The 138,471-nt window shown below is 38.5% G+C and overlaps 2 protein-coding genes, 2 long non-coding RNA genes and 2 pseudogenes across 19 annotated transcripts in view; 3 read left to right on the forward strand and 3 right to left on the reverse strand.

The window, feature by feature from the left end:
* Nucleotides 1–41,808: 41,808 nt before the first annotated feature.
* On the reverse strand, nt 41,809–103,229 carry LOC137241066 (P protein-like). Of its 15 annotated transcripts, XM_067768243.1 has the most exons (12): nt 102,854–103,229; nt 102,582–102,745; nt 93,260–93,536; nt 49,438–49,573; nt 49,125–49,360; nt 48,892–49,055; nt 45,765–46,037; nt 45,374–45,693; nt 45,180–45,318; nt 42,449–43,271; nt 42,296–42,389; nt 41,809–42,230 (listed from the first exon to the last, which is right to left on the reverse strand). In XM_067768243.1, the coding sequence occupies exons 2-12, from the start codon at nt 102,627–102,629 to the stop codon at nt 42,140–42,142; spliced, it is 2,601 nt and encodes an 866-aa protein (XP_067624344.1). In that variant the 5' UTR covers nt 102,630–102,745; nt 102,854–103,229; the 3' UTR covers nt 41,809–42,139. The 15 variants fall into 15 exon arrangements, with proteins under 15 accessions (XP_067624344.1, XP_067624359.1, XP_067624358.1 ...); XM_067768258.1 differs by lacking the exon at nt 102,582–102,745 and having other exon boundaries at nt 103,039–103,227; XM_067768257.1 differs by lacking the exon at nt 102,582–102,745 and having other exon boundaries at nt 93,260–93,611; nt 103,039–103,227.
* On the forward strand, nt 47,488–48,193 carry LOC137240169 (26S proteasome non-ATPase regulatory subunit 4-like; annotated as a pseudogene).
* LOC137241069 (uncharacterized) lies at nt 77,717–83,863 on the forward strand. The gene is made up of 5 exons (XM_067768260.1): nt 77,717–77,914; nt 78,033–78,166; nt 80,098–80,180; nt 80,245–80,337; nt 83,529–83,863. The coding sequence occupies exons 2-5, from the start codon at nt 78,051–78,053 to the stop codon at nt 83,666–83,668; spliced, it is 432 nt and encodes a 143-aa protein (XP_067624361.1). The 5' UTR covers nt 77,717–77,914; nt 78,033–78,050; the 3' UTR covers nt 83,669–83,863.
* Nucleotides 103,230–109,726: 6,497 nt separating the features above from the next.
* On the forward strand, nt 109,727–134,687 carry LOC137242828 (uncharacterized). Its single transcript, XR_010950377.1, has 3 exons — nt 109,727–109,851; nt 134,329–134,539; nt 134,598–134,687. It is a non-coding gene; the product is annotated as an uncharacterized lncRNA (long non-coding RNA).
* Nucleotides 119,768–124,798, reverse strand: LOC137240170 (P protein-like; annotated as a pseudogene).
* A 3,500-nt stretch (nt 134,688–138,187) lies between the features above and the next one.
* Nucleotides 138,188–138,471, reverse strand: part of LOC137242829 (uncharacterized) — a 3,250-nt gene continuing 2,966 nt past the window's right edge. For both annotated transcript variants that reach the window (XR_010950379.1, XR_010950378.1), the window contains one exon: nt 138,188–138,471. This exon is cut by the window's right edge and continues 366 nt beyond it. This is a non-coding gene — a long non-coding RNA (uncharacterized lncRNA).

Below are 138,471 nucleotides of genomic sequence, written 5' to 3' on the forward strand. Positions count from 1 at the left end.
AAGCAGCTGTAAGTATGCAAAGGATGCTTGGGCTGTCGTGTGAGAATATCACGAGAAAGCAACGTTGAGCAATAAGGTGAAGTTGATGCGTTCAATATGTAATTTAAAGCTACAACCTGCTGATGATATTGAAAAACATATCGCTCAAATGAAGCTTCTTTTTGCCCGGCTTCCATCTTTAGGAGAAAACATTGCGGAAACTTGGATAGTTTCAATACTATCGAGCAGTTTACCGAGCACATATGATTCATTGATCACGGCAGGCCCGTCGAGGGGGGGAGGGTGTTGGGTTTCTGAGGGGGCCCGCGATTTAGAGGTACTAAGAAATTTTTTTTAATTCATGAGGGTCTTTAATAGAAAAAAAAAACAAAAAAGGCTAAAATGTGTGTTAGTTGGTCGCCGGTGTTTAAAGAGATGCGTTGGTCGATTTTGTTCAAACTTTCACATAAGTTGCGCATACCTCACGCCGTGGTTATTACATAGGTTTGTTTGAGATCGACGTACAGGGTCTCGAGATATAGGCTGAAACGTGGACCCGGTTACCCCTAGAATGTGTGGGTAATATGGATATCAAATGAAAGCTGTTGCTCAGAGTTCTAAAGTAATTTTCATTGTGATATTCGATTTAGTCGCATCAACCTGGCAAAACTGATAAATATGCATGCGAAGCCGAAACAAAGGCATGAAGTAATAATAACTACATACCTATTTGCATACGTCCTATTCGATTTGCCTGAAATTTGGTATATAAAAATGTATTATATTAAAATTTACGATCCTTTTTTCCGGGAAGTAGACCAGAGACGGACTGGGACTGAGACTCGGAGTGGGACTTGCACTGGAACAAAATACATACCACCCTCTGGGACAGGCAATAATAAAGAGAAGGAGACTGAGAAAGAGATAGAATGAGACGAAGATGGAGATAGATGAAGCGAAAAAGACGGACGTAGGAGTGAATAAAAGGATTATGAAAAGTGAAGAGTATGTCTGAATTTTTGTTTTCTGATTTTATGGGGGGCACCCCGACATCTGGATGCCTTATGAGCTGATTTGAAGTTGATCAGGAACCAATGGGAAACAATTTTAAACGAATGCAAAGCAGTTGCTATTCAGTTGAACATCTCGCCAAAGTTTCCGCACATTCGAAAGAGAAAACCCAAAAGACGTTTTGAAGATAATGGAAATGAGATGATTACGGATGATCCAGAGTCTGATTTTAAAAACAATACATTCTTGGTGATTGTTGATTCGGTAATCACTGGCATTACTGAACGATTTGCAGCTATGAGAAATTTGAGCGAGACGTTTTCTTTTTGTGGCAATTTGAAGATATGGACGAAACTACGATTCGGGCGAGCGCAGCAAAATATGTCGACAAATACAAGTCGGACATTTCTCAAAGCTTAGAATGCGAAATAATTCACTTGAAACACATTTACGAAGCAAATTTTGATAAAGGTCTGTCACCATTAGAATTGCTAAATGCCATCTATGTTCAAAATCTCTATACAATTTTTCCCAACAATTGTGTTGCTTTACGTATCTTTTGCACTGTAGCTAGTGCAGAACATTCTTTCAACGTCCTTGCAAGAATCAAAAACTTTCATATATCGTGTTCATTTCAAGAGCGAGTTTCAGGACTTGCCACGCTTTGTGTTGGATCCGTTTTGGCAAGACAGTTAAATTTTGGTATTATTATAAAAAAAATTGCAGCGAAAAAAGCAAGAAAAGACATTCTTTTATATCCGAGCTTTCTATATTGAATAATTAAAATTTATAATCATAATTACATTTATCAGAAATGTTCTAAAATGTTATCAAACAACTAGAAAAGAATATTTGAAACAATATGTGGCTTTTAAAACATAATTTTATTTCTACGCTACAATAAAACAGTATAAATAGTAAATATTCTGTGTTAATTTTATTTTCACCTCTTAGTCCAAAAATCATTTAGTTGGTGTGGCAACAATTTTTTTTGATGTAATCCATCAATTCATCCATCATTCATGAATGAGACGTCATTAATTCAAATTAATCAAATGTATTGGTGGATTTTTTATAGGCGGCCCGTAAATTGTTTAGTCACGGGCCCGGATTTTCTCTCTACGGCCCTGGGTAACGGTAACACTAACATTAGAGCTTGAGAAGAATTATGACGTCCAAATAAGAACACCTTACTATGGGTATAACATTGTATGTAACATTGAACTAATAAAATTTACACAAGTTGAGATACTAGAAAATCTCTAACATGTCAGTGATGCACGTGAGTGGCTAAGTACGATGAACATCCAGAACAGAGAGTACGTAAGCTGGTAACTTTCCATCAGCAAGATTAGCAAATAAAGATGTTTTCTGACCCAATTAAGTAATGAAGAAGTGGCGCCTTAAACCTTTGCGATATGCAAAAATTTTATGGGTCGCAAAATGTTGCTCTGTTAAAAAGACGAAGTGTCATTAAAGAAAATAAAAAAAATTGTTGTAAAAAAAATTTAATTAAACATAGCGGTAGGGTAAATAAGCCTCAAATGCGTACGTAAATAAAAACACAATAAATATTAAATAAAATTTTTTTGATAAAATATTGCATTGTCACCGAGTTCTGACTTACAGCCCAAGTTGCATGTCTCTAGCTCATCGGGAAGTTACTCGAAAATCGATTGCAAGATCCCCCCGTTTTTAAAGGATTTGCAGTTATCTTGACTAGCGCGCCACCTAGCGGAACTTTGTTTTCAATAAGTGTTATTGTCACCAGGCCTATAACTATAAGCCAAGAGTCAAGTCTCTAGGTAACCGGGAAGTTAGTTAAAAATGGATTGAAAGATTCCCAAATTAAAATTTGTTTTCTTACTATCTTGATCCGCGTGCCACCTAGCGTTTTTTTTTTTTTTTAAGTTTCATTGTCACCGGGTTCTGACCCACGGCCCAAGTTTCAAGTCTCTAGCTCACCGGCAATTTACTCAAAAATCGATCGCAAGATTCCTATCGTTTTTCAGGGATTTGTAGTTATCTCAATTAGCACGCCACCTAGCGGAACTTTGTTTTCTACAAATTGTATTGTCACCGGTTCTCAAACTATGTGCTAAGTTACAAGTCTCTAGGTAACCGGGAAGTTTGTTAAAAATGGATTGAAAAGTTCCCAAATTAAAATAAAATTTCCTAATATCTCGATCCATGCGACGCCTAGCGGAACTTTTTTGATAAAATATTGCATTGCCAACGGGTTTCTGATTTATGGCTCAAGTTTCATATCTCCAGCTCACCGGGAAGTTACTCAAAAATCGATTGCAAAATCCCCCTCGTTTTTCAAGTATTTGTAGTTATCTGACTTATCGCGCCATCTAGCGGAACTTTGTTTTCTGCAAATTGTATTGTCACCGGGTCTCGAACTATGTGCTAAGTCTAAAGTCTCTAGTTAACCGGGAAGTTAGGTAAAAATGGATTGAAATATTCCCAAATTAAAATTAATTTTCCTAATATCTTGATCCACGCGCCACCCAGCGGCATTTTTTTTTTTTTTATCAAATGTTGCATTGTCACCGGGTTCTGGCACACGGCCTAAGTTTCGAGTCTCTAGCTCACCGGCAAGTTACTCAAAGATCGATCGCAAGATTCCCTTCGTTTTTCAAGGATTTGTAGTTATCTCAATTAGAATCCCACCTAGCCACAAGTTACAAGTCTCTAGGTAACCGGGAAGTTAGTTAAAAATGGATTGAAATATTCCCAAATTAAAATAAATTTTCCTAATATCTCGATCCATGTGCCACCTAGCGCAATTTTTTTCATAAAATATTGCATTGTCACCGGGTTCTGACTTACGGCTCAAGTTTCATATCTCCATCTCACCGGGAAGTTACTCAAAAATCGATTGCAAGTGCCATTGAATTGTAGTGCCATCGATACGCAAACTATGTGCTAAGTTTCAAGTCTCTGGATCAGCGAGAAGTTAGTTAAAAGTCGATCGCAAAATTTCCATTTTAAAATTTATTTTCTGTATATCTCGATCCGTGCGCCACCTAACGGAAATATTTTTCACTTGCATTGTAATGTCTCTCAGATCTGAACTATGTGCTAAGTATCAAGTGTCTAGCTCAAGGGGAAGTTACCGAAAAAGACTTTTCCGTGGGTCAAAAATTCGTATGGAAATGAGGGGACAAACATGAAAGCGACTTAATATAAAGGTAATAAAAAATCAGCAAACAATTATGATAAATTTCTAAAGTTAAATAAATACAGAAATAGCACATCGAGTTAAATTGTTGTTATATATTTTTGTTTACATTTCGGTCTACAGGATCGTTAAGTTCATGTACACAAATATTAAATCGTTGTGATGCTCGTACAAACAAATAAATGTTTACACGTTCCATTTAACTGGTTGGAACTAGAGTTGAAAAACAAATTTTGCTAACAATTGGCTTAGTTAAATATACAACATGTGTTTAAATTTATATTAGGGTGCTTGCGCACATCCGGTGTTAATTATCTCTTTACGAGCGGGTACTTGCTAATATTCGCCCAGATTTCTGATAAAGTTAAAAGAAATCTAATATATATTTTTTTTTAATATTTACAAGCAAATCTCGCTGCGGTTGAGTTTAATATAAAAATAATTCCAAATTTATCTAAGCCATTTCACACTTTTTACAAACCAACAGTAAAGGTTTAAGAATATAGTTCAGGAAAATCTTGCTGTCATGTGTAGTTGGAATAAAGGTACCATCTGTATGTAGCCGTTGGCCCTAGCTACCGCGGTAGAAACGTCACACCTGATAAAACTTCTTAGGGTTACAGAAAACTAACGATGAGGAGATAAATCGTGCAAACTCTCCTACCAGGCCAGATGCTCTAGCAACTGGCAGCAGTATGCCGTAAATCTCACAGCACACAAGGAAAGTATAGTCAAAAATGAGAGCTTAAGGATGATTTGTGAGGGTATAGCTGCTACTCTAGAGGCAGGAAGGCTTCACAAAACCCTAGTCAAGGAACAGGGAGAAGGAAAATTAGCGATTTTGTGGTGGCGATAACTTTAGCACAGAGGAAGAAAGATCAAAACACCCACTTTTCCGCGCATTTCCCAAACGCTCCCCCATGGTAAAATATTTCTTTCTGATCGGCGTCAGATTAAGCACTCTAGAAAAAAACTTTTGAGTCCAGGTCAGCATGCCTACAGAATAGGCAGGTCGACAGATACTGCTATATAAAAGCTTCTAACAGAAAATTATATTGCTTTCTTAGGCATAGAGGAAGCTTTTGATAATATTGTTACGAATATTATCAAAACTAAGGGGTGCTGCCATCTCTAAGCCGATGCTAAGCAGCGCCTTGCATGCACATCCATAGATCAATCATTATGTATCTACACAAACGAATCAATCATTATGTCTACACATATGTAGGTACACGCAGCTGAGAGCAACGCACAAGCACATGCAGACATCTTATCTGAAATGCTCCTAAAGGTATGCAATTGTGATTGGGGAAGTGTCGCTCACGCATACAAGCGCATGGGGTATGAGAGAACCTATAAAAATTATACATCTGTGGTTATAGCTGAGAAATTTATAACTAACTAAGTAAATTCTGGAAGTGCCTAGAAGATGCCACGATATCGAAAATTTCGAAAAACCGAAAAAGTGCGATAAGTCTTTACCAAAGACGAATAAAGCGATGAAACTTGGTAGGTGAGTTGAACTTATGACGCAGAATAGAAAATTAGTAAAATTTTGGACAATGGTCGTGGCACCGCCCACTTTTAAAAGAAGTTAATTTAAAAGTTTTGCAAGCTGCAATTTGGCAGTCGTTGAAGATATCATGATGAAATTTGGCAAGAACGTTACTCCTATTACTGTATGTATGCTTAATAAAAATTTGCAAAATCGGAGAACGACCACGTCCACTTTAAAAAAGAAAAATTTTTAAAGTCAAATTTTAACAAACAATTTAATATCTTTACAGTATATAAGTAATTTATGTCAGTATTCTACTCCAGTAATGATATGGTGCAACAAAATACAAAAATAAAAGAAAATTTCAAAATGGGCGTGGCTCCGCCCTTTTTCATTTAATTTGTCTAGGATACTTTAATGTCATAAGTCGAACAAAAATTTACCAAGCCATGTGAAACTTGGCAGGGGCTTAGATTCTAGGATGATAACTGTTTTCTGTGAAAAAGGGCGAAATCGGTTGAAGCCACGCCCAGTTTTTATACACAGTCGGCCGTCTGTCCTTCCGCTCGGCCGTTAACAAGATAACTTAAGCAAAAATCGATATATTTTTGCTAAACTCAGTTCACGCACTTACCTGAACTCACTTTGTATTGGTATAAAAAATGGTCGAAATCCGAGTATGACCACGCCCACTTTTTCGATATCGAAAATTACGAAAAATGAAAAAAATGCCACAATTCTATACCAAATATGAAAAAAAGGGATGAAACATGGTAATTGGATTGGGCTATTGACGCAAAATATAACTTTAGAAAAAAACTTTGTAAAAATGGGTGTGACACCTACCATATTAAGTAGAAGAAAATTAAAAAGTTCTGCAGGGCGAAATCAAAAGCCCTTGGAAATCTTGGCAGGAATACTGTTCGTAGTATTACATATAAATATAAATAAGCGGTATCCGACAGATGATGTTCTGGGTCACCCTGGCCCACATTTTGGTCGCCTTCACTTGTACAAGTAAGGGTCACTCCCTTTTTAAAACCCTCATTAATACCTTTAATTTGATACTCATATCGTACAATCGCATTCTAGAGTAACCCCTGGTCCACCTTTATGGCGATATATCGAAAGGCGTTCCACCTATAGAACTAAAGCCTACTCCTTTTAAAATGCTCATTAACACCTTTCATTTGATACCCATATCGTACAAAGAAATTCTAGAGTCAGCCCTGGTCCACCCTTATGGCGATATCCCTAAATGGCGTCCACCTATAGAACTAAGGCCCACGCCCTTTTAAAATACTCATTAACACCTTTCATTTGATACCCATATCGTACAAACACATTCCAGGGTTACACAGGTTCATTTTCCTACATGGTAATTTTCCCTTATTTTGTCTCCAAAGCTCTCAGCTGAGTACGTAATGTTCGGTTGCACCCGAACTTACCCTTCCTTACTTGTTTTTATTTCGGATCAGCCGTTTCTTTGTTATCAAGCGGGGCTTTTATTTTGGCCTTAAAAAAATAAAAGTTTGGATGTAACTTTTATTTTTAAAAGTCCGAGTTTAACTAGTTCTATCGGACTAAAAAAATAAAAATACAGATTTTACTTTTATATGTGGACTTTTATGGAAAAGGTTCGAAAATAAAAAGGATGCATGATTCGACATGATATTGCTATACGGATACCTGGGGACTCAAGCATTTTCACCTAGGATAATTTTTTTACCGGGACTTTTTCGACTCCGAAAAAAAAAATTATTATTTTCCGTCCCTGGACAAAAGACTGTTCGCGTTCGCTATACTGCCCTTAACCTTCGTGGACTTTTTTCGGCTAAAACAACCATATCGCACACAAACGGTTTGCAGTTTTGGCTATTGCTGTGTGCAGGGTTCAACTGGAATGAGATACTAATTTTTTTCAAACCGACAGTCGGGCCACGCTCAACGCAACACCTTCGAGAGGCTGAACTGTTTATGTGGTGGGTGGAGGCAATCTGTTGTATATTATATGTAAAACTCAAGCTTTGTAGTTTTCGTAATATGACAAACATATAAGACTGCTGGGCACATCTCTTCGAAAGTCATGAAGTAAAGGTCGCCGTTTAAATAGCATGCAAATCTAGAACTTTCTTCCCTGGTCTTACCAATCTTAACAATAAGTTGGCCGTTTTCACCACGTTCAGATAGTTTATTATCTATTAGGTTATCGAAATATTCGTTTTTCCATGCTAACAGAAGCATCGACTGTCGGTTAAATATAAGGCAAATGTGTAAACAAAAGTCGGCTGTTTTGTTATTTTTCATGCACTCATAATAGATTTTTACTATTTGTTCTAAAAAATAATCACAGTTATCTATTTAGCTGTGTTGATGAAAAGAAAATGTCAAATGAAATTATCTAAAGCCTTGCTATCCTCGAATTAATTTCTAACTTAACTAAGATGATGGAAACCGCCTAAGTACTTTTATACCATTTTTAATGCGTAAAAGATAACTTTATGTTAGCAAATATTATTCAGATAATACGACTATAATGAGCTTGCAAAAATTTCCCTATCTATTCTATTAAAGTTTAGGTGCTAAAAATATGTGAACAAGTTTTTATTAATTATTATACTTCACAATTAAATTACTAGCATACTTCACTTACTTACTTACTTAATTGGCGCTTAACAGTTTAAACGGTTATGGCCGTCCAACAAGACGCACCAGTCGTTCCTTCTCTCTGCCAACCAGCGCCAATTGGTCACACCAAGGGAGTTTAAATAGTTTTCCACATGGTCCTTCCAACGTATTGGGGGGCCGCCCTCTAGCTCTGCTTCTATAGGCGGGTTCCGATAGAAACCCTTTCTTGGCCGGAGCGTTATCTTTCATTCGCATAACATGGCCTAGCCCAGCGCAGCCGCTGCGTTTTATGGACTATGTTGATGTCTGCGTATAGCTCGTACAGCTGATCGTTAAATCTTCTTCGGTACTCGCCATCGGCCAACGCGTAGAGGTCCACAAATCTTTCGAAGAACTTTTCTCTGAAACACTTCCAGAATCGCTTCATCTGCTTTTGTCATGGTCCATGCTTCTGCCCCCATATAACAAGACAGGTACGATAAGTGACTTGTAGAGTATGATTTTCGTTTGCCGAGAGAGGACTTTACTTTTCAATTGCCTACCTAATCCAAAGTGGCATTTATTGGCAAGATTGATTCTTCCCTGGATTTCAGAGCTGATGTTGTTGCTAGTGTTGATGCTGGTTCCCAAATAAACGATTTCTTTTACTATTTCGAAATTATGGCTGCCAACAGTAGCGTGGTTGGCAAGGCGCATATGCGCTGACTCTTTGCTCGATGACAGCAGGTACTTCGTTTTGTCCTCATTCACCATCAAACCCTTCTTTACCGCTGCTTTTTCCAGTTTGGAGTAAAGCAGGACTAACGGCGCGGGTGTTTAGGCCGATGATATCAATGTCATCAGCATATGCCAGTAATTGCACGCTTTTATAGTATATTGTTCCAGTGCGGTTAAGTTCTGCAGCTAGTATAATTTTCTTCAGCATCAAATTAAAGAAATCGCACGATTGGGGGTCACTCTGTCTGAAACCTCGTTTAGTTTCGAACGGCTCGGAGAGGTCGTTTCCAAATTCTGACTGAGCTGATGGTGTTGCTCAACGCCATTTTGCACAGCCGTATAAGTTTTGCGGGGAAACCAATTTCAGACATAGCGGCATATAGGCAGCTGCTTTCGTGCTGTCGAAGGCGGATTTAAAATCGACGAAGAGGTGTTGTGTGTCGATTCTTTTTTCGCGGGGTTTTTCCAAGATTTGGCGCACTGTAAAAATCTGGTCGATGGTAGATTTACCAGGCCTGAAGCCGCACTGATAAGGTCCAATCAGTTGATTCACGGTGGGCTTCAATCTTTCGCACAATGCACTTGACAGGATCTTATATGCGATATTAAGAAGGCTGATTCCGCGATAGTTGGTGCAGTTTGCAGTATCCTCCTTCTTGTGGACTGGGCAAAGAACACTTAGATTCCAATCGTCGGGCATGCACTCGTCCGCCCATATTTTGCGAAGAAACTGATGCATGCGCCTTACCAACTCCTCGCCGCCGTATTGGAATAGCTCCGCAGGCAATCCATCAGCGCTCGCGGCCTTGTTGTTTTCCAATCTGGTTATTGCTATTCTGACTTAGTCATAATCAAGGGGGGGGGGGGGGGGGGGGGGGGGGCATTTATTCCATCATCATCGATTGCTGGATCGGGTTCGTCATGTCTGTGCGGTAAATCGTTTTCTCCATTTAGGAGAGCAGAGAAGTGTTCCATCCATAATCTAAGTACTCTCTGGACATCAGTTACAAGGTCGCCGTTTTCGTTTTTACAGGATTTTGCCCCGGTCTTAAAACCTTCCGTCTGTCGCCGATTTTTTTTGTAAAATTTTCCGGCGTTATTCCTGGTTGCTAGCAGCTCACACCTTTCTGCTTCTGCTTTTTTCTTCCTGAAAAGGCGTCTCGTTTCCCTTTTTAACTCGCGGTAGCGTTCACACACTCCTCTTGTTCCGCTCGCTTTTAACGTAGCCCTGTATGCAGCGTCTTTTCTTTCGGTTGCAACGCGGCATTCTTCACCGTACCAGTTGTTTTTCCGTGGCCGCCGGTAACCAATTTTTCCATCGGCGGCAGTACGAAGTGCTTTGAAGATATGCTCCCACTGCTCCTGTATTCCTTCAGGCTGAGTTGTGCTCTCAGAGAGCAGGTGTGAGAGTCGAGTTGCGAAATCATTGGCAGTCTGTTGCGATTGCAGCCTTTCGACGTCTAGCTTTCCTTGTGTTTTTTGTTCCTTGGTTTTAGCCGCGCAGAGGCTGGTGCGTATTTCGGCCGCGATAAGATAATGGTCCGAGTCGATGTTAGGTCCTCGGATCGTGCGCACATCTAAAACACTGGAGGCATGCCGTCCGTCTATCACAACGTGATCGATTTGATTGCGAGTATTTCGATCGGCGGACAGCCATGTAGCTTGATGTATCTTTTTATGCATAAAACTCGTGCTGTATGACCATATTCCGAGCACCGGCAAAGTCAATCAGCCTTAGTCCATTAGGAGAAGTTTCATTGTGTAGGCTGAACTTTCCGACTGTAGGGCCAAAAACACCTTTTTTGCCCACCCTGGCGTTAAAGTCGCCAAGCACTACTTTTATATCATGGCGGGGGCAGTGCTCGTATATGCGTTCTAATTTTTCATAAACTAATACTTCACATACAGTGTGTTTAAATCAAACTGATTGATTATTCCACAGCTTGCGCTGATTTTATACTCTCAGTTTCCTTGTTCGCCTATTTCTAACAGGGTCTCGAATAGTTGGGGGACTGTTTCTATTTCTTCTTCGCTCTTATCTGCTAATTACATATGTGTGGAATATTATCTGTTGCCTTCTATGTATGTGTGTATGTACTTTTCCATTAATATCATATATTACTAGCGGCATAGTGACGTATCAAAACTGCTAATATTCGCCACAATATTTATCGTAAAATTATTGATATGCTATCTAAAATGTATCGATTTGTTATTAAAAAGACATAGATTTATAATCGAAGTATTACCAATATCGACTTGTTTCGAAAATTCATCGATATGTCATAAAAAATGTATCGATTTTCTATCGAAAATCATTGATTATTGAGAGAATGTCCAATAGCTAGCGATATGCTATAAAAAAAATGTCGGTTTGTTAACAAAAAATTAACGATTTGGTATTAAAAAATTATCGAAATTTATCGAAAAGCTATAGATTTGTCATTGGAGTGATACCAAATTATTTCGGTCTCTGTTGATGTTACCTCCATAGTGGTTTAGATCCAACCCCTGGGCGAGCTTTAAGTAGTTTAAAAACATAAGTTTTCTAGACGTACATTGGCTCAGACAGATATCTTTAATTAAATTCAAATATGGTAACATACAAATAACTCTTAACTGCTTTAAAACCGACATAGAAGTAATGGTGCCAATTTTCTTTCTTGAGTATTCCCAAGGATTTTGCTAACGTTAGTGTCTAAAACGCATGCAGTGCCGTGGGGGCTTTGTTTTCCTTCTCTCTGTAGGGTTATCAACCATATATGTAATACTTCTACATTGCTACAAAAAGCTAAGTACATTCCCCAACATCAGAGTGCCGATATATTGCGGTTTACATGTTTTGTTTACATTGTTTTGTTTGTTGTTTTGTTGTACCAAAATTTAAGTTTTTCCTTGTCACACTTATGCTGCTACAATCACAAATATTTTACTCAGTTGAGAGCTATGGTGACAACATAAGGGTAAATAACCATGTAGGAAAATGAACCGAGGGTAACCCTGGAATGTGTTTGTACGATATGGGTATCAAATGAAAGGTGTTAATGAGTATTTTAGAAGGGCGTGGGCCTTAGTTCTATAGGTGAACGCCTTTTCGAGATATCGCCATAGAGGTGGACCAGGGGTGATTCTAGAATTTGTTTGTACGATATGGGTATCAAATGAAAGGTGTTAATGAGTATTTTAGAAGGGCGTGGGCCTTAGTTCTATAGGTGGACGCCTTTTCGATATATCGCCATAAAGGTGGACCAGGGGTGATTCTAGAATTTGTTTGTACGATATGGGTTTCAAATGAAAGGTGCTAATGAGTATTTGAGAAGGGCGTGGGCTTTAGTTCTATAGGTGGACGCCTTTTCGAGATATCGCCATAAAGGTGGACCAGGGGTGATTCTAGAATTTGTTTGTACGATATGGGTATCAAATGAAAGGTGTTAATTAGTATTTTAGAAGCGCGTGGGCCTTAGTTCTATAGGTGGACGCCATTTCGAGATATCGCCATAAAGGTGGACCAGGGGTGATTCTGGAATTTGTTTGTACGATATGGGTATCAAATGAAAGGTGTTAATGAGTATTTTAGAAGCGCGTGGGCGTTAGTTCTATAGGTGGACGCCTTTTCGAGATATCGCCATAAAGGTGGACCAGGAGTGACTCTAGAACTTGTTTGTACGATATGAGTTTCAAAATGAAAGGTGTTAATAAGTATTTTAAAAGGGCCTGGGCCTTAGTTCTATAGATGGACGCCTTTTCGAGATATCGCCATAAAGGTGGACCAGAGGTTACTCTAGAATTTGTTTGTACGATATGGGTATCAGATGAAAGGTGTTAATGAGTATTTTAAAAGGGCGTGGGTCTTAGTTCTATAGGTGGACGCCTTTTCGAGATATCGCTATAAAGGTGGACCAGGGGTGACTCTAGAATTTGTTTGTACGATATGGGTATCAAATGAAAGGAGTTAATGAGTGTGTTAAAAGGGCGTGGGTCTTAGTTCTATAGGTGGACGCCTTTTCGAGATATCGCCATAAAGGTGGAAAAGGGATTACTCTAGAATTTGTTTGTACGATATGGGTATCAAATGAAAGGTGTTAATGAGCATTTTAAAAGGGCGTAGGCCTTAGTTCTATAGGTGGACGCCTTTACGAGATATCGCCATAAAGGTGGAAAAGGGATTACTCTAGAATTTGTTTGTACGAAATGGGTATCAGATGAAAGGTGTTAATGAGTATTTTAAAAGGGCGTGGCTCTTAGTTCTATAGGTGGACGCCTTTTCGAGATATCGCCATAAAGGTGGAAAAGGGATTACTCTAGAATTTGTTTGTACGATATGGGTATCAAATGAAAGGTGTTGATGAGCATTTTAAAAGGGCGTAGGCCTTAGTTCTATAGGTGGACGCCTTTACGAGATATCGCCATAAAGGTGGAAAAGGGATTACTCTAGAATTTGTTTGTACGATATGGGTATCAGATGAAAGGTGTTAATGAGTATTTTAAAAGGTCGTGGGCCTTAGTTCTATAGGTGGACGCCTTTTCGAGATATCGCCATAAAGGTGGACCAGGGGTGACTCTAGAATTTGTTTGTACGATATGGGTATCAAATGAAAGGTGTTAATGAGTATTTTAAAAGGGCGTGGGTCTTAGTTCTATAGGTGGACGCCTTTTCGAGATATCGCCATAAAGGTGGAAAAGGGATTACTCTAGAATTTGTTTGTACGATATGGGTATCAAATGAAAGGTGTTAATGAGCATTTTAAAAGGGCGTAGGCCTTAGTTCTATAGGTGGACGCCTTTACGAGATATCGCCATAAAGGTGGAAAAGGGATTACTCTAGAATTTGTTTGTACGATATGGGTATCAGATGAAAGGTGTTAATGAGTATTTTAAAAGGGCGTGGCTCTTAGTTCTATAGGTGGACGCCTTTTCGAGATATCGCCATAAAGGTGGAAAAGGGATTACTCTAGAATTTGTTTGTACGATATGGGTATCAAATGAAAGGTGTTGATGAGCATTTTAAAAGGGCGTAGGCCTTAGTTCTATAGGTGGACGCCTTTACGAGATATCGCCATAAAGGTGGAAAAGGGATTACTCTAGAATTCGTTTGTACGATATGGGTATCAAATGAAAGGTGTTAATGAGTATTTTAGAAGCGCGTGGGCCTTAGTTCTATAGGTGGACGCCTTTTCGAGATATCGCCATAAAGGTGGACCAGGGGTGACTCTAGAACTTGTTTGTACGATATGGGTATCAGATGGAAGGTGTTAATGAGCATTTTAAAAGGGCCTGGGCCTTAGTTCCATAGGTGGACGCCTTTCCGAGATATCGCCATAAAGGTGGAGCAGGGGTGACTCTAGAATTTGTTTGTACGATATTGGTATCAAATGAAAGGTGTTAATGAGTATTTCAAAAGGGCGTGGGCCTTAGTTCTATGGGTGGACGCCTTTTCGAGATATCGCCATAAAAGTGGACCAGGGTGACTCTAGAATTTGTTTGTACGATATGGGTATCAAATGAAAGGTGTTAATGAGTATTTTAAAAGGGCGTGGGCCTTAGTTCTATAGGTGGACGCCGTTTCGAGATATCGCCATAAAGGTGGCCCAGGGGTGACTCTAGAATGCGTTTGTACAATATGGGTATCAAACGAAAGGTGTTAATGAGTATTTTAAAAGGAAGTGGGCCTTAGTTCTATGGGTGGACGCCTTTTCGAGATATCGCCATAAAAGTGGACCAGGGTGACTCTAGAATTTGTTTGTACGATATGGGTATCAAATGAAAGGTGTTAATGAGTATTTTAAAAGGTCGTGGGCCCTAGTTCTATAGGTGGACGCCTTTTCGAGGTATCGCCATAAAGGTGGGCCAGGGGTGACTCTAGAATTTGTTTGTACGATATGGGTATCAAACGAAAGGTGTTAATGAGTATTTTAAAAGGGCGTGGGTCTTAGTTCTATAGGTGGACGCCTTTTCGAGGTATCGCCATAAAGGTGGGCCAGGGGGACTCTAGAATTTGTTTGTACGATATTGGTATCAAATGAAAGGTGTTAACGAGTATTTTAAAAGGGCGTGGGTCTTAGTTCTATAGGTGGACGCCTTTTCGAGGTATCGCCATAAAGGTGGGCCAGGGGGACTCTAGAATTTGTTTGTACGATATGGGTATCAGATGAAAGGAGTTAATGAGTATTTTAAAAGGTCGTAGGCCCTAGTTCTATAGGTGGACGCCTTTTCGAGGTATCGCCATAAAGGTGGGCCAGGGGTGACTCTAGAATTTGTTTGTACGATATGGGTATCAAATGAAAGGTGTTAATGAGTATTTTAAAAGGGCGTGGGTCTTAGTTCTATAGGTGGACGCCTTTTCGAGGTATCGCCATAAAGGTGGGCCAGGGGGACTCTAGAATTTGTTTGTACGATATTGGTATCAAATGAAAGGTGTTAACGAGTATTTTAAAAGGGAGTGGGCCTTAATTCTATGGGTGGACGCCTTTTCGAAATATCGCCACAAAGGTGGACCAGGGGTGACTCTAGAGTTTGGTTGTGCGATATGGGTATCAAATTAAAATTGTTAATGATTATTTAAAAGGGAGTGGGCCTTAGTTCTATGGGTGGACGCCTTTTCGAGATATCGCCATAAAAGTGGACCAGGGTGACTCTAGAATTTGTTTGTACGATATTGGTATCAAATGAAAGGTGTTAATGAGTATTTTAAAAGGGCGTGGGTCTTAGTTCTATAGGTGGACGCCTTTTCGAGGTATCGCCATAAAGGTGGGCCAGGGGGGACTCTAGAATTTGTTTGTACGATATGGGTATCAAACGAAAGGTGTTAATGAGTATTTTAAAAGGGCGTGGGTCTTAGTTCTATAGGTGGACGCCTTTTCGAGGTATCGCCATAAAGGTGGGCCAGGGGGGACTCTAGAATTTGTTTGTACGATATGGGTATCAAACGAAAGGTGTTAATGAGTATTTTAAAAGGGCGTGGGTCTTAGTTCTATAGGTGGACGCCTTTTCGAGGTATCGCCATAAAGGTGGGCCAGGGGGACTCTAGAATTTGTTTGTACGATATGGGTATCAGATGAAAGGAGTTAATGAGTATTTTAAAAGGTCGTAGGCCCTAGTTCTATAGGTGGACGCCTTTTCGAGGTATCGCCATAAAGGTGGGCCAGGGGTGACTCTAGAATTTGTTTGTACGATATGGGTATCAAATGAAAGGTGTTAATGAGTATTTTAAAAGGGCGTGGGTCTTAGTTCTATAGGTGGACGCCTTTTCGAGGTATCGCCATAAAGGTGGGCCAGGGGGACTCTAGAATTTGTTTGTACGATATTGGTATCAAATGAAAGGTGTTAACGAGTATTTTAAAAGGGAGTGGGCCTTAATTCTATGGGTGGACGCCTTTTCGAAATATCGCCACAAAGGTGGACCAGGGGTGACTCTAGAGTTTGGTTGTGCGATATGGGTATCAAATTAAAATTGTTAATGATTATTTAAAAGGGAGTGGGCCTTAGTTCTATGGGTGGACGCCTTTTCGAGATATCGCCATAAAAGTGGACCAGGGTGACTCTAGAATTTGTTTGTACGATATGGGTATCAAATGAAAGGTGTTAATGAGTATTTTAAAAGGTCGTGGGCCTTAGTTCTATAGGTGGACGCCTTTACGAGATATCGCCATAAAGGTGGACCAGGGGTGACTCTAGAATTTGTTTGTACGATATGGGTATCAGATGAAAGGTGTTAATGAGTATTTTAAAAGGGCGTGGGTCTTAGTTCTATAGGTGGACGCCTTTTCGAGGTATCGCCATAAAGGTGGGCCAGGGGGGACTCTAGAATTTGTTTGTACGATATTGGTATCAAATGAAAGGTGTTAACGAGTATTTTAAAAGGGAGTGGGCCTTAATTCTATGGGTGGACGCCTTTTCGAAATATCGCCATAAAGGTGGACCAGGGGTGACTCTAGAGTTTGATTGTGCGATATGGGTATCAAATTAAAATTGTTAATGATTATTTAAAAGGGAGTGGGCCTTATTTCTATAGGTGGACGCCTTTTCGAGATATCGCCTTAATGTGTTTGTACGATATGGGTATCAAATTAAAGGTATTAATGAGGGTTTTAAAAGGGAGTGGCCATTAGTTGTATATGTGAAGGCGTTTTCCAGATATCGCCCAAAATGTGGACCAGGGTGACCCAGAACATCATCTGCTGGATACCGCTAATTTACTTATATATGTAATATCACGAACAGTATTCCTGCCAAGATTCCAAGGGCTTTTGATTTCGCCCTGCAGAACTTCTTCATTTTCTTTTACTTAATATGATAGGTGTCACACCAATTTTAGAAAGTTTTTTTCTAAAGTTATATTTTGCGTCAATAAAATAATCCAATGGCCATGTTTCATTCCTTTTTTCGTATTTGGTATAGAAATTTGGCATTTTTTAATTTTCCGTAATTTTCGATATCGACAAAGTGGGCGTGGTCATAGTCGGATTTCGGCCATTCTTTATACCAATACAAAGTGAGTTCAGATAAGTACGTGAACTAAGGTTAGTTAAGATATATTGATTTTTGCTCAAGTTATCGTGTTAAAGCCCGAGCGGAAGGACAGACGGCCGACTGTGTATAAGCACTGGGCATGGCTTCAACCGATTTCGCCCTTTTTCACAGAAAACAGTTATCGTCCTAGAATCTAAGCCCCTACCAAATTTTTGTTCGACTTATGGCATTAAAATATGGCGGAGCCACGCCCATTTTGAAATTTTCTTTTATTTTTGTATTTTGTTGCACCATATCATTACTGGAGTTGAATGTTGACATAATTTACTTATATACATATATAAATATATGAAATTTTTTGTTAAAATTTGACTTAAAAACATTTTTTTTTAAGTGGGCGTGGTCATTCTCCGATTTTGCTTATTTTTTTTAAGCATACATATAGTAATAGGAGTAAAGTTCCTGCCAAATTTCATCATGATATTTTCAACGACTGCCAAATTACAGCTTGCAAAACTTTTAAATTACCTTCTTTTAAAAGTCGGCGGAGCCACGCCCATTGTGCAAAATTTTACTAATTTTATATTCTGCGTCATAAGTTCAACTCACCTACCTAGTTTCATCGCTTTTTCCGCCTTTGGTAATGAATTATCGCACTTTTTCGGTTTTTCGAAGTTTTCGATATCGAAAAAGTGGGCGTGGTTATTGTCCGATATCGTTCATTTTAAATAGCGATCTGGGATGAGTTCCCAGGAACCTACATACCAAATTTGATAAAGATACCTCAAAATTTACTCAAGTTATCGTGTTAACGGACAGACGGACGGACGGACGGACGGACATGGCTCAATCAAATTTTTTTTCGATACTGATGATTTTGATATATGGAAGTCTATATCTATCTCGATTCCTTTATACCTGTACGACCAACCGTTATCCAATCAAAGTTAATATACTTCTGTGAGCTCTGCTCAACTGAGTATAAAAAGGTGGGCAATCTTGGGCCAACCTACGGCAAACTAACCACATAGTTTTTATTAAAAAAATCGTATTTCGGGGTACTAACTTCACGCAGCCAATCTATTCTGGGTCCAAATATGATAAAAAATATCGTCATATTTGCTATCGTGTTAACAAACGGATGGACAGATAGTATTTTGATATCTTTTTTGATTCTTTCACACCAATAAAGCCCACCGTTATTCAATATATCTCTTTCTAGCCTTTGAAGGCTCATATTTTTTTTTGTCTCCTGATCCCTTAGCACCTTCAATAAATCGATAAAATGCATTTACTACTGCAATACTATTGCAAAATATTGTGGGCAGACTCAACTAAAACTTGTACTCTCTTTATTTTTTTATTTTCTTTTATTTTGATCCCTCGCTCATAAGCGCCACGTTATGTGTAATTACGGTCCCTCTTCTATTGACATTAAGCAAAATATGTAAAAATTCTGATCTCTTAAGCAGAATTTGAACATTTGAATTTGCATTTTTAAACGTCTGCATGTATTTCAATGCTCTTAATTTGAATATCAACAATATTATAGTAAATTACAGTACAAATAACTCATACAAACAAACATACATACATATGCCACTTCATAAATAGTTCATTCAGTTGCGACTAATATGGTTACTAGTAAGCTTTCCAAATTATACACAAAATAAATTCCTACGAAATAATTGTCATAATGATGTTATTTTAAATGATTTGAATACAAATTAGAATAAATATGAAATATGTATGTATATGTATGTATTAGAGATATACGCCACCGATAAACGCCGCCGCCGATTCGCGTCGTTTTTCGCTCGCCGCCGCCGAATGTCAAAAAAATTGGCACGGCGGCGGTGGCGGCGCGTTACTATATTTTCTACTCTTTTAAAACTGTCTAGACCATTTATTGTTCATCTTGAAAATTGGACCGATATGGGCGAAAGGGGTATCAAGGGATGCGCATAACTGCCGGTTATAAAAATCCAATTGCGAAATTTTACACCTTCTAACCGTTCAAAAGTTATTTGAGAAAACCGACGCTTTCAATGCCAACTTAACACGGACTTTGCATCACCGAATTCACCAAGTTATTAAAACAAAACACTTAAAGAAAGGTTATATAATAAATTTAAATGCTCACTTCGCATAATTTTTTCAAAAAATTAATAAAGTACAATGAATTTAAATAAAATGTACCAAGTCGAACATATTTTCAAATTGTCCTCAAGTTGTTAAAGGCTCCAGTGGTTTAAATTCTCCTTTGACATGATTCTCAGCTCATTTAAGTTGCATATATGTACATATGAGAAGGGTTTGAAAAATCGCTTGGGCTTACATTCAAACATCGTTGTTTATTTGCGAAACTATACAATAGCGTATGAAATGTTAACTTTGATTTTCACACTTCATCCTTCAACACCCAAGTCTCCAGGTTTGACATTTTCTAAAGTTGGCGGCCCTATCCAAAGCTAGTCCCTTGGAGTGAATCACATTGATTATAGCCAATCAACCAAGTTTAAATATCACCTACACGTTACGGCTCCTTTTAAAATTGTGAATACGTAGGCACATATATCTACCAGGTGAGGCTTTGTCCTTCGCAAGACCACTCAAAGTGGTGAAGCAAAAGCTTTCCCAAGACAGTGGGACTAATGACCGTGTGTGATACTACCTTACGTAGTGGACAGTTGAACTTGTCTGAAAACTGAAGCTACGCGGTCATCCATAATGAGCTCCTATATCGTAAGGACGGAAAACAGTAGTTAACAACTTTCAACTTAAAATCCGTCGACTTTCATTCTAAATTTGATTTAACGAAGACTATTGAAATCAATGTTGTGGACACAAACGTCTGCAATCTTTGGCCTACATTTTAAAAATTTTATCCAGGGTCCTTGTAAAATTTTAATTATGTAGATGCGCCGAGGATTATACGGATTTTCACCCATGACGCAATGACATTCAATTAGACTGCTTATGATTTCGAGGGCGGTATCTTTGGCCGAATAGTCACTCCCTAACGTTTCATAGTGTAGCACGGCAGATAGCGCAACAAAAGCATCCGTTGGAAAGTCTTCGGAGCTACACCTAGAGCTTCTAGGAAAGTGACGTCGACGAAGGTATGAGTTCGAAGTCGCAGTCGTATAGCTTCTGCACTGGCATATGGTGTGAGGCTCAGGAGGCGTGGTAGCGACTGGTGGTAGGGATTCCTACTGTTCACACATCGGAAATTTTAGCTCTTAAAAACAGCCGAAAAAACTGGAGGCGCCCTGTGCCACGATAGTCATGAGTATTAATAGACTATTCATAGCAACCCTAAGTCGCCTTTATGCGTGACCGCCAAGGAGCGACAAATGATTTAAAGAAATTGTGTTCGCGACGATTATTAGGAGTTAACCCTAGGTGAAACTACGCTTTGCACGAGATATGCAGGCAAAAGTGTGACTATTTTATGTATTTCTATTTCTTTTCAGCTGACGCGGCAGTACCAATTCCAAAGACCGGGGTTAGGTTCGAAGCCTCTCTGGAGCATGCGAACGAGGGACAATCCCTTCGCAAGGAGCTACTCCTGAAAATTTTTGAACGGTCTGCGAGATTTTGATGCAAAAACCCCGGATCTTTCCGAAATGGCCAACACGTTGATTTCCTTAAATACATATAAACAAAAACTTTCCTAAATATTATTTTTTTAAATAGAAAAATCAAGCTTTTAAAGTAAAACACCGGCGTACGCCGCCGCCGCCGCCGCCGGTATATAATAGAGCCTACGCCGCCGCCGCCGATAAAGTGATCGGCGTAAACCTCTAGTAGGGGATAGTCGAACTAGTCTGAAAACTGAAGGCGGTCATCCATAATGAGCTCTTATATCATAAGGCCGGTAGCGAAGACTATTGATATCAATGTATCGAACACAAACGTCTGCAAATTTTGGTCTAAATTTTTAAGCTTTCATCCACGGTCCTTGTAAAGTTTAAATAATATAGATGCGTCAAGGATTTTACGATTTTCACCCATGAGTTACGCAATGATATCCACTTAAACTGCTTATGATTTCGAGGGCGGCATCCTTGACCGAATAGTTACTCTCTAACGTTTCTAGGTGTTTTTTTTTTTTTTTTTGTTTGATGGAGCATCCGGCCAAAATTCTACGGAGCTACACTTAGAGCTTCTAGGAAAGTGACGTCGACGGAGGTATGAGTTCGAAGTCGCAGTCCTATGGCTTCTATGCTAGCATATGGTATAAGGGCCAGGAGGCGTGGTAGCGACTGGTAGTCGGAATTGCTACTGTTCGCACGCCGGGAATTGTAGCTCTTAAAAACAGCCGAAAAACTGAAGGCGCCCTTTGGCGCGATCAACAGTAAGCCAGCATTGATGCTAATCGTTAAAACTGAGCCACGAGAGTCATGACTATTAGTAGGTAATTGATAGCAACCTTAAGTCGCCTTATTTAAAGAAATCGTGCCGACGACGGGTATTAGAGTTAGCTCAGAACATCTCCTTCGGTGAAACTACGCTATAAAAGTGTGACCATTTTAAGTATTTCTCCCTCTCTCTGCAAGGAGCTACTTCCGAAATTTTTTGAACGATCCGCGAGATTTTGAGGCAAAAACCGCGCATCTTTCCGAAATGACCGTAGCGTCGATTTCCTTAAATACATATAAACAAAAGCTTTCCAAATATTATTTTTTTAAATTTTCGCTTTACAAGCCTCCCGGATATTCATCCGCAAGTTAATGATATTGTTCCAGATCGTCAAACATGCCATTGACGTTAGCAGTATGTTTCCATATTCATTAGTTGTGGACAATGTGATACTCTGAAGTCCAGCCATTCAATTAAGACGTTTACGCCGGTCACTAAATCGGCGGGGGCGGCGTGGTATGTATGTATGTTGTAAGGACTTATAGTTATATGCAAAATAAAAGGAATAATTATACTCAGTTGAGCAGAGCTCACAGAGTATATTAAGTTTGATTGGATAACGGTTGGTTGTACATATATAAAGGAATCGAGATAGATATAGACTTCCATATATTAAAATAATCAGGATCGAAAAAAAATTTGATTGAGCCATGTCCGTCCGTCCGTTAACACGATAACTTGAGTAAATTTTGAGGTATCTTGATGAAATTTGGTATGTAGGTTCCTGAGCACTCATCTCAGATCGCTATTTAAAATGAACGATATCGGACTATAACCACGCCCACTTTTTCGATATCGAAAATTTCGAAAAACCGAAAAAGTGCGATAACTCATTACAAAAGACAGATAAAGCGACGAAACTTGGTAGATGGGTTGACGTTATGACGCAGAATAGAAAATTAGTAAGATTTTGGACAATGGGCGTGGCACCGCCCACTTTTACAAGAAGGTAATTTAAAAGTTTTGCAAGCTGTAATTTGGCAGTCGTTCAAGATATCATGATGAAATTTGGCAAGAACGTTACTACTATTACTCTATATGTGCTAAATAAAAATTAGCAAAATTGGATGAAGAACACGCCCACTTTTTAAAAAAAAAATTTTTTAAATTCAAATTTTAACAAAAAATTTAATATCTTTACTGTATATAAGTAAATTAAGTCAAAATTCAACTCCAGTAATGATATGATGCAATAAAATACAAAAATAAAAGAAAATTTCAAAATGGGCGTGGCTCCGCCCATTTTCCGTTAGTTTGTCTAGAATACTTTTATTGCCATAAGTCGAACAAAAATTTACCAATCCTTCTCAAATTTGGTAGGAGCATAGATTCTATGACGGTAACTATTCTCTGTGAAAATGGGCGAAATCGGTGGAAGCCACGCCCAGTTTTTATACACAGTCCACCGTCTGTCCTTCCGCTCGGCCATTAACACAATAACTTGAGCAAAATCCGATATATCTTTACTAAACTTAGCCCACGTACTTACCTGAGCTCACTTTTTCTTGGTATAAAAAATGGGCGAAATCTGACAATAACCACGCCCACTTTATCGATATCGAAAATTACGAAAAATGAAAAAAATGCCATAATTCTATACCAAATACGAAAAAAGTGATGAAACATGGTAACTGGATTGGTTTATTGACGCAAATTATAACTTTGGAAAAAACTTTGTAAAATGGGTGTGACACCTACCATATTAAGTAGAAGAAAATGAAAAAGTTCTACAAGGCGAAATCAACAGCCCTTGGAATCTTGGCAGGAATACTGTTAGTGGTATTGCATATATAAATAAATTAGCAGTACCCGACAGATGATTTTCTGAATCACCTGGTCCACATTTTGGTCGATATCGCGAGAACGCCTTCACATATACATCTAAGGGCCACTCGCTTTTAAAACCCTCATTAATACCTTTAATTTGATATCCATATCGTACAAAAACATACCAGAGTCACCCCTGTCCCACCCTAATGGCGATATCTCGAAAAGGCGTCCACCTATAGACCTAATGCCCCCTCCCTCTTAAAATGCTCAGTAACACCTTTCGTTTGATACCCATATCGTACAAACATTCTAGAGTCACCCCTGGCCCACCCTAATGGCGATATCTCGAAAAGGCGTCCACCTATAGACCTAGTGTCCACTCCCTCTTAAAATGCTCAGTAACACCTTTCGTTTGATACCCATATCGTACAAACATTCTAGAGTCACCCCTGGCCCACCCTAATGGCGATATCTCGAAAAGGCGTCCACCTATAGACCTAATGCCCACTCCCTCTTAAAATGCTCAGTAACAGCTTTCGTTTGATACCCATATCGTACAAACATTCTAGAGTCATACCTGGCCCACCCTAATGGCGATATTTCGAAAAGGCGTCCACCTATAGAACTAAGGATTACTCCCTTTTGAAATACTCATTACCACCTTTCATTTGATACCCATATCGTACAAACACATTCTAGAGTCACCCTGGCCCACCCTAATGGCGATATCACGAAAAGGCGTCCACCTATAGACCTAATGTCCACTCCCTCTTAAAATGCTCAGTAACACCTTTCGTTTGATACCCATATCGTACAAACATTCTAGAGTCACCCCTGGCCCACCCTAATGGCGATATCTCGAAAAGGCGTCCACCTATAGACCTAATGTCCACTCCCTCTTAAAATGCTCAGTAACACCTTTCGTTTGATACCCATATCGTACAAACATTCTAGAGTCACCCCTGTCCCACCCTAATGGCGATATCTCGAAAAGGCGTCCACCTATAGACCTAATGCCCACTCCCTCTTAAAATGCTCAGTAACACCTTTCGTTTGATACCCATATCGTACAAACATTCTAGAGTCACACCTGGCCCACCCTAATGGCGATATCTCGAAAAGGCGTCCACCTATAGAACTAAGGATTACTCCCTTTTAAAATACTCATTACCACCTTTCATTTGATACCCATATCGTACAAACACATTCTAGAGTCACCCTGGCCCACCCTAATGGCGATATCTCGAAAAGGCGTCCACATATAGACCTAATGCCCACTCCCTCTTAAAATGCTCAGTAACACCTTTCGTTTGATACCCATACCGTACAAACATTCTAGAGTCACCCTTGGTCCAGCTTTATGGCGATATCTCGAAAAGGCGTCCACCTATAGAACTAAGGATTACTCCCTTTTAAAATACTCATTACCACCTTTCATTTGATACCCATATCGTACAAACACATTCTAGAGTCACCCTGGCCCACCCTAATGGCGATATCTCGAAAGGGCGTCCACCTATAGACCTAATGCCCACTCCCTCTTAAAATGCTCAGTAACACCTTTCGTTTGATGCACATATCGTACAAACACATTCTAGAGTCACCCCTGGCCCACCCTAATGACGATATCTCGAAAAGGCGTCCACCTATAGACCTCATGCCCACTCCCTCTTAAAATGCTCAGTAACACCTTTCGTTTGATACCCATATCGTACAAACATTCTAGAGTCACCCTTGGTCCACCTTTATGGCGATATCTCAAAAAGGCGTCCACCTATAGAACTAAGGATTACTCCCTTTTAAAATACTCCTTACCACCTTTCATTTGATACCCATATCGTACAAACACATTCTAGAGTCACCCCTGGCCCACCCTAATGACGATATCTCGAAAAGGCGTCCACCTATAGACCTCATGCCCACTCCCTCTTAAAATGCTCAGTAACACCTTTCGTTTGATACCCATACCGTACAAACATTCTAGAGTCACCCCTGGCCCACCCTAATGGCGATATCTCGAAAAGGCGTCCACCGATAGACCTAAGGCACACTCCCTCTTAAAATGCTCAGTAACACCTTTCATTTGATACCCATATCGTACAAACAAATTCTAGAGTCAGCCCTGGTCTACCTTTATGGCGATATCCCTAAATGGCGTTCATCCATAGAACTATGGCCTACTCTCTCTTAAAATACTCTTTAATACCTTTCATTTGATACACATGTTATACAACCACATTCCAGGGTTACTCCAGATTGATTTTCCTTATTTTGTCTCCATAGCTCTCAACTGAGTATGTTATGTTCGGTTACACCCGAACTTAGCCTTCCTTACTTGTTTTCTATTGGAATTTATTTATTGCATTCGAAAATAATTTCACTAACTGCCAAGTTGCAAACATTTATAGGTTTTTATGCAATTTCGGTGAAACTGTAATTTAGTGAAGTTCAAACAAAAATCTAGCTATTGAATTACTTTGCTATAATATAACTGGGCACTTATAGATAGACAAGTACTTTATATTTGAAATTTTACTATAATGTGAATAAGTATGTAATTTTTTTTACTTTTTATTTTTTTCTACGGAATAATCCGAAAAAATTCTGTAGCTGAGAAAACACTGTCCTTTACATGTTTTGGCAGAAACTGTGTCATCCCCTTGACCTGGAGTCGTCCTCAGGATCTATCATGACGATGTCAATGTGGAGGACAATAGGCATTACAAGGGGACTGCGATGGGGCTATCATATTAATAGGGCTTTTGACTCCACGTATTCGGACAGTCAAAAGTGAGCTGGCGCACTATGGCGACGGTATCTATCAGCATACACATAATGGAGAATCGCTCGCTCGATGGGACTAAAGAAGAAAAGCCCGACTGATTGCTGAAAACTTCTTATGATGAAGATGATTCGTGATACAAACCTTGACAACCTTGGAGGGTGGAGCCGTGTGTAGAAGTCCACGAAAGTGGGGAAAGCTTCTGACCGCCTTTCACCTGGGAATGGCCAGAGCGATTCTTTTGCATGCGGTTCAAACAGATCACTACTGCCGGTCGCTTGCGGCCAAGTATCCTCTGGGTAGGCGACAACCTGGCTAGGCCACTCTGACATAATCGGTTTAAGGGCTAGCCGGGGGAGATCTCATCGGCAGCTTCTGTACGCCTCTAGGTGCGGCTGCAAGCGGGCGTCTGTCTTGGAGCAAGCGACTCGCTATATAAACGTGCAACTAATATTTTCACCCCCGCTGAGCGGGTTGTGCGCTGGGCTCGGGACCCGCCACGTCAAACCGTACTCCAATGAAATATAACAACAAGCCTCGGATAAATACACTCTCTATTGATGACGACCATGGAAAACGTTTGAAGGACAATGAATTTAGGGCATGCACTTGGAACGTCCGCTCCCTGAATGGGATTGGTGCAGATGCCCGGCTGGTTAATGTCCTCGTCAAAGCAAAATCTGACATCACCGCCATCCAAGAAACGCGTTGGACGAAGCAAGGAAGAAAGAAGATCAAAAATTGTGACATCTATTGGAGTGGCCATACGAATAAGCGCAGTTTCGGCGTCGGATTCGTGGTGGGAGAGAAATTTTATCGCCAAGTGCTGGCGTTCACGACTGTGGACGAGCATCTCGCCGCTATCCGAATAAAAGCAACATTTTTTAATATACCATTCATCTGCGCCCATGCGCCGACAGAGGAGAAACACGATGAGGTGAAAGACACTTTTTATGAACAATTAGAACGCACATACGAGCGCTGCCCCCGTCATGATATAAAAGTCGTGATTGACTTTGCCGATGCTCGAAACATGGTCATATCCAGCACGAGGTTCATGCATAAAAAGACACATCAAGCTACATGGCTGTCTCCTGATCGAAATACTCGCAATCAGATCGATCACGTGGTGATAGACGGACGGCATAACTCCAGTGTTTTAGATGTGCGCACGATCCGAGGACCTAACATCGACTCGGGCCATTATTTCGTTGCAGCCAAAATACGCACCCGCCTCAACGCGGCTAAAACCAAGGAACAAAAAACACAAGGAAAGTTAGACGTCGAAAAGCTCCAATCACAACAGACTGCCAATGATTTCGCAACTCGACTCTCACACCTGCTCTCTGAGAGCACAACTCATCCTAAAGGAATACAGGAGCAGTGGGAGCATATCTCTAAAGCACTTCGTACTGCCGCCGAGGAAAAAATTGGTTACCGGCGACCTCGAAAAAACAACTGTTACGATGAAGAACGCCGCGTTGCAACCGAAAGAAAAGACGCTGCCTACAGTGCTACGTTAAAAGCGAGCGAGACAAGAGGAGTGTGTGAACGCTATTGTGATTTGAAAGGGGAAGCGAGACGCCTTTTCAGGAAGAAAAAAGCAGAAGCAGAAGGCGTGAGTGCGAGGAGCTTGAGCTGCTAGCCACCAGGAATAACGCCCGAAAATTCTACCAAAAAATACGGCGACCTTGTAACTGATGTCCAGAGAGTTCTTAGATTATGGAGGGAATACTTCTCTGCCCTCCTCAATGGAGGCAGCAATTCACCGCGCAGAGATGAAGAACCCGATCCCGCAATCGATGATGATGGAATATATGTCCCCCGCCCGATTATGACGAAGTTAGAATAGCAATAACCAGATTGAAAAACAACAAGGCCGTGGGCGCTGATGGCTTGCCTGCGGAGCTATTCAAGTACGGCGGCGAGGAGTTGGTAAGGCGCATGCAGCAGCTTCTTAGCAAAATATGGGCGGACGAGCGCATGCCCGACGGTTGGAATCTAAGTGTTCTTTACCCAGTCCACAAGAAGGGGGATACTGCAAAATGCACCAACTATCGTGGAATCAGCCTTCTTAGTATCGCATATAAGGTCCTTGCAAGTGTATTGTGCGAAAGATTGAAGCCCACCATGAACCGGCTGATTGGACCTTATCAGTGCGCCTTCAGGCCTGGTAAATCTACCATCGACCAGATTTTCACAATGCGCCAAATCTTGGAAAAAACCCGTGAAAAGAGAATCGACACACAACACCTCTTCGTCGACTTTAAAGCCGCCTTCGACAGCACGAAAGGAGCTGCCTATATGCTGCTATGTCTGAATTTGGTTTCCCCGCAAAACTTATACGGCTGTGCAAAATGACGTTGAGCAACACCATCAGCTCAGTCAGAATTGGGAAGGACCTCTCCGAGCCGTTCGAAACTAAACGAGGTTTCAGACAGGGTGACCCCCAATCGTGCGATTTCTTTAATTTGATGCTGAAGAAAATTATACTAGCTGCAGAACTTAACCGCACTGGAACAATATACTATAAAAGCGTGCAATTACTGGCATATGCTGATGACATTGATATCATCGGCCTAAACACCCGCGCCGTTAGTCCTGCTTACTCCAAACTGGAAAAAGCAGCGGTAAAGAAGGGTTTGATGGTGAATGAGGACAAAACGAAGTACCTGCTGTCATCCAGCAAAGAGTCAGCGCATACGCGCCTTGGCAACCACGCTACTGTTGGCAGCCATAATTTCGAAATAGTAAAAGACTTCGTTTACTTGGGAACCAGCATCAAAACTAGCAACAACATCAGCACTGAAATCCAGGGAAGAATCAATCTTGCCAATAAATGCTTCTTTGGGCTAGGTAGGCAATTGAAAAGTACAGACCTCTTTCGGCGAACGAAAATCATACTCTACAAGTCACTTATCGTACCCGTCCTGCTATATGGGGCAGAAGCATGGACCATGACAACAGCAGATGAAGCGGCTTTGGGAGTGTTCGAGAGAAAAGTTCTTCGAAAGATTTATGGACCTCTACGCGTTGGAGATGGCGAGTACCGAAGAAGATTTAATGATGAGCTGTACGAGCTATACGCAGACGTCAACATAGTCCAGTGAATTAAAACGCAGCGGCTGCGCTGGCTAGGCCATGTTATGCGAATGAATGATGATGCTCCGGCCAAGAAAGTGTTTCTATCGGAACTCGCCTATGGAAGCAGAGGTAGAGGGCGGCCCCACTCCGTTGGAGGGACCAGGTGGAAAACGATTTAAACTCCCTTGGTGTGACCAATTGGCGCCGGTTGGCGGAGCGACTGGCGCGCCTTGTTGGACGGCCATAACCGTTAAGACGGTTAAGCGCCAATTAAATAAGTAAGTAAGATAGCAATAAAGTTGTTGGAGTACGAATGGATAAAGCAATATTATGATGGTTGAAAAGGTAGGTACTTTGCTATTAATAGGGGAGATTAAGCTTTTTGCTACGTATGTTAAGTAAAGACAACGGAACAATGGTCCATCAAGACAGTACGCGGTCATCACGACGATGCATCGGGACCGCTACTGGTTATCTACATCAGAATCACTGCTGAATCATGTACGTATCATCGCCGAAACCAATGGCATATATTATAACAGCAGCGAGGACCACACTTTAGTTTCTGCAATTGTAATTTGTCTATCATAAGGGCATGTCTACAGAAACAGGTCTTGAAACGGCTGCTTCAGCCCAGAACAACAATAAAGCAAAGTTTATTATGGCGACAGTAGCTTTCGTTTTCATTAAAGAATTAAGTTTTTTCGCTAAATTAAAATGTTCCCAGTTTTACATATTTATGTATGTTTGTTTAATGGTGTGTTCAGTTTATACTTATATTTAAGAATTCATGAGCTTAACACCGGCATATAATAATTGAATTTCAATTATTATGTTTTCTAAGAGAAACTGAAAAGAAAGAAACATTTACTGGCATATTGCGATGGAACCATTTCGAAAACGGCCAACGTACTCATCATCAGGCAATTTTGTAATGTTATCAAAGGTTTCAGTTTCTCTTAGAAAAATAATAATTGAAATTCAATTATTATAAGCCGGTGTTAAGCTCATGAATTCTTAAATATAAGTATAAAATGTTCCCTTCATTAAAAAAAAACTATTTCCTCATTTAAGTTCTATTTTTTCTAAGTGTAGCCTCTATGTATAAATATAAGTTTGGATAATCATTTGTGTAAATTTGCTTAATTGAATATCAGGCGCACAGCCAGAACTAAATGCTAAACTTGGTATGAAAGTGGTTGTAAAACTAGTAAATAGTGAAACCTGAGAGCTGCAATAAACATGTATGTACATTAAAAACTCAACAATGAGATTGGGGGGAAAAAACAGTGGAAAAATTTATGCAAAAAATGATTAAATGTATATATGTGACCCGGTCTACTAAAAGGTGGCTTATGACTCAAAAAGTAATTGCGAGAAACAGCTGATAACAGCTGTTTTTTTTTTTACGAGAAACAGCTGTTAACAGCTGTTTATTTTTGAGTCATAAGCCACCTTTTCATAGACCGGGTCACTATACTTTTTTTTTGGACATGTACGAAAAAAATTTAACAAAATTTCTTTATTGTAAATTTTTTTAAGACGTTTTCTACAAACATTTGTTTTTCTTAATGGTAACCTATTGGGCTAGAATCTTTTTTCAAATTTCTTCAGGATTTTTTTGAAATAAAAAAAAAACCCAGGATGAAAAACACAAAAGTTAGTTTTTTGAAATACATTTTGCTTTTCAAACGTGTGTACATTTGTTTAAAATAATAAATTTTTTCCTACTTTTTTAAAATATTTTAATTTATTTAGTTGTTTATGTTCGTTTTCACAATTTTTGTACTCAACTGAGCAGAGCTCACAGAGTATATTAATTTTGATCGCATAACGGTAATCCGTAACGGCATAAACTAATCGAGATAGATATAGACTTCTATATATCAAAATGATCTGGGTGAAAAAAGAAATTCATTTAGCCATGTCCGTCCGTCGGTCCGTAAACACGATAGCTTGAGTAAATTTTGAGTTATCTTGATGAAATTTGGTACGAAGTTTCCTGGGCGCTCATCTCAGATTGCTATCTAAAATGAACGAAATCGTACTACAACCACGCCCAGTTTTCGATATCCAAAATTTCGAAAAACCGAAAAAGTGCCATAATTCATTATCAAAGACGGATAAAGCGATGAAACTTGGTAGGTGCGTTGACCATATGACGCAAAATAGAAAAATTGCAAATTTTTGGGCAATGGGCTTGGCACCGCCCACTTTCAAAAGAAGGTAATTTAAAAGTTTTGCAAGCTGTAATTTCGCAGGCGTTGAAGATATCATGATGAAATTAGGCAGGATGACGAACACGCCCACTTTAAAAAGAATTTTTTTTTAAGTCAAATTTTAACAAAAAATTTAAAATCTTTAAAGTATATAAGTAAATTATGCCAACATTCAAATCAAGTAATGATATTGTGCAACCAAATACAAAAATAAAAGAAAATTTCAAAATGGGCGTGGCTCCGCCCTTTTTCCTTTAATTCGTCTAGAATACTTTTAAGGCCATAAGTCGAACAAAAATTTACCAATCCTTGTGAAATTTGGTAGGTGCATAGATTCTATGGCGATAAGAAAATGAAAACGTTCTGCAGGGCAAAATCAAAAGCCCTTGGAATTTTGGCAGGAATACTGTTCGTCGTATGACATATATAAATAAATTAGCGGTATCCGACAGATAATGTTCTGGGTCACCCTGGTCCACATTTTGGTGGATATCTCGAAAACGCCTTCACATATACAACTAAGGGTTACTCCCTTTTAAAATACTCTATAATACCTTCCATTTGAAACCCATGTCATAAAAACACATTTCTTGGTTACCCTAGGTTCATTTTGCTAAATGGTGATTTTCCCTTACTTTGTCTCCAAATCGCTCAGCTGAGTATGTAATGTTCGGTTACACCCGAACTTAGCCTTCCTTACTTGTTTTTTCTTTAATTTTTTATTGGTTTATTTTATTTTATTTTATTTTATATTACATTTTTTTATTTTATTTAATTTTATTTTCCTTTATTTCTACTTGATCAACATTCCTTTGATCTTGAGGATGAATTAAGATTGGAACCGAAATATGGACAAATTATATAAACTATAATACCACAAAATATATGGTATTTTATTTATCCTGGCGGATAATAAATAAACAAAATTAAATAAAAAAGCGTATTTTATTTTATTTCATTTAATTTTATTTTGTTTTACTTTATGCCATTTAATATTATTTTATTTTATTTCATTTTATTTTTTTAAGTGAGTTCGAACAATTCTAAAGAGTTCATACGCTCATATTTCTTCCTCCTGTCGGATATGTACATCACATATGTATAAATAAATCTTAATGTTTTGATTGAATTTTAATTTTTGTTAACGAATCTCATAATAGTTACAATCCCTACCACAAGATAAATTTGTTAGACCTTTTTTGGAAAAAAATACCATACATTTTTGCAATTATAATGATAATTGACTGATTTTTATATGTTTGTTGTTGTTATTTAACGGCATAGCGCAATTTACGTTTAATAGTGAATAAATCGGCTCATAATCAATCACAACAAAATTTCTTTATTAATTGATGCAATGCTAATTATTTTTTGGTTGCTCTTTAATGTGCTAAAATTTTATTCTTCGTAGTTGGTATACAAAGCGATGTCCATTAGCAAGTTCTGAATCCGGATTTTGGTATTTTAGGGTAAATTGATTGAAGTGTGTTAACCGTAATTTTCCACAATTATCAAGAAATGATTTTGAATTTTATGATAATTGGCAATATATTAAATTTTTCTATAGATCTACTTCAAACTTGTTTTTATTCATATTGTATTCTTTTTTTTTAATTAATTGGTCCCTTCATTCATAATATTTAAACTTAAACTTAAACTTTAAAAGGATTATAGACGAATATGCGATAAATTGTTTCATATTAATGATATTTTAACGAATTTTTGTGAATGCTATGTACCTACATTTATATTTGCAGCTTATGCTTTTCTGCTAGCCGTGTGCGTGTGTATGTGTGAGTAAAAACTTCTGCTCTTAGCTGGTGACTACATGTGTGTATGTGAGATATTTCTTCACTTCGAGCTGCTGGTTATGTGTGTGCATGTACATAAGTTTGGCTGCTTACTGTATTTGTTGTTGTGATTATTTAGTAACAGCATAGTGATGCTAATATTGGCCACAATATTTTATATTCAAAGGACTAGAAATAGAAAAAATTTTAAAACGTTTGAAAGTGCGCATGGCTCCGTCCCTATTTTGATCACGGTTTTTACATTTTTTTACCAAAAATTCAATGCACATATTTCCCCAATACTAGAAGTGTTTCTAATAAAAGTGGGCAAAATCATATATATATTTACCACGCCCAATTTTCATTATACTTAGTTTCAAAAAATTTAAAATAAATGGATTGCACAAAAGAAGCTCACAGTTGATAATGTACAGTTGCACTCGAATTTAGGCTGGAATTAGAAACATTTTTTCTAAGTGGGGTCGCCCCTCAGCAGTGAAGACAATGAAAAAAAAAATGGCAAAGACAAAGGTCTAGTCCAAAACAGATAGAAAAAAAACGAAGAAGAAACTGAGACAAAGACAAGCATCAAACCCACGAAAAATATAGAGGAAAATACGAAGTGAAGACGGGGATGAAAACTAAAAAAAAAAACGAAACGGAATAGAAAAGGAAAATTAAACTAAAGCGGAGACAAAGACAAAGAGAAAAATACGTGAACAGAGCCTTTAACACCGAGAAATTCGGACTAAGATGACGCAAAGAAGACTAAGTAAAACGTAACTGGGCTGAATGCAGCAAAGAATATGTGCCTACAACGAGGCAAGCTGACAAGGACCTCTTCTCAATACAAAAAGGTTCCCAACAACCATCTAGCGCACGAAAAGTGGAAAGAGAACAAAATGGCGTTTGAGGAGGCGACACATTAAGGATCTTATATTCAGTACCAGATCATCAACCAGATAGGATAAGTAAGGTTTGGGAAACTATATAAGCTCCTTTAGTGTCTTTAGTCCTATACTTTTGTATAGGACTTAGGTGGATATTCCTTATAACCACACCATACTGTGTGTTGCATGCTTTCCCGCGATACTGTTTTAGAGAGTTTTGGCGATGGATTATTAGCGAAAGATGGAGTTTGGGGGCTGGTTGAGAAATATGATGTAGGACTAGATTGTAAGACTTGCATCGAAATCCAAGTTTTCGCTACGCTAAAAATAGCCAAAAGTTTTTAAAACGAGATCAAGTGTGCAGAGGAAGTATTGAACATTTAGCACCAAATGGTCACAAGCAATAACAACCTAACTACTATACTTTTACAGGAGACTTAGGCGGTTATTCCTTATAACCACATGGTACTAAGTATTGAATGCTTCTCTGCGCACTTGATACTGTTTCACCGAAAAAATGCATTTTTAACTGTGGATATTTCTATAACTATTTTTCATGTTTTATTATGGTTTTAAATCAGTGTCTGTAATGCATTTTCATATATATATATTTATAGCTGGCTTTTCAACCAAATGGGCTTCAATGGTGGAATGCTCTGAATGATCCTCTCAACTCTACAAAAACGGTCACGAAACCCATCACAAAATGGGTTTTAACTAGGCGTGAATTAATAGCTGAAACTAATTTGGAGAAAGACTTTAAATTATCCGCGGATAGTTTCTACATTAATCGAAAATGATAATTTTTAAGAAACCCCTGATATGGCTTTGAAATAGTTCCCAAATGATCTCGACATTTCTCTAAAACTAACTAGAAATTATCCGCAAATGATCCCAAAATCATATCACGATGGTCCTGAAGTGATCCTAAGACTATCGCGAAAATGTCTCGAAATGATCTTGAGCAGTTACTGAAATAGTCTGGAAACATGCCAAAAAATTATGTGTTCCTGTCAGTTCTTTGCATTGAAAAGAGATTTAAGTTGGACTAAAAGCCCTCTCGTACAGAAATTTTCCCTAAAGGGTATGTACTACATGTTATATGTATATGTACGTCTTTATATAAAATAAACATGTTGCACATTGTTTTACTCATAAGCCGCACAAAAGTGGGTTAGATTATGCGGTAACCAAACAGGAAACATAAAAGGAAAGCAACAATAAACGTTCTAACAAGAATTGCTGTTAATGACAGAAATGTTGACGCCTAAGTGGCTCTTTAAATGATGGGAATGACAATGAAAAATGCCGACGTCTCCTGTGATTAGTCAGTCGGCAGGCATAATAAATACATTTTAATATCGGTGTGATTATGTAATTAGTAATTTGATGGTCTGCACACAATACGATCTGTGTAAGAATTCCAAGTCATTCCACATCAGAAGTTATTTAAAAAGAAGAAAAGACCTGACAACTTTGCCTTGTGCCCTTCAATATGCTGCAAGCTCAACGAAGTTAAATTCGCTTCAATTTAAGAGATTTTATGAATGTATCCGTGGATATACTTACTGATAAGCACACCATCATCCTGTATCTAATGTTATTTAATCCTTTTACCCAATCACGCAAAGCTGTTTAAGTATTTGCTTACAGGTTGCAGGTAAAGATTGGATAATTTTTAATCACATTCTGGGTAATTTGAGGTTAATTATAACTGGGATTTAACAACAAGCAGCTATGTAAGTATTCACACAAACACACTATATACGACTTCCTGCACAAGAGCCTGCAAGTATGCTACACTTAAAGCGAGTTACCTGCAATTGTATAGGATCTAGCAATTGGGGTCGGCTAATATAAGCAACAGGTTATGTGACAATTGTGCCAATTGCCGTTTGTCTGTAAAATTAAATGAGTGTAAATTACAGTTTTTCTGTTTCATAGATACCTCCGAACAAAAAGTGTACCCGTAAATTGGCTAGTAAAATTGCCCTATTTTTGACGATGAAACAGGTAAAATGTTCTGCAAAATTTTTTAAGAGCATTGGAAAGTTTTGTGAACATTTCATTCCGTATCGTACCGAATTATGTCATTTCCCATATTGCTCGCACATATAGGGCAAATGTACAAAAACTAGAAGAAGCTGTGTTGGAGTTCTGTGCACTGCAGCAATTCCACGAAACATGCCCATGGTCGTGAAGTTTTGTGGCTCATTAAATTTACCTAAAATTAAATTATCGATCGATAATTCCAATTAGGATCATGTTTAAAACTATTAGCTCATTATGATGTTTTGCTAATTTGTCCAGCAAATTCAGACGAGAATTTTGAGAAGCTCACGAAATTTACGAGAATTTCGGGATCCGAGTAGTCCGCACGCAGATGAGCTTCCGATTTCTCAACACTCGAAACGCACTCTTGTGTTCGAGAGGAAATCCTATGCCCTACATTTTCATAATTATTTCCCGAATATCGCAAAAAGAACCTAAGACAAGCTTTTTAATGGGCCAAAATATCTGAGATGGAATTTTAAACAAACTAAATGTAAGGCGCAATAACCTCCGTAGATATTTTAGGCCGATCTTCAATTTGAGTCGCGCTCCTTTAATTTTTCCTACAAATTGGCGGGACGGGGCCTACTAGTTTTGTGCCTACCCCGTACGGCATCTTCAAGGCATATTAGTTTGCACTTAGAGCTTTTCATGGCAAAAATAGACACGAAATGCTTGCCAAACACTGTCCAGGAGCGACCGCGCTTAGAAAAATTATATTCAAATTGAAAAAACTTGTTTGACCGGGGCGTGAGCTCAGGATCTTCCGTGTGGTGAGCGGAGCACGCTACTATAAGAATACGACGCTCCTCAATGATGGAGTTTTAATTTAATTTTACCTTTTCCAAATTTAACTTTTTCATGCTACGTGTTTCGATGCTTGCACGCCTTCTTCAAGGAGTCCGGTTTATATCCCAAAAATACAGCAACTTTTTAACTCTTGTCGATTGTTGATAAAAATTGTTTTCGTTTTAAATATTTAAAAACTAGAGACCCTAGAGAAGATACGTAAGCATCGAAACTTGTTTGTGGGGAAAAGAAAAAGCTAAACTTTGCTTATAATTACTGATCGTAGTCCGAAATTATGAAAAATTGCAACGGACGCCGATATTTTTTCCTCGTCAAAGATAATTCGCTTATAGTCTTAGACTAAGCGGAAAATATGGGTTCGATGGTGAATGAGGAAAAACGAACTATCTTCTGTCATCAGACAAAGAGTCAGGAAGGAACTTGGTTTATATCGGAACCAGCACTAACAAGAACAACAACATTAGCTTTGAAATACTTCGAAAAATAACCCTTGCCAATAAATGCTACTTTGAATTATGTAGGCAATTGAAAAGTAAATTCCTCCCTCGGCAAACGAAAATATTGCTCTACAAGTCACTTATCGTCTCCGTCCTGCTATATAGTGCAGAAGCATGGGCCATGAGAACATCAGATGAGGCGACTATGCAGGTGTTCGATAGAAAAGTTCTTCGAAAGATTTACGGACTGACGGCAAGTACCGAAGAAAATTTAGTGATGAGTTGTACGAGCCTTACGCAGACATGAACATAGTCCAGCAAATTTAAATACACCGACTACGCTGGAACCCGACTATGGAAGCAGAGAAAAATGCCGGACCCACTAAGCTGGGGAGGACAAGGTTGAAAACGATTTAAGTTCCTTTAGTGTAGCCAATCGACGCCATTTAATCCAACGATGAAGCTAATGGTGCGCCTTGTTGAACGTCCATAACCATTTAACTAAGCGCCAATTAATATAGTAAGTCTTAGATTAAAATTAAACTAGCGATCTGGTAGGTAACATTAAAACTGTAAATAAGGGAGCCAAGGATTTATATGTCTCATATAGGAAGATACTCTAGTGATTTAACTCTATAGTATGGACAGAGTAAAATCCAATAATGGATCATTTTCTTTCTGTGATTATACAGTGGATACAGAATACAAAATTTATTCCGATAGTCCATATTGACGACCCGTTTATAAAAAGTGTACGCGTAAGTGATTTAAATAAAACTTACCCATTATCGTGTGAAAAACGTATCCATGAATATAGTCGCTGCATTAGCTCTTGTATTTTGGAATTTCTCTCCATCTCATCCGCATTGTCCCATTCGTAGTTGGTCGTAGCCTCTGCCTTGCATTCGCGATCATCATTAAGATCGTCTGCGATGCGAAATGTGGGACGAGAGTGAATACCTTCCATTGCGTTGGTGCAATGGAATTAAACTTTCAACTTTTTATTACTGAAACACCATAACTTTTTTATTTATAATAATGCAGACGCCCACACACGTATAGCACTCTTTATTACTGCTTGATTGATTTTTTTCGCAAGCAAATTTCAAATAGCTCAAATTAAAACATCAACAAAATCTTATTTGCAAAAAATTTTATTTTATTTAAAGGCTTTTCACTTACGCAAAACATTTACGAAATTTAGATTTGATCTAATTAATTGTGGCAGTTGTTGTATTTACACCTGAACATTTGACGTAGACATCTATTGTGTTATTGGTTGTTGATTATTTACGCGCATTCGTTCAATCAACTCACTGCATAAATTTCTTTATTTAGTTTTTGATATAAACAATTATTCATTTCCAATTCCAAAAACAAGTTTGAAAAATCACTAAGGCAGCACGCAGAATTTTGGAATACGTACACGAAAATTTTGTTGAAAATTCGCCAACGATGTTTCATGGCAAACTAAAATGTTGGCCAGACACGGAGGCAGTTCTAAGCAATGGTTTGGTGCTTGTAAAAATCGCCCCTGACTTTGACTTTGAGTCTTTGTAGGTGTTCTTTTATTCCTATCAGTTATATTCACGTGTATATATATATGTATAATAACAAAAAAATTTGATTTCGAAGCTGACGAGTTGAAATTTTATAGGTCCCCTTTTATAATCAGCGTGCTTTGCACACAGAGTATATTAGCTTTGATTGGATAACGGTTGGTTGTACAGGTATAAAGGAATCGAGACAGATATATACTTCCATATATCAAAATCATCAGTATCGAAAAAAAATTCGATTGAGCCATGTCCGTGCGTCCGTCCGTCCGTCCGTCTGTCCGTTAACAAGACAACTTGAGTAAATTTTGAGGTATCTTGATTAAATTTGGTACGTAGGTTCCTGGGCACTCATCTCAGATCGTTATTTAAAATGAACGATATCGGACAATAACCACGCCAACTTTTTCGATATCGAAAAATCGAAAAAGTGCGATAATTCATTACCAAATACGGATTAAGCGATGAAAATTGGTAGGTGAGTTGAACTTATCATGCAGAATAGAAAACTAGTAAAATTTTGGACAATGGGCGTGGCACCGCCCACTTTTAAAAGAAGGTAATTTAGAAGTTTTGCAAGCTGTAATTTGGCAGTAGTTGAAGATATCATGATGAAATTTGGCAGGAACGTTACTCTTATTACTATGTATCTGCTTAATAAAAATTAGCAAAATCAGAGAACGACCACGCCCACTTTTTAAAAAAAATTTTTTTTAATTCAAATTTTAAAAGAAAAGTTAATATATTTACAGTATATAAGTAAATTATGTCAACATTCAACTACAGTAATGATATGTTGCAACAAAATACAAAAATAAAAGAAAATTTCAAAATGGGCGTGGCTCCGCCCTTTTTCATTTAATTTGTCTAGGATACCTTTAATGCCATAAGTCGAACAAAAATTGATCAATCCTTGTGAAATTTGGTAGATTCTTAGATTCTAGGACGATAACTGTTTTCTGTGAAAAAGGGCGAAATCGGTTGAAACCACGCCCAGTTTTTATACATAGTCGACCGTCTGTCCTTCCGCTCGGCCGTTAACACGATAACTTGATAATCGATATATCTTTACTAAACTCAGTTCACGTACTTATCTGAACTCACTTTGTATTGGTATAAAAAATGGCCGAAATCCGACTATGACCACGCCCACTTTTTCGAAATCGAAAATTGCGAAAAATGAAAAAAATGCCATAATTATATACCAAATACGAAAAAATGGATGAAACATGGTAAGGTAATTGGATTGTTTTATTGACGCAAAATATAACTTTAGAAAAAAACTTGGTAAAATGGGTGTGACACCTACCATATTAAGTAGAAGAAAATGAAAAAGTTTTGCAGGGCGAAATCAAAAGCCCTTGGAATCTGGGAAGGAATACTCTTCGTGGTATTACATATATAAATACATTAGCGGTATCCGACAGATGATGTTCTGGATCACCCTGGTCCACATTTGGTCGATATCTCGAAAACGCCTTCACATATACAACTAAGGGCCACTCCCTTTTAAAACCCTCATTAACACCTTTAATTTGATACGCATATCGTACAAACACATTACAGAGTCACCCCTGGTCCACCTTTATATCGATATTCCGAAAAACCGTCCACCCATAGAACTAAGGCCCACTCCTTTTAAAATACTCATTAACACCTTTCATTTGATACCCATATCGTACAAACAAATTCTAGAGTCAGGCCTGGTCCACCTTTATGGCGATATCCCTAAATGGCGTCCATCTATAGAACTATGGCCCACTTCCTCTTAAAATACTCTTTAATACCTTCGATTTGATACACATGTCATACAAACACATTCCAGGGTTACCCTAGGTTCTTTTTACAACATGGTGATTTTCCCTTACTTTGTCTCCACAGCTCTCAACTGAGTATGTAATATACGGTTACACCCGAACTTAGCCTTCCTTACTTGTTTATTTTATTTTACTATTTTCACTTTCAAGCGTATTAATATACTACCGCTAATCGCACAACTGAAAAGACCATATCTACAATCCAAGCCTCGTTTTCTAAAACTATCGCATATGTTGCACATTATTATCGCTTAAAAGCCCCTATTGGACGATTGGCGAGACCTTTTCCCCAATCCGTCCTGTCTCAGATCTGTGCTTTGTTTGCCTACTTGCTCCCGATTTCGAACAAATGGAGAGGCCTTGTCTCCAATCTGTGCTTAGTTCAGCCTCATCTGCAGTTGCAATCTGCTTTGCGCCCCCAAAAATGGACTGCTTAGTTTTCGCTACTAGGTCTGAACCTTTCCAGGCTTCTTAGCCACTTCATTGTTTCCGCTATAACATCACATGCTGAGCACTATTTTCCGTTGCTTTGTAGAATTTGTACGCATGATGCGAAAGTGCAGTCCTCTCCAAAAAGAGGGTTTGAATATGTATGTATGTTCCAAGTTTCAAGAACTTAGGAAGCTCTTCAAAAACCGATTAGAAGACTCCCCACTACCGACTAAACGAAGTAAAAATAAATATATATGTTTAGCAGTAGCTCCAGTATATATTTTAAATAAATGTTCATAAATTTATAAGTATTACTTAATTACTTTTCTGAATTCCAATTTCTAAGACAGATATTCTTCTGGTCTGACCTTTTAAAAATTTCAAAAATATATCCTGAACTCTTTCCCTGGAACATATATGTAGATACATTCAAACAATAGTCATTTTAGACTTATTTCTATAAAATATTCTATATAATTATCATATCTAAATATATGTAAGTCTGTAAAGAACTAAGTTTCCAAAAGTTAGTTTATCTTAGCACTACACCCCTGCAGCCTTTGACCGACTTTGCTGAGCTCATAAATTATTCATTATGCCACTCGAAAACAATGTGTGACAACATAAGATAAGCCGTGATGACAACAAGTTGACCCACCATCATGGGGAAAACGACTCTAAGGGATTGAATAAAATAAATTAAAAATAGAGAGCGTAATAAAAAATTGGTATCCCAACTCACTTCAAGTAACGTGTAAATGTTATTTTATAGCCATGCTGTTCAGCAATGCTAGCTGAGACGACGTTCGCGGAAGCGCCATACAAAGTTCCATTGCCTGATTGATTTGGAAAACTATGAGAAACTGTATATAATGAATGAAACATGTCAGCCTACCTCCCAAACTCGAACCAAAAGTTAACGCCCACACTAGAGGCTCGAGCGGCAAACCCAATGTGCCCCTACTCACAAGCGTCACGACCAAACGCACCATCATTGCCGTCACAGGTATGCTATCCAAAACCGCCGAAGCCATTGCAGATATCCACAAAATAATAAAAATTGCCATTGCCAAACGATGTCGCTCATCTACATACAAAATAATGTTCTTCGTTATTTCGCCTATCCAAGCGAAGAGACCCAAACGTTCCACACATTCCATCATAACAAAGACGGCGGCGAAAAATAAGAGCGTCGTCCACTCGATGCGGTGCAACAAATGTTCCATATCATTACGATCTAAAACGATGAGCAAAGCTATAATGCCAAGTAGCGCCAACCAACCGAGTGGTAGCGTACGCCATTGTGGCACCGATTGTATAAAGAAGCAGATGAGTACAAACGTCAAAGCTAAACATGTTTGCACCAGAAGTGTCATATGTTTAATGGAATATTTTAACTTTAGATCCTCCAATGTATGTGTGTAGGCATCATTCGAGTCTAGACCACGTTGTTTGTGTCTCAGTGTACGTTTGAGTAGCTTAACTTTTTTGTGTAATGTTGCGCGTACGAGGTCAGCATCCTTCGAGTAGGAAGAAAGTGAATTTGCAGCACGTTGCCAAACTTTGATTTCGCGTCGTAGATCCTTGAATTCTTTGGGTTCGTTGAGACGTAGTGATTGTGGATCACGAAAAGCGAAACGCATATATAAACAACTTTGTATAGCAACGAGTAAAGCGCCGGGTAGAGAGTGCGCTACGAATTTCGTGAATGTGATGCCCTGGTAAAAGAGTATATGAGATGAGAATATAACTAAAATTGTACCAATTTTTTTTGTTTTTTTAGCTCTGACTGAACACTGAGGCTAATCGGTATCGAATGCTCATTGAACAAAGAAAATAAACGTCACTAGACGGGTTTTATAGAAATTGATCTCTAATATGTTTATTAAAAACTATTAGGCTAGTCGGACCTTAGATAGTTGACTTGGCCTACATTTGAGAATCGTACTTTCCCTCATCTCTACCTGTGCCGCTCCACCTCCTTCTGTCCTTTACCTCTTCCTTTCTATTTTTCTTTGCCTCTCTTATTCCCTCCTTCTTATATTCACTTGCATCTTCGTCTTCTCTTAACCCTCCCTCCTCTTATTCTGCCACCCTTCCTTTCTCCTATCTGTTTGCTCTTTTTCTACTGTTTCCTTTGCCTTTTCATATTCCTCTTTCGGATCAAATTTTTCGTGCTATTGTCATTTCTATCCCTTTCTCTATGCTTTTCCCTCCCACTCCTTTTCACAATTCGCTTGCACTCTTGGCCCCCTATTGCTCTTATTCTCCTTCCTTAGTCCACCGCTTTCTTGGCTGGCTCTAGGTCACCTTCCCCCAAAATAAGGCTATAAGGGCCAGCGGAATTGTAAAGTCCCTGCTTGCATCCTCCCGACCTCTTCGCTAGATTTGAGCTCTAGCAATGGGATTTGAGTGACAATTTGTTTTGATATGAAGCCCTGATCCCACAGATTTTTGAAAGAAAATGAGTTCGACGCAACCGTGAGAGAATACACGTCCTCTCCGATCACGCTCGCTCACACGGTTTTTGAGCCCATTTGCTTAGCAGCTGTTTGATGACCGAGTAGATATCAAGGCCCCAACCACATGAGTCGCTGGATAATCTTTCACCTCATCCTTGATAACGTCGACTTCTGCTATAAAACGCTGCAATTTTCAATGGTCGGGAAGCCCAAGTTTCCAGCTGACTTCAAGCTCTTGGCAGAATCCCTTCCAGCACATTTTCCATCCAGCGTCAAGTCAACTTTTGACAAGTTCGCTAGGCTTAATTTCTAAGTGAGTTCGCAACCCAACACTACTCCCTTAAAAGAAGTGAGCCCGCTCATTGCAATCAGGGAAGCGGATCCACCACTTCAACAGCGTCACGGAACAACACAAAGCAACTCTTGGAACATAACACTGTTCAATAGTACCAGCAACACTCTGCCAATGGAGGGCGGGCTGATTAGAGATATTTTATTTACTCGTAAATAGAACTAGCTCAGTTGTATTTGAGTTTTAAGCGAGTCAGTAAAAGACCCCGCAGGGAACTCAGAAACACTATTCCCACACATATTTCCAGGCTGCCAGTTTGGAGTATATCAGTCACTACAACGACCTAGAGGAGGAAATATGCAGCATCTTACTACGACATACCACCCCAGCGGGTTAGGGGGTCAGAATATTCCCTCGATAGGTATGCCTGTCGTAAGAGGTGACTAAAATACCAGATTCAAGGGGCTGTGTAGCGCAACCCTTCAGGTTGCCAGCGCAATATATAGCTTCTCCAAACCCAATTGCCAACCACACCTATCCGCAGCGAATCCTGTTTCACTGGCGACCCCAAGCTCCTCATGGAACTTGGGGGTGGGGAGGGAGGGGATGGCCTGAAGGTTTAATGTGGCCACATAAATCGTTCCCAAGATGGTCGGGCTAGCACCTTAATGGTGCTGCGGTACCGGAGTGTACTGGATCTGTATCCGGCAAAGGACCATTACATCGATAACACTCCCCAAAGCCTTCGGGGAGCAACCTTATCGCTACAACAACAGCATCAAACCCCTTCTAAATTATCTTAAATTCTCGCACTTACCACCAGACACGACTATTCAAACTCTCTTAAAGATTCTGTAACGAAAGGTACTTACATTTTTAGCGAAAAACTGATTCGAACAAATGATGATCGATATGGGATCACCAATGGGTGTAATAGCACCACCAATATTCGATTGCACGATTATGCCCAACAACACTGGTACCGGATTCAAGCTCATGACCTCACAGAGCCTATAAAAGAAAAACCTTGAGCTTCCAAAGCAATATTCCGTATCTAAATCCGCACCTTATAGCCACCGGCGACATCAATATAACTGTTGTTACATTATCCAGAAAACTCGATATAAAGCACGTTATGAAAAATAGAAAATATATCATAGGCCAAATTTTTCCACCCGATATCTCAAATGCCAAAACGGCTATATAATCAAAAACGCCCGTCTCTGCCAAAATACCAACAATTATCATCATACAAAATATTAATGTTAACATTTCCATATCCATCCACACAGTGATCTCATCCATATTTGGACGATCATCGAAACAAGCTAAAACAGCCACAGAGAGTATGGAACAGATGACAGCGACAAAGGTGCGTTGAAAAACCTATACGAGTAGGAGAGAAACAGTTAGAAATAGTAAAATGCAAAACAAGTCAACATTTGTCCCAAAATTACCTCCCACACAAGCAGCGCATAGAAGATCATTAGAATTCCAGCTGCAAGTAGTGTGCCAATCTTTTTATTGATGATCAATGGATTATAGATGAGCTCTACAGCCAAATCCTTCTCAGCATTTGTGTGCATGCTGAGACGCATTGTTACGCCTGGTTCTTTTAAACTTCGTAAAATATTATCTGGCATTTCGTAGGTTTTATTACGCCACACAACAGGTGCCATATCGAAGAGCGTCTCCGAAACGATTGGTATGAGCCATGTTTGTAAGATGTCCTGTAAGGTAAAGAGGTTTGTTCAATTTTGCTTGATCATTAACATTATATGGTAGCATCTGCGTAGGTCTATGTAAGCTTCTAACTGTGGAATGATGTACCGAACCTAGCCTGCCGGAAAACAAATGCACGCATCCTATCAAAGAGTGTAGGATTGGAAAGTAGTGCTATTCAACCTTTTATTAAATGTCACCCAGAAAATCCACGTATTGATCAATTTCATGTTCATCCCGGCAACAATAAAATAAATATAGATCATGCCGAAAATATAAGAAACTTTGGCTGTATTAAAGTAGGGGAGGTCTGTACATGTCCTTTCCAACCTCCGAAAATAAGTGTTCCATCCCGGACCTGCTATCATCGCACTATGATTGAAGTCTCGTGCATGCCGACAGAAAATTTCTTCCTTGCGACCAGCAAAATGTGTGACTGTCGGCGTAAATAAGAAAACTTTATTGACTTAAGTCTTGGAGCAGTCTAGGGTTGGAAGTGCGTCATTCCCATCATTCGAAAATGAGTGGTAACCCCTTCGTTATGGGTTCATAAGAATGTCTCGTCTTCCGACAGCGTAAATAATATACTGTTGCGAATATTAGCAACACTAAGGGGTACTGTCGTCTCTAAGCCGATGCTAAGCAGTGACGTGTATGCACATAACCAAATTAATCATTATGTCTACACATATGCACGTACACGCAGCGGAGAAGCAACGCACAACAACATGCATATATCTGAGATACTCCTGAAAGTATGCAATGGTTGTGCAAATGTCGCTGACACATACAAGAGCATGGGGTACGAGAGAAGCTATAAAAATTGTGCATCTGTAGTTATAGCTGAGAAATTTATAGCAGATAACCAACTAGTAGATTCTGGAATTGGAAGGGCCTAGAAGATGCAAACGAGAAATCACAGAGTATAAAAGGCCGCAACAGTAGAGGCGCGAGAATCAGTTTGGTTTAAGCAAGCTACAGCGAATTATAAGTGTTATTGTGAAGTATTTTAATAAAGGCCATTTTGCATTATTGAATAGTGGAGTTATTTATTCAACACTTTAGTGATTCCAACGTTAGTAGAAGGTTGCAAATTAGAGGATTTGCAGTAAATTCGTTACAATTGGTGTCAGAAGAGGAATTGTTGAATAAATTCCGAAGATTGGGACATGGCAAAGTTGAGTGAATTTACGATCCCGCAACTGAAGGAGGAGTTGGAAGTCCGTGGATTGGCTACTTTTGGCAATAAATCCCAGCTATAAAGACGACTAAGTGTAGCTAAGGTATTTGAAAGAATCAATGCTGAGGAGTATATTTTTCATTTTGATAGCGACAAAACAACAACAAAAATGGAAGAATTGTAACGAATTTACTGCAAATCCACTTATTTGCAACCTTCTACTAACGTTGGAATCACTAAACTGTCGAATAAATAACTCCACTATTCAATAATGCAAAATGGCCTTTATTCTAGTGTGTGTTACAAAAGTACGCTCAAATCCTGAAAACTAATGACAATATCCAACACTGTTGAGGTTCTTGCTACACTAACCAGTGATGTAGGTCGTATATTCTCGAAGATGCATTTAGTACAGCCTAAAGGTGAAATCAACTTTTTAACCGGCATTCGTATAGCACTTTTGGTGCTTAAGCATCGTTAAGGGAAAAATCATAAAATGCGGATTGTTGTTTTTGTAGGTTCACCAATCAATTATGATGAAGCTGAATTAGTTAAACAAGCAAAACGATTAAAGAAAGAAAAAGTCAATGTTGACATTGTTAGCTTTGGAGATCACGGCAACAATAACGAAATACTAACTGCGTTCGTAAACGCATTGAATGACAAAGATGGCCCCGGTTCACATTTAGTTAGTGTAACACGCGGTTCGGGATTATCAGATGCTCTGTTTCATCGCCAATTATATAAGGCGAAGATGGTTTGGGAGGCGCTGGATTAAGTGGTGCCGGTTTCGAATTTGTTGTTGATCTAAATGAAGATCCCGAACTAGCACTTGCCTTGCGTGTATCTATGGAGGAACAGCGTCAACATCAAGGAGAAGAGCAACGTCGCGCACTTAGTGAATCTAATACAACCACCACAGGTGGTGGCACCGCTGACACAAGCACTGGCGCTGGTACTAACATAGCAGAAGATTGCATATAAGGGGAATTGCACCAAATTCGTTACAATACATAACTAAGTTAACTATAGTCTTGGGAGAAGAAGGGTTTGTACGACGGTTTTCCAGCCCCTCAACTGGCATTTACTACTACGTGCACTCTTACAGCATAAATGTTTAAATTGTAGCTGAAAACACGGGTTCGCCCGTATTGGAGTACGGTAGGATTGGAAACACGTACTCCCAAAATGAGTGACTCAATCCTTTGAGATTCCGTCTAGTGAGTTGCATTGCAAAGCATCCACATGAACAGCAACAAGTATAACACACTGTTTATATTGTACTAGGGCGGACTCACGGATCATTTACTACAGAGTCTTTGAATGGATAAAGAAAAGGCATCTCAGGGTGCCCGATCTTCTCTCAATCTGACACCAGGTTTCAAGCCATACATCAGGACAACAGTTAGATAGGCCAAAGAAATAGGATTGGCTAGCCGGCGGCACTCCGCTCAAGAAATGGCTTTTTCTACCTGCTCCTATCCACCGCCATAAGGTGATTTATTTGGCCTGTGTGGCGATTTCGGCGAAATTTTTATGTACAATCTCATAAGCTTCCTCTTCAGGGACGCAGCTCGCTTCCCAGATATCTATCTATTTCTAATACAATCGGCTTATTTCTTATTCAGCCACATAGATTTCCAGCTCTTCCTAGCTTTCCCCCTTTAATACCATCAACTCACCTTATAATCGTTCCTGTTATACAAAGTGTCGAAATACGATATTTGTGGTTGTACAATCAAATATTTTCCCTCATCTTCCGGTTTATATGCACGTATAGTCTCATTGAATGTACCAAAGATCTTTAGCTTGAAATCACCGGTGGGATTCTTATGTAGTACGAAGTCTAGTGGAAATCACATAGCGACAAAGCAATTAGTAAAACTGTTTTTTACATTTCCTCTACTTTACCCACTTTTCGTTTTATTCTGTGGCACAGCCAATGTCTTCTCCAACAAATGCTTCTCCTCGAATATCATTAGCACAATAGCAGCGAATAGCCAAAATACCAATAGACCTCCACGCTTTATAAGTTGTTCACGTCTTCGTCGTTCCTTGGACTTTTGTTTGGCCACAACACGCGTTACAACTGAGTTTGACTTATCGTTGGTTGTGTTTTCGATATCTGATAGTGTACAGTCGACATCGGTGCTGTGAATATAACAAGACTAAACTCAATTAAATATACTTTTCAGTATGCTATGATCGTTCGTATGAGTATTTCTTACCCCCCATCTCCTACATTATGCGGTTTCTGAAGTTTTCTCATACTGATATATTCCGAGCCGGCAAAGCTGTGCTCGTCTTCATAACTGGATTCGTCATGGAGATTGCCAGATTCGTCATCTGTGACTACTGTCGAGCCTGTGGGGAGAATTAGTGCAAAAATGTTACTTTTGGTATTTTATAGTGGGGGGAGTAATTCTTAATACTTGTATGAACTTTTTAAAGGCAATGTTGATAAAGTTCTAGGGCTCGTAGTATTTAAGTAGATATACCGCCTACCATTCAAGTCGCCCAAGTAGATATTCAAAAGCCGTTTTGATTTTATAGAACTCATCCTAATCCAGTTAAGATCTTCTTATCAAATTTCCCCAAAAGGTAACAAAGAACTTATTTACAAATCGCTTCACATAGCTTAGACTATCAAATGTTAAGAAATTTACGCTACACTACAAATATTCCTCTTTTCGTTTAAGTCAAATGCCAATAGATTTGATTCTTGGGATCTTCCCAAGATTAAGTTAGGATGGGTTTGGGTTGCCACTGATTCAACTAATTGGAATCAGTTCACTTTTCTGGTCCGTTGTGCATCCATATTAACTAACGGCAACACTGATTTCTTATCACTAAGTTTCTTCCGGGGATTTGTATACATCACTACCGATATATTTACGCCTTGTCCTTGCAAATGCTAGGCAGTTAGGCATACATTGATTAGGTGACGTCATCTCGTCATTCTCCATGCAACTAACACAGTATTTTCAAGAATACTCAGCCGCTTTGGCCCGAGGTACACCTTTCAAGGGGCAGACTGCAAGTGGCAGGTGGTGTACCAAAGTCCCTACTGACATTCACCATCTGTTCGCGCGTACCATCTCAAGCTATGAGATCCGCGTATGGATGTCGATATACCCTGGCACCCAAGTACTCTTTATAGAAAAGCAGCTTCCTGCGACCACGGGCGAGTTCACGTACTCGTCGACTACACTCGATCGCACAGTTTTAGATCCTAGCGCTTTGATAGCTGCAGGACTGTCCGAGTAGATATTAAACTCTCAAATACCTGACACCCTGCACCGCATCCTTGAACGCGATAACTCTCTCTTGGAAGACACTGCAGTGGTCAGACAGTCTAAGCTGTTGGCCTTCTACAAGCTCTTGACAGTAAACACCTCCTCCTAGCTTCCAATTCAGCTGGAGGGGGCCGAAACTAGTAAGAATATTGGAGTGCCCACTTGGTCCAAATATTTGTGTCTCGGAGCCTTATTGCAGCCCCGTCACGGCTGACCTGCCAACAACGTCCAACGGCTGTATATTTAACATAGCGTTTGATTCTATTATGAGTATTCGTTTCGCGTTTTCCAGCCTTTTAAAATTGGTTGCAGTGATCAGTGTATTCCACAAAACCAACACACCGTAGAAGAGGATCTGCTTGATCACCATGTTATAAATCCAGTGTGAAAATGTTTCAGCGTTTCCCAATGGCTTCACGGCAGCAGTACAAGGCGGCTGAAGCTTTTCTAGCTCTGTTGTCTATATTAAGCTTCTATGACAGCTATAATACGGTTATATAGTATAAGTCGCACCGCATACGGTGGGAGATCTGAAATCACAGATCGTTTACCTCCAAGTAAGGAGAACTAGCTCACTTTTATTGAGGTTATTCAGATAGGCCGCTGGATACATACTACCCAGCCACCGTGCGAAGATATCTCCGAAGAAGGTCCCTTAAGGTGGCCGGGTGTTTCCACCTGGAAAGGATTGCTAGGTCATCAGCATAGGCAGCCTTGGAATAGTTTGATTAAAACCACTATCAAGAGGAGGGGCGTACCCGTTTTAGTCGTCTTTGATAGCAGACGGCAGGACAAAGTATAGACTTTTTGCGCGCTAGTGATCCTACTCATACCAGTTTGATGGTTGAATAGAGGAATCCTTCTGAGTATGTATAGATCGATCGAAATTCATGGAAGGGATATGAAAGCTCTTTTCACATTTCGGACCGAAGATTTCTCTTACAATATTTCAGGACTTGGGATCATAGTCCAACTTCAAGCAGCAGTTGGTGTAGATAGGAGGAAGCTAGCTACAAATATTTAATAAAGTTCTCTGCAGATGAAATAGTATTACATTGTCGGAAATTGTATCCCCCTAAGTAAAGTTAAGTAAAGTGCCAAAGCTAACTGTGAAATAAGTATTTTTCCGTACTCCGGATTATCAAACATATTCTATAGCAGACCTGCTTTATTGCGAGTATAATCTATATTTGTTTTCCTCGCTAAAATAACCATGCAGTGGTGACTTAAAACCCCTAAACAGGGACGGAAAATAATAGTTTTTTTTCGGAGTCGAAAAAGTCCTGGTCAAAAAATTGTCCTAGGTAAAAATGTTTGGGTTACCAGGTATCCCTATAGCAATATCATGCCGAATCATGCATCCTTTTTATTTTTCGAAATTTTTCCATAAAAGGCCATATATAAAAGTAGAATCTGTATTTTTATTTTTTGAGTCCGAGTTTAACTAGTTCTATCGGACTCAGGTAATAAAAATCCGAAAATAATTTTTATCTTGATCCAAATATATTAAAAGTCCAAAATTAATAGTTTTGCCAGGAATTATTTTATAAAAGGAATAACAGTTTCCGCCCCTGATATAAACAAATACTTCACAATTACTTTTACTTGATACCAACTTTTAGTAGCTCGTAGTTAACTTGTTTTCCTTCTGAGTAATAAAGTTGACTGTTTGCGCTATTGAGCGACATTCAAACCCATACGAATTAATCGAAAATAATATATCATGATTTCGAAATAGGCGTGTAATACTATAAAGAGTGAATGAGTAGTTTGCATACCATACAAGGGATACAATCAATCGTCGACTAGATTAATTTGTGCTTGACCAAACGGCAAAATAAAGACGACCTACCTTGCACTCCAACCCTCCTCTACAGATAATAAGCGACTCAATTTCAAGGAAAATTGTAGGTAAGTAAATGATATAAAACCCTCAGTTACACAACTAAATAGTATTTTTGTGATTAAGTCACGTTATAGAAAAAAATTTCCATACAGCTCAATTGTTTAAACACCTCTAAAGCCCAACGACATGTTTTGAAAAGAATGGAAATAAATTAGTCTTGGCCTATGAAGGCGGAAATAATTTGAATAACAAATGTTAGTTGTACGATTTTGTAGTTGCTTGATTAGAGCTTTTGTACTTTCACCGATAATATGTAGTGTTATAAGCATATCTAACTCACCAAATATGTGAATATTAAACATAGTTAATTTACTGTTTGCATCGTTTTGTACTCAATTTGCATGATACTTCATTGTTTGGTGGGAAGTGAAAACAATGCTTGCATTCAATTGCAACAGTGATTGTAGCAGTGATAAGTCAGCAAAACCTTAGGGCGGCAATAGCAGTATCAGCTGCAACTTCCGTTTATTTCATTGCATTTGAAAAAAGTTCTCATCCTAAACGATTTGTATTTTATTCAATAAGATTTGTTAAGCACTTTGATGATAATATTTATACTCAGTAGAGCAGAGCTCACAGAGTATATTAAGTTTGATTTGATAACGGTTGGTTGTACAGGTATAAAGGAATCGAGATAGATATAGACTTCCATATATCAAAATCATCAGGATCGAAAAAAAATTTGATTCAGCCATGTCCGTCCGTCCGTTAACACGATAACTTGAGTAAATTTTGAGGTATCTTGATGAAGTTTGGTATGTAGGTTCCTGAGCACTCATCTCAGATCGCTACTTAAAATGAATGATATCGGACTATAACCACGCCCACTTTTGCGATATCGAAAAGTTCGAAAAACCGAAAAAGTGCAATAATTCATTACCGAAGATGAATAAAGCGATGAAATTTGGTGGGTGCGTTGGTCTTATAACGCAGAATAGAAAACTAGTAAAATTTTGGACAATGGGCGTGGCACCGCCCACTTTTAAAATAAGGTAATCTAAAATTTTGCAAGCTGTAATTCGGCAGTCGTTGAAGATATCACGAAGAAATTTGGCAGGAACGTTACTCCTATTAATATATGTACGCTTAATAAAAATTAGCAAAATCGGAGAAGGACCACGCCCACTTTTAAAAAAAAAATTTTTAAAGTAAAATTTTAACAAAAAATTTAATATCTTTACAGTATATAAGTAAATTATGTCAACATTCATATGGTGCAACAAAATACAAAAAATAAAGAAAATTTCAAAATGGGCGTGGCTCCGCCGTGTTTCATTTAGTTTGTATAGGATACTTTTAATGCCATAAGTCGAACAAAAATTTCCCAATCCTTTTGAAATTTCGTAGGGGCATAGATTTTATGACGTTAACTGTTTTCTGTGAAAATGGGCGAAATCGGTTGAAGCTGCGTCCAGTTTTTATACACAGTCGTCCGTCTGTCCTTCCGCATGGCCGCTGACACGATGACTTGAGCAAAAATCTACATATCAAATGAAAAAAATGCCATAATTCTATACCAAATACGAAAAAAGGCATGAAGCATGGTAATTGGATTGGTTTATTGACGCGAAGTATAACTCTAGAAAAAACTTTGTAAAATGGTTGTGACACCTACCATATTAAGTAGAAGAAAATGAAAAAGTTCTGCAGGGCGAAATAAAACATCCTTGAAATCTTGATAGGTATTATATATAAAAATAAATTAGCGGTATCCAACAGATGATGTTTTGGGTCATCCTGGTCCACATTTTGGTCGATATCTGGAAAACGACTTCACATATACAACTACCACCACTCCCTTTTAAACCTCTCATTAATGCCTTTAATTTGATACCAATATCGTACAAACACATTCTAGAGTCACCCATGGCCCACCTTTATGGCGATATCTCGAAAAGGCGACCACCTATACAACTACCACCACTCCCTTTTAAAACCCTCATTAGTACCTTTAATTTGATACCAATATCGTACAAACACATTCTAGAGTCACCCCTGGCCCACCTTTATGGCGATATCTCGAAAAGGCGACCACCTATACAACTACCACCACTCCCTTTTAAAACTCTCATTAATGCCTTTAATTTGATACCAATATCGTACAAACACATTCTAGAGTCACCCCTGGCCCACCTTTATGGCGATATCTCGAAAAGGCGACCACCTATACAACTACCACCACTCCCTTTTAAAACTCTCATTAATGCCTTTAATTTGATACCAATATCGTACAAACACATTCTAGAGTCACCCCTGGCCCACCTTTATGGCGATATCTCGAAAAGGCGACCACCTATACAACTACCACCACTCCCTTTTAAAACCCCCATTAATACCTTTAGTTTGGTACCCATATCGTACAAACACATTCTAGAGTTACCCTGGTCCACCTTTATGGCGATATCTCGAAAAGGCGACCACCTATACAACTACCACCACTCCCTTTTAAAACTCTCATTAATGCCTTTAATTTGATACCAATATCGTACGAACACATTCTAGAGTCACCCCTGGCCCACCTTTATGGCGATATCTCGAAAAGGCGACCACCTATACAACTACCACCACTTCCTTTTAAAACCCTCATTAATACCTTTAGTTTGGTACCCATATCGTACAAACACATTCTAGAGTCACCCCTGGCCCACCTTTATGGCAATATCTCGAAAAGGCGACCACCTATACAACTACCACCACACCCTTTTAAAACCCTCATTAATACATTTAATTTGGTACCCATATCGTACAAACACATTCTAGAGTTACCCCTGGTCCACCTTTATGGCGATATCTCGAAAAGGCGACCACCTATACAACTACCACCACTCCCTTTTAAAACTCTCATTAATGCCTATAATTTGATACCAATATCGTACAAACACATTCTAGAGTCACCCCTGGCCCACCTTTATGGCGATATCTCGAAAAGGCGACCACCTATACAACTACCACCACTCCCTTTTAAAACTCTCATTAATGCCTTTAATTTGATACCAATATCGTACAAACACATTCTAGAGTCACCCCTGGCCCACCTTTATGGCGATATCTCGAAAAGGCGACCACCTATACAACTACCACCACTCCCTTTTAAAACCCCCATTAATACCTTTAATTTGGTACCCATATCGTACAAACACATTCTAGAGTTACCCTGGTCCACCTTTATGGCGATATCTCGAAAAGGCGACCACCTATACAACTACCACCACACCCTTTTAAAACCCTCATTAATACATTTAATTTGGTACCAATATCGTACGAACACATTCTAGAGTCACCCCTGGCCCACCTTTATGGCGATATCTCGAAAAGGCGACCACCTATACAACTACCACCACTTCCTTTTAAAACCCTCATTAACACCTTTCTTTTGATACCCATATCGTACAAACAAATTCTAGAGTCAACCCTGATCCACCTTTATGGCGATATCCCTAAATGGCGTCCACCTATAGAACTATGGCCCACTCCCTCATAAAATACTCTTTAATGCCTTTCATTTGATACACATGTCATACAAACCCATTCCAGGGTTTCCCTCGGTTCATTTTCCTACATGGTTATTTTCCCTTATGTTGTCACCATAGCTCTCAACTGAGTATGTAATGTTCGGTTACACCCGAACTTAACCTTCCTTACTTGTTTTAGTTATTTTTATACAGCACACCCAGGCGTAGGAGTAACATTTGCATATTTCCTAGAATATTCCCAAGGTTCCCGGACACTGTAAAGCTTGAGTCGAAATAGATTTCACTGCTAGTTCTTCTTTTGATTTTACACGATTGAATTGATACGGAATGGTTAGTGTAAATAAAATATGTTATTTGTTTTCGTGAAGCCCATCAACTTGTTCTTTACCACAGAACATAGGGGAGAACTACGAAGAAGTAAAATCCCGTTATAAAGGATGTAGAAATAATAGGATGTAAGTAAGAAAGTTCATTTGATTATTTTAAGAGCCACCATAATTTAGGATAATAGGAAACCCAGCAGACGTTGTACAGATGATTTTTGTTAGTTTATTTATGTCACCTTTTTTTTCCCTTCTCTTTTCTTCTGTTCTCTACCGCGTTTCACTCAAGTTTTATCCCATTCCTTATACTTATATCTATCTCGCTGGCACTCAATACGTTTTAGTTCACACAGGGGTAGTCATTTTTTTTCTCCTTCCCCATGTCCCTCTTTCACCAAGTTTCCATCTTTCCTTTCCCAACGTAACTTATACTTCTCCTTTTTTTTCCTTATGTCCCGTCTATTACTCGTTGTTCTTTCTCCATCCCTTTCTACTTGTCTTTTCCACCTCTTTCCATCATATACCTATCTTTTTCTTTCGCTACTCCCCCTCTGATCTGTATAACGGGAGCAAAAAAAAACTACCCCAATGGCAGCATCGCATGCCATTCCACATATCCCGCCTGCAGACTTGATGGCCAAAAACATCGCGTTAGCAACTGCAGCAAGGATTAAGGCCGCAGGGTAGCTTGATTGCAGTCCTTATCGCCATAGCAGTATAGCGACATCTTATATCGGGCACACGGAATATATGGTCCCAGACGTGAGCTTTTTAAGAGATCTTGGGCCCACAATTGAGCCGGAGGTTTGGTGTCAAGATGCAGAAATGGCAGAACATACTGTGCATGTGTATACGGATGGTTACAAATTAATGGAAGTGTCGACTCTGCTGTTTACTGTGTCGATGCAGAAATCAGTAGATCCTACAGGCTGCCAGATTACTGCAGCGTCTTTCAGGCGGAAATTATAGCCGTGAATAAACCAGCAGAAATTCTGGAGGAAGCGTGCTTAAGCTGTATTCGCGTCAATATAAAATAAAATAAATGTAAGGTGTGATAACCTCCGAAGAGATCTAAGGCCGAGCTTCTCTTCCAATTTGCGTCGTTCTCCTCTTGATTTTCCCTATAAATTGGCCGGACGGGACCTACATGTTTTATGCCGACTCCGAACGGCATCTGCAAGGCATATGAGTTTTCACTGAGAGCTTTTCATGGCAGAAAGACAATCGGAGCACTTGCCAGACATTGCCGAGGGGCGACCCCGCTTAGAAAAATGTTTTTCTAATTGAAAAACCTTATTCGCGTCAATCTATAAATCATATAAAATAAAGTCGCTAAATGCCATGAATGCACATAACTTCACACGGAATGATCCGATTTTAAAACGGTTTGTTGCATTTGAAAGCTTAGCTACGTGAGATGGTACAGTTAATATAATTTGAGGATATATATTATAGGGGCGTGGCAAATTGCCAAAATGTAGTAAAAAATCATAAAATTTTTGTTTACACACCTATAACTCATAAACGGATGGATGGACTTAAAAAATACTACTTTTCAGTAAAACTTTGAAATATTTGCCTTCGATCTGCATCAAAAAAAATACTTGATTCCTTTCTTATATCAGCCAAATTGTTTAAACAAAAGTAACATGTTTACCAAAAAATTCGTGTGTGTGAATGTTCGGTGTCAAGTGTTCGCGCTAATTGCTTTTGAGTGAGGCGATGCGACACATACGTACATATGTACATAGCATTCGCTGCGTTATTTAAATTCGGGCGTAGGTTTATAGACATGTATGAATGTACATATTATGTATGTGTTTTCATATCATATCAGCTTGACATATTTATGCAACATAAATGGTTAAGAATGCATACATCTATTGAAAAATAATCTTTCGTTAAAAATATTAAACATTTCCTTAAAATTCTTCACAAATTTTTATTTTTTGGTATTTTTGCATGTATTATAAAACAAAGTCGCTTTTTCTGTCCCATGTCCCTTTGAATGCTTAAACCTTTAAAACTACGCAACGGATTTTCATGCGCTTTTTTTTAATAGATAGAGTGATTGAAGTTTGTAGATTGTATAATAACATCCATTAAATAGTGGAGAATTACTGTTATTTTTGAAGTTTCTAATGTGATGTATGTATATGTGTACATATATAAGAGAAAGTGGTGTTAGTTACACTATTTATAACTCAAGAACGGATGAACAGATTTGGCTGAAAATTGGTGGAGGGGTAGCTTAGAACCAGGAGGCAGACATCGGATAATTTTTATCCCATTCTGGATAGGGTCTTGAGATCACAACGTGGACCTGGGTAATCCTGGGATATGTTTGTAAAATGTGGGCATCAAATGGAAGCTGCGTATGGTTACTTTGATACGGGGTATTTTTCGTACCCGCGGGTGACTAGGGTCTCGAAATATAGGCCAAAATGTGGACCCGGGTACCCCTAGAATGTGTTTATAGAATATTGATAACAAATGAAAGCTGTTGATGAGTGCTTTAGTACAGGGTAGTATTCATACCTATTGGTGACTAGGGTCTCGAGATTGAGGCCAAAACGTGGACCCTGATACCCCTAGAAAGTGTTTATACAAGAAGGATAACAAATGAAAGCTGTTGATGAGTGCTTTAGTACAGGGTAATTTTCATATCTCTTTGTGACTAGGGTCTTGAGATATAGGCCAAAACGTGGACCAGGGTAACACTAGGATGTGTTTTTACATTATGGATATCAAATTGAAGTTGTTGATGTGTGCTTTAGTATAGAGTAATTTATACCGCTGGGTGACTAGGGTCTCGAGATTTAGGCCAACACGTGCACCCGGATAGCCCTAGAATGTGTGTGTAATATGGATATCAAATGAAAGCTGTTGCTCAGAGCTTTAAAGTAATTTTCATTGTGATATTCGATTTAGTCGCATCAACCTGGCAAAACTGAAAAACTGAAAAAGCATGAATTGATAATACCCACATACCTATTTACATACGTCCTATTCGACTTGTCTGAAATTTGGTATATAAATTTGCCCATATTAGTATTTACGATCCTTTTTTCGGGGAAGTAGACCAGAGACGGGCTGGGAAAGCGATTAGGACAAGGATTGGGACTGAGACTCTAATTCTGCCCTCCCCTCTTCACTTCTTCTTAATCATTTTATTCACTCCTCCCTCCGTCTTTTTCGCTTCATCTATCTCTATTTTCGTCTCACTATATCTCTTTCTCAGTCTCCTTATCCTTCCCTCTTTTGTCTTCTCTCAAGTTTTTCAAGTGATATGTATTTTGTTCCAGTCCCATTCCGAGTTCCAGTCCCACTCCGAGTCTCAGTCCCAATCCTAGTCCTAATCGCATTCCCAGCCCGTCTCTGGTCTACTTCCCCGAAAAAAGGATCGTAAATACTAATATAGGCAAATTTATATACCAAATTTCAGACAAATCGAATAGTACGTATGTAAATAGGTATGTGGGTATTATCAATTCATGCTTTTTTTCGGCTTCGCATGCATATTTATCAGTTTTGCCAGGTTGATGCGACTAAATCGAATTACTTTAAAGCTTTGAGCAACAGCTTTCATTTGATATCCATATTACATACACATTCTAGGGGTATCCGGGTGCACGTGTTGACCTATATCTCGAGACCCTAGTCACCCAGCGGTATAAATTACTCTATACTAAAGCACACATCAACAGCTTCAATTTGATACCCATAATGTAAAAACACATCCTAGTGTTACCCTGGTCCACGTTTTGGCCTATATCTCAAGACCCTAGTCACAAAGAGATATGAAAATTACCCTGTACTAAATCACTCATCAAAAGCTTTCATTTGTTATCCTTCTTGTATAAACACTTTCTAGGGGTATCAGGGTCCACGTTTTGGCCTCAATCTCGAGACCCTAGTCAGCAATAGGTATGAATACTACCCTGTACTAAAGCACTCATCAACAGCTTTCATTTGTTATCAATATTCTATAAACACATCCTAGTGTTACCCTGGTCCACATTTTGGCCTATATCTCGAGACCCTAGTCACCCGCGGGTACGAAAAATACCCCGTATCAAAGTAACCATACGCAGCTTCCATTTGATGCCCACATTTTACAAACATATCCCAGGATTACCCAGGTGTGGAAAGTGCTTTCCAACGATTAGTTCTTTGATGGATCGTGCCCTTAGGGATATTCATACCTGGGCATCTAATTTCGGGTTGAAAGTCAATGCCGAGAAGACGGATATGGTCTTGTTTACAAAGAGGTACAAGGTCCCAAATAGGACAGGGCCTAAGTTAGGAGGGGTGACCTTACAGGAGAAATCTTGCACAAAATATCCAGGAATCATCCTTGAGAGTAAGCTGTCATAGAAGCTCAACGTGGAGGAGAGAGTGAAGAAGGACTCAGCGGCACTCTATGCATGTCAAAGAATGCTGGAGTGTACGTGGGGATTATCGCCCTCTCTTTCGCATTGGGTTTTTACAGCGATTGTAAGCCATACTCTATACTATGGCGTTCTTGTTTGGTGGAAAGCCACACAAAAAACAACATACCTCAAAAAATTAGAGGGGGTATGCAGACTATCAATGCTTAGCATTACGGGAGCCCAGAAAAGACGCCCGACGGCTGCACTGTATGCCATTCTGCACATTCTACCTGTAGACCTGGTAGCAAAGAACAAAACGTTAACGACCGCAAATAGGCTCGGTGCTTCGGGGCAGCTTGAACGCCGACCATATGGCCATAGTAGTATAGCGTCATCAATTACAAGACGAACAGAATACATGATTCCCTATCTGCGCTTCGAGGGAGATCTTAAAGCCACAATAGAGGTGGACGGTTGGCGCTAGGGTGCGCAAATGACGGACGAGGAGATACATGTGTACACCGATTGTTCCAAAGTAGTGGAAGGAGTAGGGTCTGCGGTATACTGCGCTGATCCGGAAATAAGCAAAGCCTACAGGCTGCCGGATTGCTGTAGCGTTTTCCAAGCCGAAATATTAGCCGTAACCAAAGCAGTAGACACCCTGGAAGGGAATAGCTTAAGCTGCAACCGTGTTAACTTTTATATTGACAGTCAAGCAGCAATTAAGGCAATAATTTCGCATAGCACAGCATCTAAATGCGTGTTAGAGTGTAAGCAGTTTCTGGAGAGAATCGGTACAGGGAGAGGCATACATCTACATTGGGTCCCAGGGCATATGGGAATAGATGGGAATAAAAAAGCGGATGAACTTGCTAAAAATGACGCATCCCTTGAATCTTGCTCCGTAGACGTCCAAATTAAACTAAGCGAGATTAAGCGAAGGCGAGAGGTGCACATGATCGACCAAGCGGGAAAGGCGGGGGTTCAAGCGCGGGGCTGTAAAGTGTCGAAGATTATGTGTAGGTCTTACAACCTTAGACTAAAAAAGTTGCTTCTATCATTAAAAAGAGAGGGCTGTAGACTCATGACGGGTATTCTGACTGGACACTGCTGGTGTCACATGCCTTTAAATTAGGCTTGGTCAGTGAAAGCACATGTAGGAAGTGCGGGTTGTAGGAGGAAACGATCGAGCACATTCTGTGCACTTGCCAGGCTAAGACTCCAGCTATTAGGAGAGATACAGCTGACAGATCTAGAAGCAGCGAGTGGCTTAAGTCCTAGGAAGCTTCTAGTATTTTCCAAAAGCACGGAGTTATTTTATAAGATAGGTCCTGGTTTTTGATAGGGTTTTTCAGTTTGGTCGTTAAAACTAACTTCTAGTAACACTACGGACTCAGTCAGTCTATGTGAGGTCCTCATGGACCGGCCAGTTCAACCTAACCTAACCTAACATCCATGTAAATGCAACCATTCCAGGCACGAAGAATAATGAATAAAGACGAAATGGGGAACTTCCGGAGATATAACCAAACAAATGGTGTGTTTCAATCAATTGGAAATTTATCTAAAAAGTATTATTCCATCCGCCACTAAATGTCGAAGTTTAAATTTCCAAGAACTATTTTGTTTGCTTTTGAACAGGTGAAAAATATCTTAAAAACTGTTTTTTTTTTTTCAAATAAATAAGTGATTAATTTAAAAACCTCATCATTGAAACCTTAATTAATGTGCTTTGTTTGCTTTGTATAAACAAATAGGAAAAGCTAGAAAAATACTAGCTAAAAAAAAACAAAATATTGCCCAGTGAACCCATAGCAAAAAACAATATTAAGGCCAGTGACTAAAGTTGAAAGTGTTTCGGAACATTCTTTTATTTTTTTTGTATCCTACGACTGATCCCATTCATGTTTATAACTAAACCCTTTACTGTACGAATTAATTAGGTATATTAACTAAACAAATTTAAGCCCTAGATACTAAGGTATCGAGCCCCCTCCCTTCACAGCCTTCTTTAGACGTTACACAATTAAATAATATATACCTAAACGGGATCTTTAAATAGCACCCATAAGAAACTGCATTATCGTTTTTCATACTCAGCTGAGCAGAGCTCACAGAGTATATTAACTTTGTTCGCATAACGGTAATCCATAACGGCATAAACTAATCGAGATAGATATAGACTTCTATATATCAAAATGATCTGGCTGAAAAAAGAAATTCATTTAGCCATACCGTCCGTCCGTCTGTAAACACGACAACTTGAGTAAATTTTGAGGTATCTTGATGAAATTTGGTATGTAGGTTCCTGGGCACTCATCTCAGATCGCTATTTAAAATGAACGATATCGGACTATAACCACGCCCACTTTTTCGATATCGAAAATTTCGAAAAATCGTAAAAGTGCGATAATTCATTACCAAAGACGGATAAAGCCATGAAACTTGGCAGGTGAGTTTACCTTATGACACAGAATAGAAAGTTAGTAAAATTTTGGACAATGGGCGTGGCACCGCCCACTTTTAAAAGAAGGTAATTTAAAAGTTTTGCAAGCTGTAATTTGGCAGTCGTTGAAGATATCATGATGAAATTTGGCAAGAACGTTACTCCTATTACTGTATGTGTGCTAATTAAAAATTAGCGAAATCGGATGACAAACACGCCCACTTTTAAAAAAAAAATTTTTTTTAAGGCAGTATAAAAGAAAATTATGTCAACATTCGACTCCAGTAAAGATATGGTGCAACAAAATACCGAGATAAAAGACAATTTCAAAATGGGCGTAACTCCGCCCTTTTTCATTTAATTCGTCTAGAATACTTTTAATGCCATAAGTCGAACAAAAATTTACCAATCCTTGTGAAATTTGGTAGGGACATAGATTCTATGACGGTAACTGTTTTTTGTGAAAATGGGCGAAATCGGTTGAAGCCACACCCAGTTTTTATACACAGTCGACCGCCTGTCCTTCCGCTCGGCCGTTAACACGATAACTTGAGCAAAAATCGATATATCTCTAGTTCACGTACTTATCTGAAGTCACTTTATCTTGGTATAAAATATGGCCGAAATCCGACTATAACCACGCCCACTTTTCCGATATCGAAAATTACGAAAAATGAAAAAAATGCCATAATTCTATACCAAATACGAAAAAAGGGATGAAACATGGTAATTGTATTGGTCTATTGACGCAAAATATAACTTTAGAAAAAAACTCTGTAAAATGGTTGTGACACCTACCATATTAAGTAGAAGAAAATGAAAAAGTTCTGCAGGGCGAAATCAAAAGCCCTTGGAATCTTGGCAGGAATAATGTTCGTGGTATTATATATATAAATAAATTAGCGGTACCAGGCAGAAGATGTTCTGGGTCACCCTGGTCCACATTTTGGTCGATATCTCGAAAACGCCTTCACATATACAAGTAAGGGCTACTCCCTTTTAAAACCCTCATTAATAATTTGATACCCATATCGTACAAACACATTCTAGAGTCACCACTGGTCCACCCTTATTGCGATATCTCGAAAAGGCGTCCCCCTATAGAACTAAGCCCCACTACGTTTTAAATAATCATTAACACCTTTCATTTGATACACATGTCATACAAACACATTCAAGGGTTACCCTAGGTTCATTTTGCTAAATGGTGATTTTCCCTTATTTTGTCTCCAGAGCTCACAGCTGAGTATGTAATGTACGGTTACACCCGAACTTAGCTTTCCTTACTTGTTAAAACGGTTTTTTTGAATTTAAAAGCATAGCCACGTGAGATAGATATTTCCGATATAATTTGAAGGTATAATTATATGGGCGTGGAAAATTGCCAAAATGTCAGGTTAACACAACATAAATGGTTTAAAGTTCATCATAATTTGAAAAACACTTTTTCGTTAAAAATTTTGAACAGTTCGTTCTTCTTAAACAAAAGTTTTATTTTTTTGGAATGTTTGTGCATTAAGGAGATTTAATCTAACTATCAATATACATATAAAGAAGGTTGTCTATTTGCATGCAGCTATGGACTCGGAAATCACTCTCCGATTTTGATCAAATTTGCAGGGTCGCTTCTTGTGAAGACATAGAGAATTCCCAATAAATCGCTTTCTGGAAAGGAGACCCGGGAACGATTATTCGAACAAACTCTATTCACAGTTCGATTTGCCCGAAATTAAGTATTTAGGCAGCCCTTTGCCCCGATTAGTATTTACGAGACTTTTTTTCCGGGAAACGGACCAGGGACGTGGACTTTGACTTGGACTGGGACTTTCGGGCTGGGACTGTAACTGGAGCTGGGACTGGGAATAAGGGATGGGGAGGAATAAGAACTAGAGAGAGAAAACAGTGAAGGAGAAAGCGATGGAGTTAGACGAAGATAGGACAGGAAAGACGGAGAGGGAAAAAACTTCTTAAAACTTATGTAGATTGACCAAAGTTAGGATAGAACAACGTCTGCTGGGTCTGCTTATATTGATAGATAAAAGAGATAAAAAATAATTTGTTCACTTTTTGGAACATTTTATGTTCCGTTAACTTGGCTCACTTTCAATATATGCAAAAAAGTGTACAAATGAGATAAGTTAAACAATACGTGTCTCTTAATGGTAAATAATTTATTTTTGAAGCTTATAATTGCGTTTTCAAAACATTTTAAGAAAAAGTAGTATGTATGTTATTGAATCATAAAAATTAATAAGTTTTAGAACATATAGCAATTCCAAGCGTCAGATAAGCAGGGATATGATTTCGATTATGAATACCCAGCAGAAAAAATGAACGGTGCTGAACGGGTACTAATCGGATGAAGAGCGTAACATTTAGTACTCATACTTGTACCAATAGCGCATAAGTTCAAGCTAGGTATATATTGTGGCGAATTTTCACATGACTAAATAAATGCACAACAACAAAAACATTACAGCAATTCTGCGTCAGGACTGATCATGTAGCGTTGAAATGGCTTCTGCAATTCCGTAATCCAGAAGGAAAATTGGCGCAGTGGATCGAGCGACTACAAAGCTATGACTTTTCCATTGAGCATCGAGCAAGGTAGTACCCATGGAAATCATGTAGTTTGGAATGCAAGCACTGTTCAAAGGCCGAGGCTAAAGAAGGCATTATAGATGTCCGGCTAATGACTATAACGTGTGCGGATGAATGGGACAAGAAACAACTAAGGAAGTGTCAGCTAGAAGATACAGATCTGTCACATGTTATGCAAGGGCTCGAACGAAACGAAAGACCAAATAGAGAGGAGATGTCAGCAGCGAGTCCCATTGCGAAGTCATATTGGGCATAGTGGAACAGTTTAGAATTGATATCCGGTTGCTTGCATCGAGTATGGGAGAGTGAGGATGGTCAATGCAAAAAGAAACTGATAGTTGTTCCCAGAAAGAGGATTCCTGACGTGCTCAGCGAGCTGCATAATGGTCCAAGTGGAGGTCATCCTGGAATTACCAAGACGCTCGAGAAGATTAAGCAGAGATTATATTGGGTTGGTTATCGTCAGTCGTTCACTGAGTGGATTGCCAACTGCGTGGTTTGCAGCAGAGCGAAAGGGCCCAAAGCCCGAAGTCATGGCCAGATGAAGTAATATAACTGAGGTGTGCCATTTGATAGGATCGCTATGGATGTCGCATGTCCATATCCTACTAGCAACTGTGGAAACAAATATGTACTGGTGGTTATGGATTATTTCAGCAATTGGCCAGAGGTAGAATACCCAATCCCAAATCAAGAAGCGGAAACAGTAACAGAAGTATTCATAAACAATTGGGCTGCAAAGTATGGTGTACCAATGGAGTTACATTCTAACCAGGGGAGAAATCTTGGATCAGCTGTGTTCCATGAGATGTGTAAACCGTTGGGTATTCGAAAACAGGGACAACTGCATTGCATCCTCAGTCCGATGGTAAGGTGGAACGATTCAATAGAAAATTGGAGGAGCACTTAAGGAAAGTAGTGGACAAGTTCCATAAAGAGTGTGATACACGCATACCATTATTCTTGATGGCTTACCGATCGGCAGTGCATGAGAAAGCGGGCCAAACTCCCGCAAATGTAATTTTTGGCAATGACCTTCGACTGTCAGCTGATTTGGAGTTTGGGACAAATGCCGATGCGGAGAGAAATGTCAAGAAATACACTGGCGTCTTAGAGGAAGAGCTGAGGGAAATACATGATCGGGTAAGACAACGAGACAAGATTATGAGTGAAAAGATGAAAGCCAGATATGATAAAGCAATCAATTCGGAAGGTTTTCGGGAAGGAGATTTGGTGCTGCTATGCATCCCACAACGAAAAAAAGGTTTGTCACAGAAATTGCAGTGTAATTGGGAAGGCCCATACAAAGTTGTGAAACGAATTAATGATGTAGTTTACCGCATACAAACAATTGGGAAACCACGAACCAAAATGAAAGTGGTTTATTTGGAAAGACTGGGATCGTTTGGATCAGGAAATTTGTCTGATCGGGACGATCCGGCTTAGGTGGAGAGCAGTGTGGCGAATTTTCACATCACTAAATAAAGGCACAACAACAAAAACATTAAAGCAAGCTACATAAACAGATTAACCATCATTTATCCAGATACATACAAGGCAACGATGAGATAACTCACACACAAATGGAATCATCAGCCGAAGTAGTACTCACATATACACACGCATATGCCTATGCGGGAGGCTATAAACTGCAAATACACACGCATATAGCTGGTAACCAAGTAGAAGATTCTAGAAGGAGAAACGTCTAGAAATTTGGAGAAATATGCGGATAAGACAACAGAGAGTAAAAAGCAGAGCAAGCTGAATAATCAGTAATTAGTTTTGATTTAAACACGCTATTGGTTGTGAAGCATAATTGTGAAGTACTACTCTTGAAGTAATCTAAATAAAGAGCAGTTTGCAATGCTAAATAGTGGAGTGATTTATTCAACAGTTTAGAGATTCGAACGTTAGCGGAAGGTTTCAAATAAGCGGAATTTCCCTAAATTCGTTACAATATATTTAAATAAATTAATCAAAGGCCGCGACTATTTCAAACCACCTGCGATTGAATTAGTTAACGACGCGTTCAAAAGGCAAGTTCAGTGTAGACCTTTTTAAAGCGTTCCTAATTGGTTCAACCTAAGGTGGTTCTGAAATAGTCGCAAACTTTTTATTAATTAATTTTAATCAGCGTTTTTGATACAAGTGTGGCTACCCTTTCTCCCGATATGCTTCCTATTAGCACCAGTTCGGAGGTAGTCATTAAGGGCCGTTTTACCATCTCCAGTTAAGTTAGATTTTATCTGAAGGATAGCTACCTATCAGATATATTCTTATGACACTTAAGTTTTTACCAACACAGGCAGGCCAACCAAGGGTTAAATCGATAATTAGAACAATTGTGTAGAACAAAACATCTTTTGTGAATACACGAACATTGGCCAAAAAACTTACTTTTGTTTACACTGTGTTAGGAAATGCACATAACAGAGACGCGAGTATGTAGAAAATTAAAATTTCTATATCTTAGAAAAAAGTGGGGGACCAAAACCTGTATGGCGAAACTGTCGTTTTGCGTGACTGTCTCTCATTTTTCTGTAGGCTATATACAATATTACGCGAACTTAGGCTACTTACTGTTTTTATACTCAGCGTACTTTGCACACAGAGTATATTAACTTTGATTGGATAACGGTTAGTTGTACAGGTACTTATAAAGGAATCGCGATAGATATAGACTTCCATATATCAAAATCATCAGTATCGAAAAAAACTGATTGAGCTATGTCCGTCCGTCCGTCCGTCTGTCCGTTAACACGATAACTTGAGTAAATATTGAGATATCTTCACCAAATTTGGTACACGAGCTTATCTCGACCCAGAATAGATTGGTATTGAAAATGAGCAAAATCGGATGATAGCCACGCCCACTTTTTATATATACAGCATTTTGGAAAACACAAAAAACCAGATTATTGAGTAAATATTACACCTAGAATGTTGAAATTTGACGTGTGGACTGACATTGAGATTCTTGATAAAAATTAAAAAAAATTTTTTTAATTTTTTAATCAATTTTACAAATATTATTAATCATAAATCAAAAATCGTTAAACCTATCGTAACAAAATTCGTCAGAGAGGCTGCCTTTACTATAAGAAATTTGAAAATAAAATTAACGAAATCGGTTAAGGACCACGCCCACTTTAAATAAAAGATATTTAAAAGGGTCGTGGGCGAATACAATAAGCTATATCTTTGCAAAAAAGAGCTTTATAACAATGGTATTTCATTTCCCAAGAGGATTTATAACAATAAATAGGAAAAACTTCAAATTTAAAAAAATAGGAGTGGCACCGCCCCTTTTATGACTATGTTTGGCGAGCCATAACTTGAAGACAAATGAACGGATCTTAATAAAATTGGATACGCAAATTTTCCCTATAGAAATAAATATTTCTGGAAAAAAGGGACGAGATCGGTTAAAGACCACGCCCACTTTTATATAAAAGATTTTTAAAAGCATAGACGAAATTAATAAGCTACATCTTAGCGAAAAACAAATTTGTATCAATAGAATTTTACTTTCTAAATTGAATTATAACATTAAATTGGAAAACACAAAAATTTTTTAAAATAGGTGTGGCACCGCCCCTTTTTTGAGCAAGCAATTTTCTATGTTTCGGAAGCCATAACTCGAAGAAAAATTAACATATCGTAATGAAATTGTGTACATATATTTTCCTTATAGCAGAATATATTTCTAGTAAAAATGGACGGGATCGATTGAATACCACGGCAACTTAGATATAAAATAAGTTTAAAAGAGTCGTGGACTAGAATAACGTAAAAAAAATTGTTTTTAATCAATTACATTTTACTTATCAAGTTTTATTGTAAGAGGAAAGGGGGAGACATTTTTTTTAAATGGGCGGTGCCGCGTTTTATGTAGAAAAGTAATTTATCTGAAATGAAATGTACAATTGAAGCTCACGCTGAGTATATAATGTTCGGTTACACCCGAACTTAGACACCTTTACTTTTTGTTTTTTTATTTGAAATGGTATAATGTGTTTTGGGTGTGTGTGGAGTTTTCGCTGAAAAAATCGGTATAGAGTGCAGGTATAAAAGGCGTGAAATTTGTTAATATCACATTGTCAGTTTAAGTGTCGAAGAAGTTAGTGATATTTGCTTGTGATATCTTCAAGATAATACGATACAAAATGCTGAAGCCTCAGTTTGTAATGTAAGTAACTAAATCAATGTTGCCAATAGAATGATTTTAACATCAATATCAAGCACCCCACGCTTTTTACTGTGAATTAAATTATTTTGTTAATAACTTAAATTTTATTATAATTTTATTTTGAGGTGATTAACTATAAACGACTGTTTGACCTTCTACTACTGTTATATACTCTTTTTAATTGAAAATTATTTTCTATTTTTTAGTTCGGTTTGCTATAAAAGCGTGTTTTTTTTTTAGTTTTTTTAAACTATTATTTATTTTTAGTTTTTTAGTTCAAGTAATTTTAAAAGTTTTAGCCGAGAGTGATGAAACCTCGAAACGCCAGCGGTCCATGGATGAATCCAACCCCAGGGTACCGAAAAGGGCCAAGACGCAGGGAGGCTGGACGCGGTCTTTCGCCGAAATTTTCAAGGGTCGGCAGATCATTGGCATTATAGACGAGAGCAACGAAGATGCCAGGATCCCGAAACAACAGTGGAAGTGGATCGAGGCCGCGCTCGCTACGGTGGCCGTTAAGGTTAAGAAAGACAACCCTGGTCCACCGCCATCTTACACCGATGCAGGGTGGTTCCAGGGCAATGTCAAGCTAATTGCCTGTGACGACGTCAGGTCGGTAAACCTCTATAGGGCCGCCGTCACGCTGATAGGGTGGTATATCCGGGCGCGCCTCAAGGTAGTGGAGGCGCATGATATCCCTTCACGACCAAGGGCTAGAGCCTGGGTTCCAGTGACGCCAACGGACCCAGCTGACATCCCGAAGCTGCTCCAGGAGTACAACCCGCCACAGGTTTGGAAGTCAACCCGGATAAAACCGAGCTTGTCCTCTTCACGAGGAGGTACAAAGTACCAAATCTTACACCGCCAAGAATTGGGGGTACGTTCTTAGCGTTTAGCGATCAAGTCAAGTACTTGGGAGTCATTCTGGATAGGAAGCTATTATGAAGTGGCCATATAGTGGAGCGATCGAAGAAGGCAGCAGCAGAGCTGTTCACCTGCAATAGGACAATTGGCACCTCCTGGAGATTCAGGAGAGGGCCTTAGTTCTATCGTTAGACGCCTTTTCGGGATATCGCCATAAACGTGGACCAGGGGTGACTCTAGAATGGTTTGTACAATATGGGTATCAAATGAAAGGTTATAATGAGTATTTTAAAAGGGCGTGGGCCTTAGTTATATAGGTGGACGCCTTTTCGAGATATCGCCATAAAGGTGGACCAGGGGTGACTCTAGAATTTGTTTGTACGATATGGGTATCAAATGAAAGGTGTTAATGAGTATTTTAAAAGGGCGTGGGCCTTAGTTCTATAGGTAGACGCCTTTTCGAGATATCGCCATAAAGATGGACCAGGGGTGACTCTAGAATTTGTTTGTACGATATGGGTATCAAATGAAAGGTGTTAATGAGTATTTTAAGAGGGCGTAGGCCTTAGTTCCATATGTGGACGCTTTTTCGAGATATCGCCATAAAGGTGGACCAGGGGTGACTCTAGAATTTGTTTGTACTATATGGGTATCAAATGAAAGGTGTTAATGAGCATTTTAAAAGAGAGTGGGCCTTAGTTCTATAGGTGGACGCCTTTTCGGAATATCGTTATAAAAGTGGACCAGGGTTGACTCTAGAATGCGTTTGTACAATATGGGTATCAAACGAAAGGTGTTAATGAGTATTTTAAAAGGGCGTAGACCTTAGTTCTATAGGTGGACGCCTATTCGAGATATCGCCATAAAGGTGGACCAGGGGTGACTCTAGAATTTATTTGTACTATATGGGTATCAAATGAAAGGTGTTAATGAGCATTTTAAAAGAGAGTGGGCCTTAGTTCTATAGGTGGACGCCTTTTCGGAATATCGTTATAGAAGTGGACAAGGGTTGACTCTAGAATGCGTCTGTACAATATGGGTATCAAACGAAAGGTGTTAATAAGTGTTTTAAAAGGGAGTGGGCCTTAGTTCTATGGGCCTTAGTTCTTTCGAGATATCGCCATAAAGGTGGACCAGGGGTGACTCTAGAATTTGTTTGTACGATATGGGTATCAAATGAAAGGTGTTAATGAGTATTTTAAAAGGGCGTAGACCTTAGTTCTATAGGTGGACGCCTTTTCGGGATATCGCCATAAACGTGGACCAGGGGTGACTCTAGAATGCGTTTGTACAATATGGGTATCAAATGAAAGGTTTTAATGAGTATTTTAAAAGGGTGTGGGCCTTAGTTCTATAGGTGGACGCCTTTTCGAGATATCGCCATAAAGGTGAACCAGGGGTGACTCTAGAATTTGTTTGGACGATATGGGTATCAAATGAAAGGTGTTAATGAGTATTTTAAAAGGGCGTGGGCCTAAGTTCTATAGGTGGACGCCTTTTCAAGATATCGCCATAAAGGTGGACCAGGGGTGACTCTAGAATTTGTTTGTACGATATGGGTATCAAATGAAAGGTGTTAATGGGTATTTTAAAAGGGAGTGGGCCTTAGCTCCATAGGTGGATGCCTTTTCGAGATATCGCCATAAAGGTGGGCCAGGGGTGACTCTAGAATGTGTTTGTATGATATGGGTATCAAATTAAAGGTATTAATGAGGGTTTTAAAAGGGAGTGGCCCTTAGTTGTATATGTGAAGGCGTTTTCGAGATATCGCCATAAACGTGGACCAGGGTGATCCAGACCGTCATCGGTCGGGTACCGCTAATTTATTTATATATGTAATACCACGAACAGTATTCCTTCCAAGATTCCAAGGACTTTTGATTTCGCCCTGCAAAACTTTTTCATTTTCTTCTACTTAATATGGTAGGTGTCACACCCATTTTACCAAGTTTTTTTCTAAAGTTATATTTTGCGTCAATAGACCAATACAATTACCATGTTTCATCCCTTTTTTCGTATTTGGTATATAATTATGGCATTTTTTTCATTTTTCGTAATTTTCGATATAGAAAAAGTGGGCGTGGTCATAGTCGGAATTCGGCCCTTCTTTTACACCAATACAAAGTGAGTTCAGATAAGTACGTGAACTGAGTTTAGTAAAGATATATCGATTTTTGCTCAAGTTATCGTGTTAACGGCCAAGCGGAAGGACAATCGGTCGACTGTGTATAAAAACTGGGCGTGGCTTCAACCGATTTCTCCCTTTTTCACAGAAAACAGTTATCATCCTAGAATCTAAGCCTCTACCAAATTTCACAAGGATTGGTAAATTTTTGTTCGACTTATGGCATTAAAAGTATCCTAGACAAATTAAATTAAAAAGGGCGGAGCCACGCCCATTTTGATATTAACTTTTTTTTTACATTTGACTTTAAAAAAAATTTTTTTTAAGTAGGCCTGGTCGTTCTCCGATTTTGCTAATTTTTATTAAGCATACATATAGTAATAGGAGTAATGTTCCTGCCAAATTTCATCGTGATATCTTCAACGACTGCCCAATTACTGCTTGCAAAACTTCTAAATTACCTTCTTTTAAAAGTGGGCGGTGCAGCGCCCATTGTCCACAATTTTACTAATTTTCTATTCTGCGTCATAAGTTTAACTCAGCTACCAAGTTTCATCGCTTTATCCGTCTTTGGTAATGAATTATGGCACTTTTTCCATTTTTCGAAATTTTCGATATCGAAAAAGTGGGCGTGGTTATAGTCCGATATTGTTCATTTTAAATAGCGATCTCAAAATTTACTCAAGTTATCGTGTTAACGGACGGACATGACTCAATCAAATTTTTTTTTCGATACTGATGATTTTGATATATGAAAGTCTATATCTATCTCGATTCCTTTATACCTGTACAACCAACCGTAATTCAATCAAAGTTAGTATACTCTGTGAGCTCTGCTCAACTGAGTATAAAAATGTCGAAGCGCTGTTTTTTTTGTGTGATAACAAGAGAGACAAATTTAATAATATAGGCTTGCATTCGTGAGTGTTTTGCAGAAAGTGAATTAGTTAAACTGTGCAATTTTTGTTTTAACTTGTTATTGGGCTTTTCATTTAAACCCCAGCTTTCTAAAAGATGCAGAATCCTGCGAGAAATGGGTTAAGGCATGCGGCTTAACCACAAGTGATAATATGAAAAATATGCGTATTTGTAGCAACCATTTCCAAGTGAAAGTCTTCAAGGCCGGGTCAAGCAATAGTTTAGGTGGATTAATGAAAGGCGCATTTCCTTCAATAGGCGTTTATATTTCAAGACGAAATGTGCGCTCTTCATGGAAGTATATTTAATACTTTTGAGACAGGAATATAAAAAAACTAACAGGCGAAGAAACTAGCGTACATTTACCAAGTGACGATGCTGAAAAAATAAGTACGCCGGTAAAAGGCATTTTAGTGACCCTCGTTTTATTTCAGAAATAAAAACACCTGATGTCGCAATACCAAGTTGTGCCAGTCGTGTTATAGCATTGGTAAAAAGATCGTTTGAGAAAAAAAGGAAAATTATAAAAAACCTGCGGGAAAAAAATTCGATATTTGAAAAGCAGAGTTACCTCTTTAGAAGAATTCATGAATCATTTGCGCGAAAGGAAGTTAATAGACGCAGATACTGAAATGATGATGGTAAAATCGCTTTTCTTAAATCAAAATATTGTTACTTGCGTTGCATTTTTGATTGTTTTTTTTTATACCAGAAAATGTTAAAGCAATGGTATCTAGAAAAATGAACGGGTCAAAATGGTATATAAAAGAAATAAGAAGTTTTGCTCTTGCACTGCATTTCTATTCACAAAGAGCTTACCGCTTTGTCCACCAAACGTGGAAAAACATGCTACCACATCCTTCAACGCTTCGCAAATGGTACCGAAATATTGACGGCTCACCAGATTTCACAAAGCAAGCACTAGAAGCCATAACAATACGTGCTAAAGGCTCAAAGCTGTAATAGTGAATCTAGTGTTTGACGAAATAGCCATTAGAGAGCAAAAAACAATACAATCGTTGAGGCTTTGAGGGGTGTGTCAATATGGGAACGGCGGATAATGCTGCAGAGTACGATTCGGCTCCTACTGCATAGTGCTCTTGTAATAACGGTTGTCTCGTTGAATGATCATTGGAAAGTTCCAATAGGATACTTCGTAATACGATCTTTGACTGGTGAGCATTGACAGAATCGCTTTATATGTTGAGTTCCACCGGAGCGAAAGTGTATTCCCTGACGTTTGATGGCGCGTATTTAAATTCAAGTATGTGTACTCGATTAGGAGCGAACTTTAACTACGGTACCTTATTTAAGCCATACTTTATAAACCCTGCAACAAAAGGACCATGTTACGTCTTATTTAACCTCTGCCCTATGATAAAATTGGTTAGAAATTGTTTGCGAGATACGCTTTTACTAAAATGGTGTATGGACGAGAGTATAAAATAGCAATATATATGTGATTTATATTTACTACAAAAAAATGAAGGTTTGCGCTTTAAGCTGTTAGCTGGTCAAACGCTAAGCGAAAGTGTTGCTAAGTCGTTAATTTTCTTATAATTTAAATTTAAAGATCAAACGTTAAACGAAAAATTTAAGGGTAGTGAGGCTACATCTGAATTTTGTTTGAAATTTAATAATATCACCGATATACTCAATTGCAAAAATTATTTTTCTAAGCATGAATTCAGACGAGCTTTGACGGATGAGTCATATTGCAACTTAAAGATGCACGCACAGGGATTCGAGGAATATATCTCTTCATTGTGAGATGCTAATGGCACCCTTCTGGTTAAATCTGGCCGGAAAACAGGATTTGTTTGTATGATCGTTGCTTTAAGAAATATTTTTCCACTATTTGAGAAGCTTAAAAATTTTGGCATGACATACCTTTAAACTTATAAGCTTCCATAAGACTTCCTGGAAACCTTTTTTGGTGAAATTAGGGCAAGAGGGGGTTTCAACAACAATCCCAACGCAGTTCAATTTAAAGTGCATATAGACGACTCTTAGTAAGGCACGAGTTAATTGCGATTGAAAGTGGGAATTGTACATTCGACGGCGTATCCATTCTAGAGGCGTCATCAGAGTCTACTAGTATCCTAAGCAAAAAATAGCGAGGTAATAGATTTCGAGTTAGCAAATGTGGACAATTTTGTTCGTTATATTGCTGGCTTGGAAGGTAAAAAATAAAATAAAATATTCCACATGTCAAGGGCAATTGATAGGTGAAGAAATGCTTTTACTTTCAGCGCACAAAAATAAAGGTGCGTTTGTCGCGCCATGTGTGGACGTATGTAATATTTGTATAGTGTCATAGAAATGTTTAAGACAAGTTCTCAAGGCATGCCCAATTGGAAATGCAAAATTAAGTTTAATAAATGAAAATTTTCAAAATACAAGTGATGCATTCTTCAATAGTATCACCGGACACAGCTGTGTAAGGAAGTAATAAATTTTTATTTGGATATTCGTTTGTTTTTTGAAACGAAAAAAAGCACGGAGGAAAAAGGTATGTTAGATATTATTTCAACACCAATAGCAGCCAGCCCAGTACTCATATTTTGTGTACTTCATCAAAAAACTCAATGTAAGTAACATTTTGAAAACGTTTATATATCGTTTGTTCAAGCTAATTTACTTTAAATTACTTTTAAAAAGGTTCACTAACACTAACAAAGCCGCGCATGCGCAGAACATATATTTGCACAGTTTCAGCAAATAATGATTGACAGAAAATTTGCACATTAGGAGGATAGGAAGGTATTGATATAGAAGTATAATATATATGGGAAAATCTGAGAATTGACAAAAATCTATTTTTTTTTTTAAATTTGACGTAATACAGACATTTCCACGAGTCTGCCTGCAAAAATTCAGCTCGATTGGATTACGGAAAAAGTGTTAAAAATCGATACAAAGCCTTTCGCACAGGCGGACAGACGGACACTACGAGCTTTATACTTTATACATAAAAAAAATTCGGACGTGTACATGAAAATCGCCGATACACGTGTATTTTTATTTTTTCTCCCCTTTAAAGTATATTTGGTTCATAGCACAGAACTAAAGCTCGTTTTTTTAACAGTGTAATAAAACAAAATAAACAGAAAAATAATAAACAAAATAAAATTTAATTTAATAAAAAAAAACTAAAATGAAATGAAATCTAAAAAAAATTTAACACAAGAGAATTTAGTAAAATAAAAAAAATAATGAAATAACATAATATAAAATAAAATGAAAGACACAAAATAAAATGAAATAAAAAATTGAATGAAATAAAACAAAAAATAAAATAGAATAAAATAAAATAAAATAAGATGAAATAAAATAAAATGAAATAAAAAAGAATCCTTTATCAATAGGCCTATAAAACAAAAACAATTGTAAAAAAAACATAAAGTGAAAAAAATTAAATAAAATGAAATAAAAATATATAAAATAAAATTAAAAAAGTATCAAATTAAGTTAAAAAAAAATTATAAAATCAGAAGCAAAATAAAACAAAATGCAATAAAATAATATATTCAGCCCACGAAGTTTCTTTTAACAATATAATATTATTTTTTATTTAATTTCACTTTTTTTCAGTGCCTCTTTGTCAATTTTAAGTTTTTTGACATTATCATGTTTGGTGGCCGGACAAATTCAAAGAGATGGTTACTGTCGACGAGATATAAACTTTGTCCCAAACAATGATAATATAAAATAAAATGAAAGACACAAAATAAAATGAAATAAAAAATTGAATGAAATAAAACAAAAAATAAAATAGAATAAAATAAAATAAAATAAGATGAAATAAAATAAAATGAAATAAAAAAGAATCCTTTATCAATAGGCCTATAAAACAAAAACAATTGTAAAAAAAACATAAAGTGAAAAAAATTAAATAAAATGAAATAAAAATATATAAAATAAAATTAAAAAAGTATCAAATTAAGTTAAAAAAAAATTATAAAATCAGAAGCAAAATAAAACAAAATGCAATAAAATAATATATTCAGCCCACGAAGTTTCTTTTAACAATATAATATTATTTTTTATTTAATTTCACTTTTTTTCAGTGCCTCTTTGTCAATTTTAAGTTTTTTGACATTATCATGTTTGGTGGCCGGACAAATTCAAAGAGATGGTTACTGTCGACGAGATATAAACTTTGTCCCAAACAATGACTTATCAACAGTTAAGTTCTATATACTTAAATAAATTAAGTGTCAGCTCTATTAAGCTAGGCCAATTTTATGGTACTATGCATAGATTTTAACGCCATTTTAAAAGCTTATGTTTTAATTATTCATAGTTCCAAGGTAGCTGGTATATGCATAGTAGATATCACGTCATGAACGATGAGAATGCCCGCTGCTATAAAACTGATTACACTCCTGGAAGTAACAATGTTCATAGAGTAACAAATTTCCGAATAAATAACGCAGAGTAAGTATTTTTAATTGCAGACAAAGCTTTTGCGTTTAAGTGAAAGTTATGTTGTCTTTTGTGTTGTTGATTTTTCGACAGAGTGTAAAAGGGAAGACTTTTGTGTCAAAAGAAACTTTTTCCAAATATCAAGTGCATAGGTAAAATATTTGTTTCCATTTTCGTTCTCAAAAAATAACACTGAAGATGGCACAAAACAGAACCCGGTTCGTATTCAAATCAAATTTGATAAGGAATGATGGAAAATTTTTCCAAAATACATCAATTACTTGAATTGGAATCATTTTCCGCCATTTCTTGTAAAGTTTGGTTTGAAGACAAACCGGTTTCGGAGTTTTGCCATCTTTAGTGCAATTTATCGGGAACGAAACAAGATAAACAGTTTAACTATAAAATTTGGTTTTGAAAAAAAAATGTCTTTCAACCCAAATGACTACACTTTTCTTTATTTATATATATGGCCCGAATTCGAACCAATAAATTTCAATGCAAAGAATTGTCGCAGCGGAGAGGGATGAGAGCAGAGTCACGCCAAATCAGTGTACAGTATGCTCTACACTGGGTCCTAGAAAACAATTGCTGCCAAGTGTTTGCCTGCATAGATGACCTAGACATGCTAGTTAGGGGTAAATTTCTTGTAAAGTTAAAAATTAAGCTCATGCAGCCCTGGTGATTAGGCTTCCGAAAATATTGATTAGGGATCTGACGAATACTCAAAACCTCTTCGTGTTGAAGCTACATTGAGGAAGATGAGATTAAATCATGTTTACATGCTTTAAGAGTTCAGAACTTTTTTCGTCGTTAGGTTATAATATTTTGTTTTCAGTTTATTCAGATATCCGGATATACATATCCATGGTCTAATTTAGTTGTATTTGAAAACACATCGTCCCTACAAATGAAATCTACAAGTGAATTCTCTAACCCGAAGTTTTACTTACTTAATTCGTGCTCAACCGATTTAACGGCTTTGGTCGTCCAAAATATTTCTCGATTCTTCACTTGACTTACGGGTGCCAATTTAAACACCAAAGGAATTTAAACCGTTTTCCATTTGGTCCTACCAGCGGAGAGAGCCGCCCTGTCTGAAATTTCGTTTAGTTTTTAGCCGCTGTCCTTCCCGATTCTAGCTAAGCTGAAGATGTTGCTCAACGTCATTTAGCACAGCCGTATAAATTTTGTGGGAAAACCAAATGCAGAAATGACGTATATGGGCTGCCGAAGAGGGCTTTTATATTGGCGAAGAGGTACCGTGTGTCAATTCTTTTTTCGCGAATTTTGCCAAGATTTGGCGTATAGTCAAAATCTGGTCGATTGGGGATTTACCAGGTGTGAAGCTGAAGTTTGCAGTATCCCACTTTGTGTATACTGGGCAAAGAACGCTTGGATTCCAAGCGTCATACACGCCTTTGATCAACTCCTCGCCTCCTTATTTGAATAGCTCCGCAGGAAAACCACCAGCGCCCGCGGCCTTGTTGTTTTTTAATCTGGCTTCATCATAGTCGGGTAGAGGAACATAAACTCCATAAATTCATCGATTGCGGGCTCGAAGTCATTATCTTCCTTGGGCGATAGATACATCGCTGTCTCCATTTGGAAGGTCAGAGAAGTGTTCCCTATATAATCTAAGTACTCTCTGAACATCGGTTAAAAGATCACCGTTTTCATTCTGCCAGTATTTTACCCCGGACTAAGAACCTTTCGTCTGTCGTCGAATTTTTTTCCAAAATTTGCCGGCATCATTCCTGGTGACTAAAAGCTCATGCTCCTCGCTCTCATGCCTTTCTGTCTATGCTATTTTCCTCCTGCAAAAACGTCTCGTTTCCTCTCTTAGCTCGTAGTAGCATTCGCATACTCTTCTTGTTTTTTACTTTGAAAATATACACAGCAGTTTAACACATTTTTTTTTTTTTTTTGTTCACATTTATTAGCGGCTGCGTAATGGTTAATACCGGAACACTTACATCCCTTCCGCGGAGTGATTATTTTGTAGTTCAATATGATGATGAAGGTGGTAAGTTATTATAATCATATATTTCTAAGAAATTTAAACTATAACTTTTATTCATATTTTGCAGCTCGCCATTATTATTACAAAATTCTAGCGCATTGCAACGACTATGTTATCATCTATGTCTGCCACGATATACCATTGACGAAGAAACACAACGGTTAGTAATTTTTATTTTGAGTAAGCATTTCGATTTGTGTCTGTGTGCAAACGTTGCCAGACCAGGTCCCTATTATACATGTTCGTCAACGAAAGCGAATGGCCTGCAAGATCATTTGAGTGATATAAGTATAAATAGAAACGGGTTTCTTATTGGTGGAAGATCAGTACCAATGAAAACCTTTTCGTATCCTAAGTTTTTGGATAATGTCTTATTTTACTAAAAGTTATTTCAGACGACTTATTCTCATTCTCTATGCCATAAAGGCAGTAAATAAGATATAGGAGCACACGCTAATACGACTCTCTCACATACAGGACACGTATTCTAAAATGTATCGCAATGTATAGTTGATCTGGCGGCCCGTGAGGACGGCAAACAGGATGAATGAGTCCATAGTGCGGTGCAATATATGGAGTAAAAAAAATTGTTTACAAATTTTTGTTTTAATTTTATTTAAGAGACATTTTTCATAATTTTTTTTATTATTTAATTTTGCAAAATTTGTTCACTGATTTCTTTTACTAAATTTTTTACTAATTATTTTTATTTTTATAATTTTTTTTCTAAATTATTTCTTTCTGTTTTGAAATAATTTTTTTTACCAATATTCTTCACAAATTTTAAGATATCAAGTTTTCTATTTTCTTACATTTTCACAGATTTTATGAATTTTTTAAATTTTTGTTATTCCTGTAACTAATTACTTATTTTTATTTTTTATACTCATTTCAAAAAAGTACTTAGTTTTTTTTTTACAAATTATTTTCAAATATTTTCTTTGCTTATTTATTTTACTAGTCTTAATATATAAGAAAAACGTGCCACAACATCATTGGCCGCGATGGACTCCTAAATTACTGAACCGATTTTGAATTTGTTTTGCACCCCGTGTGTAGTTTGGTCTAGCTTGAGAGATGTGATAGGTCATATCGCAGTTTATAGTCGCAATATTATTTTATTGGAAGGGGTTTCTGAGGAGGCCCGCGATTTAAAGGTACTATGAAATTTTTTCTAATTCAGGAGTCCTTAGTTGTGTAGAGGGTAATTTTCATACCCCTGGGTGACTAGGGTCTCGAGATATAGGCCAAAACGTGGGCCAGTGAATGCCTAGACAGTCTTTATACAATATGGATATCAAATGAAATCTATTGATGAGTGCTTTAGTACAGAGTTGTATATTATCCAGAGACGGACTTGGACTGGGATTAGGACTAGGACTGGGACTGAGACTCGGAGTGGGACTGGGACTGGGACTGGAATAAAATACATACCACCCTCTGGGACAGGCAATAAGGGATGCAGAAGAATGAGAAGAAATTGAGAGAAGAGAAAAGAGAGATGGGAAGGAGATTGAGAAAGAGATAGAATGAGACGAAGATGGAGATAGATGAAGCGAAAAAGACGGAGGGAGGAGTGAATAAAGGGTTAGGAAAAAGTGAAGAGCGGGAGGGCGGAGTCAGACGGAAAAAGCTTATTAAAATGTATGCCGATAGGCCAAATTTAGAGCAGGACAACGTCTGCCGGGTGTTCTAGTTCTAAATAAAAAGTTGGCGGCCTCCCTGATGTGATGGTAGCGTGCACCGCCTACCGCACCGAAGATCCTGGGTTCACGCCCCGGGAAAAGCAGCATCAAAGATTTAGAAACAAGCTTTTTCAATCAAAATAAAATTTTTCTAAACGCGGTCGCCCCTCGGCAGTGTTTGGAAAGCACTCCGAGTGTATTTCGGCCATGAAAAGCTTTCAGTGAAAACTCATCTGCCTTGCATATGCCGTTCGGAGTCGGCATAAACAAGTAGGAAAAATTAATAGGAGCACGACGCAAATTGGAAGAGAAGCTCGGTCTTAAATCTCTTCGGAGGTTATCGAGTCTTTCATTTATTTTATTTTTAAATAAAAAAGTTGTTTTTCGAATTCCTTTTAATCAAAAATCTGTACTAGTTTTAATTAAATCAAGTTTTTATCAAAATCTTCTCTAATTTTCTTTTTATTAACATGTTTTATGAGTTTTTAAATTTTTTTCTTATTTCTTTACCAATTGTCTCATAAATCCTTATTACATTAATACCTTTTATATTATTAATTTATTAATTTATCTGCTAATTTTCTTAAAATTTTTTTAATTTGATTTAAATAATTTTTTTTTGTATTATTTTTTTAATTTAATTTTTTTAATTACTAATTTTTTATAAAATTGTTTTTTGCTATTTCTTTTAATAATTTTATTAAATTCATTTTTTAACAATTTTTTTTACAAAATATTATTATAATTTTTTTTCAAAAAATATGTCTATTTATTTTTATCAAATACATTTTTAATAATTTTTCAGACTACTAACTATTTTTCATTGCAAACAATGATCAAATTGATAGGTAATAAAGATTAAATTTATTTTGTGGAAGCCTTCGGTAGCATAACAGAGAAGAAAAAAGTCGAGTAGCATTAATACTATTACAGTAAGTTTCAATTGGCAATTTTCCGATAAAGCAACAGAACAGAAAATTCTCAAAAGTTGTAAAAAAATTTAGTTCCCAATTTGATTTTCCGCATTGTTCATCTTATGAGACGAAAGAATTTTTTACAAATTTTTCAAACTTCACAACAACATAAGAAGCATGTAAGAAAATCGTCTTGATTCCACACTATTCAGGCCATGTTTGTGATGGGTTTGAGAATTCTAATTAAAAATCCCAAATTAACTTGTTCTCAAACCTACAGCGTTAGCTCTAGAAAGAATCGCAAACAACAATTGGTAGGAAAGTTTTTAATATGGGATTATCACCAACTCTCAAATTAAGATCCGTCAAACGTTAAGCAAACGACAGCTGTTTTGTTGGGCTTCGTGTGTTTGTATTTGCAATGGGTTTTAGCAATTTTTTCTACAAAACATGTACATTTGCCGATGTCACTGGAAGTTTTTGGTTTTTATAAAAAAAAAAAAACGGTGACACTGAAGATGGCCCAACATCGTAATTATTTCGGTAACAAACCAAATTCCAAAAGGGATGTGGGTCATGCCCACACATGTGTTCAACATAGTCCCTGACCCAAAAGTGAGTTTAACAATCCATTTGTACCTTTAATAAACTTCGAAAAATGCAGGACAAAAGGACGAACGTAATCACTATTTTACATGTCATTCATCACATATAAACATATTTATAACATTATTTTCTCTTCCCAAATTTAGAATTCCTTTGGGTTCATACAAAAGTCCCTAATCCAGAGCAGAGTGTTAAAGACGCTTACATTAGTGCTCTAAATGACCAACAGCTTTCCACAGAGCTCGAATTGGTCAGTCAAGACGATTGCGGAAATTATGATGCATAGGAACAGTCAGCACAGCAGCAGAGTAACAGGAAGTGGAAAAGTGTTAAATAATTTTGATTAATATATACTTTACATTGGCATATCCTTTTTGTATAGTATAACCATCTAGTTATCATAATAAATTGTCAGACATTTTATTAGAATACTGAAAATATTTCGCATTCTTGCAATTGAATCTGAATACTTAATATATAATTGTTTTATTTTTGCCTGCATTGTGAAATTTTTTTAATTTGTAATTTGTTTGTTCCATAATTCTATTGATACTTTACGATATGGCTGATCTAAAGTTGGCGATTACGAAATTGTATCGCGATTTAGAGGTGCTAAGACATTTTTTTCTTAATTCAAGAGAGTCTTTAGTTGTTCCATGTGCAAATTGTAAGCCGAGTTTCAAAAGCAACGAATATTGATAATGATTTTTTGCCTGGGCCTGAGGAGACAATAAAAACATAAAATAAAAATGTGTTTCTCAGGGGGCCCGCGATTTTCAGGTACTAAGAGATTTTTTTTTTTTAAATTCAGGAAAGTCTTTAGCTGTTCCATGTGCAAATTTTAAGCCGAATTTCAAAAGCAACGAATATTCATAATGATTTTTTGTCTGGGCCTGAGGAGACAGTAAAACATCAAACAAAAATGTATGTTTAAATGAATCCGAAATCGTAAAGTTTCCGTGGTGACACGGATGAAGGTTCATCTTCAAAAAGTCTTCCAACCATACCACCAACTCTGTATCAAAGTCCAGATCATTTAAAAGACTTCGATATCGGTACCGTGAATAATGAGTTTTTGCGATCTGAAGAAGTCAGCGAAATAATTCGTCGAGGTCATTAAAGGTATCCTGTTATTTTTCCACGTGATTGTCATGACGAGGTATTTCCTACCTCGTTGTTAAACGGAATCTTGCCAAATGGAGAGGAAGTGGAACGTGACTGGTTAGTGTGGAGTGCCAGTAGCAATGCTTTTTATTGCCTACCATGTCGTCTGTTAAGCATCAATACTTTAAATTGACCTAAAATTTGTTGTGCGGCTATTCGAAATTACAGGTATGGAAGAAGCTATACTATAAACTGCCATCACACGAAAATAATCAAGATCACATTAAATGTTTGGTATTTAGTATTAATTTATTAAGCCAATTAGAATACAAGATCTTACAGGCTAAGTAGAAACATGTGGTAACAGTAGGCAAATTACTAGTATAAATAAATGGCTTACTTATAAAAGGGGTTTATTGTACTTAAAAAGCGTTCTTTTGAGCAAGAAGGCGGAGCTGGTTAGGACTGACATCTACGCCGTTTCGCCTCATACGAGGGCGGCGGGATGTCGGTGACCAAGAACTGCCAACCCCTAATCCAGGGTGTTATGCGGACCGTGCCTATTGGACGATTTGCAGCCAGGGGATAAATTCGGCTGTATTCGAACGGAGCCTTCCCGATACCGGGCAACCTCGGGAAGTATTAATGGCCTTACCACAACAAGGGGCATTGCTGTGGCGGACGGTTCTTTCCCCGTATATAATACTGGACCGCTGAGCCCGCCTTGTCGGGCAGGTGGTCGTACGACCAAGATGAACGACTCATTAACTGACTGTAATAAGGACGATGTAAAGAGGAGGACTGAGTCGCAATCCAAGGACGACAAATACGAATTAAGCGATGCGTCGGACTCGGGGAGCGAGAGTAGTGCTGATTCAATGAACTCCGTGTTGGAGAAGCACACAAATGAAAACGGAGTAGAAGAGTGGAGAAGGGTACGGAGCAGAGGAAGTAAAAGAGCTCTCTCGCAGTACCGTGCAGCACTAAGAATTGTTCAACGCTTGGGAGCAGTCGTCGACTCAACAGAAGTGGAGATCGAGCGCTTGGAATGGGCCCATGAAGCGGTAGAAATAAGTCGAAGGCAGTTCAAAAGGTTTGCTGCGAGAAACCCTCGGTTATGCAACCGGTACGAGGAGGAAGAAGCGTCAAATGGCAGAATGAAGAGGCAACGTTCGGCGGAAGGCGACAAGCCTGCTTTCAAGAGGCAGAAAGGACCCAGTCCTAGAGCCGCGAGGCAGGGCAGTCGCATAGACAAGAAAAGTAGGCCCAAAGCTGTATGACAGATGGGCTCCAATAGCGAGATAGCAACTACCTCGAAAGCTGCGAGTCAGAAGGAAGTTTCAATTAAGGAAGTAGGAGATAGGCCAAAGGGAGATAACACTAAGACTCCGGCTTTCTCGGAGGTGCCAAAGGGAGATAACACTAAGACTCCTGCTTTTCCCGAGAAGATGAGTGATGTGGCAAAGCAGTCACTGACTGTGGCGCTGGTTGATCGTAGCAGTCCTTTCGGACAAATGACTACTGAAAGGTGGAGAACAACCACGTAAGCCCCTTCCAACTTTTGATTCGGGGGGATGGTATAACGGTGTGAAGATGATAGCGTGCGACAACATCGCGAGCTTGCAGTGGCTGGAGGAAGTGGTTCCAAACCTCCAAAGGCAAGGCACGAACGCGCGGTTTGAGGTGGTGTATAAAGCGCAAATCCCCACGGTACCAAAGGTTAAGGTATGGATACCATGCGTGATGAAGCCGGAGGATACACTGCGACTTCTGCAGAATCAGAATCCGAACATACCGACACAGGATGGGAAGGTACTTACTGTATCTCGGCCTACCGAGGATGGTCAAATCTACATCTTCCAAATAAACAAGCAGGCGGAGGATATTTTGTACACGCAGCTTGGTAAAATGTCCTTTGGCACTGGCAAAATTTACATGCGGCTCAGGAAAAGAAGTCCCGAGGATAAAAACCCTAACACGCTAGAGGTGGGCGAAGTCGAAAAGGACCTCAAAAGCCTAAGGGAAAAAAGACAGGTGGAGGTCCCCGACGTCACCACGAACGTGCTAGAACAGGACCAACCGCTAAATGGTGCTGTGACTCGCACAGAGGAACACCCTGCACAACAGTCACGAGAGGCTGAAGGGGGCCTCGAATACTCTAAACCAAAAGGGCAAGGGGAGGACCACGACGTCAAGACGAAGGTGCTAGAGGGGGACAAACAGCCCAATGGTGCTGCGAGTCCTACAGATAAACCTCCAACACAGTAAAGTGGCGTCGAGCGAACTCCTCCTAACCCTTGAGGAGGGTTCGTTTGCCGTGGCGCTGATCCAGGAGCCGTGGCTCTTATCGGGAGGAAAGGTTTCTGGACTTAACGCGTGCAGGTTTGGCGTTTACTACGCGCAAACGGAAGGACGGGTGCAAGCTGTAGTAATGGTAAGGAAACAGCTGCATTCATATATGCTGCCTTATTACACCACTGAGGATCTCGTAGCGGTTGCCGTTGAGCAAAAGAATAAGCAGGCATTTATCCTGGCGTCCTGCTACATGGCCCATGCTGCGGAGGTCCCACCGATGGAGTGCAAAAGGCTAGTACAGGAGGAAGGGCGAAAAGGGCGGTTGGTCATAGACGCAGATGCAAATGCGCACCACAATGCGTGGGGAAGAGCAGATACGAACGAGAGAGGCGAATCTCTGTTTTGTTACATCCTGCAAACCAATTTGCAGATAGCCAACAGGGGAAATGTCCCTACATACATTGGTCCAACATCCAGCAATGTTCTGGATATTACATTGAGCTCCGAGCGTGATATATCAAGGTATGATTGGATGGTTCTTGATAGACCATCCTTCTCCGACGATGCGTATATCAGCTTCAACATCCCCCTAAAGAGGGTAGAGAAGGGAGGAACCTTTAGAAACCCTAGGTCAACGAACTTGACTAAATTCCAGAAACATGTAGAAACAAAACTGGGACAACCCAAAGAGGTTGCTAATGTAGAGGAACTGGAGGAGTCGAATGAATTCCTAACAAGGACGCTTATGACTGCGTATAACAAAGCTTGCCCTCTAAGAAGATTCAGAGGAAAAGCAAAGCCGCCATGGTGGAGCAATGAGCTGAGACTTCTAAGAAGACAGGTTAAAGAAATATTTAAGCTCGCAAAGACCGCGGAAAGCGAAGCGTGTCGGGACGAGTACAGGGATCTACTGAGGATCTACAAGCGTGAAATTACCAGGGCGAAGAGAAAATTATGGAAAAGTTTCTGTACGGACATAGAGTGCTCCAGCGAAACAGCACGGTTGAAAAAAGTCCTAGCAAAGGAAAACATAGTCCAGAGACTAATAAAGAAAGAGACGGTTTAGAGGAGCCAGCAGACATCACTCACACTTCGATCACGGATCTAGTATTGCCGGGCTTGGTGACATATACCAAGATCGAGTGGACAGTGAAGCCGTTTTCTAAGTATGGTATATTCCCGGCCATGCTACAAGTCTCAAGTAGGGCGGTCGTGGAATGGCTTAAAATAATATTCGATGTGTGCATACGACTGAATCATGTACCGCACTCTTGGAGAACTGCTCGTGTAGCTTTTCTACCAAAGGCGGGGAAGATCGGTCACATGTATTCCAAAGACTATAGACCCATTAGCTTAACATTATTTCTGCTCAATACCTTTGAGAGGCTGATAGATGTGTACATAAAGTCCAACGTGGATGAAAAGCTGCTCTCCACAACACAGCATGCGTACACCAAAGGCAAGTCGGTAGACACCGCATTGCATAGGGTGGTAATAAACATAGAGAAATCCCTGGAATATAAGGAGTATGCTCTAGGAGTCTTCTTGGACATTGCCGGGGCTTTCAATAATGTTGCAAAATGGGCGATTATGGATGGTCTTAATTACATTAAAGTACATCCTGCCTTAATCAGATGGATCGGCTGCATGTTAAATTGCAGAAAGGTTACATCACAATGGGGATTCTACGAGGCCACGAAATCAGTGGCAGGGGCACGCCGCAGGGAGGGGTGCTATCACCTCTGCTGTGGACGCTGGTCATCAACCAACTGCTCAGACAATTCGATGAGGGACCCGTAAAAGTTACGGCTTACGCAGATGACGGTGCAATTGTCATAAGTGGAAAGTGCCTTCCAACCATAAGTTCTTTGATGGATCGGGCGCTTCGCGATATTCGTACCTGGGCATCTAATGTCGGGTTGAAACTCAGTGCGGAGAAGACGATTATGGTCTTGGTTACAAAGAGGTACAAGGTCCCAAATTGGACCAGGCCTAAGTTAGGAGGGGTGACCTTACAGGAGAAACCTTGCACAAAATACTTAGGAATCATCCTAGACAGTAAGCTGTCATGGAAGCTCAACGTGAGGGAGAGGGTCAAAAAAGGGACATACCTCAAAAAATTAGAGGGGGTATGCAGACTATCGATGCTTAGCATTACGGGAGCCCTGAAAACAACCCCGACGGCTGCACTGTATGCCATTTTGCACATCCCATATGTAGACCTGGTAGCAAAGAACAAAGCGTTAACGACCGCAACCAGGCTCGGTACTTCGGGGCAGCTTGAGCGAATGAAAAAGCGGACGAACTAGCTAAAAAGGGCGCATCCCTTGAAGCTTGCTCCGTAGATGTCCCAATTAGATTGGGCTAGATTAAGCGAAGGCGAGAGGTGCACATGATCGACCAAGCGGGAAAGGCGTGGGTTCAACCGCGGGGCTGTAAAGTGTCGAAGATTATGTGTAGGTCTTACAACCTTAGACTAACACAGTTGCTCCTATCATTAAAAAGAGAGGACTGTAGACTCATGACGGGTATTCTGACTGGACACTGCCTTCTGGCGGCACATGCCTTTAAACTAGGCTTGGTCAGTGATAGCAGATGTAGGAAGTGCGGGTTGGAGGAGGAAACGAGCGAGCACGTTCTGTGCTCGTGCCCTGCACTTGCCAGGCTAAGACTCCAGCTATTAGGAGTGGTACAGCTGTCAGATCTAGAAGCAGCAAGTGGCTTAAGTCCTAGGAAGCTTCTAGTATTTGCCAAGAGGACGGAGTTATTTTATAACATAGGTCCTGGTTTTTGATAGGGTTTTTCAGTTTGGTCGTTAAAACAAACTTCTGGTAACACTACTGACTCAATCAGTCTATGTGAGGTCCTCATGGACCGGCCAGTTCAACCTACCTACCTCTCAAGGAGTATTGGGCAGTCAGTCGCACCGCGAAAAACTTCAAAAATTTACGAAAGCGACAAAATATTCTCCTGTTATGCAGTGCAGCTTTAGCGTATGAGGGTCAGGGAACTGCAAGCTATATTCAATGGCGATCTTTACAAAATATAATTCGAAAGGAGGTCACAATTGCAACACTTATCAATGAACAGCTAATCACTGAAACTCAAAACGATGGAAATTTTTGGGCATCTAAGATCTCATAAGCCATTATGATCCAATACTTAGAGATCATTTGGAGAAAGTTAGGATTTCACAACAGCAGCACAAACGTTTACAAGTTCACTATTTTTCCCCAGATATTCAGAACGAGTTTATAGAAATTTATGCAATACAAGTGAGGGAAACTATATTAGATCAAAGCAAGAAAGCCAAGTATTTTCCTATTATCGTTAATGTTACTTACGCCTGATGATAGCCACGTTGAAGAGACTACGTTCATTTTGCGCTACCTCCATTTCAATTCGAAAGCAACATATTTTACAATTCAAGAACGGTTTTTGGCTTTCGTGACTTGTAACCAAAAAACTGGTCAGAAACTCGCTGATCTAATTTGCCATACTTGATTGAAGATTGTCGTGCACAAGGGTACGACAACGGCGCCAATATGAAAGGAGCTTACAACGGAGCATTACGTCACATTCTCGACAAAAACTCGAATGCTGATTACTCGCCTTGTGCAACCCACAGTCTGAATTTACTTTCTCCGGAGTTGTACAAAAATGTTTTACTATTTTCAGCAGCAATCCACAACGATGGGACATCCTAAAAAAAAATTTACCGAGCTCTCTTCATAGTCTTTCAGCCAAAAGCCAAATTTGAGTGCTCAGGCATACGGCGATGTTACCGGCATTCTCAAGTACATCAACAAGTTCGAATGTATCTTGCTGTCCTCAATTTGGTCCAGAATACTGACTACCATTAATAAAAGAAACGTGGTCCACCAAGCTAGAGACGCCACCATAGATGTTGAGGTCCGACATCTAGATGCTTTATTAACTGATTTGAAGTTGATCAGGAACCAATGGGAAACAATTTTAAACGAATGCAAAACAGTTGCTATTCAATTGAACATCTCGCCAAAGTATCGTACAAACACATTCTAGAGTCACCCCTGGTCCACCTTTATGGCGATATCTCGAAAAGACGTCCATCTATAGAACAAAGGCCCACTCTCTTTTAAAATACTCTTTAATACCTTTCATTTGATACCCATGTCATACAAACACATTCCAGGGTTACCCTTTGTTCATTTTCCTACATGGTGATTTTTCCTTATTTGACAAAGGAATGTCACTCTTGGTATTCAATTTCGGACTCTTATCGGACTCATAATTAAGAGCGCTTCGAAAATATATCAGGGGTGATTTAAAATAAAAATGATAAAGAAATGCGTTCAAATTTAGCCAAATTTTTATATTTAAAAAAAATAATTCAAATAAAACGAATTGATAGCTGAAGAAAGATATCAAGTTGCTCCACTCTTTAGTATTACCATTTGTATGTATGCATGAAAAAGACAATTTAGTCTCCAAAGCTCCCATCTGGGTATGTTATGTTCGGTTACACCCGAACTTAGCCTTCCTTACTTGTTGTGTGATACCCATATTTAAAAATCTCCAGCTGCTAGAGGAAATTTGAAGGTACGTTTGAAATCAGTTACCCCAAGAGAGAAACAAAAGAAGAACTCCATACAATGGTCAAGCAGTACTATTTTGTCCTAACACTGCTGGACAAAATAGCACGTTTGGTTCGAAACTATTACTCCTCTTAGACTGGTTGCATTTCCAATACCGGCTACTTTTCTTATATATTTCTTATTTTTCCTATATCGATTAATTTCTTTGTAATGGTTGCATTTACTGCAAAAGTTCCTTTTGTTGAATAAATTATTGTTTTGGCAATGAAAAAATTTTGTTTGAAAACTGGGAAGTTGGAGAATCCGTAATTCCGTGACAACAAGCAATAATAGCCAAGGTCGAGTTACAACAAAATCGAGTTTTCACTAATATTATGCTTCCCCTAATCAGATCTATTATCAAATAAACATTTAATGTTTTGTAGTCTTCCCTCTTTCCTTTTTTGAAGTTGATGAAAATGCTTTTTTCAGTAGTGATAAAGTCGGCTTATCGCTCAAGGGAAAGGAGTATGGGTAGGTGGCCGGTTGCAAATTATTATTATTACTAGGTCCGGAGAAACTGCGACCTTTGTGCAGATCTATTGTGCAAGACTTTTCAGTCTAATTTTGTATATGGAGGCTATTGATTCATCTAAGTACCTCGTTAGGCTTTTTACTCCATATCACTTAGGGATTAAGTGTCCCACCACCAATGGTTCCCATTGCCAATGTTCTCATCGGCTGCCAGTTGACGCAGTTAACAAGTTCTGCGCTCACGAAGGAAATATCTGGCGAACTAAGACAGTTTCATGCCATACCAGTAGGGGCGTTTCCGTTTATCGTGGTGAATGCCGTTTCATCTATTTGGTCCGCTCACATTTCACCCCTGCTGTCCGCCTGTAGAAACCGCCTAGAATAATGTTATTTTCACCAGTGAGTTGTGCGCTTATGTCAGAGTAGTATTCACTGGGGCGACAGGTGACAGGAGGGATGTAGATATTGATAATTTCTATATTTGCATCACCTGACCGTACAAATATTGCTTGACGTGCCAGGAAATTGTCCCTATGACCGATGTCGGGATCAAATTGATTATATTGCACTTAGTGGTGGGTGATAAATGTGAGTCCGTCTGCATTTCCGCTCTCGCGATTTTTTCTGTGGACGTTGTACCCAGAGTAGATCTTCAAACTAGATCTAGCCGTGAATTTAGTCTTTGGGTTCGCAGAAATCCGTACATTGTGCCGCTTCATAAAATCGACTATCTCCGCGGTCTTCGCAGTTAACCCATTAAAGCATAACTGCAGTATTACAGAGGCCATGAACAATAAGGTGCCAAAAGATTTGCAAAAATTGCGGAGTAGACGGGTTTTAGGATCTAGTCCAGAACACCCCACGCGATGTAACCGTCCCTTACACATAACACAACCGCAAGAGTGTGGCCATCCTAAAAAGATTATTTTCCAGCACACATAGCAAAACCATTTATCTGGGCCGGGATAGTGTTCTGACCCCGGATTGGGTTCGATAGCTTCCCGGAGCAGGAGAATATGGCGCAGTCCCGCTGCAAGGATCTGCTGGGAGGATGACAATTTGAGGAAGGGATGCAAGGAATTTCCATTGTAAGAATTGTCTTGGTGTTTCCTCAACAATTAGTGAAACTTTCGTGGTTTGTTTTTGTTTGTTGCATAGACATTTCTGTAACTTTTGTAAAAGTGTTGCAAATCAAAAATTCTATAAAGCACCAAATCTAATCAAATATTGATTAGAAATGTAAAGATCCATAGAATCCATAGATGCATAGAAGCAAGTAATTGGCTATCAACAGAAAATTGCATTGCAGTAATAATTGAAACTGTATGATTGTTTCTTTTTCTTTTCACTATTAATAAACAAAATAATGCACATTTTATTTTACTCACCATGTAATCGCTCATTTTCCATTTGAAAGGACACCATACTCGGATCATGTCGTATTTGTGGCGGTAAAGCGCGCCACACCTGCAATGTCTGTTCAGTGACTTGGCCGGGTGTCATTAAACTGCGACTGGAATGTGGTTTCAATAAATCTATCACCTTGGATGGTGTTGTTGGCTTGTCGCTGCTGTAGCTATGATTTGGACTGATGCCATTCTTGAGATCGCGTATTTTATCCTTTATACCCATATTGATTGGAACGGAGTTTTGTTGAGGTATTAACTTGAAGGTAGTCAAAAATGTAGGGGGATATATTTATGAGCAAAGAATTGCAGTTCTTGTAGGTTGAGCAGCGTACTGGTTACTTTGAAAAATGAGTTGTTAGTGGTTTAAGTGTTAGGTGGGTAGTCAGTTTTTTTCCCCCTTTTTCCTTTTTTATTTCTTATTTTTATGGCACTTCATCTTTAAATTGAAACGCATATTAAAGCACATGCTTTCCAACCCACTGATTATTACATTCACACAAGCTCTTTTGTTTATCTAACACTTGATATTAATTAAAATACCTAAGTTTAATATAAAGACATCTTTTTGCTTTATTTGTTGCTGCCTGAGATATTTATGTGATTTGTCCAATTAAAATGACATTAAAATAGTTTGTTTTGTTTATATCGTAAATTAAAGAGATTACGCCGCTGCGCTGTTTTTGTTAAATGTATTGGCGCGATTTTCGTTGCGCATACACTTCTACACTGTCAAAAGGATAGTGCAAACCCATGTCTGTGTATGTCTTCAACTTATACATATGCATTTTTATACTTAGCTGAGCAGATCTCACAGAGTATATTAACTGTGTTCGCATAACGGTAATCCGTAACGGTATAAACTAATCGAGATAGATATAGACTTCTATATATCAAAATGATTTGGGTGAAAAAAGAAATTCATTTAGCCATGTCCGTCCGTCCGTCTGTCCGTCCGTCTGTAAACACGATAACTTGAGTAAATTTTGAGGTATCTTGATGACATTTGGTACGCTGGGCGCTAATCTCAGATCGCCATTTAAAATGAACGAAATCGGACTACAACCACGCCCACTTTTTCGATATCGAAAATTTCGAAAAACCGAAAAAGTGCGATAATTCATTACCAAAGATGGATAAAGCGATGAAACTTGGTAGGCGCGTTGACCTTGTAACGCAAAATAGAAAATAAGAAAAATTTTGGACAATGGGCGTGGCACCGACCACTTTTAAAAGAAGGTAATTTAAAAGTTTTGCAAGCTGTAATTTGGCAGTCATTGAACATATCATTATGAAATTTGGTAGGCACGTTACTCTTTTTACTATATGTGTGCTAAATAAAAATTAGCGAAATCGGATGACGAACACGCCCGCTTTTAAAAAAAAATTGTTTAAAAGTCAAATTTTAACAAAAATTTAATATCTTTACAGTAAATTATGTCAACATTCGACTCCAGTAATGATATGGTGCAACAAAATACAAAGATAAAAGAAAATTTAAAATGGGCGTAACTCCGCCCTTTTTCGTTTAATTCGTCTAGAATACTTTTAATGCCATAAGTAAAACAAAAATTTACCAATCCTTGTGAAATTTGGTAGGGAAATAGATTCTATGACAGTAACTGTTTTCTGTGAAGATGGGCGAAATCGGTTGAAGCCACGCCCAGTTTTTATACACAGTCGTCCGTCTGTCCTTCCGCTCGGCCGTTAACACGATAATTTGCGCAATAAACGATATATCTTAACTAAACTTAGTTCACGTACTTATCTGAAGTCACTTTATCTTGGAATAAAATATGGCCGAAATCCGACTATGACCACGCCCACTTTTCCGATATCAAAAATTACGAAAAATGAAAAAAATGGCATAATTCTGTACCAAATATGAAAAAAGAGATGAAACATGGTAATTGGATTGGTTTATTGACGCAAAATATAACTTTAGAAAAAACTTTGTAAAATGGGTGTGACACCTACCATATTAAGTAGAAGAAAATGAAAATTTTTTGCAGGGCGAAATCAAAAGCACTTGGAATCTTGGCTGGAGTACTGTTCGTGGTATGACATGTAAAAATAACTTAGCGGTACCCATCAGAAGATGTTCTGGGTCATCCTGGTCCACTTTTTGGTCGATATCTCGAAAACGCTTCACATATACAACTAAGGGCTACTCCCTTTTAAAACCCTCATTAATACTTTTAATTTGATATCCATATCGTACAAACACACTCTAGAGTCACCCCTGGTCCACCATTATTGCGATATCTCGAAAAGGCGTCCACCTATAGAACTAAGGCCCACTCCCTTTTAAAATACTCATTAACACCTTTCATTTGATACACATTTCATACAAACACATTCCAGCGTTACCCTAGGTTCATTTTGCAAAATGGTGTTTTTCCCTTATTTTGTCTCCAAAGCTCTCAGCTGAGTATGTAATGTTCGGTTACACCCGAACTTAGCCTTCCTTACTTGTTTCTTCATATTACTGTTTTGCATTTTCATTAATCTCTTAGGCCCGGGTTTTCAGTACAAGTTCAACGCAGTTTGTCAGTTAAACTACGTTTAAACTTATTCTGCAGTTTTTCAGTAAATTTTAACTGAAATTTAAGCTGAGCTTAGGCGGCCGATGTGACAGAGTTAAACTCTAGTTAACCTATCAATTATTTGCGTTTGTTGGCAATGACGTCGAATATACTTAACACGCATTTCGGCTTAAGTACCACTAGATCTCATGTTGATGACAAGTAACAAGGCAAAAGTTGCTTCGAAACAGGACTCATCTTGAGAATCCTAACGTTCTGAGCAAAAAAGGAAATTTTTTATAAAGCAAAAAATGCTATTACTTAAGTTAAAAACAATATAGTTCCCAACTTGTATTTATGTGTGGTTCTCTCACTGGACTCAAATATTAGATTACAATGCTACAGTATTTTCAAGAAAACAAAATATGTATAACTTATTTTTAATTAATAGCGCTTCTTTGCTGCTATCAACCAGGTGTTTAATTTTTACAATAAACAGCTGTTGGTTTTGGTGGTACCACCTCGGGGAAGATTTTTATTCAACCCACCTCAACTCGGTATCCAAAGTAGGATATAAACTGGGGAAAATATTTGAAAGCTGTGCATTTCACAAAATCTCTCAAAGGTCGGAAAATAATTTGAGAATGGCGTTGGAGTTCAACTCAAGAACTCTACATTTAACAAATTTCTCAAAGGTTGAATAGTGATTGGAGAATGAAGTTGGATAACAACTTAATAACTATCTGGTTTATGAACAATTACAGCACGATGTTGGATATCAGCTCTGGAACTAGATATATATTTTTCAAAGGCTGGAGAAATTTTTTTTCCATGTTGTTGGGTAAACAAAATCCAACTGTTGCCGTATCTACAAATTATCTAGATAACAAAAAAACAGTGCTGCGGTATAAAAAGCCTACCCCCAAACGCGGCCTTAAACTGTGACTGAAAAATGCTCAGTCGTTTAAGTGGAGTTTAAATTTGACTAAAGTTTAAGCTTAGCTTAACCAACTACTGAAAAACCGGGCCTTAATTTGTTTTGTTTCACTCAATTTTTATTGCATTTTTTAGGTTATATTTGTTTACGCTGGCGAAAAATTTTAAAAACCATTAAGAAATTAATTTTTAAAATACTGCATTTACAGCTTCAGACGAATTAATAGAGCCACCTTAATTTAAATTTGTTAATTGAAATTGATGCAAATAAGTCTTAAGTTCAGTGGAACCGAAAATTACATGCCCAACGGTAAAAACCTTACAGTTTGCCAATTTGCGTCATATAAAATTTTCAAAAAATTAAGTATAATGCTACTACCAGACCCGGCAGATGTTGCTCTACCCTAACTTTGGTCTAGCTCGAAATTTTCTAACTTAGACAAATAGTTTAGTTTTAATCGTTTTGGGAACCAGCATCAACACTAGCAACAACATCAGCACTGAAATCCAACGAAGAATCAATCTGGCCAATAAATGCTACTTTGGACTAGGTAGGCAATTGAAAAGTAAAGTCCTCTCTCGGCGAACGAAAATCATACTCTACAAGTCACTTATCGTACCCGTCCTGCTATATGGGGCAGAAGCATGGACCATGACAATAGCAGATGAAGCGGCTTTGGGAGTGTTCGAGAGAAAAGTTATTCGAAAGATTTATGGACCTCTATGCGTTGGCGATGGCGAGTACCGAAGAAGATTTAATGATGAGCTGTACTAGCTATACGCAGACATCAACATAGTCCAGCGAATTAAAACGCAGCGGCTGCGCTGGCTAGGCCATGTTATGCGAATGAAAGATGATGCTCCGGCCAAGAAAGTGTTTCTATCGGAACCCGCCTATGGAAGCAGAGGTAAAGGGCGGCCCCACTCCGTTGGAAGGACCAGGTGGAAAACGATTTAAACTCCCTTGGTGTGACCAATTGGCGCCGGTTGGCGAAGCGAAGGAGCGACTGGCGCGCCTTGTTGGACGGCCATAACCGTTTAGACGGTTAAGCGCCAATTAAGTAAGTAAGTAAGTAAGACAAATAGTTTCAGCAACAACGAACGGCACTGGTTGGTATCAGCGGCGCTCTTAGAACAACACTTACCTTGGCATTCAATGTTTTTCTGAACATATAAACTTGCAGTAGATATCGCGGGAAAGACGGCCGCGACCCGATCTTTGGTAAGGCTTCGTGATATTGTCTATGGGCTTTCTGACTTCGGGCACTCCAGCCTTCTTTCCATGTTCAAATTTATCCCTAAGAGGTCGGACTATATTCCCTGTGCAACCTTCAGCCCAGTCAAGAGCTAAATGTAAGCCGCAAGTTAAGGTTGGATAATCACTGCTGCGCCTTTTAAACGGAAATTGCTGCGAATAATGATGCTGTGGATGAAATGCTATCCAACTATAGTGCGATCTAATCTGGTCTGGGAGTGTCTGACTTCGCTTACGATTGCATAGAATTAATTCATGATTAAGATTGTCTGGGTCCCGGGCCATCGTGATATACCGAGCAAATGTCAAGCGGGTCCCTTAGCCCGCATCGGTACAATTGAACCAGATGAAGATGGCTGTAGGAATTTCGGAATTCCGCTGGCTACCTGTGGTCTGCTTCTGCATAGATGTGCATCGAGTCAGCAAGCAAAAGTTGTGCGGATACCCCGTCTTGCAGAGTTCCACGATCCTTCTGGCCGGAAGTGCATTGGAAGTGGTGGAATGATGCCGACGGGAACCTGGACAAATCCCGAAAATCATCCAGAAATTAACCAGGAGGGTTCCCAAAACGATTCCGAAATAGTCCCGAAATGACCCTGATGGGATCCCGAACGGATCCCGAAACGCATCCAGAATTGATGCCAAGAGGGACCCCATATGATCCCGTAATATTGCAGAAAAAGTCCCGAAATTACCCTGTTGGGTTCCCGTACAGATCCCGAAACCCATCCAGAAATGATGCCGGAAGGGTTCCCAAATAATCCCATATTAGTCGAGAAATGACCCCGACGGGATCCCCGACACATCCCGAAAACCGACCAGAAATGATGCCGGAAAGGTCCCTAAATGATCGCGAAATAGTCCCGAATTGACCCCGACGGGATCCCGGATGGATCCCGAAAACTATCCAGAAATGATGCCGGAAAGGTCCTCAAATGATCCCCTAATAGTTCCAAACTTACCCTGACGGGTTCCCGGACGGATACCGAAAACCATTCAGATGTGATCCCGGTAGGTACCCCAAATGATCCCGAAATTGTCCCGAAATGACCCCGTCGAGATCCCATACGAATCATCCCGAAATAGTCCCGAAATGACCCCGTCGAGATCCCCGACGGATCCCGGAAACTATGCAGAATTGATGCCGGAAAGGTCTTCAAATGATCCCCTAATAGTCTCTAAATGATCCCGGACGGATCCCGAAAACCATCCAGAAATAATGCCGGAAGGGACCCAAATGATCCCGAAAAAGTCCCAAAACGACCCCGACGGGATCCCGGACGGATCCCGAAAACCATCCAGAAATGATGCCGGAAGGGACCCCAAATGATCCCGAAAAATTCCCGAAATGACCCCGACGGGATCCCGGACGGATACCGAAAACCATCCAGATGTGATCCCGGTAGGTACCACAAATTATCCCGAAATTGTCCCGAAATGACCCCGTCGAGAGCGCCGACGGATCCCGGAAACTATGCAGAAATGATGCTGGAAGGGACCTCAAATGATCCCGAAAAAGTCCCGAAATGACCTCGACGGGATCCCGAACTAATCCCGAAAACCATCCAGAAATGATGCCGGAAGGGACCCCAAATGATCCCGAAAAGTCCCAAAATGACCCCGACGGGATCCCGGTGGGATTCCGAAAACTATCCAGAAATTATGCCGGAAAGGTCCTCAAATGATCCACTAATAGTCCCCAAATTTCCCTGACGGGATCCCGGACGGATCCCGAAGACCGTCCAGAAATGATGCCGAAAGGGTCCCCAAATGATCCCGTATTAGTCGAGAAAAAGTCCCGAAATGACTCGGATGGGATCCCGGACGAATCCCGAAAACCATCCAGAAATGATGCCGGCAGGGACCCCAAATGATCCCGAAAAGTCCCAAAATGACCCCGACGGGATCCCGGACGGATTCCGAAAACTATCCAGAAATGATGCCGGAAAGGTCCTCAAATGATCCACTAATGGTCCCCAAATTTCCCCGACGGGATCTCGGACGGATCCCGAAAACCATCCAGAAATGATGCCGGAAGGGACCCAAATGATCCGAAATGACCCCGTCGAGATCCCCTTCGAATCTCGGAAACTATGCAGAATTGATGCCGAAAAGGTCTTCAAATGATCCCCTAATAGTCCCGAAATGATCCCGGACGGATCCCGAAAACCATCCAGAAATGATGCCGAAAGGGTCCCCAAATAATCCCGTATTAGCCGAGAAAAAGGCCCGAAATGACCCTGACGGGATCCCGGACGGATCCCGAACACCATCCAGAAATGATGCCGAAAGAGTGTCCCAAATGATCCCGTATTAGTCGAGAAAAAGTCCCGAAATGACCGCGACGGTATCCCAGACGAACCCCGGAAACTATGCAGAAATGATGCCGAAATAATCCCGAAATTACCCCGTCGAGATCCCCGACGGATCCCGGAAACTTTGCAAAAATGATACCGGAAAGGTCTTCAAATGATCCCCTAATAGTCCCGAAATGATCCCGGACGGATCCCGAAAACCATCCAGAAATGATGCCGAAAGGGTCCCCAAATAATTCCGTATTAGTCGACAAAAAGTCCCGAAATGACCCTGACGGTATCCCGGACGGATCCCGAAAACCATCCAGAAATGATGCCGAAAGGGTGTCCCAAATGATCCCGTATTAGTCGAGAAAAAGTCCCGAAATAACCCCGTCGAGATCGCCGACGAATCCAGGAAACTATGCAGAAATGATGCCGGAAAGGTCTTCAAATGATCCCCTAATAGTCCCGAAATTATCCCCGACGGATCCCGGAAACTATGCAGAAATGATGCCGGAAAGGTCTTCAAATGATCCCCTAATATTCCCGAAATGATCCCGGACGGATCCCGGAAACCATCCAGAAATGCTGCCGGAAGGAACCCCAAATGATCCCAAAAAAGCCCCGAATGACCCCGACGTGATCCCGGACGGATCCCGAAAACCATCTAGAAATGATGGCGGAAGGGACCCAAAATGACCCCGAAAAAGTCCCGTAATGATCCCGGAAACCATCAAGAATTTATCTCTCAAAGGTACGCAAATGATCCCGAAAATACCCCGACGGGATGCCGAACGGATCCCGAAACCCATCTAGAAATAATGCCGGAAAGGTCCCTAAATTAGTGCGAAATAGTCCCGAAATGATCCCGGAATAGTCCCGAAAATATCCAAAATAACGCCGACGGGATCCCGGACGGATCCCGAAAACTATACAGAAATGATCCCGGAAGGGTCCCAAAATGATCCCGAAATAGTACCGAAAAAGTCCCGAAATGACCCCGGCGGGATCCCGGACGGATCCCGAAAACCATCCAAAAATGATCCCGGAATGGTCTCGATATGACCCCAAAGAGATTACAAATAAGGCGAGGCTAATTGTAGAACAATTTTAATAAGGCAGCAGGCGCGTTTGAGCGAATGAAGAGTTACAAAGAAACATACAGGTAAAGCTATTAAAGCGTGCTAATAAAAACAATTGATGGAGGGCGGATTGCGGGAGGAGAAGTATCGCTGCTCGTTTGTTTAGATCTCGATCTGTATGTGCCAGATACCAAAAACTATTGATTTAGGAGAAAATTTATATTCAGTTATAACAATTTTTAGATTTTATACCAGAGGGGGAGAAAAAGGGGGACGGGCCGAGGGTGTCACTGCTCCCTTTGTAAGCCCTCGACTTATTTGACCCCTTGAGTCTGTGGTATTGGTGAAGGCCAGTATACGGAAAGTTATAATGTGTAAAAATTATTAAAAAGTAATTGCTCGAAAAAAATTTCGCTAGTAGACTACTGTCTTTGTCCCAAATTTCATCAAAATCCGTGTAGCCATTCTGGCGTGATTCAGTCGCAAAGACGAAAAAATATAATAATTAAATTATAACTGTTCCTAGGGGGCGGGGACCACGCCCCTTTTGAAAAATATATAGCTAGTAGAGCCTTCTGGACTATTGGCTATATGTGTGCAAAATTTCATCCAAATCGGTCCAGCCGTTCTTGCGTGATTGAGTCGCAAAGACAAACATCCAAACTTTCCCATTTATAATATATTAGATTAGATTAGATTGTTCAGCTTTTGCCAAGTCTAGGCGAAAGTATTTCGGTCGGGACTTACTTGGATCAAGGCTGATTTCTGTGTTATTCGAAACAGCTACGCTGTGTTTTCTAAGTAGCTTAAGCTTACGTCACGGTTGTTTGATATGGTATCATAACGCACCTTCATGGGTTCCAAGTGCGCTTCCCCTACCAGGGCAGCTACCTTACCTAACCTAACCCATCATATTCGATATCGGCAACAGAAAACTTGCAAAAATTGCATTGTTTACTAACTAGACATGAGAAATAACTTTGTCCATCTAGAATCTTGGCCCATTCCAACATATCTTACTTCAACAAAAGGGTTGCCACCTTGCTTTGAAGCTCAGAAAACTCTTTGCGCCTTAATCAAAAATCGTCTCTATTCAGTCTGACTTAACTGTGTACAATGACAAAATATTCGTACACGAGTTAGTGTGTGTTCAAAAGGCTTCATACTGAGGTGTAAATAAGTCATAAGTCCAGATAAGTAAATAAATACCCAACAAAGTAAAAGCAAAACTGAAAAAAACGTTTCAGCTTCATGCATTCTTGTCCATCAAAATGAGTTCAAGCTTTGTGATGCAATACAAAAGTATTACGCTGCCTTTTGTATATTAATTTAGCTTTTTATTAATAAATTTCTATAAAAGTCTTTTTTACGCACTGAAAATAAACACATTACCAATTCATTTGTGACCTCATATTTTTAGCATGTTGTAAAAAAGATTCAAAGATTTTTGATTTTTTTTTTTTATTCTTTTAAGACCTAACCTGATTGCGGCTATAGAGGCTATCACAAGTCTCGACACAGTTTTGAACGCGTAATTTTTTTAAAAGTTCTTCTTCTGCTATACCCAGCTTTTACAGATAATTTGCTCGCAACATCATTTATTACGTTTTAAGCAGCACACAACTTTTTTTCACATATTTACGCATGTATGTATGTAAGTATTTACTTAGAGATGCCCACAAGTCTATCTTCATTCGCTGCTCCTGCTCAACAGCTGTTTTTATCAACTCTCTACACGACCTTCACACTTTAAAAAAAAAATGTATTAGCCCCGCAATTAAATAAATTTTAGCAACTTGAGCAGTCAGCGTTTGCCACACGACTAATTTGTATTCACTTTGTTGCACAGCATTTCAACGGTTTCAGTGCGCATTGTTTTTATTATTTCTGTTGCATTGCTGCAACTACTCTGCTAACGACGCTGTCAGCAACATACTTGCCAGTTTAGCTGACTTCGTACATTTATAGTTTCCGCTGTCTGTTTAAAGAGATGTGTTTTTCAGTGCGTTTGTAGTTGTGTTGATTTCCTGTGATTCTTTGCCTATGCGCGTAATTCACTGTTACTCAGCAGCAGCAGTAACATTTCTCTGTAAACTTCCAGCGCCTAATACAATTTGGTTAGTTTACACACCCCCATAACTGCGCGTGAAAAGCTAAAAAAAAGCTCTAACCTACTCAGATTTTCTTGTGATTGTTGAGCAGTGTGGTTCAAGCATGTGCTCCATATCGTTGGTAATTTTCTTGGCGGACATTCGCTTGACACTGACATTGAATGTTTTGTTGTGAGTTTTCATGGCATAAAGTACTATCATCAGGGACTCAAAATAGGTAGCAAGTTTTTGCCATCATGAAATAAATATGTTTTTTTAAGAGATACCTTAATTTTGTTTGAGATTTTTAAAGAATGGTTATCTCATTAATAACTATTATCTAAGTAGAGAAATAAATAAATCTCCGAAATAAATCTTCCCTGTTTATTTGCTCATGTTTCTTCCTTCTTTCTCTGGCCATTCTTTTGCAGACCTCTCCTCGCTCTTTCTCTCTCCCTTCTTCTCTTTCTTTAGCATTCAATTTCTATTTCCATGCCCCTATATCTTCCTTTCTCTACTCCCTTTTCCGTGTCGCCCTAATTTACCTTATTTTCCATCTTCTTTCCCTTCTCCCTTTTCTTTCTCTCTTCACTTTCCGTACTTCGTCCCCATCATCTTTGACTTCGAAACATTTGTTTTCTTTGAGCGTTATAAAGAATATTTAGATGCTAATTTCACTAAATAGCTATTTTGTATTGAGAGAAATAAATAAACCTTTGTTCACCCGCTTTGTCCTTATTCCCTTTCCTGGTCGTATTTATAATACAAAAATATTCAGTTTTGACACTTTTCCGCCATAACTTGTCAAGACGTAATTCGACAAAATTTTCTAAGTTTCTGTTTCTTCAGCATTTTTTATAGCTTTCATGAACATGAAATGGTATGTTAACTTTGGTCCCATGTTTGTAACTTTAAGAAATATAGAAGATAGACTCACCATTAAGTATACCGAATTTATCAGGGCGACGAACTGAGTTGATATAGCCATGCCAGTCTGTCCGTCCGTCCGTCTGTCTGTTTGAACGCTAACTAGTCCCTCAAATTTTGAGATATCTCAATGAAATGTGGCACAAGGATGTATTTTTTTTATATTAGACATTTGTCGGATCCGGTAGGATCGGACCACTATAATATATATCTCCCATACAACCGATCGTTCAGTTAAGACGATTTTGGTCATTCCTGCCGCAATTTAGAAAGTATAAACGTGAAACTCGGTGATGTATATTCTAATATTTCATAGAAGATATCCTGAAAAAATCATTTTGATAGGAGTTATATATAGTTATATCCCATACAACCGGTCGTTGGGATAGAAAGATTTTTGGCCATTTCTCCCTTAATTTAGAAAGTATAAACGTGAAACTCGGTGATATATATTCTAATATTTCATAGAAGATATCCTGAAAAAATCACTTTGATCCGAGTTATATAAAGTTTATATCTCATACAACCGATCTTTCAGATAGAAAGATTTTTAGCCATTTCTCCCTTAATTTCCAATATAAAACGTTAAATTTGGTGATATTTATTCTAATAGATCATAGAAGATTTCCTGAAGAAACAACTTTGATCGGAGCTATATGTATCTTCTATATATATAAAAATGAAATAATGTTCGTTCCTGTCCATGTTTTGGGGCGATACGAGGCCAATTTTATTCGTTCTTTCTTCTTATTATAGGAACCAAACAGAGAAAGGTTTTTAGCAAAAAAAATTTTTTTAATTTCTAGGGTCTTGAGATATAGGTCAAAACTTGGACCCGGATAACCCTATGATGTGTTTGCATAATATGGGTATCAAATGGAGGGTTCTGATTAGTAATTTAATGTGGGGTACTCTTCGTACCCCTGGGTGACTAGGGTCTCGAGATATAGGCCAAAGTGTGGATCCGGGTACCTCAAGAATGTGTTTATACAATATGGATATCAAATGAAAGCTGTTGATGAGTTCTTTAGCAGAGGGTAATTTTCATACATCTGGGTGATTAGGGTCTCGAGATCATTTCATGTGTACATCATTTTGTGAATAAATATACGAATTTTTCAGTTTGTGTCGTTCTGTTAAGTTGCAAATTTTTTTTGAAGGAGAGTAAACATAAACACCTAGGTTTGTACACTGTTTATAAGAGATGCTTCAGCACACATACACATACGCACCTTGAAAATGGCCAACGCGTTTATTTTACTCCTGAAAATGAAGAGCTTAGAGCAACAAGTGCACCATCTACAACTTTGTTTACCTTTTTTCATTTGTGTCAATCGGTCGATTTTGCAAGAATATTGCTATATGCAGAAGTGCCACAATATTTCACATGGGATAAATCCAGGAAAACATTTCAAAGGCGAAAACAAGGAAAACCAGTACAAGGTCATCATAATGTGTTCGCAACAAATGCATTAGGACGAATTTATGCAGTACATGCAAATAATGCTGAGTGTTTTTACTTGCGATTGTTGTTAATTAATGTTCGTGGCCCAACATCATTCCAAGCTTTAAGAACAATTAATGGTGAATTGTGCGTTACATATCGTGAAGCATGTCAACAATTAAATTTGAAGATACGCTTGCCGTTTCAGCTGTAATAGCCAGTCCACATCAAATACGAACATTATTTTCGATAATAATTGCAATGTGCTCCCCATCTAATCCATTGGAATTATGGAATAATTTCAAAGATTATATGTCAGATGATATTTTAAACCAAATGCCTCGAAATACTGCAAATTATGAGCTGGAATTCACATTGGAAATTTACAATGAAGCGTTGATAAGGATTGACGACATTTGTTTGTCGATGTCAAACAAATCGTTAGTACAATTGGGCATGCCAGCAGCAAATCGTCCAATGCATGATATGTTCAATCGAGAACTGGAGCGTAAATACCATTACGATTGTAATGAACTAAACACATTTGTAACATCAAATTTAACGAAATTTAATGACCAACAGCAACATGTTTATGATACAATTATGAATAATGTTAGCCATGGAACTGGTGGATTGTTTTTCTTGGATGCTCCTGGTGGAACAGGCAAGACCTTTTTGATTTCATTGATATTAGCAACAATTCGATCAGACAATAAAGTTGCATTGGCACTCGCTTCTTCCGGAATTGCGACTACATTCCTGGAAGGTGGTCGCACAGCACATTCTGCATTAAAGTTGCCTTTGAATATGCAGCATCAACATGTAATATTTCGAAAACATCTGGAATGGCCAAAGTTCTTAAAGTATGTAAGCTCATCGTATGGGACGAGTGTACTATAGCACATAGTATAAACTGAACACACCATTAAACAAACATACATAAATATGTACAACTGAGCCCGAGTTTATAAAGCTTCTCATTCGCAACGAAGAAGAACTTTACAAAAACAAATCTACATGGCACACAAATCAATATAGAGGCAAAATGTCTCAATTGTGTGTTGTTAGTGTAGAAATGAGAAAAACTGAATTAAGTGTGAAAACAAATACCAGCAGGATGGCCTAGTGGTTAAAGGCTACTGCAGTTTCACCATGTGATTCACGGTTCGAATCCCGGTGAAACCTTTGATAACATTACAAAATTGCCTGATGATTATTAGGTTGGCGGTTTTCGAATTGGTCCATCGCAATATGCCAGTAAATGTTTCTTTCTTTTCAGTTTCTCTTAGAAAATATAATAATTGAGATTCAATTATTATAAGCCGGTGTTAAGCTCATGAATTCTTAAATACAAAACGATCCGTCAACAGCTGAATTTTCACAGCAATTACTGAAAATCGGAAATGGCCAAATGTCTGTCGATCCAACAGGAATGATTATATTGCCTAACAATTTCTGCACTTATGCACTGTCTAAAGGGAAAAATAAGGACGTCAGTGATATAAATGCAGCTATTCTGGATCAAATACCTGGTGGTATAGTTGCATATAAGTCAATGGACACCATTACTGATCAAGATGATGTCGTAAATTATCCAACTAAATTCTCAAACTCACTGGATTTGCTAGGCCTACCACCCCATAATTTACGATTAAAAATTGGAGCACCGTTTATTATGCTGCGCAATATTAATGCGTCACGACTTTGCAACGGTACCAGACTTACTGTGAAGAAGTTAATGGGTAACGTTATCGAAGCAACAATTTTGAAAGGGAAGTACAAAGCAGAAGACGTTTTAATACCCAGAATTCCACTGATTCCGACGGATTTACCAATCAATTTCAAATGTTTGCAGTTCCCTATTCGTCTTGCATTCGCTATGACAATTAATAAGGCGCAAGGACAGTCTCTACAAATGTGCGGTACTAATTTAGAATACCCAATTTTTTCTCATGGACAATTGCATGTAGCTTGCTCACGAGTAGGCAAACCATCGTCAATATTCATTTACGGGAAAGATGGAAAAACCAAAAACGTTGTCTACCAAAAAGTGTTACAATAAAGTTCGAATGAAATTGTATTAAAGAATTTGCTTTGTTTCGTGTTAATTTTATTCTCTTTCAGCAAATCATTGAATTTATCGCCTAGCGAAGCAAGCGAGGGTACGCTAGTATAGTATATACCTATCCCATACAACTGATCGTTCAGATAGAAAGATTTTTGGCAATTTCTTCCTTAGTTTACAATATAAAAACGTGAAACTTGGTGATATATATTCTAATATATCATAGAAAATTTGCTGTAAAAATCATTTCGATCGGAGCTATATATAATATATATCCCATACAACCGATCGTTCAGATAAGGGGGTTTTTTTGTCATTTTTTATTTTATATTTATCTTAAAAATCGTTTAGGTATGTACATCTGTTCACTATATATTTCTTATCTTATACATCAGATAATTTGGAGATTACGAACGGGGTAAGATTATTGTTCAGCCCCATTCATGAAAGGTATGAAGTTTTCGGCACAGCCGAAGACAGTCCCGTCCTTACTTGTTTTTTTGTTCAAATGAACACGATAAAAAGGGAATTTGTCTAAATTTTGTTCTTAGCTCAACCATGCCACTACTGAGGTAGATTAGCAGTTAAATGTAGTCAAATACCATAGAGTTACTGCAGACTTTGTTAAGGTTAGCTCTTTAGGAATACTGGGCATGGTCTTTAACCGATTTCGATTCCCTTCACTCACTCTACATAATTTGGCAAGGATAGTGTCTCTGCCAAATTTCAATGTTATATCTTTAACTGCTTTAAAACTTCCAAATTTTCTTCATCTAAATGTGGGTGGTGCCCCGCCCTTATTCCAAAATTGATTGGAATTTATGTTTTGCGTCACATTTGATGATGCTTTTGATATATGAAACAGCCCACCGTTATCCATTCAAAGTTATAATACTCTGTGCACAAGTAAAGCTGGGTACAAAAAATTTTTTAATAAAATAAATAAATTTAGGTGAATAAAATAAATAAATTCAAAGCTTTTATATTTTCTTCTATTCACCCTCCACTTGTTGCCACATTCCGATTCTCGCTTATAGCTGCTCCTCTGATAATTTTATTTAAAATAATCTATCACTTCATATTTAGTTTATATTAACATATCCAAATTTGAACTTGGTGAATATGCTTTGCAATGCAGTTTTCGAATGTGTGAGGATGTGTGTGTGTATCTTTATCTACTTGGCTTGCATGTTAAAATGTTATTATTTATTGATAGAGTTGTGCTTTTTCGTTCATTTCAGAGATTCGAATCTTTCGTTCTTTTTCTGATGAACGAACAAGTTGCTCTTTTTGTTCATGTGTTCTTTTTTTTTTTTTTCAAGCAAATTTGATCACTGCTGCTCGCACCCGCGAAAAAAGCCAACAAGAATATATGGGGGTGTGTATGCAGCAATGCTTTGTGTAGGTATATTTAAATGAGTAATGAATAAATAAGTTAATATATATATGTATAATTAACTTCAAAAAAAGTTACAAATTTCGGAAGATCCAGGAAATTGAAAGAGTACAGACACAAATTGTAAATATGAACTTTTCAAGTTTATTAACTGTAATAATTAGTTTCTTACAAAACATGTTTTTCATAAATAGTCCATACATATATTGTTGTAGCAGTGCCACACACAAAGATGACCACACATATCTTTAGTGTAAGTGGCATCATCGACATTCGTGCTCACTGTGAATTTCTGCGTATGTATGTATGAATTTACAGTGTTCGCGAACGTGAAGAGAGAAAGAATAACATTAGATAAAACGAACTAAAAGAACAAAAAGAACCGAAATCGAAGATCTAGTTCACTTGTTCAGTTGAGAGACCCAGTCAATTGAACAAGTTCAGAACGAAACGACCCAACTCTATTTATTGATGTGGCGTACATGTCGTATGAGTAATATTTAATTCATTATGACAAATATTTGTTGTTGGTGATGACGATATTTTAACACCTTGCAGTGAGTTGGCGAATTTATGAATAAATAAACAATTACAAATATGATTGAATGCAAATGACCTATTTTGCTTAAGTGTTTTAAGTATAAAGAAAAGTGAATAAACAGTCGCAATAAATTTAAATTTACGTAAGATCAAATATAACAAGTAAGGAAGTCTAAATTCGGATGTAACCGAACATTACATACTCAGCTGAGAGCTTTGGAGACAAAATAAGGGAAAATCACCATGTAGGAAAATGAACCTAGGGTAACCCTGTAATGTGTTTGTATGACATGGGTATCAAATGGAAGGTATTAAAGAGTATTTTAAAAGGAAGTGGGCCATAGTTATATAGGTGGACGCCATTTCGGGATATCGCCATAAAGGTGGACCAGGGCTGACTCTAGAATTTGTTTGTACGATATGGGTATCAAATGAAAGATTTTAATGAGAATTTTAAAAGGCGTGGGCTTAGTTCTATAGGTGGACGCCATTTAGGGATATCGCCATAAAGGTGGACCAGGGCTGACTCTAGAATTTGTTTGTACGGTATGGGTATCAAATGAAAGGTGTTAATGAGTATTTTAAAAGGGAGTGGGCCTTAGTTCTATGGGTGGACGCCTTTTCGAGATATCGACATAAAGGTGGACCAGGGGTGACTCGAGAATTTGTTTGTACCATATGGGTATCAAATGAAAGGTGTTAATGAGTATTTTAAAAGGGAGTGGGCCTTAGTTCTATGGGTGGACGCCTTTTCGAGATATCGACATAAAGGTGGACCAGGCTGACTCTAGAATTTGTTTGTACGATATGGGTATCAAATGAAAGATTTTAATGAGAATTTTAAAAAGCGTGGGCTTAGTTCTATAGGTGGACGCCATTTAGGGATATCGCCATAAAGGTGGACCAGGGCTGACTCTAGAATTTGTTTGTACGATATGGGTATCAAATGAAAGGTGTTAATGAGTATTTTAAAAGGGAGTGGGCCTTAGTTCTATGGGTGGAGGCCTTTTCGAGATATCGACATAAAGGTGGACCAGGGGTGACTCGAGAATTTGTTTGTACCATATGGGTATCAAATGAAAGGTGTTAATGAGTATTTTAAAAGGGAGTGGGCCTTAGTTCTATGGGTGGACGCCTTTTCGAGATATCGCCATAAAGGTGGAACAGGGTTGACTCTAGAATGCGTTTGTACAATATGGGTATCAAACGAAATGTGATAATGAGTATTTTAAAAGGGAGTTCTAAAGGTGGACGCCTTTTCCAGATATCGCCATAAAGGTGGACCAGGGGTGACTCTATAAAGTGTTTATACGATATGGGTATCAAATTAAAGGTATTAATGAGGGTTTTAAAAGGGAGTGGTGGTAGTTGTATATGTGAAGGCGTTTTCGAGATATCGACCAAAATGTGGACCAGGGTGACAAAGAACATCATCTGTCGGGTATCGCTAATTTATTTATATATGTAATACCACGAACAGTATTCCTGCCATGATTCCAAGGGCTTTTGATTTCGCCCTGCAGAAATCATTTTCTTCTACTTAATATGGTAGGTGTCACACCCATTTTACAAAGTTTTTTCTAAAGTTATATTTTGCGTCAATAAACCAATCCAATTACCATGTTTCATCCCTTTTTCGTATTTGGTATAGATTTATGGCATTTTTTTAATTTATCGTAATTTTCGAAATCGAAAAATTGGGCGTGGTCATAGTCGGATTTCAGCCATTTTTTATACCAATACAAAGTGAGTTCAGATATATACGTAAACTGAGTTTAGTAAAGATATAACGATTTTTGCTCAAGTTATCGTGTTAACGGCCGAGCGGAAGGACAGACGGTCGACTGTGTATAAAAACTGAGCGTGGCTTCAACCGATTTCGCCCTTTTTCACTGAAAACAGTTACCGTCCTAGAATCTTTGTTCGACTTATGGCATTAAAAGTATCCTAGACAAATTAAATGAAAAAGGGCGGAGCCACGCCCATTTTGAGATTTTCTTTTATTTTTGTATTTTGTTGCACCATATCATTACTGGATTTGAAAGTTGACATAATGTACTTATATACTGTAAAGATATTAAATTTTATGTTAAAATTTGACTTTAAAAAAATTTTTTTATTTTATTTAATTTTTTTATAGTAAATATAAGTAAAGGAAATTAATGTTCCTGTCCCGTAAACTAATTCATAATTAACACTTGTCTACGTTACTACTTGAATCTGACCTAGCATGACCTTTTTTATGAATCAGCGTCATAGCTATAATGAACTCATCAAATCATAAAAATAAAAAATAAATGAATTCTATAAAAATATATAAACTAATATGCGTTATAACCTTTAAAAAAATGGTGAAAGGCACTAATAATTCAAACTTAAGATTTTGCTAAACAAAAAATATTTTTTTGTTAATTACTAAAGTTTACACGCAGAACGCAGAACTTACAAATTGACCTCGGCATATTTGTTGCCAACTGGCGCATGGTATGTTCCGTTCACATTTCGTTTCTTTGTCCATTTCGAATATATACAAAATATTTGTTTAGTGACTTTGATTTGTCAAACACAAAGGAAGGTAATGCTTAATTAGCCTCATCCTTATTAATAGAAGGCACCATGCCAAAAATTTATAAAATAAATTGTCAGTGGGAAGCCGAACACTTGCCTTCGACATCAAAAAAATTAAGTTCGAATTTTAAATCGTTTCAAAGTTGAAAGCCACATCTTCGCAAATGTTTAGTTTTCAGAATATGGTAAGGGTTCGTAAGCTGCACCACCTCCGGGAGCGAAATCGTAACAAAATCAAAAAGGAGCACATATTTACTTTAAGCATACATACCTACATACAACTCGACACAAATATGTACCTACATATGCGTGTTGAGCTGTGACGTCTGTGGGAAACGCAATGTCAGCAAATTTGACTGAATGCGTTGTTGTGTATTAAATCGTGTGAATTGCTCTGTCAGCAACAATTAGCAAATGCCCCTTTTGTGTTGATTACAACTTAGACTCTTTTTGTTACAGGGTAGCATATTAACTGGTTTACTCATTAGCAAATTCCCCTTTTGTGTTGATTAAAATTTACTGTAATCTGACCGAAACTGGAACAAATCAGTAACTTCCCCTATTCATTCCCTATTTTGACACTGAAGATGTCACAACGTTGAAAGCGTTTTGTTCAAAATCAAATTTGACTAGGCCAAAAATTAATCGATATGATTTGAAACTAGTGCAACAGAAGGCACAACGAAATCGAAAATGAAACCTAAAACTGAAGCGTAAATCGAACAAAAGTTAACCAAAACCGCAACGAAATTCGGCATAGAAATTCGAGCTGAAACAAAACCAATATCAAGCAATGATTCCAAAATAAAAAGAAAACCAAAACCGACACAGTAATAACAACTGAAACCGTAAACGAAATAGAAATCCAAAATTTAGGGAGAGTAAACGATCTTTGATGCATATTAGAACGATTTTCTTTTATCTCTTGTATTTCGTTTGAAACCAACACGGTTTTGGTGTAGTTCCATATTCAGCTCCTTTCTCGTTTTCTCTTTCGGCGTCGAAAATGTCTTCAAGCCAGATTAAACAGGGTAGGGTGGTTATTGATTTACATTTCAGCAATTTTTTTTTTTTTTTTTTTCATTTAGTTTGAAGACAAACCGTTCGGCGTTGTACCATCTTCAGTCCCATCATGGGTTTGTCCCGAAAAAAAATTGTCAAGCATTGGCAATAGGCAAAATCGTTATAGAAATTGATCAGAATCAAAGAGCGAAGTCTAAACGGAAACGAAATCTTAAGGTAAGGGTAGCTCTTCATGAGTTATTCAAAAACTCAATTAAGATCGAAAGCCTTTAGAAACCGAAACCCAAAACACCCCCGGGCCTGGGGCTGCTCAGAGGGCCCGCGATTTAGAGGTACTAAGACATTTGTTTTTAATTCAGGAGAATTTTTAGTTGTTCCATGTGCAAATTTTAAGCCGAATTTCGAAAGCAACGAAAAATATATGTTTACATGAATCCGAAATCGTAAAGTTTTCGTTGTGACACTGATAAAGGTTCATCTTCAAAAAATCTTCCAAAAATACCACCAACTCTGTATCGAAGTCCAGATTATTTAAACGACTTCGATATCGGTACAGTGAAAAATGAGTTTTAGTCGGGGTCATCAAAGGTGTCCTGTCATTTTTCCACGTGATCGTCATGACGAGGCATTCCCTACCTCGTAGTTAAACAGAATCTTGCCAAATTTAGAGAAAGTGGAGCATGACTGGTTGGTGTGGAGTGCCAGTAGCAATACTTTGTATTGCCTACCATGTCATCTGTTAAGCACCAATACTTTAAATCGACCTAAAATTTGTTGTACTGGCGGATATTCGATATTGCAGGTGGGAAGAAGCTATACGATAAACCGCCAGCACACGAAAATACTCAAGATCACATTAAATGTTATATTCAATGGCGATCTTTACAAAATCTAATTCAAAAGGAGGCTACAATTGATACTAATCACAGAAACTCAAAAGTGAAAAGAAATTTTATATAGAATCTTAGACACTATTTTATTTTTGGGTGAAAGAAGCCTAGCTTTCAGAGGCGAAAGTATATATCTTGGTGAACGAAACGATGGACATATTTTGGGCATCTAAGATCTCATAAGCCAATATGATCTGATTCTTAGAGATCATTTGGATAAATTTAGGTTTTCACAACAGCAGCATAAACGTTTACAAGTTCACTATCTTTCCCCAGACATTCAGAACGAGTTTATAAAAATTTGTGCAAAGCACGTGAGGGAAACTATATTAGATCAAGGCAATAAAGCCAAGTATTTTGCTATTATCGTTGATGCTATGCCTGATGCTGGTCACGTTGACTACGTTCATTTTGCGCTAACTCCATTTCAATTCGAAAGCACCATATTTTACAATTCAAGAACGGTTTTTGGCTTTCGTGAATGGTAATCAAAAAACTGGTCAGAAAATCGCTGATCTAATTTGCCATACTTGATTGAAGATTTTCGTGCACAAGGGTACGATACCGGCGCCAATATGAAAGGAGCTTACAACGGAGCACTACGTCACATTCTCGGCATAAACTCGAATGTTGATTACTCGCCTTGTGCAACCCACAGTCTGAATTTATGTGGTCTTGATGCTGCAGAATGTTGTACGGCTGCAATTACTTTCTTCGGAGTTGTACAAAAATGTTTTACTATTTTCAGCAGCAGTCCATAACGATGGGGCATCCTCAAAGTACCGAGCTCTCTTCACAGTGTTTCAGACATTAGGTGGTCGGCTAGAATTTAATTGCTCCATACGATCGTTCAAATCATCGACTTCTGCTTGAAATTGAGCGATTTTTGCATCCTGTGCTTCCAGTTTTGATGATACCCTTGCTTCCTGTTCTAACAGTTGCGAAAATATGCGAAATTCTTTGCTTTCAACTGCTCAGCCATATATGTCTTCTGTTCTTCTAACTGTGTTTCCATCTTAGATGTTATCTGGGTCGACATTTCTGAAACACGCGTTTCGTGTGCTTCCATCTTGGATGTTTTGCGTGTCTCCTGCGAATCCAGTTGAGATGCAATACTTGTCTTCTGTTCATCCAGTTGCGATGCCATATAAGTCTTCTGTTCTTCCAGTTGAGATGACATTTGAGACGACATTGATGTTACTGTCGACGTTTGTGCAGATATTGCAGCCAATATCATGTTCAAATCTGTGCTGGTAACAGTCTGCGTTGTTTCGTTTTCTCTTCAATGTTTGTTGTCTCCTCGCCATCTAAAGGAAAGACATACTCTTCCACGTTAATTCCCTCTAATTCCATTGCCTTTCGTAGTCGTTCCTGTAGTTCGAGTTTATTGCCGGTTGCATTCAGTCCACGGCTCTCCAACCCCTTCTTCAGTTGTAGGATCTTCAATTCACTCCACTTTGCCATGTCCATGTTGTATTCGCAATCTTCGGAATTTATTCAACAATTCCTCTTCTGACACCAATTGTAACGAATTTACTGCAATTCCCCTTATTTGCAAACTTCTACTAACTTTCGAATCGCTAAACTGTTGAATAAATAACTCCAATATTGAATAATGCAAAAATGGCCTTTATTAAAGTACTTCACAATAACACTTATACTTTGCAACTAATAGCTTTCTTAATTAAACCAAACTGATTCTCGCGCCTCTACTGTTGCGGCCTTTTATACTCTGTGATTTCTCGTTTGCATCTTCTAGGCGCTTCCAATTCCAGAACCTACTAGTTAGTTATCTGCTATAAATTTCTCAGCTATAACTACAGATGCACAATTTTTATAGCTTCTTTCATACCCCATGCGCTAGTATGTGTGAGCGACATTTGCACAACCATTGCATACTTTCAGGAGTATCTCAGATATATGCATGTTGTTGTGCGTTGCTCCTCCGCTGCGTGAACGTACATATGTGTAAACGTAATGATTAATTTGGTTATGTGCATACAAGTCACTGCTTAACATCGGATTAGAGATGACATTACCCCTTAATGTTGCTAATATTCGTAACAATATTCTATAAATACGTTCTAGGGGTACTAGGGTCTACGTTTCGGCCTATATCTCGAGACTCTGTACGTCGATCGCAACCTATGTAGTAACCACGCGTGAGGTTTACGCAACTTGTGTGAAGGTTTGAACAAAATTAACCAACGCATCTCTTCAAACACCGGCGACCAACTAACACACATTTTAGCCTTTATTTTTATATATATAAATTTTTATTTTTCACACTTCACTATAATATTAAAACGAAATGTAGATTTTCGTTGCTTTTGAAATTCGGCTTAAAAATTGCACATGGAACAACTAAAGACTCTCCTGAATTAAAAAAAATGTCATAGTACCTATAAATCGCGGCCCCCCATCCCCCAACCTCTCGGCGGGCCTGGTGATGTGCTATACTTGATATCACTCGCTATAATATTTTTTAATGATAAGCACGTTGTTTAATTAAACACCAACCAATTACACGGAAGTATATCCGCACCCCTGAAAATGTGAGTGCCGGTGCGTATAGGTAACATTTTATTATTACGTATTGTTACGAATATTAGCAACACTAAGGGATACCATCATCTCTAAGCCGATGCTAAGCAGTGACGTGTATCCACATCAATAGTTAATCATTATGTCTACATATATGTACGTACACGCAGCGGAGAAGCAATGCACAACAACATGCATATACTTGAGATACTTCTGAAAGTATGCAATGGTTGTGCAAATGTCGCTCACACATGCAAGCGCATAAGGTATGAGAGAAGCTACAAAAATTATACATCTGTATTGTAGCTGAGAAATTTATAGCAGATAACCAACTAGTAGATTCTGGAATTGGAAGCGCCTAGAAGATGCAACGAGAAATCATCAGAGTATAAAAGGCCGCAACAGTAGAGGCGCAAAGGTCAGTTTCATTTAATAGCAAGCAATTAGTTGCCAGTTATAAGTGCTATTGTGAAGTCCTTTAATAAAAGCCATTTTGCATTATTAAATATTGGAGTTATTTATTCAACAGTTTAGTGATACGAACGTTAGTACAAGGTTGCAAATAAGAGGATTTGCAGTAAATTCGTTACAGTATAAACAAGTAAAAAAAATTGCAATAAAATAATATTGCGACTATAAACTGAGATATAACCTATCCTGTATTTCAAGTTAGATCAAATTAGACACGGGGTGCAAAACAAATTCAAAATCGGTTTAACAGTTTAGGAGTCCATTGGCGCCAAACATAGTGACACGTGATTTTTATATATTAAGATATGCTACAAGTTATTATCGTCCAGTTGTCTCTTTTAGACAATTTGAGAGGTCTTTTCTCCAATCCGTCCCTGTTCTTTATTTTATATTACTATTTTCGCTTTAGCTTTCAAGTGTATTAAAATCGCATAGTTGGACAGACCATGTCTACAATGCACGCATCGGTTTTTAAAACTGTTTTATCGCGTATTTTACACCTTATTATAGCCAAAAAGTCTCTTGTTACCAATCCGTCCTGTCTCAGATCTGTGCTATGTTTGTTCCCGTTTTGTAACAGACGGAGAGACCTTGTATCCAATCCTTGCTTATTTCAGCCTCATCTGCAGTTTCAATCTGCTTTGCATCCCCAAAGCTGGACTATTTAGTGTTCCCTACTACGTCGGAACCATTCCAGGCTTCCTGAGCCACTTATTGTTTCCGATATTACATCGCATGCTGCGGACTATTCGCCGTTGCTTTGTAGCATGAGTCCCACGAAGGATTCCGAGAGATATTCTTCCCATCCGACCTTTTAAATTGAAATTTGAAAAATATATCTTGAATTCGTTCCCTGGCATATATATGTATGTAGATGCATTCAAATACTCAGTTTATACTTATTTCTATACAAAAATGCTAGATAATTAACATATCTATATATGTATGTTAGTCTATATAGAACTAAGTTTCCTATAGTTAGGAAAATAAACTTAGGGTAACCCTGGAATGTGGTTGTATGACATGTGTATCAAATGGAAGGTATTAAAGAGTATTTTAAGAGAGAGTAGGCCATAGCTCTATGGATGGACGCCATTTAGGGATATCGGCACAAATGTGGACCAGGGCTGACTCTAGAATTTGTTTGTACGATATGGGTACCAAATGAAAGGTGTTACTGAGCATTTTAAGACGGAGTGGGCCTTAGGTCTATCGGTGGACGCCTTTTCGAGAAATCGCCATAAAGGTGGACCAGGGGTGACTCTAGAATATGTTTGTACGATATGGGTATCAAACGAAAGGCGTTAACGAGTATTTTAAAAGGGAGTGATCCTTAGTTCCATAGGTGGACGCCTTTTCGAGATATCGCCATTAGGGTGGGCCAGGGGTGACTCTAGAATGTTTGTACGATATGGATATCAAATTAAAGGTATTAATAAGGGTTTTAAAAGCGAGTGGCGCTTAGATGTATATGTGAAGACGTTTTCGCGATATCGACCAAAATGTGGACCAGGGTGATCCAGAAAATCATCTGTCGGGTACTGCTAATTTATTTATATATGCAATACCACGAACAGTATTCCTGCCAAGATTCCAAGGGCTGTTGATTTCGCCTTGTAGAACTTTTTCATTTTCTTCTACTCAATATGGTAGGTGTCACACCCATTTTACAAAGTTTTTTCTAAAGTTATATTTTGCGTCAATAAACCAATCTAATTACCATGTTTCATCCCTTTCTTCGTATTTGGTATAGAATTATGGCATTTTTTCATTTTTCGTAATTTTCGATATCGATAAAGTGGGCGTGGTTATAGTCGGATTTCGGCCATTTTTTATACCAAGATAAAGTGAGTTCAGATAAGTACGTGGACTTAGTTTAGTAAAGATATATCGGTTTTTGCTCAAGTTATCGTGTTAACGGCCGAGCGGAAGGACAGACGGTGGACTGTGTATAAAAACTGGGCGTGGCTTCCACCGATTTCGCCCATTTTCACAGAAAGCAGTTACCGTCATAGAATCTATGCCCCTACCAAATTTAAGAAGGATTGGTAAATTTTTGTTCGACTTATGGCATTAAAAGTATTCTAGACAAACTAAATGAAAATGGGCGGAGCCACGCCCATTTTGAAATTTTCTTTCATTTTTGTATTTTGATGCACCATATCATTACTGGATTTGAATTTTGACTTAATTTACTTATATACAGTAAAGATATTAAATTTTTTGTTAAAATTTGACTTTTAAAAAAATTTTTTTTAAAAAGTGAGCGTGTTCTTAATCCGATTTTGCTAATTTTTTTTAGCACATATATAGTAAAAGTATTAACGTTCCTGCCAAGTACAACCAACCGTTATCCAATCAAAGTTAATATACTCTGTGAGCTCTGCTCAACTGTGTATAAAAATAGAAGGGCGTAGTAAAAAATGTGTCTCCCAACTCACTTCAAGTAACGTGTAAATGTTATTTTATAGCCATGCTGTTCAGCAATGCTAGCTGAGACGACATTCGCGGAAGCGCCATACAAAGTGCCATTGCCTGAGGGATTTTGGAAACTATGAAAGCTGAATATAATAAACGAAAACTGTCAACCTACCTTACCTCCAAAAACTCGAACCAAAAGTTAAAGCCCACACTATAGGCTCGAGTGGCAAACCCAATGTGCCCCTACTCACAATCATCACCACCAAATGCACCATCATTGCCGTCACAGGTATGCTATCCAAATCCGCCGAAGCCATTGCAGATATCCACAAAGTAATAAAAATAGCCATTGCCAAACTATGTCGCTCATCAACATACAAAATAATGTTCTTCGTTATCTCGCCTATCCAAGCGAAGGGACCCAACTGTTCCACACATTCCATCATAACAGAAACGCCGGCAAAAATAAGAGCGTCGTCCACACGATTTGGTGCAACAAATGTTCCATATCATCATGATCTAACACGATGAAAAAAGCTATAATGCCAAGTAGCGCCAACCAACCGAGTGGTAGCGTACGCCATTGTGGCACCGATTGTATAAAGAGGCAGATGAGTACAAACGTCAAAGCTAGACATGTTTGCACCAGAAGTCTCATATGTTTAATGGAATATTTTAACTTTAGATCCTGCAATGTATCTGTGTAGGCATCATTCGAGTCTAGACGACGCTGTTTGTGCCTCAGTGTACGTTTGAGTAGCTTAACTTTTTTGTGTAATGTTGCGCGTACGAGGTCAGCATCCTTCGAGTAGGAAGAAAGGAAATTTGCAGCACGTTGCCAAACTTTGATTTCGCGTCGTAGATCCTTGAATTCTTTGGGTTCCTTGAGACGTAGTGATTGTGGATCACGAAAAGCGAAACGCATATATACACAACTTTGTATAGCAACGAGTAAAGCGCGAATTTGGTGAATGTGATGCCCTGGTAAAAGAGTATATGAGATGAGAATATAACTAAAATTGTACCCATTTTTTTTTTTTGTTTTTTTAGCTCTGACTGAACACTGAGGCTAATCAGTATCGAATGGTCCATGAACAAAGAAAATAAACGTCACTAGACGGGTTTTTGTAGAAATTGGTCCCTAATATGTTTATTAAAAACTATTAGGCTAGTCGGACCTTAGATAGTTGACTTAGCCTACATTTAAGAATCGTACTTTAACTCATATCTACCTTTGCCGTTCCACCTCCTTATGTCTTTTACCTCTTCCTTTCTATTTTTCTTTGCCTCTAGTATTCTCTCCTTGTTATATTCACTTGTATCTTCCTCTTCTCTTAACCCTCCATCCTCTTATTCTGCCTTCCTTCCTTCCTCCTACCTATTTGCTCTTTTTTTACTCTTTCCTTTGCCTTTTCATATTCCTCTTTCGGATAAAATTTTTCGTGCTATTGTCATTTCTATACCGAAATATTTTTTTGTTCATCGTCTTATCCCTTTCTCTATGCTTTTCCCTCCCACTTCTTTTCGCAATTCGCTTGCACTCTTAGTCCCCTATCGCTCTTTTTCTCTTTCCTTAGTCCACCGCTTTCTTAGCTGGCTCTATGCCACCTTCCCCCAAAATAAGGTTATAAGGGCCAGCGGAATTGTAAAGTCACTGCTCTCGCGATGGGATTTGAGTGACAATTTACTTTGATATGGTGCCCTGGTCCCACTGATTTTTTAAAGAAAATGAGTTCAACGCTACCGTGAGAGCAAACAGTTCCTCTTCGATCACGCTCCCTCACACGGTTTTTGAGCCCATTTGCTTAGTAGCTGTTTGATGACCGAGTAGATATCAAGACCCCGAACACACGAGTCGCTGGATAATCTCTTACCTCATCCTTGATAATGTCGACTACTGCTAGAAAGCGCAACAACGGTCAATGGTCGGAAAGCCCATGATTCCAGCTGACTTCGAGCTCTTGGGAGAATCCCTTCCAGTCCATTTTCCACTTAGCGTCAAGCCAACTCTTAACAAGTACGCGAGTCTTAAATCCATAGGGATATCGCAACTCAACACTACTCCCTTTAAAGAAGTGAACCCGCTCAGGAAAGCGCATCCACCCTGTTCAATAGTACCAGCAACACTCTGCCAATCCAGAGTGGGCTGAATAGAGCTATTTTATTTAATAGTAAATAGAACTAGCTAAGTTGCAATTCAATTTTAAGCGAGTCATTAAAAGACCCCGCAGGGAACTCACAAATTCTCTTCCGACATTTATTTCCAGGCTGTCAGCTTAGGCAATCCACGTAATCAAGGACAACGACCCAGAGGAGGAAATATGCAGCATTTTACTACGACATACCCCTCCTAAATTATATTAAGTTCTCGCACTTACCACCAAGCACGACTGTTCAAACTCTCTCAAAGATTCTAAAAGTCTATCTGTAACGAAAGGTACTTACATTGTTAGCGAAAAACTGATTCGAACAAATGATAATCGATATGGGATCACCAATGGGTGTAATAGCACCACCAATGTGCGATTGTACGATTATGCCCAACAACACTGGCACCGGATTCAAGCTCATGACCTCACAGAGTCTATAAAAGAAATTATTAATAAGTTAGACCTTCCAAAACAACATTCCATATCTAAACCCGCACCTTATAGCAACCGGTGACATCAATATAACTGTTGTTACATTATCCAGAAAACTCGATATAAAGCACGTTATGAAACATAGAAAATATATCATAGGCCAAATTTTGCCACCCGATATATCAAATGCCAAAATGGCTATATAATAAAAAACGCCCGTCTCTGCCAAAATACCAACAATTATCATCATACAAAATATTAATGTTAACATTACCATATCCATCCACACAGGGATCTCATCCATATTTGGACGATCATCGAAACAAGCTAAAACAGCCACAGAGAATATGGAACAGATGATAGCGACAAAGGTGCGTTGAAAAATCTGTACTATCAGGAGAGCATGAGTTAGAAATAGTGAAATGCAAAACAAGTCAAGGTTTGTTCCAAAATTACCTCCCACACCAGCAGCATAGGAGATCATTAGAATTCCAGCTGCAAGTAGTGTGCCAATCTTCTTATTGATGATCAATGGATTATAGATGAACTCTACAGCCAAATCCTTCTCAGCATTTGTGTGCATGCTGAGACGCATTGTTACGCCTGGTTCTTTTAAACTTCGTAAAATATTATCTGGCATTTCGTAGGTTTTATTACGCTACACAATAGGCGCCACATCGAAGAGCGTCTCCGAAACGATTGGTATGAGCCATGTTTGTAAGATGTTCTGTAAGGTAAAGAGGTTTGTTAAATTTTTGCTTGATTATTAACATTATATGGAAGGATCTGTGTAAGCTTCTAAGTATAGAATGATGTACCGAACGTAGCCTGCCTGGAAACAAATGCACGCATCATATCGAAGAATGTGGGATTGGAAAGTAGTGCTTTTCAACTTTCCATTACCTTTCGCCCTGAAAATCCCCGCATTGATCAAGTTCATGTTCATCCCGGCAACAATAAAATAAATATATATCATGCAGAAATTATAAGAAACTTTGGTTGTATTCAAGTTGGGAAGGCCCTTTTCAACCTCCTAAAACGAGTGGTTCATCCCGGACCTGCTATCATCCCACTATGATTGGAATCTCGTGCATACCAACAGAAAACTACTTCCTTGCGACCAGCAAAACGCGTGACTTATGCCATACGCTGTCGCAAAATTTATTATAGTCTTGGGAGAAGAAGGATTTGAACGACGATTTTCCAGCCCATCAACTGACTTTTACTATATTCATCGCAATCACGTTCACTCTAACATCATAAATGTTAAAATTGTAGCTGAAAGGAACTCCCAAAATGAGTGACTCACTCTTTTGAGATACCAGTTGTATTGCAAAGCTTTCACATGAAGAATAGCGAGTTATATTACAGGTTATATTCTGCTTGGGCGGATTATAGGTTCTTTACTACAGAGTCTTTGAGTGGATAAGAAACCGGCTTCTCAGGGTGCCCGATCTTCTCACACCCTTACACCAGGTTTCAAGCCATACATCAGGAAGACATTTAGCTAGACCAAAGAGATAGCATTGGCCAGCCGACTGCACTCCTCTCAAGAAATGACCCTTCCTACCTGCTCCTATCCACCGCCACAAGGTGATTTATTTGGCCTGTTTGGCGATTTCGGCGAACTTTTTATGTACAATCTCACATCCTTCCTCTTCAAGGACGCAGCACGCTTCCCGGATATCTACCTATTTCTAATACAATCGGCGTTCTACGAACCAGATTCCCTTTGGCTATTCAGCACAGCGAAAGAGCGTTCTTATCAGAATTCCATGAATCACCTCGAAAGAAGAAGTGTTCTAGGATTTTTGTAGCAAAGCCGGTCGGTTAGTCTTCCTACGGGTAGCTTACACACTCCTCTATAGAAAAACTAACAGAAAAGGTAAGGTGTCTGATAATCATCCCATCAATATTTCTTAGGTGTCGCATTTGCAAAAAGGCACCTATACACGCCCATCTTTCGAGCCAATTCGATCTGCCAAAGGGATCGTGGATTTTGTCTCTTGAATTTCCTATTTTCCCTTGGAACATTCTAAATACTTATTCGGGCACATAGATTTCCAGCTCTTCCTAGCTTTTCCCCCTTTGACACCCTCTACGACCCACTCACCTGTTCCTGTTACTACAAAGTGTAGAAATACGATATTTGTGGTTGTACAATCAAATATTTTCCCTCATCGTCCGGTTTATATGCACGTATAGTCTCATTGAATGTACCAAAGATCTTTAGCTTGAAATCATCGGTGGGATTCTTATGTAATACGAAGTCTGGTGGAAATCACATAGCGACAAAGCAATTAGTAAAACTGTTTTTTACATTTCCTCTACTTTACCCACTTTTCGTTTTATTCTGTGGCACAGCCAATGTCTTCCCCAACAAATGCTTCTCCTCGAATATCATTAGCACAATAGCAGCGAATAGCCAAAATACCAATAGACCTCCACGCTTTATAAGTTGTTCACGTTTTGGTCGTTCCTTGGACTTTTGTTTGGCCACAACATATGGGAGAGTGTGCAATCGGTGCTGTGAATGTAACATCATTAAACATAATTAAATATGTCACAAACTCTTTTGTATGCTATGATCTTTCATATGAGTATTTCTTACCCCTCACATCCTACAGTTTGTGGTTTCTGAAGTTTTCTCATATTTATATATTCTAAGCCGGCAAAACTGTGCTCTTCCTCAAAACTGGATTCGTCATGTAGATTTCCAGACTGCTGTGGATCCTGTGGTGGAAAATTTTTACTTTTGATATTTTATAGTAGTGGGATTAATTGTAAATGGTGTTATGAACTTGTTACAGGCAAAGTTTATAAAGTTCTCGGGTTCATATATTGCTTACGATTAAAGTCACCCAAGCAGATATTCAAAAGCCGTTTTGATTTCATAGAACTTATCTTAGTAAATTTCTCAAAAAGATGCTAAGCTAACAACGAAACTTATTGGAAAAATCACGTCATATAGTTTGGGCTATTAAATGATGAGCGATTTACGCATTCTTCTTTTAACTTAAGTCAAATTGTCAACATATTTGATTCTTGGGATCCTCCTAGCTTAATAGGATAAGTTGGATAGCCACTGCTCCATCTAGGTGGAATCAGTTTACTTGTATGGTTCCTTGTGCTACCATCTTGACTAACGACAACACTGATTTCTTGTTCTTGCAAATGCTAGGCAGTTAAGCATGAAGTAATTGGATGACGTCACCTCGTCATACTCCATGCAAATAAGTAACTTTCAAGAATACTGAGCGGCACTGGGCCAAGGCCCATCTTTCAAATGGCAGACTGCAAGTGGCAGGCGGTGTACCAAAGCCCCTACTGGCATTCACCATCTGTTCGCGCGTACCATCTCAAGCTAAGAGATCCGCGTATGCGTATCCGTGTATGTCGATATAACCTGGCACCCAAGTAATAGAAAAGCATCTTTCTGCAACCGCGGGCGACTTCACGCACTCGTCCACTACACTCGATCACGCAGTTTTAGATCTTAGCGCTTTGATAGCTGCCGAACTGTCCGAGTAGATATTAAACTCCCAAATACCTGACACAATGCACCGCATCCTTGACGCCGGTAACTCTCTCTTGGAAGACACTGCAGCGGTCAGACAGTCTAAACTGTTGGCCTTCTATAAGCTCATGATAGTAAACACCTCCTAGCTTCCAATTCAGCTGGAGGGGCCGAAACTAATAAGAATATTGGAGTGTCCACTGGGTCCAAATCTTTGCGTCTCGGAGCCTTATTGCAGCCCCGCCACGGCTGACCTGCCAATAATGTCCACCGGCTGTATATTTAACAAAGCGTTTGATTCTAATATGAGCATTCGTTTCGCGTTTTCCAGCCTTTTAAAATTGGTTGCAGTGATCAGTGCATTCCACAAAACCAACACAGCGTAGAAGAGGATCCGCTTGATCACCATGTTATAAAGCCAGTGTGCCAATGACTCAGCGTTTCACATTGGCTTCACGGCAGCAGTACAAGGCGGCTGAAACTTTTCTAGCTCTGTTGTCTATATTAAGCTTATATGACAGCTACGATACGGTTATATAGTATCAGTCGCACCGCATACGGTGGGAGATCTGAAATCACGGATCTTCTACCTCCAAGTAAGGAGAACTAGCTCACTTTTATTGAGGTTATTCAGATAGGCCATACTACCTAGCCACCGTGCGAAGATATCTCCGAAGAAGGTCCCATAAGGGGGCCGGGTGTTTCTACCTGGCAAGGATTGCTTGGTCATCAGCATAAGCAGCCTTGGAATAGTTTGATTAAGACCACTACCCAGAGGGGGGCGTACCCCTTTTCACTCTTCTCTGGGTCGTTCAACCACCCCATAACCCTACCGTCTTAAATAGAAGTGATAAACAGGATCAGAGGTGATTTGATTTCCAAACCTGCAAAAGTTCTAGCTCTTGATAGCAGCCGGCAGTTGAAAGTATGAACTTTTTGCGCGCTAGTGATCCTTCTCAGATCAGTTTGTGGCTGAATAGAGCAATCCTTCTGAGCATATATAGATCGATCGAAATTCATGGGAGGGATATGAAAGCTCTTCTCAAACTTTGGAACGAATATTTATTTTACAATATTTCAGGACTTGGGATCAAAGTACAACTTCAAACAGTTGATGTAGATAGGATGCAGCTAGCTACAAATAATTTCGAGACATCTCTGCAGATGCAGTAGTATAACGTTCTCCAAAATTTTAGCCGCAAAACCTTACAGGCCACAAACTAGCACAGGAAGTTTGGTAAAGTGCCACAACTAACTGTGAAATAAGTATTTTTCCACACTCTGGATTATCAAACATATCTGCTATAGAATATGTTTGATAATCCAGTTTTATTGCGAGTATAATCCAAATTTTTTTCCTCGCTAAAATAACCACGCAGTGGCGACTTAAAACCAAGAAATAGTCAAAACATTTTTTCGAATTTCTAAATTACGTTAGAACCCCGAAAATGTTCCGGAAAAAATAACGAAATTGTTTTTAAATTAATACGAAATACCTGTTTTCTATTTGCTTGCACAAAAAAGTCCCTAAGTTATCCCGTTATGATCTCGAAAATAATTCCAGAATAGTTACGAAACTATGCTCAAGGCTAAGAAATTATTACAAAATAGTCCTAAAACAATCCCAAAATAGTAATGAAAGCAATCTCAAACAATTTCTTAATTATACTGAAAATGTCCCGTAATGACCTTAAAGTAAGAGCCAACTGCTTTCACAGCCCCACAACGATACCAAGAAACAAAGACTTAAGACTATTTGCGGCCAAATTCATACAAAGATAGTTAGCTTTTTTCAAAGAATATAAACAAATAGTTCATTATTACCTTTACGTTATAGTTGATACCAACTTTAGTTAGCTCGTAGTTAACTTGTTTTCCTTCTGAGTAATAAAGTTGATAGGCGGCTAATACTATAAGGAGTGAATGAGTAGTTTGCATACAATATAAGGAATACAATCAATCGTCGACTAGATTAATTTGTGCTTGATCAAAAGACGACCTATCTTGCATTCCAACCCTCCTCTACAGAGAATAAGCGACTCAATTTCAAGGAAAATTTTATGTAAGTAAATGATAGCAAAACCTCAGTTTACACAACTAAATAGTATTTATCATGATGTTTGAACACCTCTAAAGCCCAACGACATGTTTTGATACGAACAGAAATAAATTAGTCTTAGCCTATGAAGGCGAAACAAATTTGAAACACAAATGTTAGTTGAACGATTTTGTAGTTGCTTCATTAGAGCTTTTGCACTTTCACCCATAATATGTAGTGTTATAAGCATGTTTAACTCACTAAATATGTGAATATTAAACATAATTAATTTACCGTTTGCATCGTTTTGTACTCAATTTGCATGATACTTAATTGTTTGATGGGAAGTGAAAACAATGCTTGCATTCAATTGCAACAGTGATTGTAGCATTGATAAATCAGCAAAACCTTAAGGCGTCAAAAGTAGTATCAGCTGCAACTTCCGTTTATTTCATTGTATTTGAAAAAAGTTCTCACCCTAAACTGTTTGTTTTTAAACAGTTTTATTTAGCTTGACTTGACAGGCTGGTTGGCTGGCTGGCACGAATTTTGTAATTGAAATTTAAGTAACTTCCCGATAAGCTACAAGCTTGAAACTTGGAATATAGTTCACAACCCGATGACAATGCAATAATACGAAAAAAATCGCCGCAAGGATCGAGATATTCACAAAAATCATATTTGTGGCCGATTTGGCTCATATTTGGAACACATGATACATACAAGACTAGAAAGCGATCTGTGAAAAAAAATTGCCGCTAGGTGGCGCATGGATCGAGATATTCACAAAAATCGTATTTTTGGCCCGATTTGGCTCATATTTGGAACGCATTATACATGCAAGAATAGAAATCGACCTGTGAAAAAAAAACGCCGCTAGGTGGCGCATGGATCGAGATATTCACAAAAATCGTATTTGTGATCCGATTTGGCTCATGCTTGGAACACATAATACATACAAGAATAGAAAGCGACCTATCAAAAAAATCGCCGCAGGTGGCGCATGGATCGAGATATTCACAAAAATCGTATTTTTGGCCCGATTTGATTTGGTCCATATTTGGAAGACATAATACATACAACAATAGAAAGAAACCTATCAAAAAAAATCGCCGGTAGGTGGCGCAAGGATCGAGATATTCACAAAAATCATATTTGTGGTCCGATTTGATTTGGTCCATATTTGGAACACATAATACATACATGAATAGAAAGCGACCTATGATGCCCGATTTGGCTCATATTTGGAATAAATATTGCATACAGTCCGGTAGAAGAGACATCAAAATATTTTGGAGTTGGAGGAAGGACAAGCATACGTGGCGCAGAGTCGAGTGAAGTCTTTGGAAGAATTATGTATTGAGGACTTAGATTTTAACAAATTGTCAGGAAAGAGTCCTTGTAATAATGAGTCACTAAATGAACTAATTAGAATGAAAAATAATAGGCAATTAAATAAAGACTAAAAACTTGAAAATAAAATAATTAAACAAAAAAAAATGTTTAAGTCAAACGGTTTTATTGAAAACAATATTCACATGAAGTAATAATAATACGAAAGAAAATAATTAGGTAGGTCCTAGGTACGTGTCATCACGCTTTTATTTAATTGTCTGATCAACGCCATAGATTGATAAAGAGTGTGATGACAAGTACCTAGGACCTACCTAATTATTTTCTAGCTGTTCGTATTATTATTACTTCATGTAAGTATTGTTTGCAATAAAACCGTTTAACTTAAAAATTTTTTTTTAATTATTTTATTTATTCAATACGATTTGTTAAGCACGTCAGCGTTAATATTTTTAGTTGTTTATGCAAATTTTATACAGCACACCCAGGCGTATGAGTAACATTTGCATATTTCCTACAATATTCCCAAGGTTCCCGGACACTGTAAAGCGTGAGTCGAAATATATTTCCCTCCTAGTTCTTCTTTTGATTTTACACGATTGAATTGATACGGAATGGTTAGTGTAAATAAAATATATTATTTGTTTTCGTGAAGCTCATAAACTTGTTCTTTACCATAGAACATAGGGGAGAACTACGAAGAAGTAAAATCTCGTTATAAAAGATGAAGAAATAATAGGATGTGGTAATATCCCTTAGTCGTATAAGACTAAGCAAGAACGTTCATTTGATTTTTTTAAATTCCACCATAATATAGGATAATAGCAAACCCAGCTGATGTTGTCCAGGAGATTTTTGTTAGTACCTTATTTGAAAGTACCTAGTTTTCCCTAGGATCTCAAGTTCTCGAAATGTTTAATAAAAAATGTTTAGTAAAATTACATTTTTTTATAAATAAACTGTACTATTGTCAATTACAGAGACTTAAATTTACTTTGAAGAGCTTTTCTTTGAGTTGCCTGAGGAGCACTACTCTGAATGCTTCAGCAGTAATCAACTATCATATGCGCGTCCAGTGTCCTTGGTCCTGGTGAAAATGCCACGCCCTCTCTTCACTAAGATCGCCAACATTTTCAGGAAAATGGTATACGTAGCTATGGAGAAGGTGTATCTTGATACTCACGTTCACACCCAGATGTTGAAAGTGTTGCATTAGTTGGTCTATATGCTTAGAGAAGTTAGGTTACTTCCTGTTTTCTAAACGAACTCGTTCCGTGCAGATTTTTCAGGTGTTTTCATGCAGCTGGTGAACTCTGGATCACAAAGTACTTTTCTAATCTGTGGGCCATTGAAGATCCCACCTTTCGCCTTTTCATAAGTCCATATTAGCTCGGTTGACTGGGTCTGCTAGAAGAAATTAAGGTACGTTTGAAATCAGTTACCCCAAGTGAGAAACAAAAGAAGAACTCCATACAACAATCAAGCAGTGCTATCTTGTCCCAACACTGCTGGACAAAATAGCATTTTGGTTCGAAACTATTACTCCTCTTAAACTGGTTGCATTTCCAATACCGGCTATTTTTATACCCAGCTGTACTTTTACACAGGGTATTATAACTTTGATTGGATAACGGTTGGTTGTACAGGTATAAAGGAATCAAGATAGATATGGACTTCCATATATCAAAATCATCAGTATCGAAAAAAATTTGATTGAGCCATGTCCGTCCGTCCGTCCGTCCGTCCATTTGTCCTTCTGCCCGTTAACATGATAACTTGAGTAAATATTGAGATATATGATACACGAGCTTATCTGGACCCAGAATAGATTGGTATTGAAAATGAGCGAAATCGGATGATAACCACGCCCACTTTTTATATATATAACATTGTGGAAAACACAAAAAACCTGATTATTTAGTAAATAATAAACCTAGAATGTTGAAATTTTACGTGTGGACTGATATTGACACTCTTGATAAAAATTTTAAACAATCTTTCAAAATGGGCGTGCCACCGCCCGCTTGTGATAAAATCAATTTTACAAATATTATTAATCATAAATCTTAAATCGTTAAACCTATCGTAACAAACTTCGGCAGAGAGATTGCCTTTACTATAAGGAATGGTTTGAAGAAAAATTAATGAAATCGGTAAAGGACCACGCCCACTTTTATAGTGCAGCAAAGCTGAGTTGATTTAGCCCTGTCCATCTGTCTGTTTGTATGCAAACTAGTCCCTCAATTTTTGAGATATCTTGATAAAATTTGGTGAGCGGGTGTATTTAGGTGTCCGATTAGTCATTTGTTGGAACCGTCAAAAACTGTCTGAAACTGACATGTTGTTCAGTTGGAGTCAAAAGTGTTTCTCATGCCACATTACTGACTCGAAGTGTGTTCATTTATTTCACAACCAATTTCAGTATTTCCCTTTGTTTGGCAAATGAAAACAAATACAATAAACTACCAATACGTTGACAAATGAAACTTGAATGTTTGTTGGAAAGCCACACAAAAAACAACCTGCCTCAAAAAACTAGAGGGGGTATGCAGAATATCAGTGCTTAGCATTACGAGACTCCTGAAAACAACCCCGACGGCTGCACTGTATGCCATTCTACACATTCCACCTGTAGACCTAGTAGCAAAGAACATAGCGCTAACAACTGAGGGGCGACGACGAAAATGAACGGGCACCGAGTTCCTTGTGCTCGGCGACTTGCTTTGCGCTGTATTTCTTTTGTTGTCAAATTCCGTTATTGTATGAGTTAAGCGGGGATTGCCCTTATTGCTTTAAATATACGAAAAATTTATTTGAAGCAATTTTTAATTTATAATTTATTTAACAGTTTGGGAACCCTTATTGCTTTAAATGTTGGCGACAGCTGTTTCGATTATACCTAGTCCGTCCTGATCCCAAACTATTAAATAAATTATGTTTTTTTTTTAAACTGTTTTTATTAAAGAACTTTTTTTGATTTGAAATTTGTATCTTGATGTTTTTGCGACCTTTGTTTTCTAATATCTCTCAGTATTGCTGGCTCGAAGTCAAATTTTTTTGTTGATTCCGCAAAAAATAATAAAGCAGTAAGGTTTTTGTAAATGCCAATATATTTCAATTACCTTCGGTAATCGTCTTCAGGGCAACTAAACAACATAAAAACATACAATTTATTTATTTATTGTAAATTAAATAAAACATTTAAAAAAACTAAATACATACATTTATTTTCACGTATTTAGCGCCTAACGTAGAGTATTACACTGTCCGTTCTTTGTTAATAAACAGGCACTTATTATAATAGATACTTCAAATTTAACGAATCGGTATACACACAATTGAAGGGATTACCAATGGGATCACCAACTTCCCCAGTCATTGCAGATATTGTAATGGAACAATTGCTTGAAACTACTCTTGAAAAATTAAATCATAAACCAAGACTCCTTACAAAAGAAGTGAATGATATATTTACAATAATAAATGAAAATGAGGTTAAAAATACACTTGACCCATTAAATTCTTTTGACAAACATATACAATTTACTACAGAATTAGAAGACGACAGAAAATTGCCCTATCTTGACTCGATCGTAATCAGACAGGGTATTCAAATTAAACTAAAATGGTATAAGAAGCCAAGTTCAGACACCCTAGAACGATGATAGTCAATACAGCAAGGATTCCCCCCGCGGTTTGGGGGTCAGAATATACCCGCGGTAGGTATGCCTGTTGTAAGAGGCGACTAAAATACCAGATTCAAGGGGCTGTGTAGCGCAACCCTTCAGATTGCCAGCGAAATATACAGCTTCTCCAAACCCAATTGTCAACCTCACCTATCCGCGGCGAATCCTGTTTCACTAACAGACGAGGCTCTGGTGACCACAAGCTCCTCATGGAACTTGGGGGTGGGAAGGGAGGGATGGCCTGAAGGTTTAATGTGGCCATATAAATCGTTGCCGAGATGGTCGGGCTGTGTTACCGGAGCGTACCGGATCTGTATCCGGCAAAGGACCATCACATCGATAACACTCCCCAAAGCCTTCGGGGAGCAACCTTATCGCTACAACAACAACAATACAGCAAGGAGCTGTATACTAAGAATGCTACAAATATCGGACGACACTTGCCACAATGATATAAAGAAAGAGATAATAATTTTACTAAGAAACAATGATTTTCCCGAGAATATTATAAAAACATTAATAAAAAAAAGCGTTAACAAAGAAACCAAAAATTATGTCAGAGAAACCAAAAAAGTTTAAATCTGTTGTGTATGTCCCTAAATTATCTGAACGTCTTACAAAATCAAATTGTTATAATAGCGAAGAAATTAAAATAGCCCACAAACCTATTAACACATTAAAGCATATATTAAATAGAACAAAATCAAAAATACCTGAAACAGAGAAAAGTAATGTAATTTACAAAATACCATGCAAAGGGAATGATATTGAATCTTGCGATAACATTTATGTGGGCACTACAAAATCAAAATTGAAAACTTGACTCTCAAAACATAAATCCGACTACAAACATTGTCACAGTACGAATAATTATAAAACAGCACTCATGGCCCACTGTGCTAACAAAAGCCACTGTCCGAACTTCGACGCAGCTTCAGTTGTTCAGCAAGAACAACAAAGCAAGAAAAGGATGACAATAGAAATGTTACACATAATAAGCACACCGGCAAATAAAAGAATAAATTACAAAACAGATATTGCCAATATTGCACAATCATACAGGCACTTATTAACAAATACAAAGAACTGACAGTGTAATACTCCACGATAAGCGGTAATTACGTGAAAATATTAAGTTTTTTAAAAATGTATTATTTAATTTAAAATTAATAAATAAGTTGTATGTTTTTATGTTGTTTAGTTGCCTTGAAGACGATTACCGAAGGTAATTGAAATATATTGGCATTCACAAAAACCTTAGTGTTTTATTATTTTTTGCGGAACCAACAAAAAAAATTTACCTCGAGCCAGCAATACTGAGAGAGATTTGAAATTTGTAAAGTTTTGATTGATATATATTTCCAATATTTCACAAAAATTTTTTTAAAATTTTCAATGTAGTCAAATGCACTCTTGCTCACGAAGCGGGCACACAAAGCCTAGTTGCCCATATCCATTATGCCCAGATGGCTCATTTTTCCGTTGCCGGCGAATGGGCCACGACCATAGTTCTTGCCCTAATCCAGCGAAGATCCTGAAACCACGGGATGATGTAGCCTTTGTAACTGATGACGAAGACTATCAAGATGACATCATCGATGAGTTAAACTTTGTGAGTATAACGTTTAAAGTAGATTAATGTCTGATACTTCTCTCTTTGACACCGGTAGTCTAGTTGGTTTTGTAAAGGAGTCACTGGTCCCAAAACAGCTGGCAAAAGAGCATTCTGGTACGATATCGAAGTTTAAAGGCATTGGAGCTAAATATTTATTTATAATTAAAAAAATAAATTTTAAAATTAAACTCATAAATAAAATAAATGAAATTGAATTAAATTTTATATCAGATGAATGCATGACTATACCACGTAATTTGGGACGAGACTTTCTCAATTTATTCGACAATAAATTAAGAAATACAACAAAACGATATCCTAAGAATGAATTATTAAAAATAAGAGGCAATGTTGAAACCATCATACATAATATTAGTCGATTTGTAACTGGTTCGGATGCACATTCTGCCATCACAAAGCTGAACAAACATGTTGCTAAATACCTATAACCAAAATGAAGCTATTTCCGATAACTTTGTAGAGTCTCCTGACTCCCCTGCTACCAATTTACCTGAAATTTTTAATATTGATATTTCCCATGACAAAAGCGGCGTTAACATAAATCCCATCCTGCCTAAAGCCCAGTATGAAGCGTTAAAAGAAATTATTGATTATGCCTACTGCAACTCTGACATAAAACCCAAGCCATTTAAATATGAAATGGAAATCCTATTAACCTCTGGCGTTCCCTTCCAATGTGCTTCGCGAAGACTCTCCTACGCTGAGCGAACCCAAGTGCTACCTATTATAGACGAGTTGGGCAAAGAGGCGATCATAAGGCCCAGTGATTCTCCGTACGCTTCCGCAATCGTATTGTTAAAAGGCAAAAATAGAAATATACGAACGTGTGTCGACTATCGGGCTCTAAACAAGTTAACCGCTAGAGATAATTACCCTTTACCATTAATTGACGACTGCATTAAGTTCCTGCAAAGCAAGATGTTTTTTTCGGTGTTGAACCTGAAAAGTGGATTCCATCAAGTACAGATGGCCCTTAGTCAACCAAACTTACTGCCTTTGTGACCCCGTTTGGTCAGTATGAGTACTTAGAAATGCCTTTCGAACTGAAGAATGCACCTGCCGTTTTCCAACGCTTTATTAATGTATTTTTCGGGATATGATTGATGATAGGAAGATTATTGTCTATATGGATGATATTCTTATTGCTACTGAGACGTTTAAAGAACACGAGCAACTGTTTAAAGAGGTTCTAGAACGACATAATTTAGGAGGGTTAAAGCTTAATTTTGATAAATATAGATTCAGATGTTAGGAAATCGATTACTTAGGATATTCCGTTCCCGTTCGGGAATAAGGCCGAATGACTCACACATTAAAAGCATACATAACTTTCCTGTGCCTACAAATGTGAAGCAATTGTAGTCATGTATTGGCCTTTTTACCATACTTTCGTCGTTTCGTACCATCGCACAGGTATTTGAGCAATCTGGGCGGCCAAAAATCAATTTTTCAAAACGCAGCAAATAAAAAAAAATTATTTTTAGTAGGCCAATACTCTAGAGTATTAGAATCAATAATTATTTATTTTCATAATTCAAATGCCTAGTGTGGACTAGAGTTGGCAAATATCCGTGTACCTGTGATTTTGTCACAGGTACTAAATGATCACAGCTGAACGCTGTGACTGCTTCCGAGGAATAGCCGTGACTGGCTGACTGTGATAGCATCTGCACTTCGTTCACAATCACGTTTAATTATAATCTCAATCAGATGAGTCAATGAATCTGTGATTCGTGCTGCGACTAATTAGCAGCAGATGGCGCAGTCGCCATGTAAAATCACGTATGTATATGTATTTGGAATGAATATTTTGTTTGCATTCCGTTTTGAACACTGTTTCTATTGATGTGTATACGTCTGTTACTTACGTTCTGAAAATCGTTTCATTTTGAATATTCTCGTATTGACTGGACTGGGCGATTTGGAGTGTAGCACTTTAAGCTTAAAGTTTTATAAAAATTAATTATTTATGAAAGATGTCGTTAAAAAAAATCCAAAACCAGTTTCCTATGGCAGTTTTTTGAAAAGGTGGATCATTCTTTTTCCACATGCAATATTTGCAAAAGCAAAATATCTTATAAAACATCGACAAGTAATTTGAAGAGACATATGATTCGGAGGCATCCGACCGTACAACTGGAAGAGCTTGCGGTAAATTTTAACGACTTCCAAGCTTTGTTAGTGTCCCTGTGTATATATGCATTTCCCTTTGCAGGATAAACCTCAAACTATCGAAATTGAACCTGTCATTGATATCACCGAAGAGCAGCCATCAACTTCCAGTGCAGCACCAAAACGGATGACACAATGCAAAATTATAAAAAACTATCGCCCAATTTCAAAAGAGGGTTACTATGGACTTACAACCATTCAGCGTTGTAGACGACAGAGGATTCAGGGAATTTGTGAAATCTTTGAATCCTATGTACGTACTCCCAAGCAGACGTGTAGTTTCCAAAACCATGATTCCTGCTTTGTACGAAGAGTGCAGACATAAAATGCAAGGAATGATACAAGGCGGCAACCAATTTTGTATTACAACGGATTGTTGGACTTCAAGAAATGTTTCTAGCTTCATTGCTGTGACAGCACATTTTGTATCACTGGAGTTTGAGCTGAAATCTATACTATTGTCGGCTTCAGAGCTCAATATTAACCATACGGCCGAAAACTTAGCTAACGCGATACACAAAATTGTCTGTGACTGGAATGTAGAAAGAAAAATTATTCTTTCTGTTTCCGATAATGCCACAAACATAAAATGTGCCCTTACAACAAAGTTGAACTGGAAACATTTTGGATGTATGGCTCATACAATGAATTGGATTGTTAAAGATGGGTTGGTTGTAAAGGAAGTTGCTGAAATAATCGATAAGATAAAAGGTATAGTTACATATTTTAAGAAAAGTTCTTCAGCCAACGAAGCTTTTCTGAGCTATCAACGAAACAGTGGCAGGGACCCGTTGAAGCTGATTCAACAAGTTGAGACTAGGTGGAACTCTACTCTTGCAATGATGGAACGATTCGCTGCGCTTGAGGAAGCAGTAAAATGTACGCTAGTTATTTTAAACAGGAGCCTTTTAACCTTGTCCAGTGAAGAATGGCAAATAGTCAAAGATTTATGTATAATATGTCAACCATTCAAAGACGCTACAGTAACCATAAGTGGCGAAACGTATTGTACGGGATCCTTGGTAATACCGATTACAAATGGTCTTCAGGACGTCTACAGGAATTTTCTAACAAAAGTTTGGCCCGATCCTATGCGCAAGGTTATAGACATTTTTGTAAATGGTATTCGGCAACGATTGGGCAATATCCAAAAAGCAACACATTTTCTGTAGCTATATTTTTGGATCCTAGGTTTAAATTATTAGCATTGACGGATGAATTAGCTGCAGAAAATTGTAAAAAAATTGTGAAAAGTAATCTTATGGAACTGTACAGGGCAGAATCGGCTCCCTTGTCTGAGAGTGTAGACGAACCTGCACAATATTTTCTTTCCATTTAGAGCTCTTTCGATCAATGTGCCAACCAAAATAGACCGAAAGGTAGTGCTGAAGCAAAAAGCATCATTGAAATGCAGCGGTATTTAGAGGATGGAATAGTTTCCAGAACAAACAATTCATTTCAGTGGTGGCGCGAAAATAAATATAAATACCCTAAGCTAGCAGATTTGGCAAGGAAATATTTATGTGCACTAGCATCTTCTGTTCCATGTAAAAGAGTTTTTTCGAAAGCAGGCCAAATAGTTAGTGACCGTCGCTCACGACTGAGTGAAAAAAAACTGAGATGCTTATCTTCTTAAACAGTAATCAAAGTTTTGTATAACATTTTTAAATTAAACGCATCCAAAAAAAATATTTTACTAAGATTGATTGAATATGTATTTATATTAAATTTTTTTT

This window comes from Eurosta solidaginis, chromosome 2, assembly GCF_040869045.1.
Source record: "Eurosta solidaginis isolate ZX-2024a chromosome 2, ASM4086904v1, whole genome shotgun sequence".
Classification (NCBI taxonomy): Eukaryota; Metazoa; Arthropoda; class Insecta; order Diptera; family Tephritidae; genus Eurosta; species Eurosta solidaginis.

What these genes read in the sequence shown, in the direction of transcription:
- LOC137241069 (XM_067768260.1), top strand. Translation starts at nt 78,051, where the DNA reads ATGCATAGTAGATATCACGTCATGAACGATGAGAATGCCCGCTGCTAT. An exon ending in TTCCGAATAAATAACGCAGA is followed by an intron (nt 78,167 to 80,097) that starts GTAAGTATTTTT and finishes CACATTTATTAG; the next exon opens with CGGCTGCGTAATGGTTAATA. An exon ending in TCAATATGATGATGAAGGTG is followed by an intron (nt 80,181 to 80,244) that starts GTAAGTTATTAT and finishes CATATTTTGCAG; the next exon opens with CTCGCCATTATTATTACAAA.
- LOC137241066 (XM_067768243.1), bottom strand. Translation starts at nt 102,629, where the DNA reads ATGCATGAAGCTGAAACGTTTTTTTCAGTTTTGCTTTTACTTTGTTGG. An exon ending in GCCACAGAATAAAACGAAAA is followed by an intron (nt 49,056 to 49,124) that starts GTGGGTAAAGTA and finishes GATTTCCACTAG; the next exon opens with ACTTCGTACTACATAAGAAT. An exon ending in TTTTGGTTCGAGTTTGGGAG is followed by an intron (nt 42,390 to 42,448) that starts GTAGGCTGACAT and finishes CAAATCAATCAG; the next exon opens with GCAATGGAACTTTGTATGGC.